Source organism: Mustela nivalis (genome assembly GCF_964662115.1).
Source record: "Mustela nivalis genome assembly, chromosome: X".
Taxonomy (NCBI): Eukaryota; Metazoa; Chordata; class Mammalia; order Carnivora; family Mustelidae; genus Mustela; species Mustela nivalis.
Window position 1 is genome coordinate 107875021 of NC_139040.1, and position 120501 is coordinate 107995521.

At 40.3% G+C, this 120501-nt stretch overlaps 1 protein-coding gene across 9 annotated transcripts; it reads right to left on the bottom strand.

The window, feature by feature from the left end:
• Window positions 1-16470: 16470 nt before the first annotated feature.
• GK (glycerol kinase) lies at window positions 16471-94779 on the bottom strand. Of its 9 annotated transcripts, XM_082717923.1 has the most exons (22): window positions 94490-94740; window positions 83000-83073; window positions 80824-80930; window positions 69986-70063; window positions 60978-61070; window positions 57316-57392; window positions 55114-55251; window positions 51835-51944; window positions 51313-51379; window positions 50232-50249; window positions 48490-48525; window positions 48044-48111; window positions 43866-43908; window positions 43346-43426; window positions 30365-30443; window positions 29236-29332; window positions 28627-28711; window positions 27747-27867; window positions 27492-27635; window positions 24435-24515; window positions 20376-20462; window positions 16471-18519 (listed from the first exon to the last, which is right to left on the bottom strand). In XM_082717923.1, exons 1-22 carry the CDS (start codon window positions 94565-94567, stop codon window positions 18509-18511), a joined length of 1773 nt encoding a protein of 590 aa, XP_082574049.1. In that variant the 5' UTR covers window positions 94568-94740; the 3' UTR covers window positions 16471-18508. The 9 variants fall into 9 exon arrangements, with proteins under 9 accessions (XP_082574049.1, XP_082574050.1, XP_082574052.1 ...); XM_082717924.1 differs by lacking the exon at window positions 50232-50249 and having other exon boundaries at window positions 94490-94739; XM_082717926.1 differs by lacking the exon at window positions 60978-61070 and having other exon boundaries at window positions 94490-94738.
• Between the last annotated feature and the right edge of the window lie 25722 nt (window positions 94780-120501).

Below are 120501 nucleotides of genomic sequence, written 5' to 3' on the forward strand. Positions count from 1 at the left end.
ATTATTGCAAGAATAAAGGAAATGTTGTTGGTTTTTGTATACAGTCTTATTTACCCCTTCAAAATCCTCTAATTAAATTACTCACTCATTCCAGAAATACCTAGTATATGATGTGCAAAAAATGCAGTGCAATTCGGATATGAATTTTTCATTCACTATCCCCTTCCTATCCCAGGCTTATGCATTCAGCAGTTCTTAACTCAGGAACTAGCTGTTGAATTTATTTCGCATGCCAAGTGCAATCATAATTCTGCCCATCAAAGTTATCCAGTCATATTCTGGGTATCGGTTTTGTGTCAGGTACTATGCTAAGGGATTAGGGTGCCAAGGGGGAGCAAAGTTCCATACTTTGACCCTCCAGAGTGTATAGTATAGCTGGGAATACAGACATTCATCCTAGGCACCACACCAACAGGAGCACACTCAACCGTCGAATGAGACAGGACGTCAGTACAGTCCAGGAGGCTAGAACCTGCCTTAGGTCATCAGGAAAGGCTTCCCTCAGCACATGATGCCAGGGGGGACAGAAGAAGGTTGGAAAAAAAAAGTCTGTGGGGGCAAAACAGAAAAATTCGGGACGCCTGGGTGGCTCAGTCAGTTAAGCGGCTGCCTGGCTCCGGTCATGATCCCCATGTCCTGGGATCAAGGCTCACATCGGGCTTCCTGCATGGCAGGGAGCCTGCTTCTCCCTCTGCCTCTCTGCCTGCCTCTGTGCTCTCTCTTTGACAAATAAATTAAAATAAAATCTTAAAAAAAACAAAAACAGAAAAATTCGTGGTCAAAGCGACAGCATGCCACAAAAGGCTCTGTGGCTGTGGCACAGCCCATTAGCCGACCTGAAGGAAGAGCTTGGGCAGAGAGAGAGGCCTGTGGAGGTGAGGCCAGAAGTGGGGGATGGGGCGGCAAAGGCCGGGAAAGGGAAAAACAGGGACTTTTCTGTTTGGGTCAATGAGAGCGACTGAAGGAGTGGACACAGAAGGGGGAGCTGTGCATGGTCACATTTGCCTGAAAATGCTCATTCCGTTACACCCGTCAGTAGATCCGAATGGGGCCAGGGGTGATGCCGGAAGAGGAGAAAGAGCAATCCCCGTTCAACTCTCAGAGCAAGCCTGGACTAGGATGCTGCCTCTATAAGTGAATAACAAGGGAAGCATTTCGGATTTCTAGGAAGTAAAAACAAGAGAGTTTGGTGATGGATATGTGCAGGCTGATAGAGAGGAAGGCATCAAAGCCGATGCATAGCTCCCCAAATGGCTCCATAATACCTGTAATAAGGATTCTACCTGTGATCCTGCACCCAGTTGCCATGCGTGGGTTATCTCCCGCTCCAACACACCACCAAGCAGCTCGGCAAAACCAGCCGGGCGTCCTACAATTCAACTGGATTCCGACACCATTTACCTGCAGATAGCGTGACATACCCCAGGTAAAGGGCTCAATCCCACTGGACTGCCACCCCCCCCCTACTCCCAACCCCCACTTCACATGCCAGTCACAAATCCAAGTCATCACCAAGCTTCTCACGGATCAGCTATAGATCAGAAGTTTCTAGAATCCCCTCCTCCGGTTCAATTCATTTGCTGGAGCAGCTCACAAAACACACAGAAACCATTTACTTACCAGGTCCCTGGTGAATCAGAAGAGGATGGAACTCAGGAAGAGCCATATGTAGGAGACAGACAGGACTGGCTATGTGGGAAGGGGCACAGGGCCGCCAAGCTCTTGGAGCCCTCCCGTCTCCCTGCACCTCCAGCGCTCCACTGTCTCAGAAGCTCTCTGAACGCCTTCCTTTTGGGTTTTTGTGGAGGCTTCAGGACCCAGGTGTGACTGATTAAATCATTGACCCTTGGTGATTGAGCGTGATCTCCAGTCCGCAGCCCTTTAATAACATGATTGGTTCCACCGGCAACTCCATTTTCAAGTGTTTTCCCCAAACTCACCTCATTAACATAAACAAAAGACCCCTTTACCATTCTCCTCACAGGAAACTCCAAGGGTTTTAGAAGCTCTGTGCCAAGGACCAAATATATTTGTCTTACTATAAATCACAACACCACACTACTGACTTGTGAGAGAGGGAAACAAGATTCTTTTATATAAGACAATCCGGGAGGCGGCTGACATGGTGTATCACTTTTTACTGGGTCATAACCATCCCCCCAATCATAATGGCTTAAAACAACAATCATTCATGGACTCACAGTTCTGAACTTTGGCAGTCTGGGCTATGCTCAGATGGGTGCTTCTTCTGCTGCTGGCATCTGGGCTTTCATGCACTGGTCAGCGAACTATGAGCCCTCAGCTGAGGTGACTTCCTAACTGTTCCACGGGCTCTCCTCTTCTGCAGGCGAGCTGGCCTTGTTGACATGGTAGTCTCAGGGCATCAAGCAAAAATGAAAAATGATATCCCAACGTGCTACGACTTTGGAAGCTTTTGCTTGCTTCCCATTTACTGTTGTCTTATTGGTAAAAGAAGTCACATAATCAAGCCCAGAGTCATCGTCCAAGAGGATCACTCAGGGGCTGGATATAGGGAGCTGGAATCAAGCCAGCAGCAATTAATCAAACAGCCAGCCACACATGGTTTTGAGGGGAATGAGAAATTCTTTTCAAGGCCTTCCAGCTGCAGTAGGAATTAAATTTATACGACTCATTCACAAGGGAAGAAACCCAAAGGTTTATTAAGTGTGCATGGAGGTCCAATAATGAAATTGAAACCTGAATAAATGACCAAGGCACACAGTTTTTATCCTTTGTAGAGAAAGACATAATAAATCTGTGAGAAATTGACAGAACAAAGAAAACTTAACTTTGGGAGTGTCAATTAGCCAGGAATTCTAGACAGAATTTGGATTGCGGTAGTAAATTAGTAAAAAGTAACCAGGGTTGTTTAGAAAGCCCCTGGCCTCTAAATTCCCCACACCTGGTGATAAGGATGTCTCTTTACTTCCTGGGACAGGGGCAGCTCCTTCCACATGGGAGACTTATTTCCTGCTTTCCTGGGATAGGGGAGGCTCTGAGCGTCCTTTCTGTATAGGTTGTCTCTTCAGTAAGTTTTACTAAAAATAATCAAGGGGTGCTGGGTGACTCCGTCAGTTAAGCGCCTGCCTCTGGCTTGGGTTATGGTCCAGGGTCCTGAGGTCAAGTCCATCTCGGTCTCCCTGCTCAATGGGAAGACTGCTTCTCTCTCTCCCTCTGCCTCTTCACCTGCTGTCTCTCTCTCTCTGAAATAAAATAAAATCTTAAAAAAAAAAAAGAGTCAGAGGCTCAGCTGACTGAGCCTCTCAGGTGCCCTTTGGATTTTTTTTCATTTGCTTCTCTATCCACCACTTTCTTTCTCAATCTCTGTCTCTCCTTCCCCTGCATTCTCTCTCTCTCCTTCTGTGTTGAAAATGTGGACTTTAAAATCTTCATACACAGTAAATGATTTCTTTGGCTTTTTATTTTCAATTTTTTCCCTGAATGATTTTTGTTTATCTGAGCCTTTTTGGATCCATTCTTTTGTTTGTGAAATTAATAGAGATATTTTAGCTTATTATTTCCACACTCATCACTGCCAGAGAGGTGGGGAAAGAATTTGTATGCCTAGGGGTACCTGGGTGGTTCAGTTAAGTGTCTGCCTTCGACTCAGGTCATGATCCCAGGGTCCTAGGATGGAAGCCCAGATGCGGATCCTTGTTCAGCGAGGAGCCTGCTTCTCCCTCTCCCTTTGCTTGCTGCTCCCCCTGCTTTTGTGCGCTCGCGCTCTCTTTCTCTCTCTCTCTGCATCAAATAAATAAATAAAATCTTTAAAGTCCAAAATAACCAACAACAAAAAAGAAATTTGTACACCAAATTAAGTTATCAAGTGTATCACTCACTGTGCCCTTTTTATCCTGGGTATATCAAGACAGTCTTTCCTTTTCTGATATTATTCACAGAGGAATGATCACCTTCTGTCCGTAACCTTAAATGAAAGTTCTGGACATTTATCAAATATCCAGCACTTTCAAAGTCTGCTCAGGCTATTTTGTCAGTTATCTGAGAAGCAGTGGCCATGAAAAGAGGCTCTGAAATCCCCCCAGAGAATCAGTGATTTAAAAAAATGAATTACTCCTGGAACCAATAAATCTTCTGCAGTTGATGGGCTAGGACTTTGCTAAATTAGGGTCACCTACTTAGATCCAATTATGTGTGCTTTATGGATTAATAATAAATATTAATGGCAGAGGTTACTGAAGTAGAAAATAAGGGCTTGCAAGTAAATACACTTGCGAATAGTCATCATGGCCACTTCATAGAGTGAAAGTGGAAATAAGCCTGTGTCATAGACTAGAATGTGGAATCAAAGCTAACCCAGTAGGATTTCAGGGCAGTTAAATGACTGTCTCCTGTCCCACTACCATTTCTTGGTACCATTTCTGAATGTATACATTAACCAGTTTTGGGGTCCAGAAACGCATATGGCAGGACAACAGTTCATCATGACCGGAAGAGAGTCAATGATGCTAAGAAGTCTGGTACAGTGGTGAAGAGCTTCGCCTTGGCAGTCTGACACATTTGGCCTTGAATCTCAGTTCTCTCTCTTTTTTTTCTTTTTTTAGAAGTGAATGCATTTCTTTTAAATTTTATTTATTTATTTATCAAAGACAGAGAGAGAAAGAGCACGAGCAGGGGGAGGGGGAGGGGCAGAGGGAAAAGCAGTGTCCGCGCTGAGGAAGCAGTCCGATGCAGGACTGGATCCCAGAACTCTGGGATCACGACCTGAGCAGAAGGCAAACGCCTAGCGTCCCCTGAATCTCAGTTCTGTTACACACTTGCTCTTTGACCTTGGGCAAAGCATTCAACATCTCTGGCTACCCCTAGGGATTTGAGATGTTTGTCTCTTCCGGAGGAAGATTCTAGTCACAGGCTCAGCGTCCCTGAGCACCATCTCACTACCTGTTCCTTGCCACACCTGTTCTCCTACAAGGCTTCTCAAGTTTTCTCCCCACTCCCTAATTCTTGGTAGGGAGAAGAGCCCGAGACTCTCCTCTTGTGGAACCTTGGGACCCACTTCCTACGTTCCCTTTCTTTCCTCACTGGCCTCAGAAGCACTTATATCTTTCTCCTCCTCCCAAGCCTAAAGGCCTCCAATCGTTAAAAGGAAAAAAGTATACATACAGCACCGAGAAAACATTCTCCGCCCTTCAGGCAATGTCCGCAGTCTTTCTACAGACCTGTGTGTCTCCCAGATTGCTTTCTTTCTTCCCTCTTTACATTTCTTGCCTGGCCTCTGAGGACATTTGACATTTTGAGATGGGCATAGGGCATGAAGGGACCCTCTTCTTTTGTAGATCCTTTTCCTTGTATAACATTGTATCATTACTATTTTCCCTACAGACGTTTATTGTGCAGTTGTTCTGACACCCTTGTTCTGAGCAATGTGTATGCATTATTTAATTTACTCCTCATAACTCTATCTTTATGTTCTAGATGAGGGACTGAGGCAAACAAGTTAAACAATCAGACGGAGGCCGCACGACTCATTACTGTGCGTCAAATCCAGGCAGAGCCCGAGACTTTAGGTGCTATGTTCTTTCCCCCATTGCTTTCCTCCAATGTTTTCAAATGTATTTTCATTTTGAATTTGCTTTCAATTTGTTCTCTGTAGTTTCAATTCATTACTAAACTTTTTTAAAAAGTCAAACTATACATATATATATATATATATATATATACTATATATATATATATCCAGAAGTTAAAAGTCCCCGTCCCCACGGTCCAGTAGGAAAGCACTGTTAATAGTGTAGTGTAGGGGACCTGGGTGGCTCAATCCTTAAGCATCTGCCTTCAGATTAGGTCATGATCCCGGGGTCCTGGCATCAAGTCCCACATCTGCTTCTTCTTCTGGCTCCACCTCTGCTCATGCTCCCTTCCTCAAAAATAAACAAACTCCTCAAAAATTTATTTTAAAAAATAGTTTAGTGTAGACCTTTCTTAGGAACCTCAATAGTATTCTCTGACCTAACATGGTCACAGCAGGAGAAATTCAGTATCATGGAGTTTATAACAGGATGACTGTAATATGCAGGAGCTATGTCCTAGAATTGCTCTGAGTTGTGGTAATTTTTGTTAACCTTTCTCACTTTACCTCAACTTTAAGGAAAATGCATAAGCTTAAAAGTGACAGAAAAGGCAACTCCTAGAAGATAAAATGGCCAGTGGGCCTTCCTTCCCACCAAACTCTGTGGGAAGCTCAACACTCCAGTGACTGATCACCAGATACATGATGGAAAATCATTATCTAAGCCACCAGGAGGCCCATCATTCATAAAGAAGCAAACCACCAGAACAGTCTCTCTTGCAGCAAAAGGTTAATTTTTAAGATGCTATTCACTCATTCCTTGATCCAACACATGCATAGTCAGCACCCACCATGTGCTACATGTGCTACTCCTAGGCATGGAGGATTGAAAACAACAACAAAAAATCCCCTGTTCATGAAAAATGTAGGTAAGGGAAGTAGATGACAAAGTCATTTCATAAAATTATATTATATTATATACTATATAGACAGAGTATGTTTTGTCCATAGCAGGGAAGAGAGTAAGAGTTTTGGATAGGCTTGCGATTTTGCTCTCGTGCTTTTTTTCCTCATTTAAGATATTTTCATCCATGGTCTCTGTTAAATATTTTGTATGTTTAGCCCTTTTTATTGTGAGATATGATATAGATGCAGAAGGAGTATATATAATAGAACGTATACTCTGTCTATATAGTATATAATAGTATATAGTATACAATATAGTATATAATAGAGTATATAGTATGTAGTTGAAGAGGCTATGTATTGTTATAAGGTGAACTTCCATGTACACATCACGAGCTAGAATGGCCATCATCCTGTAAGCTTCCCATATTATACCATCTGCCGTACACTGAATGCTTGTATCCCTCCCAAATTCCTAAGTTGAAGCCTAATCCCCAGTATGATGGTGTTTGGAGGAGGGGCTTTGGGAAAAGTGATTAGGTCATGAGGGTGGAGCCATCATGAATAGGGTTAGTGTCCTAAGAAAAGAGTTATGGGAGCTTCCTTGCTCCTTCTGCCTTATGAAGACACAGCAAGAAGTGTCTAGAAACCAGGTCTTCTCCAGACATCGATTCTGTCATGGGTGCCTTCATCTTGGACTTCCCGGCCTCCAGAACTGTGAGAAATAGATGTTTGTTGTTGAAGTCTCCAGTCTATGGTATTTTTTGTTGTGGCGGCCGAATGAACAATAGACATTACTCAACCATACCCTCTCCACACGCTCCCAGAAGTAACCACTATTTTGACTTCCTTGGTTATAATTCCTTAGCATTTTTAACAGTTTTAGTACCTATGTATGCTTCCCTAAAAAAGAGTATAGCTTTTTGGATTTCCTCTTCGGTAGTCTTTCATGCAGCAATGGGTAACTGATACACCCAGCTATCAGACCTGCAACTACCCTAAGTGAAATGCTCACACTGAAGACATCACTAACTGAATCGTCCGTTATTCATGATTTTGAGAAGATATTCATGTACATTTTGGTAATAATATAAGTATATTTTACATGAGTAATCAAATATTTAATGGCAGAATTGGATTTGAATTTTTGTCCCTTTGATTTCAGAAATATCTTTAAGCCTATGTGGTTAGAATGGCCAAGTTCATCTGCATATTCTAAAGTCAATAAATAACAAGCTGGTAGGAAAAACCATACCTGCCTTTCTCCACACCTTTTTCCAAGGGGACTAAAGTGAGCTCCACTAAAAACAATCTTAGGAACAAAACTCATCATTCCTTAACCTAGAAACCTGCATGCAGAGACAAGAATAATATAGCTCTAAGGCCATTCACTCTATTTCAAGTTAACATCTACTTACCTGGTTTGGATAAAAACATTGTTAATATCTTTCTACAGCAAAGCTCCAAAAAGAGTGCTGGTGTAAGACAGTCTTTCACTATGTTTTCCTGCTTATACATTTTTATCATCCATACACACCCAACTAAGCTTCTAACAGGACAATACAAAGCAAAATACCATTACTTCTCAAAGCTAAAAATTCATTCAGATTGTGTGATTCCAAAGTTGTTTATGTTTCTTAGAGTAGTATATGCACAGAAATTTCTTTTTAAAATGTCTTATTTTAGGGGAGAGGGGGTTTGGGAGAAGGGGGTGGGATTATGGACATTGGGGAGGGTATGTGCTTTGGTGAGTGCTGTGAAGTGTGTAAACCTGGTAATTCACAGACCTGTACCCCTGGGGATAAAAATATATGTTTATAAAAAATTAAAAAAAAAATAAATAAATAAATAAAATGTCTTATTTTAGGGGCACCTGGCTGGCTCAGTCACTATAGCATGTGACTTTTTTTTTTTTTTTAAAGAATTAGACTTTTAATCTCATAGTTGTGAGTTCAAGCCCCATGCTGGGTGTGGAGCCTATTTAAAATAAAATTTAAAATGCTTTATTTTATATAAAAAGAATTCAATTTCAAATATACATTACTTAGGGCACCTAACTGGCTCAGTCAGTGGAACATGTGACTCTTAATCTCAGGGACATGAGTTCAAGGCTCACACTGGGTGCAGAAATTACTTAAATAAATGAACAAAATTTAAAACAAAAACAAACAAATAAAATAGTCTACTCAATAGATACCAAGGAATTAGGGTGTTATAATCGTTGGCTCAAAATTGTTTTGTGATTAAACAAATTTAATTTAAATTCCTTAAATTTAAATTTAAATTAAATCCTGAATAACATTAATATGATTACTGTGATTTTTTTCAAAGTAAACCCTTTGTCCCGTACAACTGGGGAATGTTTTTGTTTTTGCTACAAAATATTCCATAAATTAGATTTCTCATCATTTTCTAAATTAAATTTTATTTTATTTGGATCCTAAAGTGCTTATGGTGCTTAGAACATATGATCTAAAAGCTGATGGATTGTAAGAATATTTTCTTCTTAACTTTGTAATGCTCAATATGTAAAAAGCTAATGACAACCATTAAGAGTTAAACAAGATTAGTTTGGTATTGAGACAATAATCATATCAATATATGGTACAATGAACAAAATTTTGTCTTGATTTTACCATGTTTGTGGATTGTTGTAAGATTACTTCTTTATAATTTTCTAGAACCAAACAGGTGTAAAACAAAAACAATAGGAAAAAAAGTAATTTGACTGGTACCGGGAAAGGGGGCACAATTTTGTTTAGGAATTGGTTATTTTTTTTAAATTTTTATTTATTTGGGAGAGAGAGAACGCACAAGCAGGGGTAACAGCAGGAGAGGGAGAAGCAGACTCCCTGCCAAGCAGGGAGCCAGATGTGGGGCTCAATCCCAGAACCCTGAGATCATGACCCCAGCTGAAGACAGACGCTTAACCGACTGAGACACCAGGTGCTCTGGGAATTGATTGATTCTAACATGTCATCCCAAATGTCAATTATGAACCCATGTGTTTAAAAATAGCTTTCAGGGGTACCTGTGTGGCTCAGTCAGTTAGGACACCAACCCTTGATTTCTGCTCAGGTCATGATCTTAGGGTCCTGAGACTGAGCCCCGTGTTGGCTGCAGCTCAGCTCTCTCTCCCTATCCACACCCCCCCGCCACCAGACCCCCTGCCTTGAGCTTGGGCTCTAAAATAAATCTAAAAAAATACAAAAATACCTTTAAAGAAAACAGGCTATAACTAAGACCTTTGTGAACACATTTAGGAAAGCATATAATGTGTAATTACCAGAGATATTCCACTTTTTAAATAATGGATAAATGTTAAAGTATAGATTGTGAAGGGAATTATAAATCTAATTTTATGATGACCTGAAAAAACTAAGGAAAATCAAGGCTGCAGGGACGTGTAAATGGATTTATGGCTTTGCTTAAGCCTTTGATTTTTATGATCCTCACATGAAGGCATCATGGATATCTCCCGTGGCCACCACACTGCTTTTATTTAACTAGGATTACGAACAATGAGTACCCGAACTTGGTCAGTACATTACAGCTGACAGAAGCTGAGAAGACAGGAAAGCCTAACTGTGGAGAGCAGCGCCACCTAGGGGTTAAATTTGTTTCTAACAAGAAACCTGCTTTTAATAGCCCAGTCACTGGATCCTGTTCTATCTACAGGGCTTTTAGCAAGGCGATAAAAGATCTGGCTACAGGGGATGAACTTGGAGGAGTTAAAGGAATCTTGTATGGTGCACATGGCTTTGTAAATTGTGACTGGATGTTTGAAACAACTCAGAAGAAATGGTTGAGCCTCTGTCCATGTCAGAATCACTTAATGTTTGCATTATGCATGTCTAAAATAATTCTATATTTGAAAGCCCGCCTACTATGATCAGGTGAAAGAAGTCTCTGTTAACACTTGTAGCCTCAGCAATTCTTCCAGTTGTGGGAAACAAATCTTTGGCTTGAACAAACAGCTGCTTGCTTGGCTCAACCAAAGAACGTGCAGATGCCTATGAAAACAGGATTTTCTTTCCTCGGTTTTGAAATGCAACCTTCTGGGACGCCCGAGCAGTTACCAGGGAGTGCAATTCAATTAGCCAGAGTCACTGAAGCTAACCAGGAAGCAGTAATAAGCAGTAACGAGCTTCAGAGCATGCAAAGCCCTGTGTACCATACCCATGGCCCTGTCCAGGCCTGGCATGTATTTGTGCCTCTCTCTGAGGGAAGAAAAGGGCTTTGGGTATTTGTGCCAGAAGATCAGTGAGACTTCAGCCCTTTTAATGGGAAGGTTTTCAGGATAAGCAAAACTGCACTAATGCACACCAAGGAATGGGTTGAGCATGTATGATTAGGAGAGCGATATGCCTTATCTTTATTATGAAGTATTTTAAGTACAGAGAAGATAGTAAATACATGTGTACTCACTGCTCAGAAGCATCAGAGCTTAAGATTTTGCTATAATGGCTTTAGCTCTTTTAATTTTTTGAAGAATCACAACTTTTCAGATTCTGATTCCACCTTCTCCCTTTCAGAGGTAACCACCCTCCTAAACTCGGTATTCAGCATCCCTATGCAAGTTGTTATTCTTCTGGTTCACCTGCACGTGTCCATACACATGACACCTCGTGTTGTTTTGTATTAACACTTGTACATCAAGTTTATGAACATTCAAGATCTCTGAAAACACTGCCTTAAACTTTGGGGAAAAAAATAACCACAGACATCATTTTAGGATTGTGGATTATTTTCTACTCTTCTAACCCATTTTCCAATTTTCCTAAGAGCAGTATTATTCTTACCTATTTCCAAAATAACTATTTGATCAAAAAAAAAAACAGCACAGGAATGCTCAGATTTTAAGATTTCGTTTATATATTTGAGGAGAGGGGTTGAGAGCATGCATGAGCGAGCACAAGCAGGGTGAGTGTCAGAGGAGGGGGGTGGATGGAGAAGCAGGCTCTCCACTGAGCAGGGAGCTGGACAGCCTGACGCAGGGCTCGATCCCAGGAGTTCGGGATCACCACCTTAGCCAAAGGCAGATGCTTACTATAGGAACAATAGGAAAAGAAGTCATTTTTTTTTTTTTTCTGAGCTATCCAGGCACCCATTTTTCTTTTTCTTTTTCTTTTTTTTTTTTTAAAGCAAGTACGAGGCTTAACTTTGGGCTTGAACTTGGGACCCTGAGATCGAGAATCACATGCTCTACCAACTGAGTCAGCCAGGAACCCAAAGAAATGATCATTTTACTTATTTGACAGAGAGAGATCGTAAGTTGGCAGAGCAGCAGGCAGAGAGGGGGAAGCAGGCTCCCCGCTGAGCAGAGATCCCAATGTGGGGCTCGATCCCAGGACCCTGAGATCATTACCGGAGCCAAAGGCAGAGGCTTAACCCACTGAGCCACCACAGAGCCCTAGAAATGGTCATTTTAAAGAGAGCTCCCTGGGAGGTACCTGACCAGCTCCATCAATAGCGCACAGGACTCTTGATCTCAGGGGTCATGAGTTCAAGCCTCACACTGGGCAGAGTTTAGTTTAAAAACAAAGAAAAAAAGAAAAAATCTTCCTGAGCTGAGAAACCAGTGATGTAGACTATGAACCCGCAAATATTCACTGTTCTTTGAATTCAATTTACAATGAGCTGAACAGGTATATTACAAACGGACCTATTGTTTCTTCCTTTAAGAAGCTGTGGTGGTAAATCAGCAAAGGGCTGAAGGTTTAAACAGTTTGGGGAGATAATGAACATATGATATTAAACTGTTTAGAACTGGGGTCTCGTGGGTGGTGCCAATCGGTTGAGTGTCCCACTTAGTATCTGCTTAGGACATGATCTCAGGGCCGTGACGTCGGGCTCTGTGCCCAGTGAGGAGTCTGCTTAAGATTCTTTCCCTGGGGGCGCCTGGGTGGCTCAGTGGGTTGGGCCGCTACCTTTGGCTCAGGTCATGATCTCAGGGTCCTGGGATCGAGTTCCGCATCAGGCTCTCTGCTCAGCAGGGAGCCTGCTTCCTCCTCTCTCTCTCTGCCTGCCTCTATGACTACTTATGATCTCTCTGTGTCAAATAAATAAATAAAATCTTAAAAAAAAAAAAAAGATTCTTTCCCTGGGACGCCTGGGTGGCTCAGTTGGTTAGGCGGCTGCCTTCGGCTCAGGTCATGATCCCAGCATCCTGGGATCAAGTCCCACATCGGGCTCCTTGCTTGGCGGGGAGCCCGTTTCTTCCTCTGCCTCTGCTGCCCCTCTGCCTGCCTGTGCTCGCTCGCTCGCTCTCTCTCTCTCTGGCAAATAAATTTAAAAAAAAAAAGATTCTTTCCCTTTCCTCTTCCACTTCCCTCTGCACTCTTTCTCTCAAATAAATCTTTAAAAAAAAAACTGTTTAGAATCTTAAGACATGACACCGTTGAAGGACTCCAGTTAGAGAAAAATCAAGTTACTGGTAATTATGGCAATGTATTTTAGGTAACACTTTTGGAAGACTGCCTCTTTATTTATCAAGGCTTTGGGGGAAGCAGGTTAAATGCATCCTATAATATTAGTATAGAATACATTCTATTGGACAGACATCCATGGAAACCTCTGGGAAGGTGAATAGAAGGCCAGATCTTCCGTTTCATCACAATCTTTTATGTATTAGTGACTAAATCATTTCCCGTATTTCCAATATTAGGTACTTGAAAAAGTTAATGGAAACGGAAGAAAAAAAGTTAAATTTACTAACCTCCATTTTTCCAAGGAGCCTTCCTTCTGAGGGCTCATTTCAGAGATTACAAACTCACATCCCATCAGGGACTGGTCATAGGCTGACTTTACATTAATGCAAATTAAAAACAATTTTGTTATTTTAAACAAGCCTGTGGGCTGAATTTGCCTGTGGGTAACTAACTTACAACATCTGAATTCATAACATTATATATTTCATTGATATAATACATATGCCATAAATGCACCCCTTTAAAAGTGCGTAATTCAGTGGGTTTTAGTATATTCACCGAGTTGTACAACCTTTACCACTAATTCTAGAATGTTTTCATCACACACCCGCCCCCCGCCAAAACCTCATACCCATTAGCAATTTCTTCTCTGTTCCCTTCCCCGCCAGCCCAGACTCAGGCAACTAATAATCATTTGTCCCTCTATGAATTTCCTTATTTTGGGCATTTCCTATAAGTGGGATCACACGATATGTGGCTTTTGTGTCCTTATTTCACTTTGTATAGTTTCTAAGGCTCAATCATATTACAACATGGATGTATCAGTGCTTTATTCATTCTTTTGGCTGAATTAATATTCCACTGTATGGCTATACCACCTTTGATTTGTCCATTCATCAACAGCTTGTTTCCTCTTTTTTGGCTATTATGAATAATGATGCCATGAACACTCATGTACAATGACTTCTGAATTTAAATTCAGAAATTTAAGTTAGATTTTTTTTTTAGGTAGGCTTCATGCCCAGCATGGAGCCCAACGCAGGGCTTAACCTCACCATCTGGAGATCAATACCTGGGCTGAGATCAGGCACCCCTTAAATTAGGTTTATAAACAAATAATACATTAACATGGTTCAAGATTACATATGCTAACAATTAATGCAGTTCAAATAGATATAAAGTGAAAAGGTTTTTCTCACCCTTGTCTCCCACATGTCCAATTATCACTACTTTCTGTCCTACTAAGTAAACACTATTAACAGCTCCTTAAGATGTCCTCACAGCATAGGCAAACATCCTAGCTTTTCTTTTAATAGAAAGAGCACACTTATGCACTCCTCTGCACCTTACTCTTTCATTTTTTCCTGGATAGTTTCCATGTTTCTACAGTATCATTCTTTTCTAAAGCTACACATATTCTGTTCTGTGATTGTACCAATTTATTTGTTTTTTAACATTTTATTTTTATGTAATTTTTATACCCAACATGGGGCTTGAACTCACAACCCTAACATTGTAAGAGCAGCACACTCCACCAAGTGAGTCAGCCAGGCACCCCTTGAGCAACCTGTTTTGAACCTACCTTCTGCTTCTCAGAGTATTTTTGCAGTCCCCACACGTAATTTAAATCCCATTTAGTGAAAATGACCCATTAAAAGAAAACCTCAGGAAATATTTTTGAGAGTTTTTTCCTCTGTGGTGTTTAGCATAGCTAGTATTTTATCATAAAACAGGAATTAAGTGCCTATATAAAGTACAGGCCAAGTAGTAATCGAGTTGATTTAAAAATTAAGTTTTCAGGGTGCCTGGCCAGCTTAGTCGAAGTATGTGACTCTTGATCTCAGGGTTGTGAGTATGGGCCCCACACTGAGTTTAGAGATTCCTTAAAAAAATGAAATCTTTAGAGGCTTTTAACAGTTATTATTAATTATTATTCCTTATTATAGTAAGCTCTATGTCCAACATGGGGCTCAAACTCATAAGCCTGAGATAAAGAGCTGCAGGCTCTGCCAAGTGAGCCAGCCAGGCGCCCTCAGAGTCACTCAGTTTTCCCACTATTACGTGACCTCATGAAAGTGGTCAGGAAAAAAAAAGTTACTAGGTTGCAAAAACAAAGATCAAGCCGACTTCATTATTTCAGTATTTTTAGTTAAAATACGCTATTCAAGTTAGTCAAAAATAATTTCTGGAATCCTTCTACACTGTCGGTAGGAACGTAAAATGGTACAGTCACTATGGAAAACTAAAAGAATTACTATAGGATTCAATAATCCCACTTCAGGGTATTTACACAGAAGAATGGAAATCGGGATCTCGAAGAACTATCTACACTCCCATGTTCACTACAACAGTATTCACAACATCTAAGACATGGAAATAGCACAAAGGTCCATCAACAGATGAATGGATAAAAAAATGTACAAAAAGATGTACACACACACACACTGAAATATTATTTAGCCTCAAAAAAGGAAGAAACCCTACCATTTGCAACAACATCACTAGACCTGTACGACATTATGCTAAGTGAAATAAGCCAGACACACATAATCTCACTTATGTGTGGAATCAAAAAAGGAAACAAAAATGTCAAACTCACAGTTAACAGAGGATAGGTTGGTGGTTACCAGGGATTGGGGGAAAGCAGAGTTGCTGTTCAATAGCTTTAGTTAGTTACGAAAGAAGAGAAAATTCAAGAGATGTGCTGTCTAATGTGCCGTCTACAGTTAACAACATGGTACTGTGCACTTAAAAATGCATTAGGAGGGTAGATCTCATGTTAAGCATTCTTACCACACACATACACACAAAACAAAGGGACACAAGGAAACGTGTGGAGGGCATGGATTTGTTTATTACCATGATTGTGGTGATGGTATAATGGGTGTTGGCATATGTCCCAACTCCTCAAAGTGTATACATTATATATGTGCAGTTCTCTGTGTATCAATTTTATAGCTCATTGAAGCTGTAAAAATAATGTTTGTACTTCTATTTACCATTAGGTAGACACTATGAGTTAAATGCTACCTACTCTACCATCAGTGCTGTTAGTTAACATCTTTTTCTGCTGGTTTCTCATAAATACCTAGCATTCTTCATTCCCAACATGATACAAAACACTCAGAAAGCAAAGAATATTGGGCGTTTCAAAAGAAACACTAAAAATTCGAAGATATTGTTACAGAAGCAAAGATGCATTTACTTGTTTTACAGATTAACTAAAGAAAAAAAGGTTGAAGTTTTGGCCATCGGGTTGAGAGAATCATGGCACACTTGACTCCCATCAGCAAACCCAGATAGAACAGAAAGAACCCAGTAGAAAGGCATGGCTAGCACAAGAGGCCCTAAGTGATCATGATTTCTGGCCTCACTGGTTCTTTTCTGGATGCTGAGATGACAGTGTAGTCTTTTCCAATAGAATGATTAAGGTGCTCACCATTTCAAAAACTACTTCTTAGGCTCTTGGTTAGTTCTTCAGAGTGTGCCTGATCAAGTGCTAACAGCTGAGCTTTATGTTTCCTGAAACATCCTTCTGGGTTTAACCTTAATTTTAAGTTCTAGTCTATAAATGAGAAATGCAAGTAAGAATGAGGGGTCAATTTATTTTAAGTCATTTTATCATTAAATACCAATATGCACAGTTTCAAACATTTATAAATATTTCAATTTATAGAAAATTAATGGAATCTTAAAATTATCTGCACAGTGATTTAACAATTATTTACAATTAACTGATTTTGTAGAAACATAATTATGTTTAAAAGTACCCTCATCACAAAGTAATAATTTCACAGTACCTTTCTATAATATTTTTGTCACTCAAGTGGCAGCTGTAGCAATAAAACCCAAGTAGATTGAATAATTTAGAAACAGCATTATCAGAATTGCAAATGCAAGCCACCATTAATGCCAAACAAAACAAGACCTTTTATACTAATATATAAATATTTCCCCATTTTCATCACTGGTTGAAAAAAATATTAGGAGATAGTATTTTATTTGTAGTAAACAGAAATTAATTTTAGGATTTTATAAAATTGACAGTAAGATGCTGGATTAGGTAGGTTTTTATAACATGTAATACTATTTTGAGAAATTCTTGGTTTCACTGGAAACCATTTCTAATTGCAAACCTTTCTTCAGTTGTATTAGGATAGTAACTGGAGATACGTCTCGTGATCCCAAATAGAAATTATACTTGCTTACAAGCAACTAATAACACATTTGGATACAAAGAGATTCTTGGCTTTATTCCTAAGGTTTTCTTCTACTTCAGTGTTTTTTGCTATCCCCTCTAAACAATCCCAAATATTTCTAAAATTATGTCAAAGGAAGATAACCGTATATGGACTAGTGCTTGTCTGAAAACAATATTTACCATAGTATTCCACAGTTTTGTCTTTTTCCTTTTTTTTAAAAGATATATATCCAGCTCAAACAATTAAATAAAAAGGCAAGGTATAAGAAATATAGCTGAAGTCACAATAAAGTACATTTTCTTTTATTGACTAAGAACATATACTTAAACTTTAAATGCTGGCTCTCTTAAGAAAAAGTTTCTCCTGGTAAATATGCATAACCGTTGCCCAAAAAGTATACAGTGATTTCCCCAAAATATTTATACACACAGTGGTCCACTTAAGACCAGCCCCATTATAACCTACTGAATACAATGTGCTCTGAATTTATAAATGGGCTACCCTCTGTATATAAAATATATAGGCATGTATGTTAGACACACAAGAAATATAAAAAGGAGAGATGAAAAGAAAAAGTGTTCTTCCCTGTAAGATCCAGACAGATATTCACTGTATTAGTGAGATCATGTAAAATGTACTCTTGATTTATAAATGGGCTGCCCTCACTATATAAAATATATATAGGCATGTATGTTACCATACAAAGTAAGAAATACAAAAAGGAGAGATGAAAAAAGAAAGGAAAAAGTGTCTTTCCCTAGAAGATCCAGACGGCAATTCAGTGAATGAGTGAGACCATGTCAAGTATCTGAAGAATTTCAGTTTTGGCAAATACCTTTCTGGAAAATGTCTAAGCTATGAGAGTACTCAATTTGCATTTTAAGAATTCCATAGAGGTGTCCATTTAAACATTTGGGGAAGATGTTGTGGCCTCCTTAATATGCAGAAAAGAGAACTTTTAGGGTCTGTTAAAAAGAAACGGAACAAAAAGCCACTCATTTTTAGCTGGTTAGTCATCACCCCTTAGTCAAGTGTGTGTAGTGCAGAGAACCAAATCCTAAGACCATCATCAGCGTTTGAGTGTGTTTGATGAAAGATTCCAATGAAATGAAGGACCTGAATTCTTCCTAGATCTCAGAGGGAATGGGGCAGGACACGATGGCAAAGGAGGGGTCAGCCCTCAAGGTGGCTGGTCCAATCTTAACTCTTGATGTTAAAAAACACACCAAATGTTTCTATAGCATTCTTTCTGCTGCATTTTCTTTATTTCAAGCCACAGGACTACTTGGAGGGTCATGCAGCAAGTGGCTTATAAATAAAATCAGAGTCTATGAATAGTGTCACCACATTAAGAGACAATCGCTGGATTCTCTCACTAGGCAAAGAGCTCGCATCTTTGGAATCCGTTGAGTTGGTATCATTTATGGGATACCTAAAACAAGGGACAAAAACCACATGTATCAGTAACGACATACATGCAATTTAGGAGTTGAGGCAATGAAGACTATTCAATCATTTGAGCTACACATTCCACATTATTTCTAACTACTGGCTTCAGTTAAAATGCAAACAAATGTAACTAGGCCAATTCCAAAATTAGCAAATATTAACACTATTGTTAATTGTTTATCAAGGCAAGCGATTGCCACTGTTCTCAAATCTCAGCATATGTTACCAAGAGAGAGAACCTAAAGATGGTAATCATATCCATTTGGGAGCCTAGGAATTTAGACACCTAATGTATCCCTTAGCTTAGAGATAAGATAAGCTATATGGCTCAATTCTGATAGAGAGTAGGACTTTTCATCCTCATGGTACCAAGGAGGAAACAGGAGGAAAAAAATCACTGAAAACATTCAGTTGCAATATTTTCCCGCCTTTCCAGACCATCATTATGTAGCAAAAAAAAAAAAAAAACTCGGGATTATGAAATAATGATATAGCATTTCCTGAAACAAGTCATAAGTTTCTTTGTAAACCTAAATTACTTATTTTTGGATTATCACAATATTTGGAAAATATTTTTGGATATTCATTTTGGAGATTTTGGAAGATTACAATATTTGTACTTTTCCACCAAACATTCCCAAGAAGCAGAAAGAAAAAAGACATCTATAAATTCTGTATAGACTTATGCATCCAGAAGTCCTTCATAAGGTGAAAGCACTAATACCAATATAAGGTACTGTTTTTACGAAAGCAGATTTGAATAAACTGATCCCAAATATGAAGGATATGGAAAATGGTAGTCTAGTTTTAAGTTCTCAGGCAAAAAAAAAAATAAATAAAATAAAAGATAATCTAATGTTCTGCTACTGTAAGTACTTTTCATTCCAAATTTACATATAGCTCTAAAGTAATGACGTCAAGTTAAGGCTTGCCAGATTTCTACAATCAGATGTTCCTTCCGTTATCAATAAAGTTTACATTTTACATGTTAAACCCAGGTCAACATCTAATTAATTATGAGAAATAATTGAGCTCTTTCTCTAATTATGAAAAAAACATTTCACTTTCTTGGTAACATATGGGACAAGTCATTGCCACATAAGCTCTTAAGCCTCAATTGGAAGAAAAATTGAGCTATCATCAGGAAAAGCTCCCCAGAACAATTATTACATTTAAATTATCACAGGTTATGCAATGTATTTCATAACATGCTAAGTAGTTTTATTTTTCTAATGAGCAGAAATTAATGTGCAAAAAATACTTCAGTTTTAAGTCTAACTCTTATTATTTTAGCAATCATTTTTAAAACTTCATCTCACAAAATATACTCTTTTAACTAAAATAAAAGAGACTATATATGTTCCACGATTTTAGAGTTTTCCAGAGACTCTGCTAACATACTCTGGTGGAAACTCTTAACCAGAACTGAAATACTTAGACTCGCATAGCAAGTTTTCTTGAGTTTAGAGAAAATACGTACGTTTGAGAGCCAATTAAACTGTCAGAAAATTATATTTGAACATTCATCTGTCACTCTGAAATTCTTTCATGTAAGCTTTCACAGCACTACTTTCACTTCTGCTTCCTGCCACAGCTGACAGCAGAAGGTAGCCCCTCAAAGAAACTGTCATTTACTAACAATAAAAGAATTAAGCAGAGCCACAGTCCTCAATTCTGACTGCCCTGAAAGATTAATTGGTCTAACAAATTAGACCTGTCATGGATTTTCCAGGTTCCTAAGCACAGGGAGAATGAAAAACACTAAACATTTTCTGCCAAGTTATACACAAATACATTAGTGCTAACTAATAAAATTGTCTAATTTAAAGAGTAACTGACCTGAGATGTACCTTGCTCCGATTAACATTACCATGCTACTCACTATAAAAAAGCCCAAGGGTAGACTACAGAAGATACTAGGGTCACCTGTGGTCATCCAAGTAGAAGGGAATTCCAGTCAAGCAAACCAAAAGAGAGACACATAATTACAATATTTGTGTTAAGAATCACATGACAGCAAAACAAAATAAGTTATAAAAATAGTATATTCATAAAAGCTAGCAGAGTTATTACTTCAAATCAAAAATATAATCAATCTTGAAGGCTTATGACAGTTAACAAACAATACGGATAGCATGCCACAGGTAGCCAAGAACATAATACATATATAAACCCACATAAGCCTTCCACTGGCAAAGCTGAAGAGAGCTGATGGAGAACTTTTTGGGAGGCTGTTGATTTTCGCTTTTTTAAATTCTTACCCCAAAGATACTAAATGAGCAACCCAATTCAAAGTAGAGATCCTTTAGCTATCATATTAGAGTTATATTGGTCTAGTGAAAATGAACTTCAAAGGCTATTTTTGCTAAAATATTGGGTTTTTTTCTTTTTTAACCAGAATGTGCTATGTAAGGAAAGGCACCTCACAATTACTATTACTGCCCCCCCCAATTACAGGGGTGCCTGACTGGCTCAGTCTGTGGAGTGTCCAATTCTTGATCTCAGGGTTGTGGGTTTGAGTCCCATGCTGAGTGCAGGGATTACTTAAAAATAAAATCTTAAAAACTAAACTGTATGAATCCATGTATTTTTAAAAAGATTTTATATATGTATTTGAGAGACAGACAGAGCACAAGCAGGGGGAGGGGCAGAGGGAGAGGAAGAAGCAGACTCCTCGCTGAGTGTGGAGCCCCATGAAGGGCTCTGATCCCAGAACCCTGAGATCATGACCTGAACTGAAGGTAAGCACTGAACTGACTGAGCCACCTAGGCAGACCCGAATTTTTTTAAATCCATAAATGTATGTATGTAAACTCTACACCCAACATGGGGCTCAAACTCATGACCCCAAGGTCAAGAGCTGCAAGCTCTACGGACTAAGCTAGCCAGGAGCCCATGAATCCAAATTTAAAAAAAAATTGCCTGAGAATATGGTTGTGCTGATATTTTCTAACCTAACTTCTGTCAAAATCTCTTCCTTTAAAGAATATTCTTTATACACATATGGTATTCTTTTTTTTTTTTTAAAGATTTTATTTATTTATTTGACAGAGAGAAATCACAAGTACACTGAGAGGCAGGCAGAGAGAGAGAGAAGGAAGCAGGCTCCCTGCTGAGCAGAGAGCCCGGCGCGGGACTCGATCCCAGGACCTTGAGATCATGACCTGAGCCGAAGGCAGCGGCCTAACCCACTGAGCCACCCAGGCGCCCCCACATATGGTATTCTTGAATTTAAAAATTATATATTTATATTATTTAATGTTCTTTAACAAAGAAGCATATTCAAAATTAACCTCCAAGTTTTAAGAATATACAACCACTGGATGAAAAGGTTTCACTGAAATGCAGCTAGTTATTTGCTATGGGCATAATTTTTTATATAAACTGATGATAGTCATTTATCTGCCTTTTCAGGAGAGGCTTTTTTTTTTCCCTTCACCACATATTTCTTTGCCTTAGAAGGCAGATTAAAAGAGGCATATAAACCATTTTCCTCCATTTTATCACTGCTTTTATTATTTTTCAGATAAAACCAAAGTTTCTTTTTGTTTCCGTATTTGTAGAGACCACATTTCGATTTGATTTTCAGAAAGGAACATATATTCTTGCTCCTTCAGAGCAAGGTATCTGTTACGCTAAGTTCTTTGTTTTTGTTTTTTTACAGTTAGGCTAAGTTCTAATCACTAATTTCCTGATATGGCTACAGCGAGTTTTAGTTTGCAAAGAAGACCCTGCATTCACAAGTCCTTACCAAATTAGGTGGTATTAATTAATTATTAATTTTAAATTGGTGTTGTACTATATATATATATATATATATATATATATATATATATATTTCAGTTAGGCAACAGGTGGCATTTATTTAATGAAAATATACCCCTTTTGGTCACACACACATACACACACACGTTATTTGATAGCTGTGCATTTTAAACCAATTTGATCTGTTTCCAAAATGTTGTTTTAGTGTGTCTGGAGTGCAAAGCCAAGCTTATCATTTATGATGAGCTCTCTCTAAAACATATCAGATTCTCAATCACTTCTACAACATTTTAAACACATGTCAAAATGTGTATTAAAAATTGTTTACAAAATATTCAAATATAATTAGAAATAAGAAAATAAATATGACTGATTTAAAAGTGGCGAACTGTTTTGGAAATTAAGCTAACATAGTATTTTCCTTAAAAATTAAAGCAATTTAAGGAGCATGGAAAGACCAGACAGCAATTCTAATATCCTTTCAAGATTATTAAAATAGGATTCTATCTGTACTCCTACTGTTATATATAGTTTACACTGCTTGAAGAAATACAATAAGCATGTCACTAATTGAATATAATTCTGAGTTTATTATAGAGCCTAGAGACTCAATATTATACAGTGTGTTTCAAAAATCTACTAAAAATGTCTTCAAACTCTTAAATGCACTGCAGTCTGAAACAAAAACAAATATGAAAAATCTACAACTCAACAGCAGAAACTAAAGAAATCGTGCAATTTCCTTTCATTAATTTTTTCTTATGTTTTAAATTCATTGAGAGTAAGGCAGACAAATTGAAAATGACCAATTGGTTTTATGGGAATTTTTCAATTAAAATTTGATCTTCAACTGCTAGCTAGTAAGAATGTGTGTGTGTGTGTGTGTGTGTGTCACACTGGGTGCAGGGAGGGACAAAGGGATGACTGTGCCATTTAAAAAATCCACCAAGTCAACGAAAACAGGACTCCACTGCTCATTAGCCACTGATTAAGGGCAACTAGAAAATAAATCAGGGTCCATGTTGTATCTTGCAAGCCAACTAGCACCAAGCTAGGAGAACTTATGATCAAGCAGTTTTGTTATAAAGGGTCTCAAAATCACAAAAAGCTTAGTAAGAAAAGCTTTGCCGCCAACTTGGAAAGAAAACTACACAGAACAAAAGATTTAAAGAAAAAAGATATTAAGCTTATTTCGGAGGGAAAAAAGCTTCAGGTAGGAACATCCAGGACTAAAAATACAGATCAGTGATCTGTGGTAATGGATGGTTCCAGAAGTATCTCCCAAAAGCCAAATACATTAAAAGTAATTCTATATGCAATTCTGGGTTGGAAGGCAGGTAATATTTCCTTTATAAACTCTTCTCCATTAAAGTCTATGTTTCAGTACATTATTGGACATTGTTCTATTTATTACATTCTAAAACTTCACTTAGCGAAAAATTTAAATATTATGGCATATTAAAGGAACGTTTAAATCTGTTTAATTATCAAGTACATAGTAAAGGCAGCTTAAGGCTGTCTATGACTGAATGGTTTACTTAAGCCCAATACCTTCCTACTTAAGTGACTGAAAAAAATAGTTTTCTATTTTCTGCCAAGAGTATTTCCCAATCTATTATGATACTTCTAATTTACTATTCGGTACATTTCTTCCTCTTGACTCCAATGAGTTCTCATAATGTACATTCACTAAGAACTTGGAATCAGCCTAGGAGGTAGAGAAATATATTCTGAAATTAACCTAAGTTTTGGTTGGTTCAGGCTATGAAGACAGCCCCCCAAAAAGGTAAAAGGAGACACTTAAGTGAAAAAAAAAAAAAAAGGAAAACTCTAATTGATTTTCTTTTTCATTGAGAAGAAAGAAATAATTTTACTTTTAGAAAGCTCAGTTACCCACTGAAGTACCAGGAAACTAATAAGGAAAAGAGAGGGCAGGATAGAATTAAGTATGTATCTATCTCATAATTTACATTTTATGTTTAGAACTTTAAAATGTTTTCAAAATGTTAGAAACTCCGGACATATGATAATACTTTTCTTCAGAGCAGCCTTACTAAGTGTAAATGGTTAGATACTTAAAGAAGTTAATTAACATACTAGGGCAAAGTGCAAGAATAATAAAAACATTTTTACCACTTTCTGAAGACTGAGTTGTAACCCAGCCCACTGACTTCATCACAGCTTTCTTCCATGTAGAGTAACGAATTTCACTTTCTAGAAATAGAAGGTAGGAAAAACACACATCTGAAAAGTAGTTTACAGAGATAGTCTAAGCACCGTACTTATGTTCACTCAGCATCTTCAACAAATTGTGATGCATTCAACTGGCATGGGGCTTTACCAGAACTCGGGTTTGGGAGAGATACCTGCTGGAAAATGGAGGGGAAATTCAATGTCGCACGCAGGGTAAAGGAAGACTGGGAGCCGGGCTACCTATGAAGACCAGGCAGGCCATTCACAAAGAAGGGGTGATGGATTGGAAAGGGATTCCCATTGGATCTGTTTGCTCTTTCTTGTGGGGAGGAAGCAGGGGAAGCCTGGGGTACAGGGAAGGGGTATACTATAATGTGGAAAGACTAGAAGAAGAATTATTAGTCGGTCTAGTCAAAGGACTTAGCAAGTATTGATTGCTCACAGGATTCAAACTGCATTCCTGCGAGACAGGATTTTTTTTTTTACCATGGAAATCCATAGTAAGAGGACTAAATAAAAATGGGCACCACTGGTGTGTCCATCCACATGTACTCCTCCTAGTAACAGCGAGGCATGCAGAAAGGTATCCCCATGAGGCTTCCTGGTCTTTCCAGAGCACCTGAAGTCTGTGACACCTGGGCAATACTGCTCCAGCATTACTCACTTCAGAAAGCTTTCCAGGGCCCCACTTATGTCCCTCCTTGGTCTTCCCACAGCACTTCCCACACATCTGAGGCTATGAGCCACCGCAGTGAACTGTCATGTCTTTATCTGCCTCTCCCAACATACTCGAGTCTCCTGAAGGGCATCTCTATATTCCCACATCAGGTCATTTTCTGGCCTGTATGGGGCTCTAAAAGAAGTTTGCTAGAGAATGAATTATTTATACCTAGGTACCCCTCTCACACGTGTGTGTGTGTGTGTGTGTGTGTGTGTGTGTGTGTTGTGCGGAGAGGAGTGGGGCAGTTGAAGGGAAGGACAGATGACGTGACTGACCAACTTGGGCTAAGGCCTTTAAAAAAAGGCAAAGAAGGCTATCCTCAGAAATCAGAAAACGCTTCTGCACAAAATTTCCTTGCTTTAAGAATAGGATTAGCATCGCAAGACCATATACTCACTCTAAATGTTGTTTATTTTTAAAAAATTCTTTTTTCCAGTGGTAGAAAATTTTTGGAGCCCCATTTAATCCAATATTAAAAAGTAAACATTACTTACAGATAGAGTATCAGATTTTGAAATACATTTCTACATCAAGTTACATGGTATACTCTCTGACTGTAAAATTACTAGTGTTACAATTTACTTTCTTGCATGTGGGAAGGACTAAAATTAAGCAGTGCTGGCTTAGTCTTCCAAAAAATTAAAGAGAAATGCATTTGAAATCTTATTTCCCAGTAGTGCAAAATCTACTTTGATACAATTTTATACATAGGTTTTTAAAAAGTTATAAAATCAAATTCAATATATATAAAGCCTTATTTTTGTATTCATGTTTATTTCCATTTAAGAAACGCACCACTGGGGGGAAAACATGCACCACCATATTTTAATAAGGTATTGGTCAGAGCCTGTGGCTTAGCTTAGCTGGTTAGGGCAGTGAATCAGGTATTTGAGGCTCATTTATTTACACTGTTGCCACTTAGGCCCGGCTAATCATGTGTCAAAACTAGCTGGCAGCCTCCCCAACATCCGTCATTTCCTGATTTGTTAATTTTAGCCATTCTGACTGGTGTGAGGTGGTATCTAGGGGAGCCCTCCTACACTGTTGGTGGGAATGCAAGCTGGCACAGTCACTGTGGAAAACAGCATGGAGGTTCCTCAAAAAGTTGAAAATAGAGCTACCCTATGACCCAGGAATTGCACTACTGGATATTTACCCTAAAGATACAAATGTAGTGATCCGAAGGGGCACGTGCTCCGAATGTTTATAGCAGCAATGTCCACAATAGCCAAACTATGGAAAGAACCTAGATGTCCATCACCAGATGAATGGATAAAGAAGATGTGGTATTAAAAAAAAAAAAAAAAAGATGTGGTATATAGCTACCATGGAGTACTATGCAGCCGTCAACAAAACTCCATGAAATCTTGCCGTTTGCAATGACGAGGATGGAACTGGAGGATATTATGTTGAGCAAAATAAGTCAATCAGAGAAAGACAATTAACATATGATCTCTCTGATATGAGGAAGTTGAGAAATAAGACAGAGAATCATAGGGGAAGGGAGGGGAAAATGAAACGGTGGGATTGGGAGGGAGACAAACCATAAGAGACTCTTAATCTCACAAAACAAAGTGAGGGTTGCTGGGGCGATGGAGGAGGGAATGGGGTGGCTGGGAAATGGACATTGGGGAGGGTATGTGCTATGATGAGTGCTGTGAATTGTCTTAGACTGATGAATCATAGACCTGTACCCCTGAAACAAATAATACATTATATGTTAATAAAAATAATTTTAAAAAGAAAGAATTAAAGAAAATACAAAAAACCAAGGGCTCCTCAAAAACAAAACAAACAAACAAAACCAACCAAACAAACAAACAAACAAAAACCTGGCAGACACCAAAGACATTCAGCTCCATGGCTCATCTATCTCCCTTCTTACTTTCAAAAAAGGCTGTGTTAGCAAGCTAGAAACAGTGTTATCTTCCTGCATGAAATGACTGTAAATAGAAGTGAATGGCAAAAAATGGGATTTTGGATGTTTTTTTAATAAGAAGGAACTATTCATATGCAGTGTACCCCAATATTCTTAGTAACCTATCTAAAACAGTAGCATTTGCTATTTTACTTAGTTTCTGAACTCATGTATAAACAGAAAGGCAAACTCTCTCTCCTTTCCATGGTATACCATTACATTTAAATTTAGAAGAAATTTTAAGTCATCTCTCCACCCAACATGGAATTCAAACCAATGACCGCCCGATCAAGAGGTGCGTGTTTCTCTACTGGCTGAGCCAGCCGGGCACTCCCACGTTTTCATTTTTTAAACATACCTTCAGCATTGATCTGTGGTTCAAACCGCTCCATTGTGACTGCTGACAGATCCTCGGGTTCGAGACTCCAAACGCCAACTCCTTCCGCGGCCCCCGCCGCCATGGCCGCTCCCAGGGCAGTTGTTTCCGGCATTGAAGGCTTCACTGAGGGAAGACAGCGACATCAACATCTTCGCAGTTACATATGCCTAAAAATACCAGTTCTTCTGAAAGAAACATTACTCTCAGAATGTAAAGGAATGAAGGCTTACTAACCTACTGGAATATACAGAATGTCTGCCTGCAGCTGCATAAGAATTTTGTTGTTGGTCATTCCTCCGTCTACCTGCAAATGACTGAGTGGAATTCCACAGTCGCGGTTCATGGCATCCAAAATCTTAAATAAAACGATGCAATAAATGTAATTAAACTACTCCTCCATGGTGACATCTCCGAAAATGGCAGTCTTCTACCCCAAAACCCTGAAGAGCTTCCCAAAGCCTATAGAATCAAATTTAGATTTTTTAAAAAAAATTTTAATAAACGTTATGTATTTATTTATTTGACACAGAGAGAAAGAAAGAGAGAATACAATAGGGCGCTGGGCAAAGGGAGAGGAAGAAGCAGGCTCTCCACTGAGCAGGGAACCCAACACACAGCTCGATACTGGGACCCTGGCATCACAACCTGAGCCAAAGGCAGCCGCTTAAGCAACTGAGCCACCCAGGCACTCCTCAAATTTCGGTGTCTTATTCTGGTCTTCCAAGCCTTCCTTCATACATTATACCACCTTTCTTCCTCACTACACCTCTACACCCACCCAAAGAGCCAGCCATGCCCAAAACCCCAACTTTGCACCCTGGTTTCTTGCCTTGATACCTATGTTTGTGCTACTATTTCCTTTACCTAACATTTTCTACTCAATATCCCCCCAACTGTAGAACACTCAGCGCCTGGCGGACGACAGGAACTCAGAAGGTCGTGACAGCTATGAAAAAGGTGAGAAACTTGTATTTATTAGAAGAGACCTTAGGAAGGCTTAATTTTTGATTAGGTATTTAATAATGAAGCATGTAATAAATTTCCAGCATTAATATAGAATTCGTTTGAAAGTGATAAAAGTGGACGAAGTACAAGAAAAAAAAGCCTTTATTACCTCCCGGGTTTGGAAACAAACAGCTTCCAATGCAGCAAAAGCAATATGGCATTTATTGGTGAACTGAGTAAGCCCACAGATGATCCTAAAAATACACACAAAGATTTTTAAGATTAGAGTGGAGCACACGAGTCATCAATCTGAAATGTCCTGAATATGGAAAGGTTGACATTGGTAGACAGACAAGGTCAGGGGGAAAATGCACATTAAAAAAAAAAAAACTGGACATAAACACTGAGCAGCTTAGAAAGTTCTTCTGGTCCACGATCTTGCATCCACACAGGAAAAAGTCCAGGATCCAAATGAACATAAGACAATAACGTAACACCAAATTAAAATTCATCTAGATGATGTCTTCTGGACACATGACTGGCAGAGGCCTTGAAGAAAAAAGATCGTTAACACTAACATGGCTGTGGCAGGGGCTTATTGTCAGAGGATTTCTAGCTTCTCGCAATTTAAAGGTTCTGAAATTAATGCTCTCCAAACAGAAAAGGTTTCCTCAACACTTCAGAATCTTTTGAAAATAGACAGGAAACTAGTAGCCAATTAGCTCATTTAGTAAATAAATCAAGACCTGTAAAAGGACACCTCATATTCAATTCTTACCCTCTTGCACTCGGCTCCCAGTAAGGCGCGTACAACCCCGAAAACGCGGGGACGAAGTAGCAGCCGTAAGAGGTACCTACTTCTTTAGCAAGTTTTTCTAGTATTAAAAAAGAGAGAGAGAAATAAAAGTCACTCTAAAATATTCTATTACTTTAGTCAATAAACACATCTGCATAAAAAATTAGGATCGGGCTTTTGATTTCTTATTCACTAGTACAGCAAAATGTTCCAAATGAAAGACATAAGCTAGGGGCGCCTGGGTCGCTCAGTGGGTTAAGTCTCTGCCTTTGGCTCTTTGGCTCAGGTCATGATCCCAGGGTCCTGGGATCGAGCCCCACATTGGGCTCTCTGCTTGGCAGGAAGCCTGCTTCCCTCTCCCCCTCTGCCTGTCTCTCTGTCTACTTGTGCTCTCTCTCTCTCTCTCTCTCTCTCTGTCAAATAAATAAATAAATAATATCTTTAAAAAAAAAAAAAGAAAGAAAGACGTAAGCTAGGAGCAACAGAAACAAACTTCCCCACGTTGAACACCTCCCACTACAGTGTAACCCAGGCGAAGAAATAAAGGAACTGGACTCATTTCATTCAGGTATTTTAACTCATTTCCAGTATTTCTAACTGGCTGACTACGACGTGAAGTAGCCTCCAGTGCAGCCCCAGTGAGAAGTTTGTTTCTGACTGTTTTACCTTCAAGCCGTCGTAAAGAACTAGATGAAAGAGTGAAGAGAGGAGTTCAAAAATAATTATCCATACCAAAAATAGTCATATTAATAGTTAAACAATAGGCACCAGGGTTTTACTGCTCAGTCTGAAACTTAAAGTTCTTTCTCATCAGGTAAATGTAACTGGACTACTTTACCTGCAAACTCTGGCCATCTTCGCTGTTCAAATTATGTGAGTAATTTTTATGCCCTACCTTGCCAGTTTATTAAGAGTCACCACTAATTATATCAATCTGTTGTTTCCTAAATCTTCACAAAATAGTCTTTTATGTATAAATCCAACTCATAATAGGAATCCGTATCATTTAATGTCACACATGGCTCAAAGTACAAGTACTAACAGAGTGCAAAGGTAAAATATTAAAAATTTTCATTCTTCAGATTCTAACGTTTTGTTAGAACATACTCACCGATTTCCTCTGAGGTCTTTATAATTCCAAGATTGTCTCTTAGCCAGCGAATAACAGCACCAGCTATAGCTACAGAACCCTACAAAAGAAAAGGAAGCCCAGAGAGAATGTATGTTACCACTGTAACATTACATGTATGTTACACTCCAAGATGGATATCATTTAAAAATGTGAACTCTGGTGCCTTGACAAGTATCATAAATGATGTCTACTACTGCAAACATAGTCTTACCAAGGTCATTAGAGAAGTTTTTTCATGAGAGAGGGCAAAGAAGTGAGCCCTCCAGCACACCCTTGAACCTATCCAATCTGCTGTTCTATGGATTGCTGCCGAACTATGAAGTAGATTATCACCCAAAAAACACTTCTGCCTCATCTCCTGAGTTATCAGCAGAGGCCATATTAAAAGTTTTTTTCAAAAACATTTCCTCTAACAGTATATAATGATGATGATGATATATTATTCATCATACACTACATCACTAAACTTTGATGTAGTTTTCCATGATTCATTGTTTGCGTGTAACACCCAGTGTTCCTAAATCAAGCAACAGCAACAAAAAAAAAGTGAGCAAAAAAGCTAACTACAAAGTAATTATTCAACAAAATCACTAAGGGATGGGAAGGTGGGGGAGGAGGCTGTGGCAATAAGTATGAAAACATACGATTTGGTGTCAGATGAACAGGTTTTGAGTCCAAACGCTAGTTTTTAACTGCTATGTGATCTTAGGCCAATTAGTTAGGCTTAGTGAGCCTCCATTTTATAACCTCTAAAATGGTGGTGACTATCAGAACACGTACTTAAACTACTATGACACTCAATATGAGCAGACAGGGGAAGGGTTATAAGTGAATGTAAGTATTAGCTTCATTAGTTTTCTATGTTAAAAAAGTATAATCCAAATTCCACTGACTGAACAATGGACAAATAAATCTAGTATATTCACCCAATGGAATATCATTTGGTCATGAGAAGGAAAGCAGCTCTGCTGTAACATGAACCTTGAAAATATTACGCCAAGTGAAAGGAGCTAGTCACAAAAGATCCGTAAGGTACACAATTCCATTTATATGAAAATGTCTGTAATAAGATACCACAGAGACAAAGAATAGATTAGTGGGTGCTTAGAGTTGGGGTGGTGCAGTTATTCTTTGGGGTGATAAAAATGTTCTAATGTTAGACTGTGGTGATGGTTGCATGACTCTGTATACTGAAAACCACTGAACTGTAGGCTTTAAAAGGGTGAATCATGTGATATGTGAACCGTATCTCAATAAAGCTATTATAAAAAGATCCTGGGTGGGGCCAAAAAAAAAAAAAAAGTACCAAGGGCACCCAGGTGGCTCAGTGGGTTAAAGCCTCTGCCTTCGGCTTGGGTCATGATCCCAGAGTCCTGGGATCGAGCTCTGCATTGGGCTCTCTGCTCGGCAGGGAGCCTGCTTCCTCCTCTCTCTCTGCCTGTCTCTCTGCCTACTTGTGATTTCTGTCAAATAAATAAATAAAATCTCTAAAAAAAATAGCTTAAAAAAAAGTACCAGAACAAACCATTAGGAATTTCAAAAAAGGTTTTTTGTTTCTAATGTTTCATTCATACAGATTATTAATGTAAATTACTTCCAGAGTCATCCCAAACCAAACATCAGGTGAGGTTAAGTACAGAAAGCAGAATGTTTCTAATCTGTTGCCTACCTCCCTGCCTCCAATTCAATTAACTAAATTACAGATGGCCACCCCTCCTTGCTGTCAACTTCCAGACTATAAACAAACTAGACGTGGAACACGATGACTGGTTCCAGCATTCATAGTTTCTGTGAGAAGCTATATGTTACTGCAAAGCGGCAGACTGCCACAGTCTTTCTCTTTATACAGCAGCGTTTCGTTTTAGCTATAAAAAAAATTACTGAGGAAGAGATCTGACATTACTGGGCAAATTTAACGAGGCTTTAAAAATGGGGAAAAGAGCCCAATTCAACAAATACCTTGAAAAGACTCTAACCCACTGTCTCTGTGGAGAAGTTTTCAATACACTCCCTAACTTTGATATGTCATATATGTGTGTACTTAGTGGAACCATCAAGGAAAACTAAAGACTTTAGAATTTTCCTCTCAAATTTCTTTTGGAAGCAAACAATTCAATGATAGTAGCTGTTAAAAACAAATAAATGTGTAAGATTTTCTAGACCAGCATTGTTCAATAGAAATATCAACTACATATGTCATTTAAATTTTGTACCTACCATGTTAATAAAGTAAAATGAGACAAGTTAAATAGTAATATATTGTGTTTACTCCAATATAGTAACAATACCATCACTGCAACATGTAATCAATATAAAAATTTTTGAGGTATTTGATTTTTTGATACTAAGTCTTTGAAATCAGGAATACATTTACACTTAACACCACATCTCAGTTTGGACTAGACACATAATCCTAGTGGCTTACTGTATTGGACAGCACGACTCTAGATGTAATTCTAAAAACAGGTGTCCCTTTCTCCTTATACTCTCAAAAGACACTGGGCCTAAACTGTATCTAACCAAGAAATGCAAATATTTTCAATATTTTTAGGCGAGTAAACTAATGAACTTCGAACAGCTGCTGGGCTACAAGTCTAGTGTAATGGTTTTGTGGTTATGAGCTAGTGGAACTTTATACTTTGGGAAACCAAATACTGATAAACCTCATTTCCACTGAAAAGGCAGTACGTTATATGCTTACTTTTTTTTTTTTTTTTTGGAGAGGAAGTAATTTGTTTTGGCAAAAGGAGTATCAAGGTTTTCATGAAAAGTAACTGGTCATGAGCCAGAGGGCATCACTTTGATTGAAACAAAAGAAAAAAATTAAAGCCACTCTCAAGGCTCCAGAAGAAAATTATTTTAAATTTGGTTATCAGGAGTATATAGATAGGAGTGTTTGCCTGTAAGCAAAAAAATAAACTCAATATAAGAAAATAAAAGGTAGATTAAGAACAGTCATCTGAAGTAAGAATGTAATTTTGGTACCTGGACATAATACATGGTATTAGCTAGCCTTCTAAACAATTAATAAAACTGAAAGAAACCTCCAAATTCACAAAAGATGTGGTCTTCTGAATTCAGAGGCAGGGGATAAAGTGGAAGATGGTATAATGTTTTCAAGAAGGAAAAAAGGGTACAGGAACAGAAGCCTAAAATGACAGATGGTGACAGTCTACTTGCTATCAAATAAGTTACCATCGACTACATCCTAAATATTAAGACCCAATACTTCAGTGTCTTGTCTACAAACATGAATGAACTCTCATTTGAAGGCTTGACCCAGGGAAAGGTGCATAAAAAATGAATAGCTGTACTCGAAGAAAGACATAATAGAAATGAGAAGGTGTAAAGAAAAATAAATGAAATGATGAATAGGACAAGAGGAATAAATAATTTAGAAGCTAGGGGTGCCTGGGTGGCTCAGTTGGTTATGCATCTGTCTTCAGCTCAGGTTGTGATCTCAGGGTCCTGGGGTGAGGGACACATAGGGCTCCGCGCTCGTGAGGAGTCTGCTTGTCCCTCTCCCTTTGCCCTTCCCCGCCCTACTCGGGCGCTCTCTCTCTCTCTCTCTCTTAAATAAATAAATAAAATATTTTTAAAAACAACTAAATACATAGCCTGTTAATTGGAAGGCTAAGAAACAGGCTATCAGAAAAGCAGATTAAAAATAATGAAATAGGGGGCACCTGGGTGGCTCAGTGGGTTAAGCCTCTGCCTTCAGCTCAGGTCATGATCTCAGGGGTCCTGGGATCCAGTCCCGCATCGGTGGGGAGCCTGTTTCTCTCCTTCTGCCTGCTCCTCCTACTTGTGCACCCTCTCTCTTTCACACACAAATAAATAAAAATCTTTATAAAATAATAAAAAGACTCTCTTTCTCCCTCTCCCTCTGCTCCTCCCCCAAACCCCTGCTTATGCTTGTGCGTGTTCTCTAACAACAACAACAAAAGGTAACGAAGTACATCTGACGTAATGTCATAGCAGACAAATATACTTTTCCTCAAGACCTCTTTGCCATGAACAGTATCCACATAAAGGAAACGTCTCAGGATACGGCTTAGTTGTATGATACAAGGCAGTTACGGTTAAAATCACTGGGTATGGAGGAAAAATTACGTAAAATTAAGATTATCCTCAAATTGCTTAAAATCATCCATTAAGCACAGTAAACATAGCTTTGTGCATGTGACAGTAATATGCATCTGTGTATATAATTTATACTGTACTTAATTTGTGTTTAGGATTACAAATGCAAAATCTAACTCCATAGCATTTTTAATTACACAGAAGAGAGAACTGAAACCTAGAGTTAAACCGGGGGACCATTATTTTTAAAATGTAATCTGTATTATTAATACTTCAGTAACAAGTTAGGAAATTAAGATAAAAAGGATTTACCGCTCAGAAAGTATACTTTCCAGGATATTACATTACAGAAGTCCATGAACGTTTACAGGCTATGGCAGACAGGTCCTTAATTAAGGTGGCTTCCACGGTCCCCACCTCCTGTCCATGGGGGATCCTCTCTCCTTGAGCGCAGTGGGACTTAGGACTTGCTTCCAATCAACAGTACATCAATGGCGATGGGGGACCCATGATGCAGGATACACGATTAAGCTACAAAGATTACCGCGGCTGTTATACGGGCTCTCTCCCTTTCCTGTTGGCTTTGAGAAAAAGTACAGGGGTCCACTGTTGGGGTCTTCATGTGAGATGAAACTGGGTGGCCTCTAGGAGATGAGGGCGGCCTTTGGAAGACAACCAAGAAACCGAAGCCCTCAGTGCTACAACCACAAGGAACTGAACTCAGTCAATATCTGAGTGAGAGGGCCTAGGAGGAGACGGAACATTAGATGAGACCACAGCCTTAGCCAACACCTTGACTGCAGCTTTGTTGAGTCAAGTGGTTGTAAGCCACTTACCTTTGTGGTAAGACTGTTACAAAGCAACAGGTAACTGACATACAGGCTTATACCAAGAATGGAGTATCTGGCTTAAGAAGGATGAAAAACTCAGGGCACTTGGGTGGCGCTCAGTTCATGATCCCCGGGTCCTGGGATCAGGAGCTGTGTCAGGCTCTCCACTCACTGGGGAGTCTGCTTCTCCCTCTACTCCCTCCCATCCCCCGCCTGTTTTCTCTCTCTCTCTCTCTCTCAAATAAATAAATAAAATCTTTTTTTAAAAAAAGGATGAAAAACCCTAAAAAGAAAATCTCAACACACTATCATCATCAATCATATCAAAGAAGAGATGGGAGAAAGGACGTAAGAAACCAAGGGCGACTATACAGAAGTCCTCTTTGCAATTCTAATAAAGACAAAAATGGCATTAGGATTTGGCATGTAAACAGCATTTACTGAGTACCTATTCCATGCCAGCCTGTTCCAACAGTCGTGTAGCAGACAGACAAGTACCGTGGCCTCAGGGAACTTGCATCTCAGTGACACAATACAGAATATGCAAGTCTCAAATCCTAAGTAATCTCAACGTCATAAATATTAAAGGCCCCTAAAGCATTTCTGTTTTGTGAAATAATATTTAGAAAAAGATAAACAACAGAAGGGAGAAGCACAGCTTAAGGAAGATCGCATCCTATTAACAGATGGCAGAGAAAAGGCAGACCTACTCAACTGCTCTATTTTGCGTCAACCTCTTCCACCACTAAGAAAGATTTTCCGGCGGGGTGTCCGGCTGGCTCAGTTGGTGGAGCGTGTGACTCTTGATCTCAGGATTTTGAGTTCGAGCCCCATGTTGGGTGCAGAGACTATTTGAAAAAGTCTTTAAAGAATAAAAAGGGGGAACGGGACGCCTGGGTGGCTCAGTTGGTTGGGCGGCTGCCTTCGGCTCAGGTCATCATCCCGGCGTCCTGGGATCGAGTCCCACATCAGGCTCCTTGTTCCGCAGGGAGCCTGCTTCTCCCTCTGACTCTGCCTGCCACTCTGTCTGCCTGTGCTTGCTCTCACTCGCTCTCTCTCTGATAAATAAATAAATAAAATCTTTAAAAAAATAAGAATAAAAAGGGGGAAAAAAGAATAAAAAGGAAAATTTTCTAGTGAATGAGTGGGACAAACTGAAGCAGTTTTATTGGAGTTTTATAGACTTAGAACAACTCAAGGATCATGTGTCCCAATTCCTTTTTACTGATAATGAAAATAGGAACCTACAGAGGTTAACGTATCAGGACCAGATGAATCACATGCCAGGGAGGAGGGAGGAAAAAAAAAGAATTCTCTTGGTGATGTCCACATCAGAAACGGTGAGTTTGCACTTTAAAAATCCCCTCTCTCTGTTCTAGACACAGGATAACAGGGCAAAATGTAAAAAGGGAACACTAAAACAACACATGCTGACTCAAACGCAGAGCAGCGGTCGAGGGGTACAGAGACAGAAATGCACAACTGAGCAGGGCTTGAGACCACAAGCATAGGAAGTTCTGCTTCGGTTTTCTGTATGCATCAGGAAGCAGGAGCGGGGGCCAGGAGCCAGCTCCTCCAAGGAGTGTGGCTTGCTTGCGAAAGACAAGGAATAGTATCAGCTTCAGTGCTCGAAGCCAGGTGCTAGGTGGCGCTCTCCTGCTTGCCTACGGAGAACTATTTGCTGACAAAGGCTATGGCTTAATAGAAGATGAGACGGGAAGTAAAAAGTCCAAAACACATGAAGAAATTATCACGAAATCAGTCAACAAGCCTTAATAGCTGGAAGAGAAGTCACTTTAATCTGACAAGGACTTTAAATAAGTCCGTGCTGGAAGAATTCAAAGAGATAAATTGAGGCATGATTTCCATTTTTGAAAAACGGCCACGAAATTATGAAGCAAAAGAAGAGAGAAATAAAACAAGATAAGGTGGGTATGAACAAATACCAGTTAAAAATGGTGGAAATGAAGTTACTGAGTCAAATTTAAGAGTATAATAGGTGGGGTCAACTCTAGAAGGAACAAGATGAGGAGATGGCATTCCAATACACTGCAGGTGGTAGTTAACTTGCTGCCTCCACTGAGCAAAACAGTCTGCAGTCCTCTACCCAAAGGGAAGATACACATATTCTATTCCCACAGCAAGATGGACATAGCAGAGGTATACAGAAATGTTCACAGCAGTACTTTTCATCAGAGACGAAAAGAGAAAACAACTAAAAGGTCATCAACAGTTGGATAAACACTACACCATGGCATTTTCATATGGGGATGAAAAGGAATGATGTCAAAGCTCTAGGTAATACCACAGAGAATCTCACAGATGTGATGCTGAGTGAGAGAAGCCCCATGAAAGAATATATACTGTGTAACTCAGTCTCTCTCACTTTCTCTTTTCTCTTTTTAATGTACAAAGTATTAAAAACATGAAAACTCAACTCTGGTTTTAAGGGTTACATGTATTTTTAAATAAAGATTTTATTTATTTATTTGAGAGAGAGCACACACAGGCAAGTGGGAGGAGGGAGAGGGAAAAGCGACTCCCCCCTGAGCAGGGAGCCCAACTCAGGGCTCAATCCCAGGGCCCAAGATCATGACCTGAGCAGAAGGCAGGTCCTTGACTGACTGAGGGCACCCAGGCGCCCTGAGGTACTCTTAAGTGCTGGAACTATAAAGAAAAGTAAGGAAGTGACTGTAATAAAAGCCAGAGCACTGGGAGTCGGAGGGGCACACAGGTTCCTGGCTGTTGGCAGTGTTCTGTGCCCTGCCCTGGGTAGAGGATACATGGGTCTTCCCTTTATAATCATTTGTCAAGCTGTACAAGCGGTATTTTATGCATCTTTCTGTATGTGTTTTATATTTCACAATAAAAAAGTTTTGATTTGCTTTATTTTTTAAAGGTTTTATTGATTTATTTGTCAGAGAGAGAGAGAGCAAGCAAGCACAAGCAGGGAGCTCCATGCGGGACTCGATCCCAAAATCTTTGGATCGTGACCTGAGCCAAAGACAGGCACTTAAACAACTGAGCTACCCAGGCATCCCTGCTTTGTTTGTTTTAAAGAAAGAATTTGGGGGGTGCCTGGGTGGCTCAGTGGGTTAAGCCTCTGCCTTCGGCTTGGGTCATGGTCTCAGGGTCCCAGGATCCAGCCCCTCATCGGGCTCTCTGCTCAGCGGGGAGCCTGCTTCCCTTCCTCTCTCTCTCCCTCTGCCCGCCTCTCTGTCTACTTGTGATCTCTGTCTGTCAAATAAAATAAAAAGAAAGAATTTGGAATGTAAGGTAGGGAGGGAGGACTAGCCAGGGATGCAGCACAGAGAAGCAAGGGGATGAGAAATATGTAAGAGTCAGGGAGGATGCACTGAAAGGTGCCATAAAAAAGCAACTGCACAAGAGGCCGGAGGTAACAGTAGAGTAACAGTGCTCATAGAGATGAGTGCTGAGGATTTTCTAGAACCGAAAACGGAATTCTATCTAATATATCCAATAGGAAAAGTAAAATCAAACCTAAACCCAGGCACATCATAGTAAAAGTGTAGAACATCAGCGATAAGAACATGTTAACCAAACCCCCATCCCCAGAAGATAAGCCAGGTTTATCTGTAAGAGAAATCAAATGTAGATCAGAGGTCTCATTAGCATCAAAAATGGCCAGAAGGGATGTAGAAGAACACACCATTATCACCTAAGATTTTATACCCACCCCAGAGAGAGGGCAAAATAACAACAAACCTAAAATGAACAGGCTTACTGCCTGAGGCTCTTAGAACCACAAAAGGAGGCCCTTCTGCAATAAAAAATAGGGGGAGTGCCATAAAAGGTCTGACCCCCCCCCCCAAAATGATACTGGACACAAAAAATGATAAAATAAGCCCTTAGGTATGATTTGCTATCTACTGATAAGAAAAGAGAAATACTGCCTGCTTAAGAAAAACAGAGGGGCACCCAGGGGCGCTCAGATGGTTCAAGCATCTGGTGCTGACATTCCTCCTGATCTCAGCTCAAATCTTGATCTCAGAGTTGGAGCCCTGTGAGCTCTGGGCTAGGCAAGGAGCCTGCTTTAAAAAAAACAAAGAAGGCAGGGGCGGGGTGGAAATGAAAACTTTAAACTCAGTGACAGGATTGCTGGTAGAGGTGACAGGAAAAGCATTCTAAGTCATCATCATGGGTGGGACATTCAAATTATTAAACAACTATCAACACTGCTAAGAAAATATACAGTTAAGCAATACACTTTTTTAAAGTTGGCTCCACACCCAGTGTGGGGCTTGAACTCACAATCCTGAGATTGAGTCGGATACTCTACGGACTACGGACTAAGGTTAAAATAGTATCTACAAAATATAAAGGTACCCAGAAAAGAAAAGAAACCCAAAACAATGACGATAGGAAATGCAAGCTGCTGCTTTCAAATCAGCAGAGGGAGAATGCAAGATTAAAAGACTTAAGATGGGCAGCTACTTTTAAAGAACGGAGGGGAAGTTTTTAATACCTCAGACTGCCAACCCTACCTATCTGTCAAATTAAATAAATGATTATTAAATACACACTTTGTAAGCACTTACCAAAAATGGAAGTGGTGTGACCAAGTGGGATTAGCAGGAATTGACTGAGGAACAGTTTTACCAGTATAGCTTTATGCTTTGCCCTCTTTTTTCGTTTGGTACAATTTTTTTACATGTCTGTTACTTGAAACAAAAAGAAGATACAGGGGAAAAAAAGAAAAAATCCTATTTCCTACTGCGAACGTGTGTGTGTGTGTGTGTAAGTGCGTATGTTGTGGCTTAGGCAGGCTGCGGGGTTAGCAGACAAAGTGAGGGACATATCCGAAATGCACTGAAAAGAGATGGACTCAGGAGACTGGAGATGGCAGAGGAGTAGCCAGGTGTCTAGATTTTGATGTCCAATAACCTGAATTTGCATCCTGGATCTGCGGCTAACTAGCTGTCGAAAGTTACCATGGCCAAGTGACTCCAATTTCACTTCCTACTCTCAAATGCCTTGTGAGGACATAACAAAGCCTGTTGTCAGTCTAATCTACCATCCCCTTCAGCTTTAAAATTCTATGAATCTTTTATTCATTTATTTCTTTGTTTATTTTATTTTTTCAGTGTTCCAAGATTCATTGTTTATATACCACACCACCCAGTGGTGTGAAAAGATTCTATGAATGTTTTAAAAAATTACGTGAACCGAAACAAAACCTTAAAGCATATACTTGTTAAGTTTCCAGATGAGGCAAAACTGGACAAGTAACAGATTAAAGAGAGTCAAAGAATCTAGACTGTGTCACCGTAGGCTGAAATCAATATCGTTAAATTTGACAGGAAGAAGCAAAGACTTGAATATAGATAAACAAAAGATCTGCAGGGGAACCTGGCTTGCTCGGTTGGTAGAGCATGTGACTCTTGATCTCGGGGTCATGAGTTCAAGCTTCAGCTTGAGAGTAGAGATTACTTAAGGGGGAAAATAAAGATCCACACCAATACAGAATGGAGAGGATGTGACATGACAATGAGTCATTTGAAAAAGAGTCAGATATTTTAACATCTGCTCCTGGAGCCAATGATATGATGGGGTTTTTAGACTAAATTAATGAACTCTCAGGCTAGAGTAGCAGAAGCAGTGTTTAAGGTCAGAGAGAAATAAATCACACTAGTGAGTACAAGTCAGATTACATGTAGAGTATTCCATTCCATTCTGGAAGATTCTGACAAATTGGAATACATGTAATGCAGTCCAGAACTAGAAAGCATCCAGAAACCATATGACATCAGGACACTGGAGAAGTTTATCTAGGAGTAGAAAGACCCAAAAAAACAAAAGCCACCCCCTAGTATTTGAATGCTCTTGGCAATTGATCCAGGTCCAGTGGTACAGGTGTTGGTAAGAAGCAGTCTTTGGTGCTATCTTCAAACAGAAGATGGAGGGCTACTGGTGAAGAAAAGAAGAGAAGGTTCTTCATGTTGAGAGGAAGTAAAGATCAGGTAAGCCCTATCCAGGGGCCCTTTCCAAGTCTAAGGCATCTGTAATTCTAAAAGACTATGTCCAGTATAAGGAAAAAAGAGAGCAGCTTACTCAATTGCCATAGGTAACTTTTAACAGATAGTACATACTTGATGTGCCCAGCTCTGTACCAAGCACTTTCCACATGGGGAAACAGAGCAGGACAGGGCTTATAGGATTTCAGGGCTTATAGGAATTCAACTTTTGAGAAATGATATGATACCATTATTACATGACCAAATGTTTCTGAAGTGCTTCTATTATCCATAGAGAAGGGGGTAGGGAAGAGAGCACAGTGCTTAATGTCAGGAGGAGGGCAAGAAAAAAATGGAAATAAATTCTTCATGCTCTAGGCAGAGCAACTAATAAAAAAAAAACACTAATTTCAAAAAGACATATGTACCCCCATGTTTACTGCAGCATTATTTGTAGTAACCAAGATATGAAACAACCTGAGTATTCATCAATGGATGAATGCATAGGGATTATGTAAAGGTGTGTGTGTGTGTGTGTACACATATATACATCTATAATACATATATACATATACATTATATATAAATGAATACTGTGTTTTATATATATAGGAATATATATATAAGGAATATTAAGAATATGCATATACATACTATAGATCTATGGATAGATCCGGAGGTGTTTAAGAATCCTACTCAGACATAAAAAGAATGAAATCTTACTATCTGCAACAACATGGATGAAGCTTGAGGGTATTAGGCCATGTGAAATAAGTCAGAAAGAGAAAGAGAAATTTATGTATTACTTTTATGTGGAACCTAAAAAACAAAACAAATGAACAAAACCAAACAAAACTCATGGATACAGAGAACCAGAAGGGTGGTTGCCAGAGGAGGGGGGGGGGCGGTCAAGTGAAATGAATGAAGGGAGTCAAGAGGTTTCAATTCCAGTTATGAACTATAAACAGAAGTCTTAACACTTATGGCCAAATTATCATCGGACACTTTAAGAAACAAGCCTCAGTAAGCCTTCAGATCAACTGTATATTTGTACATTTCAAGGGAATGATTTAAAATGAATTGTAAAGAGATGGCTTTGAGAAATGTATCTAAGGGGAGGAGTGGGGAATGGGCTAAATGGGTGAAGGGGGAGGAGACAGAGGCTTCCAGTGACGAAATCAGTAAGTCACAGGAATAAGAGGCACAGCATAAGGAATGCAGGTAATGATACTGTAATAGCGCCATATGGGACACATGGGAGCTATAGCTGTGGTGAGCACAAATGCGTAAGCTTGCTAAATCACTAAGCTGTACTCCTGAATCTAATGTAACATCGTGTGTCCGCTATATTCAGCAACAACAACAAAAGACTAGGGGGTGTGCCTGGCTGGCTCGGTCAGTAGAGCATGTGACTTGGGGGTGAGTTTGAGCCCCACACTGGGTATAGAGATTACTTAACAATAAAATCTTAAAAAAAAGAATATATATGTGATTTGATAAAAAGAATACTGCTTCTTTCACCTTACCAATAAAAGTAATGGCTCTAATATAAATTCAACATTTCCTACAGACTTAGACTGATCTATTCCTACTAGAATTTACAAACGTGTTTAAAACAAATACTTCTACTTCATGAAACATGGCATAAAATCTCCTCACTTTCTTTTCCAAATCAAAATTGGACACAAAACCTATTTTTATGGGGAGACACGTGAATAGAGTTCCTCTGGTTTTGCACCCAGTGGTTCTCTTTGGAACACTGGGGCACTGTAGTTATAAAACACAGAATTTTCCAGCTAACAGAAATACTTGGAGAGCAAGTCAAGCAGCTACAAGGTGCCACAAGGACTGGAAAAAGCACCAAGGAGCCCATATACTCAAGATCTCCTTGGAGTCCTGTCCCCAGCTCAATTCCAAGCTCCTTCCACTCAACCAAATGCCAAGAAAAAAAAAGCTTAATTTTTTTTAGTCCTACATATTAAGATTAACCAGAAAAGGTGTTAGAAAGCATCATGATTTTCACTGGCTTTGATTGTTTGCCATACTACCCATATTGATTGAAAACTACTTACTTCCAAGGCATAATACACTGGTTTGTCTCTGCCAAGCTTATAAGCCACTGTGGTCAGAAGGCCATGCTCAGAAAACACACACTGTAGGAAAGAGAAAAATATTTCAGTAGCCAGGAAAATAAAAAGATAGCAGAATAGTATTTTTTAAAGCTAAGATGACCTAAGTACAAAAATAATTCAATAAATATGTAACAATTTAAGAGTCAAAATTACCAGTCTTAAGAACATATTTAAACAGTACAAAATGTTTATTCCTTGATCCAAATTAGATTTGCATTAAGAATCTGACATAGCCTTAGTATAGATATCTTACCAACAATCAAAAACACACATAAAAATTTCAAAGAACCTAAAATAGTTCTTACTAGAGCCACTTAAATTTCCTGATTTTCGTAATTTTTATTGAGCTCTAAATTAAACCCTAATAAAGATTAAATAAAATCTGCAGAATAAGTAACTTAATAGCAAATTATACTCGAGCATTATTTATATGAAGTTAGAAAAGACTTTCAAAACCAACCTTGCGGCCTGTATTACATAGTAAGAAACAGCCCGTTCCATATCTATAGTTGGGGGAAGAAGAACAGTGTGACAAGGTTATTAAAAATAAATCATGAAACATCAATAATACAAATCATTTAAACTGACATACAGTACGTCATTATCTTCAAGTTTTGGACAATTTCCAAAAGTTTACAAGCATTACATATTCCTTTTGGAATAACGTTCTGAAGACTAAGTCTAGAAGAAAATGTACTTCGTGCAATCCTAATGGAAAAATACAAGCATAGCATTTAGTGCCTAGTCACAATCCAGAGCTGTGTATAAAATATCACCAAATGACAACAAATTCTACATCCCAGTCCCAGTGACATTGCTTCTAACCCACGTGGAATGAAGCATTTCACCCATGGGGCTGGCTGCTCAGCTCTGTCCTTAGTACAATCCTGAACTGCTATCTTCTGCTATCTTCTGCCCTGGAGGGGGGAGGCTAGGACCAGAATGCAGGAAAGTGGAGATGGACCTCTGGGACCAGAGTGGCATAGAGAAGAAAGCTACTAAAGGCCTCACTTTCCCATTCTCTCTGCAGGGTAGGCCATTCTAACAGGTGGGAGGGTCAGAGCGAGAATGGAACGTGGCCGCCCTGGAAGAAGTGAATTTATTTTACGGCAGCCATATAAAGTATAAGCTTTGGACTCTGCAACAAGTCTGGCATTTGGACGTGAGTGAGTAGTTTTGACCTGTGCCAGGCAGAGAAGTAATCCAAAGTGATACCAGTAAGGGTCACTTCCATGGAGCTGGCTGTGACTGTCACCCCTGGCGCTCTACAAACCATTCTGCCAACGCTTGGGATCCCTCCTCATGAGCCTTGCTGCTGTGCAATTTGATATTCCAGCAGGTGGGAAAACAGGGAGCACTCAGTTCAGTGCCAGGCAGAAGGATCACAGCAGAAACCACCACTAGTAAGCACTAAGTCAGCAGGCCCCATCATGTGGGTGTAAAGCAAATAGAAACAAAGGGCAATTTTTTTTTCTAGCAAACATTTTTCCCGGCACCACTGTTGTGAATAAGAAGTAACCCAAGTCGGTCTATCTCTTTTCACTCAAATATATTCTTTGCCTATAGACAAACAGCCAACACATTCAGGGAGCATGTGATGAATGAGTATCTACATTTTTAAAGACACCAGTCAACTAAGATTATGTATGGGTAATAATACATTTATGAAGGAAAACACACAAATTACAATACCCTTTTATTTCCACAATGCTGGAAAAGCTATGAATTTAAGTTAATCTCCTTTAATAAATATTCTTAAAAATGATTATCTGTTTCAAACCTTAAAAAGTTAATTACCTATTTCACATTTTTAAAGGAGAAGTCTGTACCAATTTAGCCCCCATATTAACACCCTGCACACCGAACAATAGTATATAAGTCTGAAAGTACCAAACTGACACAGAGGCTCAAGGCATTTAATAAAAGTGAATTCTTAAGTGAGTATACTTCATATGTAATTAATGAGCATTGCTACCTATAGGCCACAATCTGCAAAGCAGTACACAGGCAATTATTTTCCTCTGAAATTTTATGATTTTCTTCTTCCCAGACATCAAACATACATGGAGCTTTCAGCATTTATATGGGCTGCCTATCCTTTCTCAAGACGGTACTGTGTTTAAACATCCCAGAGAGATGTCTGACTTTTCTAACCTCTGTGGCAGCGAAGGCTGCCCACTCTCCCTCATGGAGGAACCAGCCAAAGCTGGCCCACAGGAAGAGGGTGAATGGCCCCAGCCGAAGCCATGAGGGTCGAGGCTTCCTTTAGAATACTTAATGCCTCTGGGGAGAGAGGTCATCTATCTTAGGTTCTTGTCCTTCAAAGCAAAACTCAATGTTCAAATAATCCACATTCATTCATGAAAAATCAAGAAATACAGAAAAGCAGAAAGAAAAATGAGAATCACCCATAATCCGTTCCTCAGCACCAAAACAGAGATGGGCTTTCCAGTGAATTTTGAGCTACCTGTCTTGTGCTCCCTGCTGAGGTTTGAAGAGACTGAGTCAATTCTCAGCCCCACCCTCTGCAACCTCTTTGGACTTCATCTTGACCATCGCTTCTCTCTCATTCATTTTACAACTCCCATCTGGTCTCTACTCAGACTCCAAAAAATGCAACGCACAGTGGCTGCAGAGGTACTTTGTAAGCCCTCCCTGGCTTAGACCAACCTTCCAGGACTTGTGATAACACTTCCACAGGAAGGGAGTCCAAAGAGGAGGAAAAACCAACAATTTTATAGGGAACGTCCCATGTGCTCTACACCGTGCTAGGTACTTGACAGAGGAGAGAGACCCTCTGATTTACTAGCACTAGCATGCCTGGCAAAGGAAAAAGGGCGGAGGGGAAAGAGCCTAGTTTTCCAATGTGTCTGTTGACTCCTGGTACAGCTGCCTAGAAGCCAGAAGAAAGAGATGTTTCCTCTAGAAAAAAATAAATGTAGATAGTCTCCTGCTCGGTCAATGTGCTTCTCTCCTACAGAGAGTACAGTAACACAAGAGAGGTTCAGAGCCCCAGCTAAGTGCAATCAGATGGATCTGGGGGCCAAGACCGCTTATTTCACTTACTAGCTTAACTATTCTGAACATGTTTTCTTATCTGAAAAATGCAAGAAATCTTATCTCTTAGATATGGGGCTTGTTACAGATTCCCAAGGAAGAGTAGTAAGGAGACAAGATTAGGAAACAATTCACCAAACCTCTACTTCCATCATTCCTTCTACTTCTTTTTTTTTTAAGATATTATTTATTTATTTGACAGAGATCACAAGTAGTCAGAGAGGCCGGCAGAAAGAGAGGAGGAAGCAGGCTCCCCACTGAGCAGGGAGCCCGATGCGGGGCTTGATCCCAGGACTCTGGGATCATGACCCGAGCCAAAGGCAGAGGCCTTAACCCACTGAGCCACCCAGGCACCCCTCCTTCTACTTCTTGTAGAAGGAGAAACTCTAGGCAATGAGGAGAAAGAACAATGCCAGGAAAACTGCATCGAAAATCCCGCAAAAATATACCTTTACAATTTAGTGAGAAAGACTAGGGCAGGAACAGTGTATGTGGAGAAATTAGTTCATTTTGAAATTTTTTCTTTATGTTAAAAAAAATTAAAGATTTTATTTATTTGAGAGTCAGAGAGATAGCCAGTAAGAGAGAGCATGAGCTGGGGAAGGGTGGTGGGGGTTGAGGGCCAGAGGCAGGGGGAGAGCAGACCATCTTCCGCCTCCCCACCCTGAGCAATAATGACAGCATCGCCAAAGAAACTTCTTTCTTTGGAAGAAAGATCATTCCACCTTTCATGAAAGGGAAACTGTATGACTTTGTTTTATCCTAAACAATTAAGAAGGAGCCTCAAACCTCAAAGCACATGGGAGAGTCTTAGTAAGCAGTATTCTGTAATATTTGGAGAAAGCTATGAATATTTTATCTCCATATTTATTTTTCCCAAATTACTCTCATAATGAATATTGGAAACTTCATATGTTGCAATGTCTTATTTCAGAACACTTTTTTTTAAAAAAAGAATTTATTTATTTGACAGAGAGATAGAGAGCACAAGTAAGCAGAACGGCAGGCAGAGGGAGAGAGAGAAGCAGGCTCTCCAACAAGCAGGGAACCTGATGTGGGGCTCGACTGCAGGACGCTGGGATCATGACTTGAGCTGAAGACAGATGCTTAACCACCTGAGCCACCTAGGTGCCCCAAACATTTATTAAAGTATTCTCTACACCCAACCTGGGGCTTGAACTCGCGACCCTGAGATTATGAGTCACATGTTGTACAGACTGAGCCAGCCAGACGCCCCTGAAACGTAGTATAAATCATGGCTCTTCCTCCCCTCTGCTCTGCCCACCTCTACTCCCCACCCCCACCCAAACAAAACCATTAACCCTTTAAACCAAAATTTAGTTTCTGGATGAAAAATGTATTGAATCAAGATCTTTTCAAGCCTCAGCAGTGTGTTTACATATGGCATAATGTATTTTATTTGAAGAAGAGAAGGAAAACTAAATGGCAAAAAACTTACTGGAACTCCTAAGCTATTGATTTTTAGCCTGGATGAACTTCAACAGGTTTTCCTCATTCAAAGGACCAAAGGGATAAACAAACAAATCACTACTAGTTTTGGGGTCTGTTTCTTCAACTCACGTATTTTTGGCTTGACCATCCTGGAAGCACATTTGTCCCACCAATGCAGCAGACTGGTCCCCCAAACACTGAAAGCATAAATGACAATAAAGAACACTAAGATAGTGCCATTACTTTCCCCTTTAGAGCAGCCATAGGATTTATTTTTCCTTTTCTTCTTTATCAAGGAATGACCTGTCTTGATTTATGCATTGATTCCATTTGGCCATTTCCCCATTTCCTAATATCCCCTACAAGATATTAGGTATGGGAAGGAAGAGTTAGAATTTGGTCAAAATGTTCCCAGTGGCCCACACTGTGTCACCTAAGAACAAAAATCAGCTGATTCTGCCACTTTCACCTTTCTTCCATAGTTTCAGAAGGGGAAGACTGATTAAAATAGAGGAAGAAGTCCCCTCACATGGAAGCAGGTAGGGTTGGGGAAGTAGCAGGGAGAGGAAACTTACCCCAGATATTGGCACACCTTCCAAGGCCCCAGCTTTCTAATAAAATTTTAAAAAAGGATTATGAGTAATCACGAACTATTATCTCTACTAACACAACTGCAACAGGAATGAACACAAACAACAACATGCCAGAGCATGTGGGCAGACAAGACAAAGCAAGTGTTTCAACTACATATGTGGTTCAAGAACAGATACGAGACATATTTCTAGAATGACAAGACAACACATGGTATTGGTGAATGGACGTCAAACACTGGGCTGGGAATCAGAAGACAAGGGGTCTACTCTTGGTTAGTTAGTGTTAAGTCCCTGAGCAGGCTGCTGAAACCTCTCTAGGTCTCAGTTTCTTGATATATAAAATGGAGTCTAGGTAACATGAATGCCTAGGTCTGATAGCTCTTTGTTATCGTTGCCATTAATAAGGAAAACTAACACATCCTTTAAAACAAACATATGAATAGCTATCAAACTGGCATGGAACAGCCTCAGTTTGGAAGGTTGTATTTTACCAAGTATCCTTCCTTATCCAAACTGCTTTTGAGAGAAGTAAGAAACCCAAGAGCATTTGGGTATTGGCTATTATTTGTTCATAGCCGACATCATTTTTCAAATTTAGATAAGCAAGAGTTAATTTAGGTCACACATAGTGGTTTTTATTTAGATCAAATATGGCTAGCATTCCAGAGAAAAAAATGAGATTTAAGTGGCTGTGTATTTTACCAAACTTCATTTTTTTTTTGAAAATTCTAATACAAAACAATTTCTACTGGTATTAAGGAATTAGGGGGAAGGAACGTGATCCACGAAGTAGTGTGATGTACTAGGAACAGGGCCAAAAAAAAACTTTCTATGGACTGCCCCTTTGGTCTCCCACTGGTGAGCCTCTAGGAGCTTCAGATTCCCTATCTAGAAGAACAGAAGCTGCCTCACATAGCTACGATAAGGAAGCAATAGCATATATGTGGAAACTCTGTACAAAATAGAAAACATCTTCTAGATGGTGGATATTATTTTATTTCTTTCATGCCTTCTGTTTTATTCAAGACCTCTCTTTTTTATTTACTGGATATACTCTTAGGAAACCTGAACCTGGATAATAAGCAAAGGGTACACTTCATAAGGAACTGAAAGTGAACCCGTAGGAGAGCGAGAGGCTGTCTATCTTCATATAAATACGAGAAGGCTTTGCTGACACTATGGAGGTATTATCAAACTACCAGCGGGATCTACTCATGTGCATTCCAGCACATAAAGCGCTCCTTTTCCTTCACGGGGGTTGGGGGGGTCTCTGGAGGATTCCTGGGAATATCCTCTGGTGAAGCATGCAGAAAAAGTGACAGTGCATTTCCAACTAACTAGTCTGAAAGGCTGGTCAAGTATCACTCACAATAGGCATTTAGGACATTTAAAAACCACATCTAATTTCCCTGTTAACGCCAAAGCCCAAAGCACATCACAACTGTACTTTGTCATGGGAGTATCAGAATTTCTCATTCCAGGAAACTAGCTTAGTCTTTTACTTTGAAACACCACTTTCAGTCTTATGGGAAACTTAAAAACAGACATGACTGAGTTTAAAGAAAACCTAGAGCTTGTCTAGAGCTTCTAGCAATTTGGAGGGTCATGGAGATTCTAGATAAATCTGCTTAGTAAATGGACTTCTTCTTGTCTAAAACTAAACGGAAATGCACTGTATCTTTTCCAAATGAATGGGTAGCATAATTGGTGGGCAACCTACTCACCAGGCTATGAGAGATTTTCTATAGTCAGCAAGGGGGAAAGGAGGACAGAAGCACAATATTTTAAATGCAAGAAAAAAAACTAGGCCAGTAAATGCTTTTCCAACCATTCTCTAAAATTGTTTCTCAAGGATAAGTTTTTTTCTCTGACCCAACGCAGTCTGTAGACAGCTATGAAGTCATCCAAGCACTTTTACTGCAGTTGCGCCGTGCTTCTCTTAGAAACTTCCATGATGCTTTAGAAGTCTTTTTTAGAAATGAAATATTTACGAACTCTGCTCAAGCTTTATCCAGAGCACTTAGTAATCAACTCTATTATTATTAACTCTATAAGTACAGTTTCTATTATTTGTCATGAAATGTCTAAAAAATGTATTTTTCTGGTAACTGGCCTTAGATATATTTTTAAATTTTATCGTAAATTCTAGATTTTTGTGCTCAAATACCAGTTCAAATCCTCCTGGAGGTTTTCATCCCTGACGTGTAATCAGAGATACTCAATGATGCTTAGCACACTTTTTGCTCAAAGTATTTTTTCTCCCAGTTTTAGTGAAAGCAACAGTAAAATGTCCCTTATGGAAACCAGTTTCATTAGCAATCACAAATCAGAAACAGACTCTTTTGTTTTCAGTTTCTTTGCTAAAGTTTTGCTCAGGCTGACAAAAAATCTAATATAAAAATGCGGTCTGACCATGAAAAGACATACAACAGGAGAAAGAACAATAAAATGTGAAGAGTCCTTCCTCTAAATTGTAAGCACAAACTACTAAAGTTACTTCAACTAAAAGAATAAACAGGCTCAAACATTCCCATGCCACCCTCTAGAGTTAATTATTCCATTAATACTTTGAAAATAGAATACTTAAAGAACGGCCAATTAAAGTTTATGAAATATGAAACCAACTGGTAAAAAGGATTCTAAAATTTTTAAGTTATATAACTATTTAAGCAGCACTAAATTCTTATTTTATATACTATCACACTTACAGAAAAGTCACAACTCTCAAACTAGAAAATGTCACACAACTGACTTTTGAATTCTGAATAGTAAAGATTTTTTTAAATGAATTTTTTTTTTTTTTACCATTAGGCCATAGATCTCAGAAGAACTCCGGACATTTGGAAGAATCTTCATCGGAATTTCAAAAAATCTGAAAAACAGTAAGATAAGACTGGTTATATAACACTACTTTAAATATCTAGAAACATTTATATGTTTTTAAAGACAAAAATGTAAATAGCATTAAAAATGGACATATTTGAGCGTGGAGTTAAATAATAAGCCAGCAGAATATAGTTGTATGTTTGGGTATTTATCATTCTATCTTTATACAAAGCCAGCAAAAAATAAGAAGCACACAGAAAACAAAGTACTTTTTTTTTTTTTTACAAAGTACTTTTCTAAAGAAACCTAACTTCCTAATCAAGACAATTTGGCCTGTTTGCTATATATTCAACAATAGTCTCTTTTTTGAATACACAGTATAGACTTGTATATTATATTGAGATATCGACCAAGTTTGGTGCTCCATCAACATAAGAAAATAGTAAGATTTAGGTTATAAATAGTAATGGGAAATGCTTTTTAGGGCAAAACACAACTCACTCGCAGAGCTCTTTATCCCATTCCAGAGAGTGAATGTTGAAAAGCATTGTCCTACTTGCATTTGTTACATCCGTACAGTGGACCCCTCCATGGGCCCCTCCCGTCAAACTCTAGACAGAATAAAAGGACAGGTTAGATTTGTACTAATTTGCTATTTATTTATTTTTATTTTTAAAAAGATTTAAAAATATTTAGATTTAGTTGAGAGAGAGAGAGAGCATGTGAGCAGGAAGAGGGGCAGAGGGAGAGGGAGAGAATCCTCAAGCAGAATCCCACTGAGCACAGAGTCCAATGCAGAGCTCCAAATCAGAACCCTGGGACTGTGACCTGAGCCAATATCAAAAGTCAGATGCTCGACCAAACGGAGGCACCCCCTAATTTGTAATTTAATTTACACGCTGTCAAGGGTCATAATCAGTAGCAGAGTGCATGAAGCAGGAGAATGGAATATGTCATTTAATTTTCTAGTTTTCAGCAGTGTCCAATAGAAATACAATGCTAGCTACATACGTAATTTTAAATTTTCTAATAGCTACATTAAAATATAAAGAAGGTAAAATTAATTTTAATAATATTATATATTTTATTTAGTTCAATATAGCCGAAGTACCCTTTTATTTATTTAAGATTTTATTTTTAAAAGTTTTTTCAAATTACTCAATATTGGATAGAGATTACTTGAAAATACAAATTCACAACCAATATGAAATTAAAACCCTGAAATCAATAGTTGTATGCTCCAGTGGCTGAGGAGACCAGGCACCCCCCAAAACATCCTTTTAATATGAAAAATTATTACTGAGACAACTTACCTATGTATTCATTTATTATTTTTAAAAGATCTTATTTATTTATGTGACAGAGAGAGACAGACAGCAGGGACAGGAACACAGGCAGTGGGAGAGGGAAAGCAGGCTTCCCATTGAGCAGGAAGCCAGATGTGGGGGCTCGATCCCAGAACCCCAGGATCAGGACCTGAGCTAAAGGTAGACGCTTAACCATCTGAACCACCCAGGCACCCCTATTTTATATTATTTTATTATATTTTATTATTTTAATTAATGTCTACATCCAACACAGGGCTTGAACTCACAACCCCTAGATCAAGAGTGGCATGTTCTACTGACTGAGCCAGCCAGGCGCCCCAACATTTCACCTACTTAAGCATAGTATATATTTTACACTCACTGAACATATCAATTATTTGATATTTAATATTTGATATGGCTAGGAAGCAGTGCTTTCCCATATTTGAAGTGTTTGGTAGCCACACGTGCTTAAGTCGCTACCATATTAGACAACAGCAATCTAGTCAAGTGGTAGTTAAACCGAAAAAACATCAGTTTTGCTTTCATCTGTTATCTTTGGAAAAGGCAGTCTTACCACATTTGGCGAAATGAAATACATCAGTATGTCTGCCTCTTCAGGATCTCACAGAACTCTGTGCCACTGTTCTCTGTGATTTAGTTTTTTGGAATAACAATTCTCACTGGGTTGTGCCTACCCAAGTATGTATCCTGAAAGCAGAGTTTTAAAATCTCCTGTGTTAATACCCCCCAGCACTGCTGCTTTCTTTTGTGTGGGAGCAGTAAGAGGTAAGAAAGGAACAACAGAGCAGAAAAGGCATCTCAGAAAAAAAAAGAAAAAAAAAAAGATAAGGCTTCTCAGCACCTATACCCCCACCCTGCAGCTAACTGAGCTCTCCCCCTCAGCTCACAGGGGCCCCACCCTGCCTTACTCTGGTTTCAAACAACTGACTGTCAGAACTACTGTCAGAAGTATTTCAATGTGACAGGTATGAAAACTGCGGGCCAAGAGAGCACCAACCCCGGTGTGGCCTGGCCAAGCACAGGGAGGGCTGGGGAATGCCCTTCTTCCTAGTGCTGGTTCTAGAAGATCTGCTCTGTGGATCTGGCAAGTGAAAGCGGGGACAATATTCCTCTGAAGCTCTCCTGAATGTTGAAAAGATAGTCACATCCTTACTAAAGTAATTACAAATGAAATGATATGTGTGGGGATTTGCTTTACAATTATCTGTGGGGAGAAGCGCATGTGAGTGTAGCTGAAACAAGACTGGCCATAGTTGATTGCCATAGCTGGTACACTGTTGCACAGGTCCATTACACTATTCCCTCTCTTGGGTACAGCTGAAAATGCCCGTAATAAAAATAACAAAAGAACAAACAAAGAGAAAGGGGGAGAGAGAACATGTACTTTTGAGATAACTCTGGGAAATGTCTAAAATGTTAGTTTCTACTCATCTGTGTTCAGCTTAGGCAAAAAGATTATACTTCAAAATTCCATTATGATTCTTTCATATTATGGCTTAATAAGAGACAGCTGCGTAATGCTGAAAGCACCTGATAGTCACACAGGTGTTCTATTATGCTAAATAGTTACTTCCTTTAAGAAATGACCACTGGAAAAGAGCATATGATAGGCAAGAGGAAAAAGACTACCTAAACTATGAATTACTAATTAATTACCTAAATTACCTTTTCTAAGGATAATAAATATGAGATGTGGTTTTGGTAATTACCATCCATTTTTATGGCAATAAAGGCAGAAAAGTAAGGAAGACGCAGGCAAAAACGCCTTTTTTTTCCAAAGCATCTATTTAAAAATTTTTGAGGAAAAATTCACATTAGATTAACCATTAAACAGTTCAAAGAAGACAACTCAGTGGCATTTAGCACCTTCATGATGTTGTGCACCCACACCTCTATCTAGTTCCAAGATATTTCCAGCACCGCAAAGGTATACTCTATCTATTAGTAACCATTACCCCCTTCCTTCAGAGCCCTACAACTTCTATTCTACTTTCTTTTTGCAAAAATGCCCCAAACGGAGACTGAAATGTTCTGCTGTCTCTCAAGTGGCTTTTCTTAATAATTTTGCCAGCTAACAAGTTTCAACTCGAGGTGCCTGGATGGCTCAGTTGGTAGAGTGACAAACTTTGATTTCGGCTCAGGTCATGATCTCAGGGTCATGGGAACCCACATCAGCTCCAAGCTGGGCATGGAGCCTGCTTAATATTCTCTTTCCCTTGCCCTCTGCCCCTCTCCCAGCTCATGCATAAACACACACGCGCGCTTGCGATCTCTCTCTCTCTCAAATAAATAAATAAATAAAGCCTTTTTATTTTTTATTTATTTATTTTTTTTTAATAAAGCCTTTTTAAAAAAGTTTGAACTCTTAGTAGAAAATAGAGAGAAGGCAAGACCATCTAAAAGAATTCTACAAAACTTTCTCCATACTTAACATTATATTTAAACGTACCCAAATAAGCCACGAATCAATGGTCCCAAAAAGAGCTCTATCTTCTTCAACAGCCCTTTGAACTTTTCTCACATTGTCAAGGAGCCAACGAAGTTTCACTGCACTGAAGTAAGTGCTAAGTGGAAGGCCTGTCTTGGACTAAACACAGTCATGAAATTCAGCCAGCAAATTGAAATAAAACACCAAACCAAGAACCCCAACAAATCACAAAATATTCAATGGCCCTAAAGTCAGTCCCATGGTAATATGGATAAAAATGATTTTCCTATCTCATGGCACAGAAAAGCATGTTCATGAACAAAGATCAGCATGGCATGTTTGCAGTTCAAAGAGCATCCATGCTGCAAGGTAAAGAGAAAATTAAATGACACAACACCCTATAATCTAGATGGTGAGCAAGTAGATGTTAGCTTTTGTGTTATTATATACAGAACCTAGTCTGAAATTCTGCCTTTTCATTTTTGATTTCATGAAAGTGAAAATTTAAACTATTAAAAATCAGAGTATATTAAACAGTAACCAGAAAATTTTGTGTTTTAAAACACATCTTAACAATATACTTGTATGTGTAAAAAATATAAATATAGACACAAACACACATATTCAAATAGCATAAGTGGAGAATAAAGTAGAGCTCAAGGACATGCTAGAAGAAAGAAACACTGAGTCGTTCTGTATTAAGAAAGTAGTTGCCTAAAAACTCAGCGAGTACATTAAACAAAGGGAGGGTGTACTGAAAAAAGGATAAATGCTAAATATAAAATACATATGGGCTTATCAGTCTTCCTTGAGAACAGATCAGATCCAACTCTTGTTTTTGTTAGTACATTAAATACCAAACATATTTATTTTTAAGAGCTGATGAAAGAGGTTAGGAGGATACATACATCAAAATAATGCAACTATCTTTCCCCTCCCCCAATCCTTAGTTTCCTGATTTATCCCCTAATTACAGTTAAGTGATACCTTCTTCCTTCTTATCTGCTATGGATATGTTTGGTAAGGAAATACAAACCAGACCAATACTTCAATGCACCCTCTAAGTTATGACTCTTAACTCATGGTTTTCTAGCTTTCCTAGAAAAAAGTAAGACCGGTACTCAAAAGTAAGGAGAGGAAATAAGTTATGAGATTATTCCTCTTTGATTTGAAGTTCAAGACCAAGGGTCATCCCACAAAGTCAACAGTGAGGTAGTTGATAATATCTCCTTTTAATGATTTAGGCAGCAAGTTTAAAAGTTGCCTAAAATGGTACTGAAGTAGGGGGTGGGGTGGAGAGGGTGGTTGGGTTATGGACTTTGGGGAGGGTTTGTGATACGGTGAGTGTTGTGTAGTGTGTAAACCTGACAATTCACAGACCTGTACCCCTTGGGCAAATAATACATTATATGTTAATAAAAATAATTTAAAAATTGAAAAAAATGGCACAGAAGAGAAAAACATGCATCACTTGCAGCAAAGTGTAGCTGGAGGTGGGGGTGAGGGTTGGGCAGGGTGACAATGCGGCACAGAATAGGAAATGGGTAGGGGTATATTTAGGACTAGCTTGAAGTTATTCAGGGGGTGAGGGTAGGGAATGGTTTGTTAAATTGCTACAATTAATGGGATTCGAACCCTAGTTTCAGAACCAAGAGCCACTGTTTTAAGAGTCCCACTGACAAATATGAAGGGGATATGCCAAAAAAACAGAACTTCTTTTGGATGGTAGGAGAAGTGGGCCTTGATCTTCATAAGAAAAATGCCTTGTCTGTTCCAAAAATTCTCTCTCCCTTAATTCAAGAGCTCTACATATGGACTGAATTTTATGCACTTTCTATCACCCTTCTTCATATGAAAAAACTGGAAGGAGTTCCGTGAGAAGTTGGGAGTGACTTTTCTCTCCCTGAATCCCAATGCCTAAAAACTCAAAAGCATCCAGAATTTTCTAGAAAACAAGTGGGAGTATGGTTTAAGCCACTAAGGCACTTTATAATCCTCCCCAGACTATCAACTTCAGAATACAAATCCTCTAAACCACCACAGGGCAAGAAGACAGAAAGGTAAATACTTGAGTTGTCCTTAACTGTCTACAGAGAATAGTGTAACATATCAAATAACTCCTGTGCAACAGGATGTAAGGCCCAATTAGTCTTTTAGGTGAAATCTCTAAATCTTTTTTAAAAATAAGCATTCTTATAGTATACTTCTGAAGAGATCTCTTACCTTGACAAAGTTATTATTTCCTGGAATTCTTTTACTAAGATTCTCAACGGTAGACTGGGTTCTTAGGTCAAGCCACACTATAGACCAAAATATAACAACATATATGAAAAACTTCATTTAAAAAATCAGATCTTACTGAAATCACTGTCAAGGACAGGAGACTGATTAGTTTCCATAAGCAATTAAAATGCTGAGCTTTCAAAGGATTGAAATTAGAAAATTAGAAATGAATGGGCATATTGTTAGAAAAAAGAATAAATTTATGAGGAAGAATTTAAAGCTTTTATGCCAAATTACAGACCAAGTTAGGAGAACAATACAAACCTGAGGGCACTCATTTGGTATTGTTTTTATAGGAAAAAAAAAACCATGAAAAAAATGTTTTGGATAAGAAGTTTCTAAGAATACATGAGTACAGAGAAAATCTCCATGCTCCACAGGCCAGTTGCCAGGGGCACCACACACAGGTCAGGATCACTGTACTAGGTAAAAGCAGGTGCCTTATAGAACTTGGGAGCAATGTGTGACAAAGCACAGAACCTGGTACTATTTATTGAAGGAAAAAGTAAGATTCAGTCTCCCATGTATGAAATGCTTCCGTACATTACACTCCTCCATTTCAAAAGCAGGCTAGAAGCCAGAAGTGTTCAAAGAATTATTTAAAGGTCGCCATTCCTGCTCCATGCTGGGTCATAAAAAATCTATTTTGGGAGATCAACATTATTTACACTAGCAAGTAGCGTCCACTTTCTGATCCTCTAGTGAAAATATTTCTCTTCTGCTTCCTGACAGAAGGCCTGAGAAAGAGAAGGTATCACACAGTACATAAAGCAACTGTGGAAGGTAACCGATAGGTCAGCGGAGTTCTGTTTGTCAGACTTAAGTTTTGTACTTAAGTTCTATCACTTTTAATCTATTAGCGGTCAGTTGGTATTTTTAGGCAGTGACTGTGCTCAGATGCCTCCTGAAAAGTCTCAGGCCCATAGTTTATTTAAAGGGCACCAGGGAAGATAAAACAGGCTTGCCCACTTATACACGTGAATGCTGGCCACTTAATCACATAGTTTGGTTCACCCTTTTGACTATTTGACTATTTCATGTTTCAACTATTACATGTTTTTTACTCATGTAAAAAACAGTTCTTTTCAGTAGTGATTTTTAATCAGTTCTTTGTAATTACTTAAATTGTCATTTCCCCTGAGGGCTGCCTGAGCTTATTTTGACAGTGGCTACTTCAAGACCCGAGACTGGTTTCTGGGGCACCTGGGTGGCTCAGTCGGTTGGGCATCTGCCTTTGGCTTGGGCTGTGGTCCCGGGATCCTGGAATCGGGCCTGACATCAGGCTCCCTGCTCAGCGGGGAGTCCACTTCTCCCTCTCCATCTGCTTCCTCCCCCTTCTCCCCCCATTCATGCTCTGTCTCTCTCAAATAAATAAATACAATCTTAAAAAAAAAAAAAAAAGAGTGGTTTCTGCAGGTGTGAGAAGCGGCAAGAAAAGGCTCATCACAGCTGAGGAAGGAGGCGGCAGAGAGAGACGCCAGGGGAATCCGTGGTCTGTCTCCCACATCTGCATTTGCTGCCTGTATTCCTCTTACTCCTGGGAACAGTATCTCAAATTCTCTTCAGGAAATCGTCTCTCCCTCAGTCTCAGGCATGTGGTTTGCCAGAGATTCGACCCTACCCCCAGCTCCAGGACCACACACGCCCCCATCCCAGTAACTGGTTCGGTAGACAGTGTGTGGTCGAAGCAGCCCTACGGAGACTTGTGCTCCGTCTTCGGGAGCCCCTCTCCTCAGCACCACTAGGCAGTGTGTGGCTGGGCCTGCCGCCCCCACGAAGAGAGAGCTGAACTGGCTCCATCGGAAGCCATCCCAGGAGACTTGCAGGGAACTCAGGTCATATGGTCCAAGTCTAGAATCAAACAGCATCTGAACTAAACTACTGTTTCACTACTGGTTCCGTGAACAAAAGAATTACTTTTTAAAACATTTTTCACTTTACTTAATTAGGGTTGTGTTTTCCATTACTTGCGCTGCACTGTGACTGATGTGAGCCATTAGCAGCAGCTGCATGGAGTTGGCAAGAACTCCCCTGTCAAGGGCACCAAGGCAGTCTGCTTTTCACAGAGGGGCCATATGGCGTGACTGCAACAAAAGTAGACTTTCCTCACAGGCAACCCCAGCAGATGTCAACAGAAGTAATCGGGAAGAGGAGAGGAATTCAACAGAGAAGTTTTGAGTCTGTGATAGAATTAACAAACACATCTCTATTCTCCATGTTTCGAGCAACAACAGGCTGGGGGTTAAAAATCAACTGGGTGTGTTTTGACTATCTACTCTTAAAAAAGAAATAGGATGCATTAGAATGGAAAATAACAGAGTCTGCTGAACTCTGTAAGTATGTGGAACTTTTTAGTTATATGAATTTAATGAATCATGATGTAAAATATGTTCCTCATCAAGGAACATGAACGAAGGACCTGAAAGTCATTGTTCTGGGCTGTTTAATGACTCAAAGCCTCCTAGATCAGGACTTTTCTGTATTTTAATGTAAATAATCACTAAGGAGCTTCAGGATGGACCCCATTCCCTGAAATTCTAGAAAAGTAGGTCCAGGGAGGGAGCCCAGAAACACACCTTTTAAATAGGTGCCCATCTTCTAAGCAGCACTGTTCAGACTCCACAGCAGCAACCCTTACCCAAAAAGCACACCAGAAACCCCTGGAAAAATTTGAAATCGCACATTCCAAGCCCTACCTTGCACGATTCCAGCTGCAGGTCTAGGCAAGGAAGGCCTGAGTCTTTCTACTTCTGCTATAAGCATCCCAAGTTATTCAGTATTACATACTAGAACTTGAGACGCTCTTTTCTAGGGCATGAACTTTAGGATATGCAGTTTGTTCCAGTCATTTCTTTAAAAACCAAGTGACAGACAAACTGGTGACCAGATGGCTCTCAAGTCCCAGTGGCTCTGGAACTTAACTGCTCCTGGACAAAGCCCACTTACGTAACTGGGCATTTTACTCCTCACTTGAGAGCTTGCAAGTATCCACAGCAGAATTCATAGAATCAACCCCTCACCAAAATGAGTCAAGACACTGGACGTGAGATCAGGAGAGCCAAGTTCTAGGTCTTCTGATTTTGCCACCAACAAGCTACATGACTCAAGCAAGTCTACTTAACCCCTTGTGGCTTAGATTTCCTGAATATAAAATAAGGCAGTTGAACTAGATGGTCTCCGTTGTCCCTCTCCTGCCATTACTCCGTGATCACAGAAGGCTGGCAGATTCACTTTGTTTTTACAGCCCAAGAGTTTAAGGCAATTAGAATACATGGAACGAATTAGTACGACTGCCAAAGAGAAAAATGGTCAGTGGTGGATATACTACCAAACAATTCACGAATGCTCAAAATTAATTGAATTAAGAACAAAACAATTAGAAAACTCATTAAAGAAGCTAAGATGGCAGAATTAGATTTGCAGGAAGAGAGACCAAAAGCTAAAGAGAAGACCCCAAGCTGGACGACCAAGCCCCTTGTGTAGATAATTTCTGAGAACAATCAAATGAAGCGCTAGATCCGCATCCAGCAGTGGTGGTCAATCTCCCCCAGCACGTCTGAGTCGGGAGGCCGGGGAGTGAGCAGAAGCCGGAGCACCAATACCTGAGGAAGTGCCAGCAGCCGGAACCGAAGAGCCAGAGCGAACAACGGCAACTGGGGCAACTGGGTCGGAAGGGCCGGGAGAAACTGGAGCGGCTGGAGCATTAGGAGAAATAATGGCAATTCATGCTAGAGGTGGCCAGATTCAAGGTGTGTGTGTTCTGTCGTCGACCACTGGGAAAATGGCAGACCACGTGGGCAAGTTCCCCAGAATGAGCATTTTCTACGCGTGTGAGCATAGAAAAAGCAGAGGAAGAGGCAGGGACACGAAGGCAGGCCTGACGTCAGTCTCTGGTTCGGTCGACTTCGTCCGTGTGGACAAAGAGCAGGTACAGAATACGGGCTTCCACTTCTGGATGACTCATCCCTACCTTGGCCTACCTCGGCGCAGAGCTGCACCCTGGCTAGCAAAGCGGCTCAGCGGGTTACTGAGTGCTCGCCCAGGCCGAGATGGGGAACGGCTGTGTGCTGAAGCAAGCCAGACTGCCTGGGCTAGGGGCAGCCAGGAGCGCGCCACGGTCTGTTGGGGCGATTTACAGAAGATGGGAGAAGGCTGCTCTGGGAAGGCATGGCCCCAAGAAAGTGTTTTCCTGATAAGGGTGGCAGGAGGTGAAGCCCACTGCCACAAACAGGAGAAACATGTCCCAAGGGAGCAGGGAACTGGTAAGTTCCAGAATAATTTGGGGGAAAAAGTAAGGAAAACCGATGCTAGGGAGTCCTGAATACTAGACAGCCTACTTTCATAACGCATGTCCCTTATTTAGACCCAGTCGATTGGATTTATATGGTTCCAACCAGGGCGCCTGGGTGGCTCTGTGGGTTAAGCCTCTGCCTTCAGCTCAGGTCATGATCTCAGGGTCCTGGGATCAAGCCCACATGGGGGCTCCCTGCTCAGCGGGGAGCCTGCTTCTCCCCACACACACACCCCGCCCCCTCTCTGCCTCTCTGCTTAGGTGTGATCTCTCTGTCAAATAAATAAATAAAATCTTTAAAAAAAAACCATCTTAAATGGTTCAAACCATGAAGTGAGTAAGTTTAAAAAAAACCCACTTGGAGGATGTGATAAACTCTCAATTGTGTTAAAGTCCCATTCAATACAGATCCATTAGATTTGGTCTAGTCTGAGAAACAAAGTTTTAAGAGTGAAGAGAAATGCAGTCACCTCAACATCCACGGACCAGGGTCAATTTGGTGGGAAGAATGGACTTTGAGAATATTCAGAAATTTGTATCAGTTCTGATTAGTCAGAACAATTAAAGGGAAAAGTACCTAAGAAAAAAATTTAAAATCAACCAGAAATAATCAGAATTATTTTCAATGGACTGGAGGCGAAGGCAAATAGCGAAATCTCCTCTGGGAGGACTGACTGTGAGGAGGAGCTACAGGGAGGACGAGGAGGGAGTTGCCCTGAGGCCCCAGGTTAAGGGGCACACCCTAAGCAAGGACTGCTGACAGTTACACAAAGTGTTATCAGCTCGCTTCCCCCCCCCAGAGACAGCATAATGGTCAACCAGATTTAACTGCTTTGTGTTATCACTTGCCAAAAGTTAAACTATTAATTAAGCTGGGTAAGAGGTCACTTGCAAAGGACAAGAGACTATACTTGATGACTGTCCCTCGCCTGATGACATCTTCAGAAATCTCAAGTGGCCAAAAGAAAAATGGAGTGTAAGGGAGGGAGGTGATTTAAAACATATATTCGCCACAAGGGGGGCACTAAAAACTATTTCAGCTGCTAGGTGTATATATGGCAACATACCAATGACTCACTCAAGTGTGTGCGACCCAGGTAAACTCCGCATTTTTCCCAAGAACACCTGTCGTGGGTAAGTCAATGATTCCATTTGGCATTTCTGGATTAAAAAGACCCGTAGCCAATTCAGAATAGTAGCCATGGCTACCACTTACTGAAACCTTCTTATCTGCTAGGCACCGTAAATACTTTACATGTAGTAACTCACTCATTTTTAATTCATGTCTAAGAGGTCCACACTTAAATTGTTAAATTGTCTCCATTTTAACTGTCGAGGGAACAGGCACAGAATGGTAGTAAGTGGAAAAGCCAGGATTTGAACCCAGAGTCTGAATCCAGCATGAAACCCCTACCATGCAGGTAAGCCAGAATGAATTCAAAGTCTTAAATGGAATATAAAGAAATAGCAAAGATCGGAAACCTCTGAGTTGAAACCAAATCCAGTTTCTTTTTAAATTGGCCAGAGTTGAAGTATTCATTAATTGCAAAATACACAGATTTCTTTTTAACCCCAGACTGAAGGAAATGTAAGACATTCAAAGACTGGTAATAAACAACTTGAAATAAGGAGAAATTAAATATATCTTGACCAAGCTGAATATTCTAGATTTTACAAAAATAAAAACATCTGCTCCTTTCCAAAGCAAAATAATAAAAACAAAACTACGCTTTTGTTGTTTAAAACAAGTGTGCTTCCAAGTTTTAGGTAGCTTGTCATTTAGGGTTTTCTTTCATGCTGATCCTCTGAAATATAAACCAATCCCAGAAAAGGTTAAAAAAATTGAGCTCAAGGTCCTTCAGTGCTTGACAAATGATTACACAGGTTTAATCACTGGCCCAGGGTGAACCAGTACATAAAAAGTAACAAAGGCAAAGAGGATGATCCATGTTTATAACTGCATGAGCAGTTGTATGTCATAGGGAACTTGATTTTTTTTTTTAAAGATTTTATTTATTTATTGGAGGGGCGGGGACAAGCGGGGCTGTGCTGAGTGCAGAGCCCAACATGGGGCTTGATCCCATGATCCTGAGATCATGAAATGAGTCGAAATCAAGAGTCTGATGCTCAACAAAATGGGCCCATGCAGGCACCCCTATTTTTATTTTTTTGAAGATTTTATTTGAAGTAATCTCTATACCCAATGTGAGGCTCAAAATTACAATCCCAAGATCAAGAGTCACATGTTCACCAGTGGAGCCACAGGAAACTTTAAATCCAACATGTTTGCCATAACATTTAACTAAAGAAAAATGGATCGGAGACAAATGATTTTTGTCAGTGGTTTTCTTTCATATACTAAAGTTCTTAAGTCAGTGGCTCTTGCCTCCCTGGATGTAAGTTTTTAATATGAATAATACTTTGATATTAAAGCATGAGCTATGCTCTATAGAAAGCTACTGGATGGTGCCGTGCACACCCATCCACTGTAATAGAGAATGACAACATATGTCCAAGGAGGAGGGAAACAGTTGTGCCATTCTCATTAGGGCAGAGTATTTCACTGGTAGCATCAGTGAAATATGCACAAGAAGATATTAAACGCCACTGATTCAAGCCATTCCCCCCACTTCAGTGGTTCTGGGCTTGGCTGTGCCATTGTAGTTGTGCTCAATTTCATTTGCAGTGTATTTGTAAACCCAGCAAGGCATGCAGACCACTAATAAAAGCTGGTTTTGGGGGTGTCTGGCTGGCCCAGTCATTAAGTGTCTGTCCTGGGCTCAGGTCATGATCCCTGGGTCCTGGGACTGAGCCCCACATTGGGGTCCCTGCCTAGTGGGAAGCCTGCTTCTCTCTCCCCTACTCCCCTTGTTTGTGTTCCCTCTCTCACTGTGTCTCCCTCTGTCAAATAAATAAATAAAATCTTTTTTTTAAGTTGGTTTTGGAAGAAAAAGGCTTGGAAAAATGGCAGGGGTTGGGGTAGAGGGTAGTCCTTGGAAAAGAATACTGATGAAGGGAACACTAAGAGGGAGAGAGAAAAGCACCACAGGGGCAAGGATGAGTGAAGAAAGAGGAGAGAAGCCGAAGGACACAAGGGCCACAAAGGTCCTGCAATCCAGCCGGGCGGCCCATCGGAGTCAATGGCTACATCATGGCCCAGCAACTGCAAAGCAGTGATGCCCAGTGACACTGCTCATTTCAGGTACGATACCAGTGTCTACCTCACAATTAACACATACATTCTCAAACTGTATGAAACAGGCCATCTGTGCCTCCATGGACTGAATTTTTAAGCTTTTTTTCTGTGCCTGTCACTGTATCTGTTACAAAAGACATCAGTAAACACATACACCTTTATTGCAAATAAGAAAAACACAGCCTTTCTCAGCTTTCAGCTTCTTCATCAAATGTATTTCAGGTTCACTGATAGAACAGGTACTGGGGGGTGAGTAAGCTGATGGCTTATTAAGGACCTCTGGACCATAAACCAGGCCACATAAAAAATGCAATTTTTAAGAAAAAGAAGTGTAGACTGCTTCTCTGGTTGGCTTGTCTATAACAAACACTGCTCGTAGGTTACATAATTAAGTAAAGAGAGATGAAGAGGACAGGCCTAGAGTGAAAGATTTATAAGAGAAAGGCATAGGGGAGGGGGAGAGAGAGAGAGAGAATCAAACCCACAGACTGTGGTAGAAACAAAGACGAAGCTCAAAGACAAAGATAGGTGACAATCTGATTCTGTTTCTACCAATCCCACCCTGTGTTAAGAGAAAGCTGCTGTAGATTTACTGTTGATATTCTCAACTGAGACTTGCATGGAGATATGACACCAGAGTGTTTCCCTGGGTGACATGAAATGGGAGGCAGAATCTATCCTTGTCATAATTTAGTGGCTCCCCTTCTCAGCTCATTACTCCTTCCTTCTCCTCCTTTTCTATTCGCTTTCCCTTCTCACTTCTAGATTCCTCTCCTGAGCCATGAGTCTCAAAGGCAAGCATGGTGACTGCCCAGTTCGTCACCAGCTGCCTAGTAGGGCTTATCACAGAACCTGTATGGACACAGAAGGGCACTTGAAATTTGTTGAGTCATTTACCTTCATTCCTACAGTGATGTCATCTGTAATAAAAAGGAGACTTTTACCTCTCTGTTAATGACTTTAAGTCTCCATCTTACATTTGAACAATCTCTTTATCCAAGAGCCACGAACCTAATTTCTCAGAAATGAGCTTTGATTACAAGTCTAATATTTACCTTGTTCAAAGAAGCCAGCCACTTTTCTCCCAGACTGACAGCCATTAAATCTTAATTTCCGTCTGTTGCCTGAGGCTAAAAATCTTGCAGCCCTGCCCCCCACCACCTCTCGCCACCCCTTATCTTTATGCCCCGTCTGATTTACTAACATACAGGTTGTGACTCCCTCAGAAAGGTCTTTCCAGTTTGCCTTCTCTCTACTGTCTTGGCACTAATCCCATCCACTGATTACCAGTCCCAACACTTTTGCCAGATTTTTATGGGAAACGAATCTCGTCCTTTTTAATGTACTTACTTACTTATTTGGATTTAAATGTCTTCTATTTGTCCTTCCTTCCTTCCTGTTTCACATTCCTTTTTCTTTCCTTTCCTGCCTTTTTTTAAAAAAATCATTCAATATTCCTCCGCTATCAACTTGCTAATTATACATTATTTTACTCTCATTGCTTACCCTGGAGATTATTACAACATGCATCCTTGACAATACAAGGACCTCAAAAACAGTTTATAGACTCATCTACCCCAAGTTCCTTTCATGTACAACTGTTGCCATGTCTTTTAATTCTTAATAAATGTTGAACCTCCTAAGATGTTACTGTTTTATGCCACCAAATTAGCAGTTTTTGTCTTTGCTTTTGTATTTCACCTTAATTTTCATGGGTACAGAATCCTAGATGAAGTTATGTTCATTTAGCACTTTAGAGATTTCATTCTACGGTATTCAGACTTACTTGGCTACCATTGAAAAATCAACTGAAAGTCGATTCTCCTGAAAGTGGGTTCTCCTGAAGGTCATAACCTCTGGCTACATAGTTTTTCTTTTTATCTTCAGGTCTCCGCATATGTTTACATATAACTTTCTGTGTTATTTATCTTGCCTGGGAATCACAGTGCTTCCTGAATCTGTTTCTTTCATCAGTTTTGAAAAACCTTACCGTTTCTCTCTCCTCTTCTCTTGGGACTCCAATTACATGTTAGACCTCCTCACCTTACCCCATCTTTCTCCCAGATTCTTTTCAGTTTTCTAAACCTTTGTCTCCCTGTGCTCTAGTCTGGATATTTACTTCTGATCTCTCTTCCAAGTCAATTAATTCATCTTCAACTGTGTCTAATCTGATGTAAAACTCATCAACTGAGTTTTAATACAGTTCCAGAATTTGTGTTTAATTTTCCAACTCTTGGCTAAGATCATCAATCCTGTCAAGGGATTCCTTGAACATGTTGATTATGATTAAAGACTGGTAACTCTAATATCAGGATTTCTTATGGGTTGGTTTCAAGGTTATTTGTTTCTGTTGGTTTTTAGCCGTGTCTTGTTTTGTATGCTTATTTTTTATAGAAAACTAGAAATCATATATGAAAAATTGGAGAGATAATTTTCCTCCAGGAAGGGTTCATTTTTGTTTCTGAAAGGAAGTTAGGCTAAGCGCATTAGCAATCTTAGATCACCATAATCCACTCAGTGCTTTAATTTACTTGAATCCGGGCTCTAAGTCCTGTGATGGGTAGTATATTCCTACTTTACCTTACTTCAAGGGGTGGCCCTTCACAGTTGCAAGATTTTGCCCACATTTATCTCTACTCCTGCCAGCCTACCTTTTGCCTCCCTATTTCCATGAACCTATGAAAACGCTACTTAGCCTCAGATACCGCTCTAAGAATCTACAAGTATTTCTAAGGAATAAGCAGCAACAAATGCCAGGCTTATCTCTCTGGGCTTTCCCTCTCTCCTGGATTTTGGTCCCATAATTCCTCACTGCCTTGGGAGCCTTCCAGTCCCTCAGACAGTTTTATTTTGTTTTGTACAACTTCTCGAGCTGTTCTCAAGAGGTGCATTTGAAATAGCCCATTCCACCATACGGGAAGGTAACTTTCCTTTATTACTCATTTTGTCCCATGTTACCCAGTGTATGGTTTTCAGTGCCCTCCATATCCTCACCAACCCCTTTTTAACCAAACGAGAACACAGGCTTGAGGGTTGGAGAGAGTTATGTTCAAACTGTGCCTTTACCTCTTCTTACAGCTATATGGCAATGGACAAGTTATGTAGCTGCTTCCCCCATAATTCATTTGTAAGAAAAGGCATGTAAAATCTGCTTTGGGATCACTGAGATTAAATAATATGGGCAAAGTGTTTAGCACAATGTGTAGTACACAGTAATGTTAGGACTTACTGAGCATTATCATCACCATTAGTTCTATTAAAACTAATAAATAAGTCATCCTATCTGCAAATCAGATCAGTCTCTTGACTCTGGTGAGGTATGTTTAGATGTTTTCATTTTCATAACTTATTCACGTTAGCTTTCATTTTTTGTTTTTCCTAATGTAATCCAACACATTCTTCAAGGTCTAGGACGGAGTTCAAGCTCCCCCAACGGTATGTCCAAATTCAAAATCCATACTAACATGCACTTGCTCTAATTCCTATTCATTTTAGCAGCATAGTTTATCAATGATTCCCTAATTTTGTGTTAGTCTCTTACCAAAACTAGGTTACAAAATGTTTGTAAAACCGGCCAATAACTCATACCCTCTATAACACACCCAGTATAGCACCAAACACCTAAGTTCTCAGACAAGAGCCTGCCTCAGGATTGAAAAAAGGTTCTTCACATTCTACAGATGCAGTAGGAATTAGTACTGAAAAGCACATAGGATGGGGCACAAAGGGACAATGGTAGAAGAAAAGGAAACGAGTACATAAGCACATCAGAAAAGAAAGTATTTCTGATAAAAGTTTTACTTAAATCTTTTAAGTATAACTTCAACTAACCTAGTTGCATTATTTTAAAATGACAACTCAAAGTCCAAAGTTGCATTTTTAAAATTCAAAGTTAGAATTTAACAGGAACTTTCTGGTTCCTTTGAGAAGGTCCTTCCTTTTCCCTAAGCAGGGGGGGGGGGAGTAAAACCCTAACTAGTTCAAGAAGTTGGCAAATAGTGATCCGTGAAAGGGTACCCCCTGGGTATCAGTCATGAAAATTGTCATGTCCTGCTTTGCTTGTATTCAACATGATTTGCTCATGAGAAGGAAAACAAAATAAAGATTTAAAACATGTACTTTTGTGTAACAGACCTATGGTTGCAATTCTTTGACATTTCTGAGCCTCTAATTTTTTTATACCAAGTAGAGAAGACAAACTAAATGGTCTCTGATAACACAGTAACATTAAATACCTTAATTTTTTATAAATGTTTTTTCTAAAGGTTTCATGCTATTCTTACAAGGCACCATATTAGTGTATTTTCTGCTTGAATATCACTTTCTCCCAATCAATACTAAAGTAACTATACTACTCAGATAACTATCAAGTAAAAACAGGTCACTCTAGAAATCATCCCATCTCTGCTTCTGCTTCCATTCCCTACCTCACAACGTGGTATTTTATTGACAAAAACTTTTGTTTTGCTATTTGTGAACAGAATGATGCATTTCAGTGACAGTATATTTACAACAAACTTCTCCTTTTAGCAACTGACAGTGTCATTTACCACCCAAATGTCACATGCAAGAGTATGCTACATTATACTCATGGTCATTCACATTTAAGTAAGATATGATACCTAATGTTGGTGTTATTTGCAATTTTGAGTTCTTGAACCCCTGCTGAAATAGCCTGATGTGTAGCAGAAGGAGCTAAAATGTAGACATTTTATTTTCATAACCTCAGATGAGTCAATTCCAATTACTAGACGGGAAGAACAGGTACACAAGTACCTCACAGAGAGATGACTGTGAACATGTGTAATTTTGATTTTTCAGGGGAGGAGGCATGAACTCTTCTAGGCGTCAGAAACAGCAGGGACTATAAAACATTTGTGGCAACGCTGAACCATTTGTATAATACAAACAATCAGGAAAAGGAGAAAGATGTGATTCAAGATGTCAATAAATACCTGACAGTGGCAAATAAGAGAACAACTCATTTCTTAGAGGACTATTCTGGTCATCCTATCCGACTATAGGAAACACGGCTGCATGCTTTCTCAGCCACACATTTCAGGGGAACAGTGCTTGCAAGTGGAGAAAGGCCTTGCATTTGACATCCATGAACAACAGCTTACCCACAGCATTGTAGAGAGGCTCTCCGGTTAACTTGTCCCAGACTACAGTGGTTTCCCTCTGGTTACTGACACCAATAGCTTCAAAGAGAAGATTAAACAGAAGGGAATATAAATTAAACAAGCAGAAAACTACTTCAGGAGAATAGTTCTCATGTGTTTTTTTTTTTAACAAGCATAACAAAACTTAATGATTTGAAAAAACACTTGGCACTTCTGTAGTGGCAATGAATATACTGTCTGTGAGCAGCTCTGGGAGAAGTAAACACCCACTGTCAAGTGCTTCTCTGTATTTCTGCAAGACTGCTCCCCACTTCACGAGCACACGACAACACGGACCCAGGTCTGTATCCAAATGAAAGGCTCCCAGGTGAACTTATAAAAAAGGGAATGCACTAATTTCAGATTTATAATACCCAATTCGTTATTCTATGGAGACCAATAATCACCTCATCCATTTACTGATGAACTGCTATAGGCAATTTCTCTCTGGGGGCACGCACACGCTACAGCTACAGCTAAAATCCTTCACACTGGGCAACCTCCTACTGTGGTTCTTCAGAAATTGTTTTGTTTCTGTAATGGAATATGTTCTAAGACATATGAATTTGAATAAGGCATAAATACAACAATATGTGATGGCATTTACATTACACTGACCTTCGCACAACTCAAACACTGTAGTCCGTAGTTATTCTAGGTAAAAATACTAACCCATGCCATTTTATTCAATTCAGCTTGATTCAGCTGTAGCAGAGGTTCTCAGACTCGGCTGTACATCAGAACCAATCAGAGAGCTTTTTTAAAAAAAAAATATCAGTGCCCAGACCATGACCCAAACATTCCAATTTAACAGACTGAGATAGGATCTGAACATCAGTATTTCTCCTTTACAATGATTCTACCACGCAGCCTGGGTTGAACACATCAGGCTGAAGGATCGAACTCTCTAGAGTGTAAGGTGAGAACTGACTTTAAAGGCTCTATAATCAATAACAGGTCTTCCTCTTAAATTTCCCTGAAAACCATTCATCCTGTGACCATTCGGACAGCCCTTCTAGTGATAAAATGCTACCTCTCTTGAGGCAGACCAGTCTTTATTCTCAACTTTGTTATTTTAAAAAAATCCTCTTCCTTGTAGTTTTCACCTACAGATCTCTGCTACAGGCTTTGGGGATATATGGTAGAAGGTTAATACTTCTCCTACGTGCAAGTTTTTCACAAACTTGAGGCAGCTATATTGCCCCCCACCCCAGGTCTTCCCTTTCCCTGTGTAAGCTAAACAGTCTAATTTCCTTCCACTGCTCCCACCGTATGGCATGGTTTATTTATTTTTATTTTAAGTAATCCCTATGCCCAGCATGGGGCTCAAGCTCACAACCCCAAGATCAAGAGTCAGATGCTCTCCTGACAGAGCCAGCTGGGCACCCTTTCATGTGGCGTCATTTAAAATCCCTTCGCCACCACCCCTAGGAACATGCAACTTGCTGTCTGTACTGTTTAAATTGTACACCCAGAATAAAACACAATAGGAGGGGCGCCTGGGTGGCTCAGTGGGTTAAAGCCTCTGCCTTCGGCTCAAGTAGTGATCCCAGGGTCCTGGGATCGAGCCCGCATCGGGCTCTCTGCTCAGCAGGGGGCCTGCTTCCTCCTCTCTCTCTCTCTGCCTGCCTCTCTGACTACTTGTGATCTCTCTGTCAAATAAATAAAAATTAAAAAAAAAAAAACACAATAGGAATGTTCTGACCAGCAGAGACCTGAGGAGGACCAATAGTTCCCTTGTGTTAAATAATCTTTTTAAAGCTCAAAACAACTATTTATCTTTAAAACAATACACTAAAATCTAAATTAGAAAGTAATTACTTAGATTTTACTTTAAGGAGATTTTGTAACAGCAATGAAAACTGGCATATGGAAAATGAACAATGTATGCACTTTACTGAGGTCTAAAACTGACACAGAACACAGTTTCAGGTATACAACAGAATTGGGTAGGTGTATGTATTGCGAAGAGATCACAATAAATCTAGTATCCTGTCAGCATACAAAGTTACATAATATGCAATACAATACTGCTAACTATAGTCACCACGCTGTACAATATATCCCCAGGACTTACCAATTTTATGACTAGAGTTTGTATTTCATCTCCCATCTCCCATTTTGCCCCCTTCCACCAGCAACCACCGATCTGTTCTCTGCCTCTATGAGTTTTGTGTTGTTTTTTGAATTCCACATAAAAGTAAAGTCCTACAGTATTTGTCTTTCTCTGACTTATTTCACTTAGCATACGCTTAAGGTCCATCCATGTGGTCACAAATGACAAGAGTTCATTTTTCATAGCTGATTAATATTCCACTGGATATTCCATTCATCCATCAATGGACACTGTGGGCGCTCCTGTCTTGGCTATTGTGAATAACTGCAATGACCAGAGGGGTGTGTTTATCTTTTCGAATTAGTGTTTTCATTTCCTTTGGGTAAATACCCAGAAGTGGAATTGCTGGATTATATGGTAGCTCTGTTTTTTACTTTTTTGAGGAACCTGCATACTGTTTTCCACAGTGGCTGTACCAGTTTGCAGTCTCATCAACAGAGCACGATGGTTCCCCTTCCTCCACATGCTCCCTAATGGCTGTCATGGTGTTTTTGACAACAGCCATTCTGATAGGTGTGATGGGATATTTCACTGTGATTTTGGTCTGTACTTTCCGATAATGAGTGACGATGAGCATCTTTTCAGATGCTGTGGGCCATCTGTAGGACTTCTCTGGAAAAATGACATTTCGGTCCCATGATCATTTTTTAATCAGACTGTTTGCTATTATTGAGTTGTAATTCTTTGTAATTTTGGATATTAACCCCTTATCAGATAATATGATTTGCGAATACATTTTCCCATTTAGTAGATTGCCTATTTTGTTGATGGTTTCCTTTGCTGGGCAGAGGCCTTTTTGTTTAGTTTTTGGTTACTGATTCAAGTTCTTTGCTTTTGTTTGGCCTATTCAGGTTTTCTATCTCTTCATGATTCAGTCTGGGAAGACTGTAGGTTTCCAGGAATGTATCAGTTTCTTCTAGGTTGTCCAACTTACCGACCTATAATTGTTCACAGCATTCTCTTACGATGCTGTGTTTCTTTGGTATCAGCTGTAACTTCCTCCCTTTTATTTCTTATTTATTTGAGCCCTTTCCTTTTTTTCTTAGAGAGTCTAGCTAATAGTTTAATAACCTATATCCAAAGCAAATTTACTTACCAGAACAACTTTTCTAAAGGCACAGATGACTGACAGTCTTTACTTCAAGAAACTTCAAGGCATAGGGTAAAAGGAAGAGATTTGGGGGGCATTTCCTTAGTATCAGAAGACACTAATGTCTGTAGGAATAAAGATGGAAGACAAAGGAGAATGTGGTGGGGGAGAAGGGGAGCTAGAAATCATTTGGACATGGTCTTGATTCTTGTCGTGACAGGAGGGGATGAGATGAATGCACAGGTGGAGGGAGGAGCCTCAAGAAGACAAAAGGCTGTTGCTTTCCTTGGGATGTGGGGAAGTGGGTAAGAGCTCTAGGTTCCGTACAGGAATAGGAAATGAGGAATTAAGCCCCCACAGCCTCAATGTTCTCTGTGAAGTAGAACACAAGGTTATCTGCTCAAATGAGCTCAAGCAAATAAGATCATAGGGTTTCTGGCACTATTTAATTAGAGCTCAGACTCTGAAACCAGACTGCTGGGGTTCGAATTCGAATTTCTGTTTCCTAGCAGCATGACCCTGGATCTCAATCTGTTTCATCTTCTGCAAAATGGAGGTAATAGTTCTCACCTAACAGGGTTAAAGTGAGGAACCCCTAGGTTAATGCTTATTACGATAGTGCCCAGCACATAGTAACTGCTTAATAAATGCTCCTTACTGCTTCTATTGTCATCAATATTATTATTTTTAAGTAATTAATTTATCTTAGAGATAGAGAAAGCACAAGCAGGAGGGGCAGAGAGAGAGAGAGAGAGAGACTCTCAGGCAGACTCCAGACTGAGCGTGGAGCCTGACTTAGGGGTCGATCCCATCTGAGCCGTCTAAGATTTGGTCACTTAATCGACTGTACCACACAAGTGCCCCTCATTGTCATCGATATTATTGAGGAAAAGAGTGGGCTAATAGTTGTAGAGCAGGACCCATAAAGGAATTGCCCAGCAGTACTGAGGACAAAACAGAGGCCAGAGAACTCAGTGGGACCTCAGCAATGGAATACTGTGAACATGATAGTTTTAGTGACAACTTTACACTGTGGGGTCACAATGAATTCATGGTCCAGTAAAATCTCCTGTTCCTCCCCACTAGGTTAATTCTTGTTCACTTAGCTACAGTCTCTGAGTCACTATTCTCTGCCCTTTAGACTACCCTTCTTTATTGGCTCACTCTTAACTTACATTCAGAATGCAATCTAGGGCTATATTCTATCTGACTCATTGGTCACAGGTTTCTCCCTGACCATTCCTTCTTTCCCTTCTATCTTAACTTGATTCCTTTGTGCCAAGTAACTACTGCTTTTCTTGCAGACAGTCAAAGTCCAGCAAAAGCTTCTCAGGAATTCTCCTACAGCCATAAATACATCTCCATTACTGATTTCTACTCAGGGCACACAGGCCTTCTGCAGTACCTCTGAACTTTTTCAGTGTTCTAACTTCCTGTCACTTTACCCTAAAATCCTCTGTACTTTAAGTCCTACAGTGTTTGTCTTTGTACTCTGAGATCAAGAGTCACATGCTCTACCTACTGTGCCAGCTAGGCACCCCTGTTATTTTGTTTTGTTTTAAAGGAAATTTTCTGGGGCACCTGGGTGGCTCAGTTGATTTGGCACCAGACTCATGATTTCCACTGAGCTCATGATCTCAGGGTTCTGAGATCAAGCCCCATGTTGGGCTCCCTGCTCAGCGGGGAGTCTGCTTCTCTCCCTCTGCCCCTTCCCCTACCTGTGCTTGTGCATGCTCACTCTCCCTCCCTAAAATAAATAAATATAAACTTTAAAGGTTTTTAAATTTTTATTTATTTGACAGAGAAGAGAGAGCATAAGCATAGGCAGGGGCAGTGTGGCAGAGCCAGAGGGAGAAGCAGGCTCCCCACTTGGCAGGGAACCCAATGTAGGGCTCAATCCCAGGACCTTGAGATATGACCTGAGCCGAAGGCAGACGCCCAACCGACTGAGCCACCCAGGCATCCCATAAAATTAGGCACTATTAAGAAGTGTGTGTGCTAGAACTAGCAGTCAGAATCCAGCTCCTTGCTCAGTAGGGAGCCTGTTTCTCCCTCTGCCTGCCGCTCCCGCTTGTATGCTCTTTCCCTCTCTCTCCCCCTGACAATAAATAAAATTGTTAAAATTGTTTTTAAAAAAGTGCCTAATTTTAATTCTGTTTTTCTCAGAATTACACATTCAGGTTCTGTAATTCTCCACCCTGGTTTATCTCCCATTTAGGGGCATATGACAGTTACATGTATAAAATATATGTAATTTCCTGGCCCCACAGTCTTTTAATTACAAGTACTATCATCCATGGCATATATAAAACGCAATGTAGTACACTGTATCTAGGAGGTTCATGCTTCACCTGTATATTCTTTCCTGGTAGATAGTTTTCTCAACAATGAGTGCCGCAAGTAAAATTACTAGTTAAATGCTAACTTCACAATCTCTGGTTCAGTTTTGCTTGACATTGTCTGTGAAAAGTTATGACAGTTAAGAAAATATACTTAGAAAAAGCCTTTGTAAATACAGCTGGTTGTTACAACTGTTGGGAGAATTATGGACCATAGGCACCCTTATTTAAAAATAAAACCAGGGGGAGCTGCCTGGGTGGCTCAGTGGGTTAAGCCTCTGCCTTCGGCTCAAGTCATGATCTCAGGGTCTTGGGATCGAGTCCTGCATCAGGCTCTCTGCTAGGCAGGGAGCCTGCTTCCTCCTCCCTCTCTTTCTCTCTCTCTGCCTGCCTCTCTGCCTACTTGTGATCTCTCTCTGTCAAATAAATAAAATCTTTAAAAAAAATTAAAAAAAAAAACAAACCAGGGGGCGCCTGGGTGGCTCACTCAGTTGGCCTTTTGCTCAGGTCATGATCCTGGGGTCCTTGGATCGAGTCCCACATCAGGCTCCCTGCTCAGGGGGGAGTTTCCTTCTCCCTCTTCCTCTGCCACTCCCTCTGCCTCTCCCCCTGTTCATGCTTGTGCTCTTGTTATCTCTCTCAAATGAATAATAAAAAATATTTTTAAAAATGTATAAAAAAGGGGCACCTGAGTGGCTAAGTGGGTTAAAACCTCTGCCTTTGGCTTAGGTCATGATCTCAGGGTCCTGGGATGGAGCCCCACATCCGGCTCTCTGCTCAGCAGTGACCCTGCCCCCCCCAACCCCGCCTGACTTTCTGCCTACTTGTGATCTCTGTCTGTCAAATAAATAAAATCTTTTAAAAAATGTATAAAAAATAAAAAATAAAATAAAATAAAATCAGGAGCACCTGCCTGGCTCAGTTGGTAGAGCATGCAACTCTTTGATATCAGGATCATCAGTTCAAGCCCCATGCTGGCCCTAGAGCCCACTTAAAAATTATTAAAAATAAAATCCTAATTATAATTGGAACACATTTTTAGGAAAAAAAAGAAAAAAACAAAGCAAAAATGACCAGAAGTGAAATAGTAAGAGCCCTGGAGGAAGGTTTTGGGGCCACTAAAAAGTGCTGTGTGGGAAAAGGTCTAAAGCTTTGTAAGAAAAACAGCCTCTGAAAAATGTGTGCTTAACACACGTTTTAACATTTGGAAATGAGATGTAGCCACAGCTGGGAAGCTATTTTGGAGAACAAGGTGCCTTTCTAAAACACCTTAGATGTTCTAAGACGCTGTCCCCGCCCGGAGTAGAGAGAAGACAGAAGTGAGTGTGGATACGTTCAGCAGGGCTGGGCAGCAGATGTGGGGGGTTTCTCTTTCCTCTAACAATATGGTAACTACATATGATAGAAGAGAATTTAATCACTGAAAATTGTATGCTCTCGGATTTTTTTATTTTTTGAAATTTTTTAAAAGATTTTTATGTATTTATTTGACAGAGATTACAAGTAGGCAGAGAGACAGGTGGGGGGGTGGGGGGTGGAGGGGGGAAGCAGGCTCCCCACTGAGCAGAGAGCCTGATGCGGGGCTTGATCCCAGAACCCTGAGATCATGACCTGAGCTGAAGGCAGAGGCTTTAACCCACCAAGCCACCCAGGCGCCCCTAAATTTATTTTTTAAAGTAATCTCCATACTCAAGCTAAGGCTCAAACTCAGGACCCCAAGATCAAGACCTGTATGCTCTACCAGCCAGAACAGCCAGGTACCCCTATGTTCTCAGGGCTAAAGCGGTATATGTTATGTTTTGCTTCTATCACAGGAAGATGAATGAAGAGTATCTGATATTTGAATTCTTTATATACTCTGTAGCTCCTTCAGTCTAGTCACAGGCAAACAGAGCTTCCCAACTCCTCAAGAAGCAGCCTATTTACTTGTCTTGGACTCCTGCGTGCTGTTGAGCTGGAGAGGGAACTTTAATTTGGGAGACATTGTTCATCCAGACTTGAAATCCACCAGGTTTCTGGTGGAGGACAACTAACACCAATCAAGTGAGAATTTCCAAAAGAAATACAACCAGCTAGGGCCACGTGGCTGGCTCGATCAGGGAGCATGCGACTCTTGATCTCAGGGTTGTGAGTTGGAGCCCCATGCTGGGTGCAGAGGAATGTAAAGATTGCTTAAAAATAAAATCTTTAAAAAATAAGTAAAATCTTTTTAAAAAGAAACATAACCAGCTATGATAAATGCTTAATGATTTTTTAAAAAGATTTTTATTTGTTGGAGGGAGGGAGGGAGAGAGAGAGCACTAGCAAGGGAGAGAGGCAGAGGGAGACACTGAGCAGGAAGCCCAATATGGGGGCTCAACCCCAGGACCCTGGGATCATGACCTGAGCTAAAGGCAGACACTCAACTGACTGAACCGCCCAAGCGCCCCTAAACTCTTAACATTAAAGCTAAAACTATCAATAAATTGGTCTTCAGCTATTTATTTGCTACATGGGAACTAAAAAGTGAAGTGGTTTAAAAAACAAAGAGAAGTGGTTTGTGAAGTTAGCAGTATGGCTCAGGAAAATGAGCACTGGCTCATAAGACAGGGGAGTTGTGCTTTAATATTAACACTAATAAATAGCTACATGGCCTCCAAAAAGTTCTTTTCCCTCATTTGCAGCTAGGTTTCGGTGACCGAAGATCTTTCAGAGCATCAGTGTTCCGCGAGCTAGACTTCTTTGTAGGCAAGCAAAAGTCTGGCCCTTGGCAGTGCCAATTCAATGAACTAACTTAAAATAAAATTTAGCACAACTGACCTGGAATGGGGGGGTGTGGAACAGTCTCTATCTTGGCCACCCTCTGGTATTCGTTGAGAAGGAAATGCCGGGTCACTTTGGCTCAGGTATGGGTTTCACAAGGGCCAGACACAGAGAGTGTAATTAGCTCAAGGGGAAGGCAAGGCACTTGATAGGAGGTATGCATCACCTTCAAAAATATCACAAAAACAAGAGAAAGGGGCACCTGGGTGGCTCAGTGGGTTAAGCCTCTGCCTTCAGCTTGGGTCATGATCTCAGGGTCCTGGGATGGAGCCCCGCATCAGGCTCTGTGCTCAGCGGGGAGCCTGCTTCCCCTCTCTCTCTCTGCCTGCCTCTCTGCCTGCTTGTGATCTCTGTCAAATAAATAAATAAATAAAATCTTAAAAAAAAAAAAAAAAAAGAGGACGAAAAGGAATGGCACCCGAGCCTCGAGGTCTAGAAGGCCACCCTGTTGCAGCCGATCCTACCTATGAGAAAGGTAGAATGACATCAAAACCAAGGCTGATCATCCTGGAATCCACATCCTGAACATGGCTTTAGAAGTCACCTAGATTCTTCATGTCTTTGGTATGGATATTTTGACAATAGAGTGTGCTACTGAATGCCTCCTGTATGTTTAGGTCATTTAGATTTTAAAAGCTGTGAGAACAAGGATACAACCAGCTACTGCTTTGATGCATAGCTCATCTACAAGTTGGTGAATGTAACTCTAAAGGAATTCTGAAGCACTTCCACACAGATGTAGGGACAACCAAGGGTCGGATATTCCATTAATTTGTGATTGCATTAATATGTGTCTCCCTCACTTGGTTCTTAGCTACAAGACATTTGTGCTCCACTGTTTCCCTAGCATACCCAGTGCATGAGTCTGCTCAATAAATGGTTTTGATAACATTTAGTCTTTTTTTTTTAAGATGCATCCATTTATTTTAGAGGGAGAGCACCAGCAGGAGGGTCAGAGGGAGAATCTGAAGCAGACTCCCCCCTGAGCACAGAGCCCAAAGCAGAGCTTGATCCTACCACCCTGAGACCACGACCCAAGCTGAAACCAAGAGCTGGATGCTTAAACGACTGTGCCACCCAGGCGTCCTGTCCAGTCTTTTTAAAGTAAGTTTTATTTATACAAATAGATGAAAGTATGAAAAAAAAAATTCAAAGGTTCTCCTCAGCATCTCTACCAAAATAAGTAATTGAAGTTTCGACTCAGGAGTGTTAGTAAATCTCAGCGCCAATGTGATGTGAATCAAGGCACCATTACTCCAAACTGATGGCTGCCCTTACTTACATAAGGTCCAACTAGCTAAGGGGGTGAATGGGCGGCTCCATGGGCGGAGTCTGCTTGAGATTCTCCCTCTCCCTCTGCCCTTCCCCCTAGCTGGGTGTGCTCTCTCTCTCAAATAAATAAATCTTTAAAAACAATATAACTACTTGGAATTAATAGAGATCTGTAGTGATCTAATATTCTCAATTATTTCAGGGAGAGTCTCTTAAAATGTTTTGATTCCAATCCCCCACTGCCAGCTGTTCCCCAATCTATCTGGGGGCTCCAGCAAAAACCCCAAGCATCATCTTTGACCCATCATTTCCCTCCATAGCACTACTCTATTACCCTAACTTCCAATACACTGTCAAGTTCTGCCCCCTCTCTCGGCCTCCCCTGCCACCACTGTCAGTCAAGTCACTATCCTCTTTTCTCAGGACTTCCACAGCACCCCCTACACTGGTCTCCCTGTGTCCATACTCAGACCTTCACGACTTAACCACAAAGCTCAACATTGTAGTGAGGAAGCTGTCTGCAAACTGCCATTCTGTCACCTTGCTTAAAACTTTCTCATGGCCAGCTCCCTATAATACTAAGAGTAACACCCAAACTCCTAACCATGGCTGACAAGGCCCTATCTGTTTCCCCAATTTCTGCTCCTACTGAAACCCCGGGTGCACCTCTGCCCTCATCCTTCTTTTACTCCACTTTTGACACACTGGCCTTTTTCTGACCCAGAAATACACTAAGCTTATTCCCACCTCAGGACCACCGCAGCACGTGCTGCTTCCTTTTCCTCAAACTTTTTTCTCCCAGCTATTTGCATGGTTGGCCCCTTTTGGCTTTTGAGACCTTAGCAAATGTGTCCCCTCCTCAAAAAGGTCTTCTCTAGCCACCCAAACTAAAGTAAGCCTTTCCAGGCACACACCACTGTATCACCCAGTTTGAGCTTCTGCATGGGACTTCTTAGTATCTAAGATCAGCTTGTAGTTGTCTGCTCTTATTGTTGGGCTCACACCCACTGGAATACAAGCTTCATGAGAACAGGGACCTCATCTTCTCATTTATTGTCGCATGTTGGGTTCACACAGAGATGCTTGCCACTGCACAGGCACTCGGTTATGTGCTGAATAAAGCAATGTACAAATTTGATTGAGATAATAATACATGGAGAAAAATATTCTATTCAAATACCTTTTATGTTGGAAATATCAATATTGAGCTGTCCAAGTTTCTCACATGTTTTCTCTATACACTCATAGACAGATTGCAGAATTTCCTTAGGATCTTGCTCCACCCATCTTTGAACAAAAGAATGTATTTGGTTAGTCCACAAGAAAGCAATACATGTGTCATTTATTTCTCTAGAATTGTGCACGTATGAGGGTGTGACTGGTGCATAAATCAACAAAAATTACACCAGGAAAGGAAAGCATCACCAATATTCTAAACAAATGATTGTAAACACCAGTCTATTCCCTTGTGTTTTCCTTATTCTTCAAATAGTAATTAATCATCTGAAAGACGGCAAGTAATGACCACAAATAGCAGACACTCTACCTACTTTAAATAACTTTTTCAAATCCAGTAAGAAATTAGTTCCCCAATTCTTTATATCCTGTGGCTCTGATGAATTTTAATAAACCATCTACATGTTTTCACTAGTTACTAGCTATTTCTAAGTAGAGTGAAATATATGTATGAGTCTTGGGATGGATGAACTGATTGATCTACTTATTTATTTGGGTATGTACTTATTTATTTATTCATGAAGCAAAAGGAAAAGTATACTAATCTCCTTTGCCATTTTTCTCCCAAGTTACTTTGTGAGAATTTAGGGGAAAATTTTCAATTTCTTCCAGTAATTATCTCATGTAGACAAGGGATTGCTTTCAGTTTTCAGGCCCAATGCCAGTACCATTTTGGTAAGGTACGAGGACTTTGGAAAGATAAAAGTCTCATAATAAATGACACAGGAGAGAAATGTGGAAAAAAACAAATGACAAGGAAAACCACAAGTAAAAAGGACCCCAAATTTTAAAAATCCTACCCTCCAATCTGCAAGTACAAGGGAATTTCAAGTGCCTTTTTTCTTGGTCTTCCTTGAGCTTGCCATGTTTTCCTGAGCTTTGAATTCTCTAAATTCTTTTTCTAAAAACCTAACTTCCTTCCACATATTTCTAACTTCTGTTTCTTTAAGACCCAGATGCTCTCTCTTCAAACTGCACTGGAATTAGGCCTGTGGATAGCCATTCTAATGTTGGTACCGTATCAATAGCTTTTACTATTAAAGTAATTTTCTAAAATGAAGGAGAACATTTTTCATGGAAAGGAAATACCAAAATTTGGTAGGGCATCAAGTTTTTTTACTTTCTTAAATCCATTAAATTTTAAAGTAAAATAGATAGAAAGTTCACAATTTCTTGAATTTTAACAAATGTATGTATCCATCTAACAAATACCCCAGGTCAGTCAAGATCTAGAATTATTCCTGTCACTCCTGAAAGTTCTTTCATGCCTCCTTCAAGTCAATCACATATTCCATAGACAACCAGTTTCTGGGTTTCTATCATCTTACTTTAGTCTCTTCTTGTATCTCAGATACAGGCATGTAGTACATACTCCTTTGCGTTCAGCCTTTTTCATGTTTCATGATATTAATACAAATCAACCATGTTGTTGCATGCATCAGTTCGTGTTTTAAAATTTGCCTCACGGTATTTCACTGTTATTCATTCCACAGATGACAGACATTTGGGTTGTTTCCAGCTTGGGGTATTATGAATAAAGCTGCTATAAACATTCATGTATGCCTTTCTATAGCCATATGCTTTCTGCTTTCATTTCTCTTGGATAAATTCCTAAGAGCAGAATCTGCAGATATGTGGCTGATTTCATAAGAAACTGCCACAGTTTTTCCAAGTGGGTACATCATAAACATCACTAAATTCTAAATAATACACTTAACATTCTATTTAATCACAACTACTACATACGCACATTATTCCCAAGAAGGATGACTTTACCATTAGATGGTAAGAGATATGAATGCTTACACTGCAATCAGCAAAGCAGTGCTTCGCCAAGGATGGACGGAGAACTAAATGCTTTCAAAGTCAGTGCGGGATTTCCGATATTTAATACTCCTTTACTTTATTATCCCTTCCTTTCCTGTCACTGAATTCCCAAGTCATCAATCACTATTATTGCTGGGCCACCAAGGTATTACTTCTTTCCTTGACTAAAACCTCTCTCTCAAGTCTTCCCAGGAGAGGTTTGGTCAAGTTTGCTTTACAAGGCCAGAAGGTTTAGAAGGCGAGATGGATTAATAGACATGAGGTATCTTTATGTATTAAAGCAGGAAACATACCCTTCTCTTGGAAACTCTTGTTTTATTTCCACTTGATGATGACTTAGTAGTTCAGCTGTTTTTGAATTGAAAACCTGAAAAACATATTACAATGTTAGGGTAAAAATGCACATAGAGAGCAAAGGTGTTCAGAGCTTTTCAGCAAGAAGTTCTCAGTCACTGACAGAAAAAGTCTGCTCAGTTTTTTTTTTTTTTTAAGATTTTGTTTATTTATTTGATAGACAAAGATCACAAGTAGGCAGAGAGACAGGAGGAAGTAGGCTTCCTGCCTAGCAGAGAGCCTGATGCGGGGCTCAATTCCAGGACCTCAGGATCATGACCTGAGCCAAAGGCAGAAGCTTTAACCCACTGAGCCACCCAGGGCCTCAGTCTCATCAGTTTTAAGGCTACACAGGATGTTCTACCTTCTCTTCAGATAGAGTCATGATAAAGAGAAATCGATTGGACATGAAGCTAAAGGGACAATTCCTTACTCTTAAAACAAAACAAAATTCACTCCAGATGTAGGAAACTGAATACATCAACCAATTAATGAGCATGGATCTCAAGACAGAGTAGGAAAACCAAGAATAAGAGAGAGGCGATAAAACACTGATGATGACGTTGTAAGGTTCTATCCTGCTTCCATCTTGGATACAAAGACTGAGAGTCATTAATGCCCACGCAGAGAAGGGCACTGCACAGATTCCTTCAAAGGGAAGCACAGCAATGCATCTAGCTCTCATAAAGGTAAAAACAGAGCCCTATCAACAGGGCAAAAGTGTTTCCTGGCCTATCTGGCAAAGTACTCCGTGTGACATACCTGTCATGAGTTTTTGACCTTTGGTAAAAACATTTAAATTTCTTTTTAAGATTTTATTTATTTGACAGAGATCCCAAGTAGGCAGAGCAGCAGGCAGAGAGAGAGGGGGAAGCAGGCTCTCCGCCGAGCAGAGAGCACGATGTGGGACTCGATCCCAGGACCCTGAGATCACAAACTGAGCCAAAGGCAGAAGCTTAACCCACTGAGCCACCCAGGCGCCCCTTGGTACAAATCATTTAAACCAATGGATGAAACCTACCAAAGAAGTGCTGTACAATCCTCCTCAATTTTACTACTGCTAAAACAATACTCAGGGGAAAAAAAAAAAAAAAACTTAGGGTGCCTCCGTGGCTCACTCGGTTAAGCTTCTCTGCCTTTGGCTCAGGTCATGATCCCGGGGTCCTGGGATCGAGCCCCAAGTCGGACTCTCTGCTTAGCAGGGAGCCTGCTTCTCCCTCTGCCTCAGCCTAACCCCTGTCTCTCATGAATAAATAAAATCTTCAAAAGAAAAAAAACTCCACCACCTTTTCTCTTATACACTCTTTTTCACGTGCCTGAACCTATACTTGAGTACCAGAGTCCTTAGGCTTTCAGAGTCGTGATTCCTATTTTAATTAAACTCAACTTCCGCAATCACTGTAATTACAGTGGAGAAGTTACATCCAATTAGTTAAGAAAGCGTTTCCATGCCTAGGTTTCCTGTGGGAGAAAACTACCTGCTCAATGCAGTCTATGAAAGAGAAAGTAAGAGGAGAAGACACAGCCGTGAGCAGCCGCGGCCCTCCCTCCCCAGCGCACTATCTTCCTTTTGGGAGGACTTGATAAATGCAACAAAAGCAAGAAGGTAAATTCTCAAGTCCTTGGAAGAGATCAAATATCCTACAAGTCAAAGGTTAACTTGACATGTCATAAATAAAAGGCACTTGACAGAATCCCAAATAATATCCCTCTAATTTCAACTTAGCATTAGGGTGTATCTCTAGGATGTTCACTCCATTTGTTCTGTTTTATTTGGAATTATCTCTAGGGCCTAGAGTAGTACCTGGCATAGGGCTTACAATAAACATTTGTTGAATGCCTGAAAAAATATGGTCTACCCAGTACTTATTGGAAGAAAATTACCAAATCAAATAAGAAATGGTTATGTGGTAGGAAATCTCTAATAGAGAACCACAGTTGTATTATTTTTATCCATACTACTATGACTCCCAGGATCTACTCACAAATCCCCAAAGGACTCTGGGTTAGGAGACAAGGTGTCCCTTCTGGTTGACTGGATTCACAAAGACCACAACAGCAGACCTGTGGGGCTCTGAATGGAGTAGGATCCCTGTTCCATCATCTAGTAGTTTTTACTAGGCTAACTTCAGGACCCTCACACGAATGGATTTGTAGGCCTTTGGAATAGGCAGAGAAAAAGGAAGGATTTTTGGGACATTCCATCCGGCTTATTAGACCGCGATGCTGGTAATCACAAACCATCTGGATGTAACAGGATGGAGCCTGGACCGCCTTACTCTTTCAGAGTTCTGAAACTGTGCAGAATATAGAGGTACCATCTGTAGAGGTTTAGGAGCTGAGCCTGTGCAACACTTCCATATTTGTGGGACACTTTCTAGGTTTCCTATTTTTAGAATCATCAACTTGCTTACTACAGCATTGTCCAAGAGAAATACAATGCAAACACTTATGTAATTTTAAGTTTTTTCATTAAAAAAAAAAAACAGTAAAAAGAGGCAGGTAAAATTAACTAATGTTTTATTTAGGTCATTAGAGCTAAAAAATTATCATTCTGACAAGTGATCAACAGCAAAAACTATTAATGAGACCTGCTACCTTTTTTAGAAGCCAAGTCTTTGAAATCTAGTATATATTTTATGCTTATGGTCCGTCTCAATTTGGACTCACCACATCGGAAGTGGGCAATAGCCACATGTGGCTAGTGGCTATTATATAGGATGGTGAAATTCTGCAGTACTATTTTTCTCATACATCTAGATTCACGGGAAGACGTTTAATGACTGTCCGTTTGTCTGCAGATAGACAAAAGTACGAAGAAGGCTAATGATGTTTCACAATACTTTCTGCCTGGAGGGTTATGAACTCTATGAGAACACAACGCCCAGTATCAAGAATGCTAGTATGATGTTTTCCAGCAGATTCCAAAAGCTACTGTCAACCAAAGATGGCAGTGGCTATATAACTTATTTTATAAAAGTTCTAGCATAGTCATTGTTTAAAATTCATTAGGTGGCAAAGGAGAAAAACCTCAAAACTGCAGATATTCCTCACTTTTTTCTCCCTTTTCAGATTTGAAATTCACCGAATTTAAAAGTCAGTTAAAACTTCAGATGCAGGGGCTCCTGGGTGGCTCTGTCTCTGCCAAATAAATAAATAAAATCTTTAAAAAAAAAAAAAAAACTTCAGATGCACAATAGCACAGAGTCATAGGCTTTCTTTAAGAAAATTGGGATGCCTGGGTGGCTCAGTTGTTTGAGCTGCTGCCTTCAGCTCAGGTCATGGTCTCAGGGTCCTGGGATCGAGTCCCACATCCAGCTCCTTGCTCGGCAGGGAGCCCGCTTCTCTCGCTGCCTCTGCCAGACACTCTGCCTGCTTGTGTGTGCTCTCTCTCTTGAACTCTCTCTCTCTAACAAATAAATAAATTAAATCTTAAAAAAAATTAATTAAAAGGAACATTTGAAGGCACAAGGAATCTGTACTTCCTGGAAGACATCGCTGAGATCCTGTGAGCCCATATTTTCAAAATATGCCGCTTACATCTCTAGGACCCTTCAGAGGCTCAAAAGAAGGGACAGGGAGCTCCAGCTGAGCCTCTGGGCCACGCCATACCTCGGATTTCACATTTTATCGACATTAGCTTCCAGATTTAGGCCCTCTCAGAAAAAAGCTTAATGGGGCGCCTGGGTGGCTCAGTGGGTTAAGGCCTCTGCCTTCAATTCAGGTCATGATCCCAGGGTCCTGAAATTGAGCCCCATATCAGGATCTCTGCTCAGCAGGGAGCCTGCTTCCCCCCCCACCCCCACCCAACGCCTCCGCCTGCCTCTCTGCCTACTTGTGATCTCTGTCAAATAAATAAATAAAAACCTTTAAAAAAAAAGAAAAAGAGGGGCACCTGGGTGGCTCAGTGGGTTAAAGCCTCTGCCTTCAGCTCAGGTCATGATCCCAGGGTCCTGGTATCGAGCCCCGCATTAGGATCTCTGCTCAGTGGGGAGCCTGCTTTCCCCTCTCTCTCTCTGCCTGCCTCTCTGCCTACTTGTGATCTCTGCCTGTCAAATGAATAAATAAAATCTTTAAAAAAAAAAAAGAAAAAGAAAAAAGCTTAACAATGAAGTTCTAAGGCAAAAAACAAATGTATGACACAAACTGAACCCCATGGCCCTAATATGTACTTACAAAGTAAGCTCCAGAAGATTGGATAATAATCACCAACAGGACTAAACTCTGAGTTTTCTAAATGCCAATTCAGTGCTTTTCCAGTACAAAATCATGCTAATATGAATTACGACCCTTTTATCCTCCATTAAGTGTCAGCAAACACCAAGTTTTAGGACATAAAAGGAGAAAGGATACCTCACTCAGACCCATAGGGGTCAGAGAGAGGGGCTATTAAAAGAAGTGACTTCAAGGCTAAGACTTAAGGTGGACTGGGAGTGCGTGTAGGCCTAGGAAGGGATAGGAGGCTAGACCTAGGGGGGGAAAGCAGCTACCATGTGTCCGTGGGGATCCAGGTGAGACAGCAGAGGGCTCCTGTCAGAGGGGGAGCAGCAGTGAGGATTGAAAGAAACTGAAGGGCATTGCTGAGAGAGATTTAATTTACGATACAAGCAATTAGATGCATCAAGGGTTTGCAGGGGGAGGAGTAAAGGAAATGGGGAAACTCATGGATGATGGGACAGGTTAGCCTTGGCAATGTTTACAAGACACAGGATAGGGTAGGAAGGGTCATTGTGGCACACAAAGGGGTTAACGAGATTGCAGAGCTCATTTTGGATCATGTGTTGTCTGGGGTGTTATTTGGGCATAGACAGAGATATGCCCAGTGGGCAGTTGCTTCTATTTTAGGTGGTAAACTTGAAGAATTACAAACCTGGTTACAAACCTGGAACTAATAGATAGGTAAGTCCTGGAGCTCTAACACACACCACAGTGATTAGAGCCAACAGTGTTGCATTAAAAGCTTCAAAGGTGCCAGGAGACTAGATCTTAATTGTCCCCGCCACAAAAAAAGAAATGATAATTCTGTGGCGTGACAGAGGTACTAATGCTATCATGGTCATTGTATTACGATACATAAATGGATCAAACAACACTTGTACACATTACACTGATAGTAGGTTACATGTTGGTTATATATTAATTTAGAAAGAGAGAGAGAGAAAGAGGTGGATCTGTTCTCAGAATTTTGGGTTGGTCAGAGAGGCGGATGAGAACTTCATGCTTGGTGTAACACGGAGGCAAAGAGCACTGGCCCGGGAAGTACACACAGCTGGGGGTACAGGGTCAATCACCAATTCTGCCCACGTCAGTGGTTTGACTTTAACTTTTTCTGAACCTTGACTTTTCCATCCATCAAAGGATCAAATGGAAGAAATTATGGAAATTATCTCAGACAGGGCAGGCACATCCTCCGCATCCAAATGGTGAGACCTCCGCTGGTAATGCCATGACTATTTTCATTACTATTACTGCAGCTACTACTGCCAACCAGCCGGCAGCCCCACTGACCGGTGGAGGTGAGAACTCAAAGCCACCATATGCATCTCTAAGCCCAAATCACTTGCCAGTTCCAGATTCTGTTTTATGGGGAGTTCAATTACAAACTGAAGAGAGGTTTAAAGAAAATAAAAGGAATACTGACCATTAAAGTCCTGAATGATACTAAGGGATGCCTGGGTGGCTCAGTCAGTTAAGCACTGGAGTCTTCAGCTCAAGTCATGATCTCAGGGTCCTGGGATGGAGCTCCCTGCTTCTCTTGAGAGTCTGCTTGAGATTTTTTCCACCCCCTTCTCCCTCCCCCTTGCTCCTCCCCCATTCCTGTGTGCACACACATGCGTGTGTCTGTGTGTATGCTCTCTCTCTCAAGACATAAAAATCTCAAAAATTAAAAAAAAATTTGAAGAAAGAAGTGAATGTAGAAATTTAGCAGTGCAGGCACATAGCATACACACCCAGAATGTCACCACTACTGCTGCGGCTACTACTAATGCTTATTATTATTATTAGGGCTACTGATACTATTGCCTTCAACTGGTAGAATTAGAAGTTACCAGCTCTAGTCAACACTAAGCATAAATCATGACTCAATTCTAGCTTTGCAGGAGAGAGAGAGAGCTTAAAAAGTAAAGACACAAGGACAATTACTTTTATAAAAAACTATCTAAGAAGGACTTTCTGAAACAATGCAGGCATTCCTCATCTTAGAAGGACAGCGGTGAAGAGACAACACGCTGTCCTTACAAAGCAACTGTCTCTTGGGGTCCTAAGATGAATTCACTTACTCTTGCTCACTCATCCTATGACTAACTAAGCCATCATAAACATGCACATTCATTTCCCTCCTCACGTGATTTCCCCACTAGACTACACTTTTACACCACACTCAGCTTCACTATGTGATAAAACATTTTTCAGGAATGGAAACTCCCCCTCTAGAACTCTGTGATACTACATAAATTTGAAAGACCTGAAATAAAAATACTGGCTACAAACCTATCACATTGCCAACTTGACCACAAAAGGCATCCTGGCATCTTCCAAAAGCCACAGAAGTAAGGAAAAGACGGCAAATGACATTATATTTTTCTTTAAAATGAAACCATATTAAATATCATATACTATATCTAACATAGCTATAGCTGCCAAATTAGACTTTTTCCAAGACTCCACAAATTTTATCCTTCCTAGTCTTCCAATCCTAGAAATCTAGGCAACACATCTGAAGGGCTCAGATGTCATCATGTAAGGAGCACCCACTACATACTTGTGAAGTGCTATGTCGGGCTTTGGGGAGGAAAAAAACAGATACTATCCTGCCCTTTAAGGAGCTCAAAATTGAAAGCTCTTAACATGCAATGCTTATGGGAGATAAGAGAACAAGAGGGTGGCAGCTCTGTGATGAGACCCTGTGCTTGCCATTTGTGTAAGGTGATAGGCAAGAAAATAAGCCAACCTGGTGGGAAAAAAGAAAACACAAAAGAAACATAACTTACCACAACAGTGGCCTCATCCTACCTAGGAGCAGATTAGTTTTTACCAAATTTCATGAATTCCCAGCCCCTTATGGGTGCTTATTAAATATGTCGAATGAAAGAAGGAATGTGGAAATGGGTCTCTAAGCCTTAGGAGATCTCAAAGTCTGATGGAACAACCGGGGCCAAGGCAATGGTTCATGCCAAAACAAGCACGAACTATAGATCTAGCCATGTTTCGGACATGCGGGCTACTGGAACAAAATGGTTGTGCAATCCTTATGCAGGGTGACTACACCTGGGCCCTGCCCAGGACCCACTGAATCTGAGTCACCGGATGATCAAAACCAGAAAGACTTATTCAAAGGCAACTTTGTTTTTTGTTTTGTTTTGTCTTGTTTTTACATACTGCGAAACAAATGTGTACATTTATTTTTCTTGGTGAAGACTCATCTGTGATTGTACTCTGAATGGACACCTGAAAGCTGGGTAAGTGGGCTTCCCCAGGCTCTCATGTCGTCTTCACAGCGCTCCAGGCAGCCGGGAAGCCGGGAAGCCTAAGGCAGGAATTAGGAGGACAGGCTTCTGAGTGCGACAGAGCTGGCCTTGAATCCTACCTAGTTCCACCGGTTACTCTGTGACCTTGGGCACAGGAAAGGAGCCTAATAATACTACCTACACCATGGTTGTTAGGAGGATTAAATGAGATAATGCTGGAAAAATCCTCAATTGCTGCATCTAACACCATTTCAAGTCACAACACATTCCAAGTCTTTGCTTTTTGTAACATCCAACTTAATCGGGGGAAAAACAAAGTTACCAAATTAAAGAAGGAAGTTGAAACTTTATAGTCTTCTAAAGAAATGGCCCCTCCTTAAAACCTGTTACACTGATTCTCTTTCCAAGAAGTTCCTATTCTGTAATCTGAGTAATTATGTGCCAACCTCAGTTCACTTTCCTATCAGACAAATATGAAATTCTTCCTTTAGCACAAAGTCTATGCATAGGTCACAGGGGGGACTCTGACAACTAAAAGTGAGCATGTTCTAAAAAGGCAGGTCTACTATTAAAATAGAAGAAATTAAATAAACATACCCAAGTCAAGAAGTTTTAAGATTTTTTTGACAAGGTAAAAAAAAAAAAAAGACAACAAAACTGGAATCAAATTTCAGTTTACCTATTAAAGAGAAATAAACATCTCTTCAATAAATATGTAGCAAGTGCTCCCTGTAGATAAAACACACGTTCACTTGCGGTGTTGACCAAGATTTTTTTTTTAAAGATTTTTATTTATTTATTTGAGAGAGAGACAGTGAGAGAGAGCATGAGAAGCGAGAAGGTCAGAGGGAGAAGCAGACTCCCCATGGAGGTGGGAGCCTGATGCGGGACTCGATCCCAGGACTGCGGGACTCGATCCCGGGACTCCGGGACCGTGACCTGAGCCGAAGGCAGTTGCTTAACCAACTGAGCCACCCAGGCGCCCGTGACCAAGATGTTTTAAGGAACACAGAGACCAACAAGACTTCAAAAGAGGTCCCTGCTCCAAAGCAGAGCAGGTATATGATTTTAATACAGAGCAGGTGATAAGAGCTAGGATGAGAGGTTTAAGAAAAGTAGTATAGGAAGGGGTAGAAATTCCAAAGGTTTGAGGAAGACCTGCTAGGAGATGGCAGTTAAGGCACCATTTGGAAGCAGACTGGAATTTCAGGCAGCAGATATGAGGAACAGGGGAGAAGGCAATTTGCTCGGATGAAAGAGCATGAATAAAGAAATCTTGTATCCATCATTGGAGAAAGCTAACATTCCTATTACAGAAAAAGGAAGAAGAAAGCTTGCAGAGGTTCTGGGTCTTATAAAAGTGGAATGAGGTATGCAAATCTGATGAATAATGGTCAGGAAGTTGCAAACACCTTTAACTTTGTAAGGTTCCTTATGACAGTTCACATCCACTGTATTCTTTCCTGAGAAGCTAAGCAATGAGTTCTGAGTCATAATTACAACAAGGAACAAAACGACTGGAACAACTCCTGGGAATCACCTTAGGATGGAAGCACTTATTCAGCAAATCTATTATCTGTATTTTGCAGGGAGTGGTTTAGCAACCACTTTCCTTATAACCAAAGAAGAAAACACTTTGCTAAACCGTTCCTAAGTTCTGTTCGACTTCACACATGATATCTAAATCTTTTATGTACCTGTGAGGCATGCCTTCATATTTGTTTCTCAAGAAGCAGAAAACTTAACTGATCAACTTTTATGTATCATTCTAGAAGCAGGATGGGAATCTGAATTTGCACCTTAGCTTACTCAATGAGATCATGCCATACAGAGCCCCGAAGAGAGAACCCAGCTTCCGGGGGCTTAGGTTGTTCATATCACACACTGAAAAAATTATTGTGATAACTTGAAGTTGATGAATTCTTTCCCCACCAATGCAGAAAAATGCCTCTTGGGCAGCAGAATCTTGAGGAATGACCTACAATAGGTAAGACTGCTGAGCTACATCGATGTCAACAGTGAAGAGTCAAGAGTCAAAAGGAAGACAAGCACAGTAAGGCTGGCTGCTAAAAAGGAAGCCTACAAAGTTATGAAATTCTTTACCCATATTCACAGAGGGAAAAAGCTGTATAAACTTGAGAATAATCACCATGTTGAGTCTGGCCCCGACTGGGCTTTATGAACTAGTTGCCAACATTTAAGAGAAAGATTTCACTGAGAATTCTAGACTATCAGCTTTTCTTAAAAAATCTGAAGCTCTGGCAACATTGCCTGGTGTTCCTGGTTGGCAGCTGTAGGCTATCCCCTTTGGCCTGAGTCTGCTCTCTTCTACCTGGCTGGCCCCTGCAGGCATTGTGTGGGTAATTGTTAAATATAATTTCAAAAATTAACCCACAGTTAACAAATCTTTTTTTTTAAGATTTTATTTGACAGAGAGAGACACAGGAAGAGAAAGAACACAAGCAATGGGAGAGGGAGAAGCAGGCTCCCTGTGGGGCTTAATCCCAGGACTCTGGGATCATGACCTGAGCCAAAGGCAGACTCCTAACCAACTGAGCCACCCAGGCACCCCAACACACATGTCTTAATGATCTTTCTAAAACGGGGGAGATGGTAATGATGATTGTGTATTTTATATATTAATCAAATCCAGTTAGACAGATTATTTTACTTATGATTCAGGATTACTTTACATTTATATGAAAATAAGATAAAGTGAAAATAAGATATGAAAATAAGACAAAGTGAAACCTGCCCTGGGTGATCAAAAGATAAGCAATATAAGAGACAGTAGAACTACATCTTGGTAACTCAAACCAGGGTAAGTCATTAAGGGAGACTCAAACTAAAATAGTACTGGAAGCTTTTCACTTTAGACAAGAGAGACAAGTATCAAAATGAAGGCACAAATGCAGGTTTTAGTCAAGTGGTCAGCTCAACAGAACTTGGAAGAAACATATAAACTTCATATATAATGTCTACATATATACACAGTATACACACATACAAAATAACGCATAAAAATGATTTGAAGTAAAGACAGAGCTAAATAATCGTTCAATATTTACATCAACCTGTCAAATGAATCCAATGTCCATTGAAAGCTTGAGTTCTTAACCACCACTTATTTCAATTACTTTTATCTTACTAAACTCAGTCTTACATCACTTTAAGAACAAGTTTCCTAATTGCACAAAACATATTAATAAGCAGAGTCCCTTAACTAGCACTCCGTGTGATAAAACTGCTGTCATACATGGTAAATAAAAAGGGAAACAGAATTCTCCCGTCATTTTACGCTGTGAAGCACGGAGTAAACCATCTGTAACTGGCAAAGTATCAAAAAATTGAAATTTTCCAGTCTCCAAAATTAAGTAAAGATGCCGGTAAAAGCAGTGTAGTGTGACTTTTTCCTAAGGTGTTCTGCGCCCCCCCCCCACGTCGTCATTCCACCTTCTGCAATTTCTGTGGGAGAGGATGACAACGCATCCCCACGCCAATACTATATTCGTTCTACTGCTCCAAAGGACGCCGTGTTAGTCTACCAAAGCCGTGACACAGCTTTCGCCCCATCCAAGGACGTCCTGCGCCCCGCAGGCCAAATGCTCTGGGGAAGCCCGCACTAGCGGTCAATGTGGCCACCTGTCCCTGGCTGCAGGCGGGCCGCTCTGCACGGATGCTCGGCGAGTCATAGCTCCCTTTGGGGGTGGAGTCCCCTATTAGTAGGTGACCCGGCTCCACCACCAAGGCCAGAGCTGCTCAACTCGACCGCGGGGCTTGCGAGAGGCCGAGGTCCCCCAGGCCCACGCAGGGTAGCTCCAGCGTGGCAGGTCCCGGTCTGGGGGCCTTGGCCTCCACCCTGTGCCTAGCGACCGGGCCCGGGGTTGGGGAAGGCGCGGGATGGGGACTAGAATACCAGCCCCGAGGTCCCTGGGCTCCCGCCTCGGCTCAGCGCCTCCTCAAATGTCACCCTAGGCTCACCAAAAAGCGCGTTGAGCTGGTGCCCTGGTCCACTGCCCCCACCAGTGGCCCCAAAACTGCTTTCTTCGCGGCTGCCATGAAACCAGCTTCGGGTCAGCGGGCTATCGCGGCCCGTTTCCCCGGCGACGGCGGCGGGCGGGGGAGGGGCAGACGGCGAGCCGGGAAAGCGAGGCGGCGTGCACGACAGAACGCTCGGACAGTGCTCCAGGCAGCCCCTTTACCCGCGCGGAACCCTATCACCCCGCCCCTCCGACCCAGACCCCGCCCCCAAACGCGTTCTCCACGACTCCGGGGGCGTGGCAGGGCGGGGGGAGCGCTGCCTGCCCGGCGAGCCAATTAGCGAACGCGGAAAGAGTCGGAACGCTCCGACAATCAGAGGGCGGTGAGACGTCACGGGGGCGGGGCCTGGGCGCGGCGGAGGCGGTGGCCCGCGCAGCAGGTCACGTGGGTCCCTGCGACCCAGCGGCCCAGCCATTCTGTTGCAGGGCCGGGGGCGGAGGCGGGTGCTGCCCTTTGGCTGGGAGCGCCGCTGGCTCTTGGAAAAGGGCACAACTCCCAACCCGCCCCCTGGGGCTTCCTTCCGCGAATGGGTCCCAGAGTGCAGAACTGCTGGTCCCTCTGGTGGGCTGTGCAGAGCACGACGTGAGTCGTTCTTCTCGACTGAACTGGTCAGGCCTTCCCGCTCTTCCCACGCCCCGCCCACCTCCCCTCTCCTTGCCCTGGATAATAATTCCCTGTGCGGGAACTGGCCCCATGTAGTGTGGCCTCCCGGAGCACAGCGAATCCCCATTCTTTGTACGCTTTTCAGGGACAAGGAACGCGGAAGTTCTTTCGGTTTAGCATTTAAGGGAAGCCTGTAGCATCAACCTCCTGGTTACTTGAGCTGACAGTCGGGAATCCAGTACCTCCCTGTCCTGATGCGCCCTTGCTCCTCACTTGACCTCGCTCGGGTGTCCCCTCCCTCCCACGCAATTTCCTCTCCCTGCATTAACTGCTCTACATTGCAAAGGGCGAGGAAAGGGGCTCTCTCATTTGACCTTGAATTTACCTTGCCAGGATCCTTTTGAGTCTTCTGTTTCAGGGGCTTTTCAAACTTTGAATCAAAACCCGCTGTGAGAAATAGTTGACAACTCCAGGTGTGTGTGTGTGTGTGTGTGTGTGTGTGTGTGTGTGTGTCCGCGCGCATGTCCGCATACATTTTATATTTAATACATGTATTTATACATAAATATATTTTATGCATATTTACGTTATTGAGAAATGTTTCTAAAACAATTTATCTTTCCATGTTACACATTCTGCATTGTCTTATTCTATTGCATATCATTTTATCAACAGAGTAAAGGAGGCAAAATTGAAAACAACAAAGGCCTTTATTTGGGGGCTCAGAATGGCAGTTCAGGTGCACAGATTCTGGAGAAATCAAAAAATGGTCTTGGTCATGAAAGGAAAGCAAGGGGTTTTTATGAGCAAGAAGGAAGGGGTGATTGTATGATTTAGATAAGGAAGCAAAAAAAAACCTGCTACTTTGGTGCTAACCAGTGGAGGCACTTCTGATTACTATCGTATTGTTTTATTGGTGCCATCAAACAAAACTGTCTCTGGTATGTATTAATTCACTTGACTGGGTTCCTAGGATCTGAATGCCAGTTCCTGTGTTTAAATTTTATGACCAACTAACTGTATGTAAAACAGTTGCTGCTCCTGGCCTACTTCAAGAGTTCATGAGGTGGAAAGAAAAATGGAGCATTTTGATCAAGATTTTTTTTTTCTGGAAAAATATCAGAGATCAATATTATTCCCCATTAACTGGAGTTTAAATATTCTGTTCTGGACCTTAAGAGGTCTGCTCTGTATCTCAGGAACTAGTCTTTTGAAAATAGGTATATTAAGTTAAACAGTTGTGTCTCATTTAGGGAGGTGGTCTTGAAAGGGGGTTCCCAAAGTTAGGCCCATACTGTGCAAGCAATCAGGTAATTTTTTAAAAAGCCTCTTTATGGAAACAAAAGAAAAACAAAGGAAAAAATGTTACTGGTTGGAGCAAATTATAAAACCATTGTGGTCCTGAGTGCTGCCAGTGAGATTTCTAGATGTCAAGTTCATACCATCTTCAGAGGGAGAGAGAGCGGGCGGTGGCATTATGATAAATTTTCCTAGCTTGCAGTCTGAGTATCTCTGGTGATCTTTCTGAATGGCCCATACAGCAAAAGGCATGAAGACCATCTAAACATGGGCTGTTGTGACAGTTTCTCTGAAGTTTATCTCAAGTTGTCTAGCTCCCGTTTGCAGGGCTTCAGGAACAGCAACTTTTTTTTTAAGATTTTAAATATTTATTAGACAGAGAAAGCAAAAGGGGGAGGGGCAGAGGGAGAAGCAGACTTCCTGCTGAGCGGGATCCCAATGCAGGTCTGGATCCCAGGACCCAAAGCCAAAGGCAGTCTCTTAAGCTACTGAGCCACTCAGGTATTACCAAAACAGCAATTTTAGTTCTCAGTGATTCCAAGTCAAAAGAAGGAAGGAAAACTAGAAACCTTAGTTGGAGAATCACAGCCAGATATTTAAGGACACAAGAATTCAGGATCCAGTACAGTTTTATGGGGAAACAACAACTCTCAATCAGAACTAGAATCTAGTATCTGAATATGTTTGTTACTGCAGGGTTTTTTTTCCCTCTTTAAGAAGAAAACCACAGGTCCAAAATGGTGTGACTTATGCCAAGTTCCCAAACTGGAACCTAATAACTAATGTAATTTCAGTTTCAATCTCCCCCAGAAATGTAATTTTTTAAATTTAAATGCAATTAATTAACATATATTATTAGTTTCAGAGGTAGGGGTCAGTGATTCATCCATCTTATACGATGCTCAGTGCTCATTATATCACCTGCTCTTAGTCCCCATCACCCAGTTACCCCCATCCTGCTTCCCCCCTTCCCTCCAAAAACCCTCAGGTTGTTTCCTATGATTAAAGAGCCTCTTAACCATTTGTCTCCCTCTCTTTCCCTATGATCCTCTGTTTTGTTCTTAAATTCCACGTATGAGTAAAATCATATGATAATTTTCTCTCTCTGACTGACTGACTTTTTTCGCTTAGCAAAATGCGCTCTAGTTCATTCCACCTCATTGCAAATCCAGAAATGTAATCTTAACTGATGGGTCAGTCTGGAATTTTCTTCCTCAATGCCAAGGAGTCTGTCCTGTGGGGCCTCTCCATTCCCCCCACCCAAAGGAAGAAGAAGTAATCTGCATGATAAGACCTCCTGCTTCTTCCCCCAAGGGAAAGTGACCCTGCCTAGAACAATCCTTTTCTTTTACTAATAACGTTCAGGCCCCACCTTCTTTCCCTCCATTTTGTACAATTTCTCAAAGCTTCCCTCTATTTGCTAGATTCATGAATTATTTAATAAAACCAATTAGATCTTTAGATTTATTCAGTTGGGTTTTGTTTCTTAACAGTCTCTAAAATCACCCTCATTTCCACCAAAGACAGCCAAATGAATACTAATTTGTAAAATAAGTCCAATTTCAACACCTTGGCCTGATTCTTTTCTGAAGTGTAGCAAGAATAGTGATGGATTCTATAGCTTGTTTTAAATCTGCTTTGCTGAAACTTTTCATAAGCAATTTTAGATTGACTTTTCAGCAGCTTCCTCGGGCTAAGAAGCCAATGCCAATAACTTGCCATTAGAATTTTGTATCATTAATAGCTATCGATTTGGGTGAATCCTCCCTTTTTGAGGTCCCCCAAATATCCTGAGGTTCCTGCACCTGCCAGGGAGTGACCTTCCTTACTCATCTTGTAAGGCTGCAGGGAACCCTGTAAGCAAGGTATCAGGCTTATTGTTCCAAGGGGCTTCATTGGCTCCATAAAGTCAGCCTTAGTTCCCTAAAGCTATTTGGTCATATCTGAGTCTATGCACTTCTCTCTCAAATACAACATTCCAGTCAAAGCCTTGGTAACATAACCAATGTTTACAATGGTGTTCTGTTACAAGGAGAGCATATTCTTAATAAATTCTGCCAATAACTATAATTGCCATGAAAACAGAAATATTCACTGAGTTTCTAAACTCTGGAGGGGTCATGTAGGGAGAAAAACACAAATGTTTCATATTTGTTCACAAAGGAATATTTAATCAAATTTCTGTTCATAGATAGCTTAAGAGGGAAAGTTTTCTGAAAGCTGGAAGAGCAAACATTAGAAAACCAGCAACATTTCAAACAAGACTCATAAAAACTGTGATCATCTTCCTCAGTTTATTCCGGTGCATGTTATTAATTCTTCTTGTTTGAATCCACATTTCACACTAGTTACAGAAATCTGTATCCTGTTCCGTCTTGCTATCAGAAACCTGTATTTATCAAAGGTCCTTTCCATGAATCTCCTTGAAGCTGAAACACATTTGCAAGAGCATCAAGTATAAAACAAGAACTGTAAATGACAAAAGATTCAGAATGGCCATGGTTCAAGATCCAAGGAGAGTTCCATGAGAGTTCATTATAATGCAGCTGACAAAGAAATGTGGTTATTTCTGCGGCACACAACACTTTAATCATTTGAATTACAAGTGAAACATTGTACCAGGACATACTAAAACTTTAGGAATTTACTATTATTTCTAGAGCAGTTATAGTAATAGCAATTCACCATACAATATAACCCAAGGTTTATAATCACTTACCTGACTGTGCTTTGGCAATTTGACAATTTATTCGAAAAAGACTTCATTTAGAATTTTAATTGGGGGAAGTTTGTTAAAAATAACATAAGTTTTTAAAACATCTGCCTAAGTAGGATCACAGATAATTATAAAACTTAATATTCTTTTAATTATTATCTAAGGTGACAATAAAAGATTCTAAAAGCAAATAGAGAAGGTTACGTAGTTGTTAACAAAACTTAGCTCTTTTAATATTGAGAAGATCAGTTTCCTTAAGTAATCTAAGATCAGATAAAGACAAAACACCTCAAAAATTCAGTTTTCTTGGGACGTCTGGGTGGCTCAGTGGGTTAAGCCACTGCCTTCGGCTCAGGTCATGGTCTCAGGGTCCTGGGATCGAGTCCCACGTCAGGCTCTCTGCTCAGCAGGGAGCCTGCTTCCCTCTCTCTCTCTGCCTGCCTCTCTGTCTACTTGTGATCTCACTCTGTCAAATAAATAAATAAAATATTTTTTAAAAAATTCAGTTTTCTTACCTAGAGTACTTTTTTACCTGGAGTAAGTCAAAGACAAAAACCTTTGTTTATACTTTCTTATTGGGAGTGGACCAATAATCCAAGAAAACTTTGTTGTTTTAACAGTGAGAGGAAATCAATTCTAATCTTGTACCAGTGTACCTTTGACATTAAAACTCATTCATTCCAGGGGCACCTGACTGGAGAGCAAACGACTTTCTTTGGGTCTTGAAAAAAACTCATTCATTCCAATTGTTGTCCTGATCATGCATAATTTTTTTTCAAAGATTCCCTTTTCACAAACTTTCTACAATGTTCATTCTTACATTCAGATTTTGTCTCTGTGTTCCCTCTTTAAATAATCATCCTTGCTTTAGCACAAAACTTTCTTTTCCCTCAACAAAAAACACACTCCGTTTCTCATATCTTTCCTTATGGAACACATAACATCCTACTTTCTTGGCATATGAAAATGTTTCCTTATTATTTCTAGTAGGCTAAATTATATTTAGTAGAATTCTTACCTTTTAGAAACCTTGTTTTTCTTTTTTAAGTGATCTCTACTCCCAACATGGCGCTCAAACAAATGATCCTGAGATCAAGAGGTACATGCTCTATGAACTGAGCCATCCAGGCACTCCAGGAAACTTTAATTTCTTTTCTTCCTTTTTTTTAGAGAGAGTGTGCAAGTGAGGGGTGGGCAGGGAGTGAGGGGAAGAGGGAGGGAAGAGAGAATCCTTTTTTTTTAAGATTTTTAAAAAATATTTTATTTATTTATTTAATAGAGACACAGCAAGAGGGAACACAAGTAGAGGGTGTGGGAGAGGGAGAGGCAGGCTCCCCACAGAGCAGGGAGCCCAATGCTGGTCTCAGTCCCAGAACTGGACATGTGGATCTATCTCTCAACTCTGAGATAATGACCTGAGCCGAAATCAAGAGTCAGACAGATAACTGAGCCACGTAGGTGACCCTGGAAACCTTAATTTCTAATGAAAACTAAGAAGTAAGCAATTGTGAACTGTGATACTAGCACACTTTTTCTTTTAAGATTTTATTTATTTTTTTTATTTTTAACCACAATCTCTATTCCCAGTGTGGGGCTCGAACCCATGACCCTGAGAGTAAGAGTCAAATGCTCTACCAATCGATCCAGCCAGGTCCCCATCTTTTATTTTAGGATTTTTATTGTTAAGCAATCTCTACACCCAACGTGAGTCTTGAACTCACAACCCTGAAATCAAGAATTGCACACTCCACTGACTGAGCCAGCCAGGCGCCCCTATACCAGCATTCTTTAGACTGGCAAATTTATGAATACATTTCATAATTTTTAAAAACATATGCCTTCTTAGAGTAAATTTCTCAGTATAGTACAAAACATATTTACCAATAGACCTAAGTATCTTTAGTTTCTCTGTAACTGTCAAAAGTAAATAAGCTTATGTTTTAGCAATTAATGTTTCACTATTTTATCTGATTTGGAAATGATATAGACTACCTATCATGTAATTTAACTTAACAAAACTCTAAGATTTTAAGTTACCAAAAAGGATTTGGAAAAACTATTTAAGTAGACATAAATATTGCTGAAAAGCTCATTTACAAACTTTTCTCTTACTTACATCTATTTATTTAAATATTTTTATTATGTTCAGTTAGCCACTGTATAGTACATAATTAGTTCTTGACGTAGTGTTCAATGATTCATAGTTAAGCATAATATCTATACATCTATTTAATTCACTTGTTCTTAATAATTATGTTTAGATTAGTCATGAAAATTTCACAAGGCACCAAACAGCTAGCCATCACCTTTTAAGTTATATTCCTTGCTCATAAATTCTGTAACAGAGATAATATGAGCTAATTTGACTTTTGGCAAACCTAGGTAGAATAAAAGCTTTATATTTAATGCTGGCAACTCTAAAAACATACCTGTTTGAATTAAACCAACCAATTTCAATTAGCTTTTATATATTAAGGATTAATCTTAGATCACATGAATTGGAAACATATTTGGGTTCATTTCTATTACATCTCTGAGAACTTACTTTATATAAGCACTAATGTTCTTTAAGCCAATTAAACAGAGCTCTTTTATAAATTAAATTTGGCCATACCCAGAGGTTAGTAAATACCACACGTGTATAACACCTATGAACAACAACAATAAAACACAAATGGTAACCTTAAAGCTATTGTTTTAAGTTTTTTAGCCTGGATGGTCAGTCGGAAGAGTATGGGACTCTTGATCTTGGAGTTGGCTGTGAGTTTGAGCCCCAGGTTAGGGGTAGAGGTTACTTAAAAATAAAATCTTTTTTAAAAACGTAGAATAATTTTTTTAGCCATGAGACAAGTAGGATAATTCAGAACTCACTAGTTTATAAAAGAAAAATTGGATCCAAAGTGTTTTTCTGGCACATGGAATCAATCAGTTAAGGCTTCCTGCTCAGCTTAAACTTTTTCTGTTAATATTTGTGGAGAAGGCACTTTCTATTTGTATCTGTCCTTGACAAGTAACATTATGGAAACTCTGGGCTGGATTTTGGGCAAAGGTGCTTCTAGAGACATTTGTAATTTTTAAAAACTCCCCCGTCAACCAAGTTTTAGGAATAGAGGCTGATCTACGTATGAGTTCCCAGAGATATCACAAGACTTTTGAGGTAAATAGTGGATGTTTTCCGCTTAGTGAAAAGGAAAGGCTGATTGATTTTCAGTTGTTTCTGGGGCTATATTTCTAGTTTTGCCAAGATTTATAAATAAAGACCATAGCTTTTAATCCCTTGAGGAACTGTGTTGCGGCTTAAATGACATCACAGGTTGATCTATCTACCCTTCTGACACTGTTATCCTGTTTGCTTCTTTCCCTCTGGGTATGTAGCTCTAATTGTAACTTAGGGGGAGGCCTTAAAATTTCTATCAGGTGCTGAATACCAGCTTCTAATCTGGCCAACATTTGACTACAGAGCTGCTTTTTAAACATTCTTGCCAGGTAAATAGGGTCTGTAGGGACGAGAAGGACTTGATGAGTGCCTTATAAGGGCCCCAGCTGAAAAGCAATAGGTACGAATTTCAAAACTGTCATGGTATATGAGACATTCCTACCACTTACAGTGTTTCTGTATTCCGAAGAAGGGGGAGAGGAACGTTGATGGGGCTTAACACTGGCAGTGTTGCTCCCATGTCTTTAGGGTGAAGGGGAGGAGTGGAAGATAGACTTCTAGGTAAGGAAAGAAGTAAGTCACTGGAATAAAAGGCACAGTATACAGAATTCAGTCAATGGTATTGTATTAGAGTTGTGTGGTGTGTGGTGACAGATGGGAGCTACACTTATGGTGAATGTAGTAGCGTCATGTATAAACTTGTTGAGTCACTATGTTGTATACCTGAAACTAGTGTAATATTGTGTGTCAACTTCACTCAAAAAAAAAAAAAAAGAGAGAGAGAGAGAGACCTCATCTCACCCTATTCCCAAAAACATCTATTTGCCCTAAGGTATTGGGTAGAAGTAAGGAAAGATCCCCTCTTGTCCTCAGAGCTGCCCTATTGTGTTATATGAGCATTGTTTCCCCACCCTGTTGTTTGTGTCCTTAGAGGGAGAGTGCTCTTAGGCTGTTGGGGCCAACTTTGTCTTTTAGGTAGCAAAGGTGGAGTTAAATTTTTTGGGAAAAGTGTTTTCACAATTACTTTTGTCAATACCAAAGTATTGTTTAAAAGTTTTTTTCTAAAGTATAATAATCAAAAACCAGATTCATTTGGCCATTGAGTATGTTGTTGATTTGTTTCTCCAATCTATAGTCTTTTGAAAAAATCTTAGGGATAGTTTTATGTAAATCTTGAGCTAGCTTAAAAGCTTCTGTTTTACCTATAGCTTTTCACTTAGAAAAATCATCAAAGGGCTTTGTCCAGCCTACTTTTCCCATTCATGCCCTTATATTCCCCTCACAAGCATGTGTATAAGTTGATAAAGGTCAGAATTACCAGGTAATTCCTTAGCAAATCCTTGAAGGTCTTCAAGGGCATTTGGAAGGTCCTTTGTAGCAGCTCACAATTCTGCCTTGGTCCAAGGAATATAATTTGATTGATGAAGTCCTAGAACCTCCTTCATTAGGTTTAAGATTAGAAGGAGTTTGAATGACTGGAGCTCCAGAGGAACCTCCAGCTTGATATTATAGAATGGAAGTTCTACAAAACTAGGATATACAGGACAGCCTGGATGGTGCAGTCAGGTAACTGTCTGACTCCTAGTTTTGGCTCAGGTCGTGATCTTGGGGTCCTGAGATCGAGACTCACATCAAGTCCTGTGTCAGGCTCCATGCTCAGTGGTGAGTCTGCTTGGGATTCTTTCCCTCTGCCTCTCCACTCAAGTGCATGTGCTCTCTCTCTCTCTCTCTCTCAAAATAAATGAATCAATAAATGTTTAAGAAAATCCTAGGATATATGGGTGAAGAGCAGGAGGGAGAAGGTAGAGAAAGAGCAACATCTGTGGCAGTTTCTCAGAAACTTTTTTGGTTTAGATCATCTCTGAGGGAGGTCAGAGTTGGCTCTAGAAAGTTAGGTTATTTTGGGGTAAGGAAGAATGATTTAATTAGAATGATTTAATTTCTCAGAGGCCTCTAAAAACTATGTCAAATATGCTTCCTACTCAAGCTACTTGGTCTCTTTTCCCTTTCCAGTTGTGCATGCAAATAGATTAATTTTGGAATCTCAGAAGATGCCAGGAGTGGCCACTGTAACACAAGTAGGATTGATCGAACAAGACAGAAACTTACAAGAAATGTCCCTATAACATACACCCAGCCGGGCAGGGCTGCCCTCCTGCAGCAATATTCCAAACTGAAAACTCCATTGAGTAATCACCAGACAGAAGAGAGTAACTATAGTTCAGACAGACAAAAGCCTACATGGGAAAGATACCCCAAACCTGGGTCTGAGCCTCAACCAAAAAAAAAAAAAAAAGGAAGTTTGGGGATAAGGGGTGGAGTGCTCTGGGCTGGCACAGTTGGTACAGTGTGTGACTCTTGATCTTGGGGTTATGAGTTTGAGTTCCACCTTGGGCATAGAGCTTACTTAAAAAGAAAATTATGGAAACAGGGAGGTTTAGACCTAAGAGAACTCACCAGCAGAACCCTTAGCTGCTTGGTTATGCAAGTACCATGTTCGAATCCTGAGTCAGACTGGTGCATCCCTTCGGATTCCATGTTGTTCTCACACCATTTATGTCAACTGAGAAAAGGAGGCAAAACTGAAAAAGAAGACAAGCCTTTGTTGATCTCAGAATTGCAATTGAGGTGCACAAATTCCAGAGGAGTGGGAAAGGTGTCCTGCTCTTGTGGGGAAAGCAAGGGGTTCTTATGAGAAAGAAGCAAGCAGTAATTACATGATTTAGACAAAGAAAAGGAAAAAAAAACCTGGCAATTTGGTGCTAACTGCTGGAGCTGCTTCTGATTTCTACACTATTGATTATTTTATTGGTTCCCTCAAACACACCTGTCCCTGGTATGTATTAATTCACTTTATTGGCCTCATATAATCTGAATGCCACTTGTTCTGTTGAAATTTTATGAGCAATTGCTTGTAAAAGAATTGCTGCCTCTGGCCCAGTTTGATAGTTCCTTAGTTGGACAGAAAACTGGAGCTTCAAAAGGAAGTCTCTTGTGTCCAGAAATTGTATACAATTCCCCAATTTTTAAAAGATGCTGATTGAAAATCACTAAAATAGTTGCCATGCTGTCAATTTCAAAAGGACTCTACTATTGTTACTTTTTCATTTCCTTCCATCCTTTTCCCTAATCCGGGTTCTGGAACATCATTTCTGTTTTTCCCCCTCTACCCCTTACTCTATACCACATACACACTCTCTCTCTCTTTTAAAGATTTTATTTATTTACTTGACAAAGATCATAAGTAGGCAGAGAGGCAGAGAGGCAGAGAGGGGGAAGCAGGCTCCCCAAAGAACAGAGAACCCGATGCAGGGCTCGATCCCAGGACCCTGAGATCATGACCCGAGCCAAAGGCAGAGGCTTTGAACCCACTGAGCCACCCAGGCGTCCCTACACCACACTCTCTTGTCCATCTCTGTGTTTATAGTTTAACCACACTTGCTCTGGAAAGAAATTTTCCTATACTCTGTATAATTATCAGATTCTGGTGTTCCCCATGAGGCCTGCTTACAGAAATGCTGGATTTAATAACTACCGATAAACTGGCCTGCTTAGGAGAGGAGGGCAGATGAATCAGTATTTCTGAATTTCCTGGAAGAAGACACAGACAGGCCTTCTGGCAAATGTACAGGACATAGGCTAACTTGCTTCTAAACACCACAAAAGGCATTAAATGATATGGATAAGGATTTCCTTGATTCTAGAAGGCGATAAAAAAGAAAGCCACTGAACATACCATATCAATCCATTAAAAAAAAAAAGTGACCATGTTCCAACTCTCACATACCTTTGACTCTTGAGATTCTAAGAGGACAGCAAATTATTTGCCTACCAGTATAGTGGGATCAGAATTCAAACATTTTGGGGCGCCTGGGTGGCTCAGTGGGTTAAGCCTCTGCCTTTGGCTCAGGTTATGGTCTCAGGGTCCTGGGATTGAGCCCCACATCGGGCTCTCTGCTCAGCAGGGAGCCCGCTCCCCCCACCCTCACCTGCCTCTCTGCCTCCTTGTGATCTCTGTCTGTGAAATAAATAAATAAAATCTTTAAGAAAAAGAATTCAAACATTTCAGAATAAGTGGGGTTAGGTATACATGAGAGACTCTTCAATATATTGATCCTGTGGTTCCCACAACAGCCTGTATTTCACATCCCAATTCCTTTCACCAAAACAAAACTGAGAGGACGAAAGATGACTTAAGGTTTCAGGAGTTACACATACCTAAGCTCGCACTTGGGGATCTGGGAAGGGCGAAGGCGAGGGTCTTAAACAGAAGAGTCTAGCTGGCCTTATCTAATCTCCACACTTTAAATATTTACTCTGAACCTCCTAGTCCTATTTCCTCTTATCCAGTTGGAATTACTCCCATTGTCTGCTCTTTCTCAACCCTTCAAACCCTAGCTGCAGTCTGAACACTCAAATTTATATAAACATAAAAATCAGCCAATACATACTCTGATTTCCTTTTTTGTACTATTACTGAGGCAGAGTAACAATGGGGCATGTGAGGCCCAGGAAACATATATGACTTGTCTGAGACCAGCCAGCCTTCCGTGGCAGAACCAGGACTAGAATTTCTAGCTCCTGACATCAGGCCTACTGCTGTTTTAAAGGGCAGTCTGAGGGAAGGGAAGCCAGGAAAATAAATAAAAAGGAAGAAGGTAGGACGCTAGTCCACCTTGCTCACCCCGCCACCCATTCCAGATCTGAAAGTACAGCAGTGAAGGAAACACTGGTTGGAATGCTAAGGATCTTGGTCTGATCTTGGCCCTGAGTTCAACACTTGATCTTCCTGACCTTGAGTAACTAATTTTCTTCCCTGGCTTCCTTTTGTTCATCTGTCAAATAGGGCAAATGTCGTTGACTTGGATGGGAGGATGTGTGAATGGGTTCTGCAAGCAGCCTTAATCATGAAAGGCAAGATGCTCTTTCTCTGGCTAATCTGTTTCCACCAAAGAAACCCAGAGGTGAACACTGAGGCTTCCTTCAGACAGACGACTTAAGCAGCTTGAGTTGTCTCAAGTTCATTGTGATGACTTCTGACAGGTTGGGCAAGAAATCAAAGTCAACTCCAACTGGAGAGTCTCTAGGTGTTTCGATGATTCCTCCTCTGGTATTTCCTGCTGTTAATTTATATAAGAAGAAAGACACCATTTCCACTGAGAATCTTTTTTTTTTCCCCATGGAGAGGGGAGGTCCAGTAATGCTAATGCTTCTTGGTCTTCCCATATTTGCCCTATTTTTCTATTCCATCTGGGAAGCTAGACTTTCCTTATCTCTTCTTACTATTCTAGCAATGATTACTTGGATGGGGATTGACATGGGTCTGAAAAGCATAAGAGAGAAAGTTAATGATGGAAAGGATTATGATAAATAGCTCAGACACTCCTTTATTTTATGGGTCTGAGATGATTTAGCAGATATAAGAGGTAATTTGCCCAAGCTAGTAGAGGGAGTTAAAGACATTAAGAATTTAAACATACTTGATTTAAGAAAGCCCTATTAGGAGACTTCCTCTCCCCTCAGGCAAATTAGAAAATCCACTCACATGGATGTTAATAATCTCAGTGTAGGTACCTAAAACTATGTATCACTCTATGCAATGTTGCAACTCTAATAGAATTAGGATATGGCAATGATTTACTAATTTTACCCATATCGGAACCACATATGGGACTTGTTAAAACCCAGGTTGCTAGATCCCAATCCCAGAATTTCTGGTATAGTAGGTGAGGTCTGATAATTTGCATTTCTAACAAATTCCCAGGTAATGCTGATACTACCGATACAGAGATCACACTTTGAGAACCACGGGACTATGGATACGCTAATTTCCATTTTTCTAGGATTCGACAAAACCATGTTAAGAGAAATCTGTCTTTTATCTTGTGTTAGTACATTTTCTCCCAAATCTTGGTTCTTTGCTAACAAATAATACACTTAGAATATTGGTAGAGAAAGGCTTAAGGCAGAGGTTCAAAACTGTTAGTCTGAGTCATGTAAGTGCTTGTTAGAGATGCAGATTCCTGCCACCTTCTCCCTAACCTGACCCCTCAGAATGCAATGACCTAGGCTCTTTGATGCCAGGGATTTTGTCCTGATCATTGTTTATAGCACTAGGGTCTGGGTGTTCTATAGGGGACTGTTGAATGAGTGAATGAATGAATAATCATGGAATCATACCTTCTGGTAATAACATCATTGTGCTGTACCCTCCCACACTTCTTTCATTATTTTAAGGTTCTACTCTAGGCTTTGCTGGTAGATATAAAATAAACACAGACAGGGGCGCCTGGGTGGCTCAGTGGGTTAAAGCCTCTGCCTTTGGCTCAGGTCATGATTCCAGGGTCCTGGGATCGAGCCCCGCATCGGGCTCTCTGCTCAGCGGGGAGCCTGCTTCCTCCCCTCTCTCCACCTGCCTCTCTGCCTACTGTGATTTCTGTCTGTCAAATAAATAAATAAATAAAATCTTTAAAAAAAATAAAAAAAATAAACACAGACAACTGTCACAAGTAGGGCAATACACACAGAATCTCAGCTGTAGAAACCATTTCAAAATATAAATTTGCGGGTGCCTGGGTGGCTCTGCCTTTAGCTCAGGTCATGATTTCAGGGCCCTGGGATCAAGCCCTTCATCAGGCTCCCTGCTCCGTGGGGAGTCTGCTTCCCTCTCTCTCTCTGCCTACTTGTGATCTCTGTCAAATAAATAAATAAATAAAATCTTTAAATATATATATGCCAAAAATATGTATATGCCAATGAACATATGTATATGTATAAAAAATATATATATATGCCAAAAATATATATATGCCAAAGAACATATGTATATGTATAAATATATGTATGCCAAAGAACAAATTTTTATATATACATGCCAAAGAACAAATTTATATATATGTGTGTTATTAATATATAATATAATATTAATATATGTTATTAATATATAACATATATATAATGTTATTAATATGGGCGGCCTTTGACACAGAGTATGCCAAAGAACAAAATTATATATATATATACATATATATATGTATATATATATACAGGGCCCTTTATATATATATATATAAATTTGTTCTTTGGCATACACTGTATCAAAGGCTGCCCATATTAATAACATTATTATGAAATAGTAATATTTCCTTTGATAAGCAGGACAAAACCCATCCATAACTTAAATACATATCCATCTCCTTGCAACAATTCTCATCTCTACCCAGTCATCACAAGTCACTTCTATGTCTTCACAGGTGCAGAGGAGACTGGGCTTGGGCCATGTGACTTGTACCACCAACAGGACATCAGCAAACATGATGCAGAGACTTGATAAGCGTTTGCATAGGAGTGAGTCTTTCCTTCTTGGAACCCAGCTACCATGTTTTAAGAGAGCCAATTAAACCTACCAGCAGATGGGAATCCATATGGAGGAGAACTATGCACTCTAGCTGACCAACACCAACTTCCAGAAATGTGAATGAAACTATCTTGGATATTTCAGCCCCAGTAGAGCTCCCAGCTGATTGCAGCTACTGAATGAGCAACCCAGTTGAATGAGTGACCTTAGTCAATATCACCCAGAGCATAAAAACCACCCAGCTGAGCCCAGCTAGTATACAGATCATGACAGATAATAAAGGGCTATTCTTCTTAGCACAAAAATAGATGTTGAATGAGGGCATTCTCTATTCTAAATGGGATTATAATCATTCATTTGCAGATGTTTTTTATTTAATTTAATTTTTAAGATTTATTTATTTGAGAGAGAGAGAGCACAAGGGCAGAGGGAGAGGAAGACAGACTCACCACTGAGGAGGGAGCCTGACATGGGCCTCGATCCCAGGACTCTGGGATTCAAGCCCGAATCAAGAGTCAGACACTTAACTGACTGGGTCACCTATGCACCCCTTGCTGATTCTTTTTTAAAAAGTATGCTTTTGAAAAGCAAAGGTAACTATAGTTTAGTTGTTTAGGCTCCATATTTAAACCTGATTAGGAAAATTTTTGGAAGAAACTATGGAATTTTTGGAATTTTTGGAAGAAACACAGGAATGACATGTAAGGAAAGAGGAATGATGATCTTCATTTAAGTACATTCATAGCCTTTTTACTGGGAAGCTCTCCTCTCTTAGGAAACATTCCACTGAAAGCACTTATCTTCAGGGACACTTCTTATTTGTGAAGAAACATATGGATGTAATTTCTTAAAGGACTGGGAAGAATTTTTCAAATTGTCTAGTTCAACTCCATTTATTAGAGCTGAAGAAAAGGGGCGCCTGGGTGGCTCAGTGGGTTAAGCCACTGCCTTCGGCTCAGGTCATGATCTCAGGGTCCTGGGATCGAGTCCCACATCAGGCTCTCTGCTCAGCAGGGAGCCTGCTTCCTCCTCTTTCTCTCTGCCTGCCTCTCTGCCTACTTGTGATCTCTCTCTGTCAAATAAATAAATAAAATCTTAAAAAAAAAATAGAGCTGAAGAAAATAAAGGCAATGATCTCAATTACTTGGCAAGGTCACTTAAATGTAGGAAATTGCCCACCAAGTGGTGAGGTACACATGTATGTCTTATGAATTTACTGCTACTGATGACTCAGAGAATAAGCCAAAGAACTCAGAGCTTAAGCCAACCTACAATGAACCAACCTACAATGAATCAACTGTGCTCTTTTCTGAAAGCAAACATATAAACATTATATATATATAAATAATTAGGCCATCACTGAAAAAAAAAAGCTACAATCTTTTAAATTTTATTTTGTAAAGTAAGTACTACACCCAACATGGGGGTTGAACTCATGACTATGATCTTGATCTCATGACTTGATATCAAGAATTGCATACTCTACCAACCCAGCCAGCCAGGTGACCCTGTGGTCTTTTTTCAGAGTTTTCTACCATTCACCCAGGCTCCATTCCTCACCACTGTGCATAAAACTTAGGTCTTTATTTCTGTCATCAATCTCTCTATGTTAGAGAATGAGGAATTAAAAGCTATAGAGAAACACCAAACGTTGGCAAGGATGTGGAGCAACTAGAACTCATTTGTTGCTGGTGGGAATGCAAAATGGTACAGCCACTTTGGAAGACAGTTTGGGAGTTTCTTACAAAACTAAATATACTCTTACTGTATGATACAACAATCATGCTCCTTAGTATTCACCCAAAAGAGGTGAAAACTTATGTCCGCATAAAACCTGCACCCGAGGCTTATAGCAACGTCATTCATAATTGCCAAACTTGCAAGCTAGTAAGATGCTTTTTAGTCGGTGACTGGATAAATTGTAGTCCATCCAGACAATTATTCAGCACCAAAAGTAAATGAATTATCAAACCATGAAAAGACATGGAGGAAAGTTAAATGTGTATAACTAAGTGCAAGAATCCAATCTAAAAAGCCTACTTACAGTGTGATTCTAACTAAATGACAATTTGACCAAGGCAAAACTACAGAGACAGCAAGATCAGTGCTTGCCAGGGGTTGTTGGGCATGTGTGGGGGAGACTTAGGGATGGATAGGCATCCCTAAAAGTACAGAGATTTTTAGTGCAATGAAACTACTCTTTATGATATTATAATGGTGGATACATGTCATTATACATTTGCCTACACCCGTGTAATGGAAACACTAAGAGTGAACCATAATGTAAACTATGGACTCTGGGTGATGATATGTCAATGTAGCTTCGTCAGCTGTAACAAATGTTCTACTCTGGTGGGGGATGGTGATAATGGGGAAGGCTGTGGATATGGGGGCAGGGGGTATATATGAAATCTCTGTTATTTCTGCTCAATTTTCCTGTGAACCTAAAACTTCTCTAAAAAAATAAAGTCTATTTTAGGGCACCTGGGTGGTGCAGTTGGTTCAGCCACCAACTCTTGGTTTCAACTCAGATCATGGTCTCAGAGTTGTGAGATCAGACCCCACACTGGGCTCCACACTCAGTGCAGTCTGCTTGGAATTCTCTCTCCTTCTCCCTCTATCTCTCCTGCTAGTGCTCTGTCTCTCAAACAAATAAATAAATCTTTAAAAAATAAAGTCTATTTAAAAACCTGTAGAGATAGTTTCGACATATTTGAATGGCTTTGCCCTCTACTCATGTTCCTTGGCTGACTGCGCAGTACTGGGCATTCATTACCTAGGTTGAAAAATCACCTGCTTCCCTTTCATTGCCATTTCAATTCTCTGATTTTGACCTTCTTTATTTTTGACCACATGGCTTATGTTGGCTATTTCCTTGCTTATGATAAAATAAATTCTATTAAAATTCATTCTGGTTGTACTTAAATAAGCTTAGACATTTAATTTTTTAAAAGGTCACTTTAAAATTTTGCAAAAATATTGGCACACATGAAATCACTGGCTTATGGGGAACAGAGGGGTTTTTTTCTTCTTTTAAAAACACTTGGTCCCTTGGGGTGCCTGATTAGCTCAGTCAGTACACATGTGACTCCTGATCTCTAGGTTGTAAGTTTGAGCCCCATACTGGGTATGGAGAGTACTTAAAAATAAAATCTTCAAAAAACAAAAACAGTTGGTCCACAAATCCCTGCTCTTCAGAAATTTGTCCTACATACTTTGTACTTATGTTTTCAAATACTGTATACCTTAACTTCTCCACTACCCTTCATATCATTTTCCCTAAGTGCTGTTAGTAACACTGCAGTCTGTCTACGAATGGAAATTTTCTCTTTGTAGCCTGTGTCTGGCTGCCTGGAAATGATGGTGATGTCACAATTGCTGACTTGCAGTTAGGCAACATAGCAAGAGGAACATAGTTAAAGGAGAAATAACCTCTATTTGTAAATTAGCATTTGTACGACGAGAAGAGCATACATTTGTATGGCTCTCCTTTCATGACTCCCTCTTCTTCTGGATGGGGAGATATGACATTTCTGCCTATTCAGGAGAACTTGCTATAATCTAGTGCCAATGTCTAGACACTTTGGGATGCCTGCATATTCCATAGGTGACAGAGTCCATACTGCTGTGACCTTTGGAAGCCTCCTATCTGCCAACTTTGCAGATATGGATACCCAGGCTGACATACGTCTTCAGGAATAGGGAACAGAGTGACTACATTTAACTTATGATTCACAGCTATGTGGTTATGATACTTAAAGGGACAAGCCCCATTTCAAGTAAGGATTTGGGGCTTTTGGTGGTACCCTAGTGAAATGTTTGCAACAGAACAGTATCCCCCCATAATAATGTTTATTATTTGGGAGTCTTCTCTACTACCAAGTATAAGAGAGCTTATTATGTTAACTATACTCAGGGAACACTTTATTTTCAATCTTTTGTATTTTCTGCCCTTGTTAAAATTCTACTGAAATGCTTCTTTTCTAAAGGAGGAAATGGAAATGAGGCATTCCAACGAGGGTAAAACACTAGAGATACTTATAGTTTATTTTATAACTATTAAGACCAATGTTTCCATGACTGTAGAGTGACAAGTCCCCAGTTAAAGTCTTGCACCCTTCCAAAGGTATACAGGTTGAGTTATAGCAAAATGGAGGTTTTCCTAGACTCATTTCCTTAAAAATACCACACCCTTGGCTTTTGGCCCTTGTACTCAGGCGCTTCTTGGCAGTATTCCTTTATCCCTCCCTGTTCATTGTAGTTTTGCTCTATTGTTGCAATAAGGGCTTCCAAAGTGTTCACTCCACTCTGCATGTAGGCCCTTGCTTAGTCTCCATCACTCTGGGTCTATATGCCATGATTTGTCTTGGCTAAGGGGACACTAGTAACCATGATGTGAACAGAAACTTAAAATGAGCTTCCTCATTTGGGCTACTCCTCTTTTGCTTCCTCTTTGGTAGTCCTCAAACCACCATGTGGGGAAGCCTCGGCTAGCCTGTTGGGAGGTGAGAGACCCCCCATAGAGGAGTGACAAGTCATTGCCACTAAGGCCCTGCTAGAAAAACGGCTTAGCAATCACTAGAAATGTGAGGCCATCCTAGAACAACCAGCATCAGCCCAGCCAGATGAGACCAGAAGAGCCATCACCAATGTCCCAAAGATCTGAGCCATCATATTCCACAAAATTGCCAGCACCATATTTTGTTGTTGAACCCCCTTTAACTTCAAGGTGGTTTCTTATGCAACAAAAGCTACATGACACACGTCATGTTGGTGTGGTTTTCTATCATGCGACGGGATGCCAACCACACAACTGGCTGCTCTTCTTTCCTCTTCCTCCACTATGGAAAATATCTTAGTCCAGTTCTTCAGTTACAAGGAACAAAACCCACTTAAGCTAGCTAAAAATAAAACACTGTGTATACCTAGGTGCATGTGTACATGGGCACATGTGCACACGTGCACACACTGAGTGGGAGATGACAGATGGTTTTAATGACAAGATTGACAACTTCTTAGACACAAGACCTGCCGCTCAATGAGGCTCTGTATATGCTGGTGCTAGAGGCCTCTGGGAACTGAGCTTACTCTAGTCATCTTTTTGTTTTTGTCTTCCTGGGACTCTTCTCTTAAACTCTTAATTTTTATAAAAGATTTTATTTTTTATTTTTTTGACAGAGATCACAAGTAGGCAGAGAGGTGGGGGGTGGGGGGTGGGAAGCAGGCTCCCTGCCAAGCAGGGAGCCTGATACAGGGCTCAATCCCAGGACCCTGGGATCATGACCTGAGCCAAAGGCAGAGGCTTTAACACACTGAACCACCCAGGTGCCCCTCTCTTAAACTCTTTGAACATGTGTCCTGTTTTCTCAGTTCATTCTCAAGACTGGCTTTCCCTCTCTGTTTATGAGGTTGCTCAGGGCTCTGAATGACACCTCCAGTTCCGAGTCTAGCTGGCCCTGTCCCTTACCGATTAAAATTTGTTTCCACATACAAACCCTTGAAAAGATGCTTTGATTAGCTCATCTCATGTACCTTTTGCTTCCTTTTAATCAGGTGGTCACCCTGATCTGGTTAGCAGTGGTGACATGGGACAGATAGGGTAGACAAGAAGTCTTTGTGCATCTACTCTTTGCCTGAGGTTCTACTGATCAAAGCTAGGCTCAGCTGGATGTCACTGCTTCAGGATGTAGCAGCTAGGGTGGCCCTTTTTCTCACCGCATGTCACATACTGAGTAGGGTGGGTCTGCTCCATGTGTGTTTTTTTTTCCCTTGGTCAAGGTGGCTTGTTCTTAGGCATGTTCATCCTATGGAGATGGCATACATGCAAGAGAACAAATAGCAACGTGCAAGGCCTTGGCTCCTCGTTTGAGGCCTAGGCTCAAAATTGTCATGGTGGCACTTCCATATAGATATTATTCACCAAAGCAAGTTACATGGCCAAGGCCAAAGTCAAGTGGCAGGGAAATTCACTACGCCCAGGGTGAGACCATGGCAAGTGCCTGCCTGCTGGTAGGGGTGAAAAATTGGGGCCAGCAATGCAACCTAGTATGTTTGTCCCTTTTCATGTCTTTGACATGCTTATCTTTGGCCCAGCAAAGATAGTTGTGGTGGAGACCAATGGTGATGAGGTGGAAGAGAGCAGTCCAAGGGCTAGAGGAGCTCACTTACTTATGGGAATGGCTTCTGAGATTGTCAGCAGTCGGCAGGGCAGGTTAGAGAGATGCTGGATAGTGACTGGCTCTGGATCAAAACTATCATTCCAGAACATTCAATATAGTGCCACAGCTGCAATCTCTAGGCCATGTCAGGGCCCTACAGTGGAAAGGGCCAGCCAGGTTGGTCAGGGAAGTGCTGTACTCCCTGGAATGAGCAAACAGCTGTGCACATCGAGAAGGCAACACAGATATATGGTCATGTCTGGCCAACATGTAAGAGGTCAGAGGCAAGGTGTTAACATGACAGTAAGCACTGGCACAAGGCTAACAGGACAAGATTACTTCAGGCCCCATGCCTCCTTTGGTCAGGCTTGGCTAGGGTCAGAGATGCAAGGTTATTGAAAGTCTTCAGGGCATGGCAAAACAAAAACAAAAACAAAAAACCCATGGACTGGGACGCCTGGGTGGCTCAGTTGGTTAAGCAGCTGCCTTCGGCTCGGGTCATGATCCCAGCGTCCTGGGATCGAGTCCCACGTCGGGCTCCTTGCTTGGCAGGGAGCCTGCTTCTCCCTCTGCCTCTGCCTGCTATTCTGTCTGTCTGTGCTCTCTCTCCACCCCCCCCCTCTGATAAATAAATAAAATCTTTAAAAACAAACAAACAAACAAACAAACAAAAAAACCCATGGACTGGTCCTGCTAACTCATCTGTCTTTTTTGTCTTGTAAACCCTCTGCCTCCTGCACCCAGCCCACCACACCACTTGTCCAAGTGACTCATTTGGTGATTTCTCATGTTTCACCTTAGTGGTTTGTCATGTATGGATCACATTGAAATCATGTAACCATTAAAAAAAGTGAATTCAAAGCAGTCCTATGTCTGTAGATTCTGATTGTTTAAATCAGGGTGACAAAGTTGGAAGACCTAGTAAGGATGACCACAGAGGTCATTGCTTGTTTGTTTGTTTGTTTGTTTGTTTTTGACACCAAACAGATTGTGGGAGGAAAAGGCAATGAGAATAAATCACTGGCAGGGGTTTACTCTGATAGTCCCAGAAGAGGTTCCTGATGTAAGCTAGTTACTGATGGCAGACAGGAGCCTGGGGCCTGACTGGAAGTGTTAGGAGAAAAGGGGGAGGAGCTTGTTCTGAGTACTTAGGGGAAGGCATGGACAAGGGCCAAACAGCAGTGCAAACTCTTTCAACTTCCTCATCTCCAAATTCAAAGGAAGCTCTTGTTTACCTTTCCAGCCGCACCCCCCCCCCAACTTCCCTATCTGTACTCTTCCCCTGCCAATGAGTGTGCTTTCCATTCCCTCCAAAGACAGTCTGCTCTTTCCCCGTTTCTGTCTGTGCCATTGACTGGGCTGCTCCCATCATCTAGGATGCTGTCTTGTCAATGTTTGCTATTCTCAAACTATTCTCATCTTTCAAAGACTATCTCCGGTTCCACTTTTTCCATGAAGTGGATTCCTCAAGCAAATATGACCCGTCCCTACTTTACCTTCCAGAGTACATCTCATCTGTCTTGTATTATCATTTTACCCATATTTGTTTTATCCATTCTTACTCCTCTTCTCCCCTGGGTACCAAGTATCTATTGGACGTCCTATAGTTTATCTGGACCTATGAAACTGCATGTCCTCAAAGTGTCTTCTTCTTAAAGCCTCTGGTTTATCTAGAGGGAGATGCAGACTGGTAAACGGGAATTGCGACACGTGGTAAAGACCAAACAGAAGTAAACATAAGTACTACTGGAGCCTCTAAGATGGGAATTTGAACCAGCCTTCTAGAATCTGAATCCTGAGGGTAAAAGGCAAAAGTCATTCCAGCATGGCCAGCAGCATATGCAAAGATCCCGGGATTATTCAAAAACTACCGTAAGGAGTAATACATAAAATATTTATGTTCAGACCTTGATACATTAATAACCTAAATGTATAAATTACATAAATACTTCCCTATTTGTTTTATTTTCTGGCAGCCTTCAATAAGCGATCATTCACTCCTGTTTATAAGTGAGGAAACCAGGTCAGTCTGGGGTCGATCAAATTCAAAGTAGCAGAGTAAGGATGACGACAGAGATTTTTTGATGCCAGAGCTGTGCTCTTTGCTCTAAATCTTGCCTCTCAGATCTGGCTCCTGCCAATAGAAGAAATCTGGGCAAAAGGTCAAGGAGAGGATCTGGAAGAAAAGATAGAAGCTGGAGGATAAATGACATAACCTTCACAATTTTTGCCCAAGACTACCTCTGCTTATGGGAAGTATACAAAATCCAGTGTCTAACAGGTAGACCAGAGTATCTTAATCCCTTCCATGGACTGTACTTGTAAAGGGTCACACCGCTGGGGCCTCTGGATGGCTCAGTCAGTTGGTTGAGCACCAGACTCTTGGTTTTGGCTCAGGTCCTGAACTCATGGGTTGAGGGATAGAGCCCCCCAGTGGGCTCCGTGCTTAGCGGGGAGTCGGCTTGGATCTTCTCTCCCTCTTCCCCTTCCCTCACCCATGCTCTGTCTAAAAATCAATAAAATCCTTAAAAAGAAATAAAGGTTCACACTGCCATTCACATAGGCAATAAAAAAAGGGGTGTCTATGTGCAGGATGACCTGTAACCTATTTAAAGAACTGACGTGGACATAGCGATGGCCGCCAACAAGAATGTCGTAACATTCTAGTGTAAAGAATTGGCTTAGAGTTGCACAATCACCTGACAGGAATTAACCTCAGCGCCGGGGACATCCTAATGGTGCCCCTCAAAAAAAAAAAAAAAAAAAAAAAAAGAGGCTATTACTATATTCTAACGTAAGACAAAGTTTCACTTCATTTTCATTTACAAAATACCCCCGGGCCTTATACAACATGTTGCAGACCTAATAAAGGTTTTATGAAATCTACCAAGATTATTGTAACTCCAAAAGTTCTGCTGTCCACGGAGACAAGCACTGCCACCATCAGTAAAAGATGGAGACTGCAATTATCAAGCAAGAATATTGTACCTTAAATATAAATTGCTCCCCTAGTTAACAGTCTTGAATGATGGAATATTTGCATAGGAAGAAAACTTGGAGGTCACTCCTCACTTTCTACATTACAATTTTGACTAAGAGAAATTTGGTGACTTTGCCTTAGAAACATTCCTTTGGGATTGTCATCTACATGATGACATTTTATCTTTAAAACTTCACCAAGTGGAAATGACAGGTGGCATTCGGATTTCACTCAAAGATCTTAAGCCTTGCTTATCAGCACAACAGTAATGAATGACAATGCCAGGATTTTTCTGCTTTTTCCCGCACCATGTGAACCTTCATGAATTTTTACTGATCTAAAGGAAATGACAGTAAGCAACAATAATAACAAAGAAAACACATGGCATTTCACTGTTTTCTTTTTTTAAAAAAATTATTTGTTTATTTATTTATTTGAGAGAGCATAACCAGGGGTGGGAGAAGGGCAGAGCAAGGAGCAGACTCTCCGCTGAGCGGGGAGCCCCACCACGGCCTCAATCCTGGGACCCTGAGATCCTGACCTAAGCCAAAGGAAGATGCTTAACTGACTGAGCCACCCAGGCACCCCTACATGTTTTCTTCTCAATCCAAAATGGAGATGGAGTGGGCTCCAGACTGGAGCTTGAGTTTTATTTTCAGGAGTTATGGGCCTTGGTCTAACTTCTTACATGTGTTCATCTTTGGAGTCACAAGTGTGGAACTTGACCTGTCTCACAGGGTTGGTGTGAGTCTCAAATGAGATAATGGATGGGAAACTCCTGCATAAACAGCAAAATGTTAAGTGACTAGGTGGTGAAAACAAAGTCTGAATGATCCATGTTTCAGAAATGTCAGGGATGATAGAAACATTAACTGTTTGCTACTAATCTGATGAGGGGCATCTGTAACTTATAAAAGAGGACTGGACATCTTTAACAGCAGAAACGAGAATCCTGAGCACAGGAATAAATATATATGCTCTCGTTTAGGAAGATAATATAATAAAAAAGGTATCTCACAAGTTAATTTCTATGCTTAATTCATTTCTGATTAAAATACCAACAGAGTGCTTAAGAGAACTTGACTATCTGTAAACTTTTTATAGAAAAACATGTAACCAGGGGGCCTGGGTAGCTCAGTCGGTTAAAGCCTCTGCCTTTGGCTCAGGTCATGATCTCAGGGTCCTGGGATCAAGTCCCACATCAGGCTTTCTGCTCGGCAGGGAGCCTGCTTCCTCCTCCCTCTCTCTGCCTGCCTCTCTGCTTACTTGTGATCTCTCTCTCTCTCTGTGTCAAATAAACAAATAAAATCTTTAGGAGGGGAAAAAAAAAGGAAAAACTGCAACCAAGCAATATTCTTAGAAGAGAAGGTAACAGTGTAGGATTTACTCTGTCAAACTTTAAACGATTGCCATATTTTCTGATATTAATTTATTATTATTATTTATTAATAATAATTATATTTAAATAATTATATATTAAATTTATTATAATTAATTTCACTAATAAATGTGTTAAAGAAAATGAATATGAAAATGGAGAAAAATAAAATAACAGAAATAACTTGTATCACATCCTAAATATTTCAAATTAGTTAATGAGTTAAATATTAAAAGCCACCCACAGACAATGCTAGAAGAAAGTGGAATCACAGATCTTAAGTCAGTTGTACAAGAAAGGTAAT

Excerpts from the sequence above, each read along its gene's own strand:
- GK (XM_082717922.1), bottom strand. The coding sequence starts at position 94,567 with ATGGCAGCCGCGAAGAAAGCAGTTTTGGGGCCACTGGTGGGGGCAGTG. Across the intron at positions 70,064-80,823 it reads TGATATTTCCAACATAAAAG|CTATTGGTGTCAGTAACCAG; the intron begins GTATTTGAATAG and ends TTCTCTTTGAAG. Across the intron at positions 27,868-28,626 it reads TTTGTTTCCAAACCCGGGAG|ATTTTGGATGCCATGAACCG; the intron begins GTAATAAAGGCT and ends GTTTTATTTAAG.